The sequence below is a fragment of the Pteropus medius genome, unplaced genomic scaffold, assembly GCF_902729225.1.
Source record: "Pteropus medius unplaced genomic scaffold, Ma_sr-lr_union100, whole genome shotgun sequence".
Classification (NCBI taxonomy): domain Eukaryota; kingdom Metazoa; phylum Chordata; class Mammalia; order Chiroptera; family Pteropodidae; genus Pteropus; species Pteropus medius.
The window spans coordinates 8,444,682-8,588,860 of NW_024352785.1; the positions used below are offsets into that span (position 1 = coordinate 8,444,682).

At 34.7% G+C, this 144,179-nt stretch overlaps 1 protein-coding gene and 1 pseudogene across 3 annotated transcripts; one reads left to right on the forward strand and one right to left on the reverse strand.

The window, feature by feature from the left end:
- The first annotated feature begins 5,841 nt into the window (after positions 1 to 5,841).
- On the forward strand, positions 5,842 to 64,495 carry YTHDC2 (YTH N6-methyladenosine RNA binding protein C2). 3 transcript variants are annotated; one of them, XM_039848475.1, is made up of 29 exons: positions 5,842 to 6,242; positions 7,421 to 7,511; positions 13,709 to 13,905; positions 15,259 to 15,458; positions 18,254 to 18,420; positions 19,181 to 19,283; positions 20,158 to 20,314; positions 23,120 to 23,227; positions 24,341 to 24,489; positions 25,838 to 25,973; positions 30,104 to 30,230; positions 30,430 to 30,495; positions 32,625 to 32,803; positions 33,052 to 33,148; positions 33,229 to 33,316; positions 33,403 to 33,483; positions 35,375 to 35,457; positions 38,466 to 38,571; positions 40,299 to 40,418; positions 40,748 to 41,020; positions 43,060 to 43,186; positions 44,252 to 44,457; positions 44,803 to 44,998; positions 46,828 to 46,937; positions 47,870 to 48,162; positions 52,214 to 52,391; positions 60,235 to 60,438; positions 61,193 to 61,375; positions 62,588 to 64,495. In XM_039848475.1, exons 1-29 carry the CDS (start codon positions 6,035 to 6,037, stop codon positions 62,666 to 62,668), a joined length of 4,314 nt encoding a protein of 1,437 aa, XP_039704409.1. In that variant the 5' UTR covers positions 5,842 to 6,034; the 3' UTR covers positions 62,669 to 64,495. The 3 variants fall into 3 exon arrangements, with proteins under 3 accessions (XP_039704409.1, XP_039704410.1, XP_039704411.1); XM_039848476.1 differs by lacking the exon at positions 60,235 to 60,438; XM_039848477.1 differs by lacking the exon at positions 13,709 to 13,905 and having other exon boundaries at positions 6,224 to 6,242.
- A 22,234-nt stretch (positions 64,496 to 86,729) lies between these two features.
- Positions 86,730 to 86,849, reverse strand: LOC120590979 (uncharacterized; annotated as a pseudogene).
- Positions 86,850 to 144,179: the final 57,330 nt, after the last annotated feature.

Below are 144,179 nucleotides of genomic sequence, written 5' to 3' on the forward strand. Positions count from 1 at the left end.
GTGTTTTATAAATCAATTAGAATATTGAATTGTACACTTGAAACTTATTAGATTTTGTTAATCAACTTCGCCATAAAAAAGACTCCAAAAAAAAAAAAATTAGAATAATTCACTTTCTTTCCTATACATTCTTTGCTAGTTATTTGTAGCTAATTACAGTGAAAAGTGAAGTCAGCATAAAAGTGACATATATCACTTCAACTCACTACTCATTAGATCTAATCATATGTTCCCACACAACTGTAAGGTGAATAAGAAGTACAATTTTGTTACGTACCTGAAAGGAAGAAAACCAGAAATATATGGTGAACATCACGGTTTACTACCATAATTTCCTTGGTTGCCTACCCAACAACCATTCCCCATACTTATTACTTGCCGGAAGAACCCAAGTTTTGTTCACTCTCTTCTAGGGGACCATCTGCTTCAGGAAAGATCAGACCTTTTATGGTAATCCCATTCCTCTTTGCTGGTTAATGGGTTGTCCAAGTTTTAGCTAGAATACATAAGGATGTCTATATTTGAGACTTCCAGGACCATTTTTGTCTCTTAAAAAGGGACATCAGGCAAGGGGCACTTATCTTCCCCGCCTTTAGGTGATGATTTCCTTACTTGAAACTGCAACCAAGAGAGGAGTGGCAAACACTGAAAGGATGGCAGAGTGGTAAACTGGACAGCTTCTGGATAATTGAGGGCATTGGTGTACAATGTTAAAACAATAAACTCTAGACTTCTAGCTATATAAGATGATAAATGTTCTTATTTGGGGCCCTTTTTGCTTGGTTTTCTGTTGCTTGAAGTTAAAAGCATCTAATTAGTACTGAATGCAAGGATGAGATAGTAATTGTGTTAAGCACTTCATCTGCATAAAGGTAAGATAATCTAATTTAATATCTAATCCAATTTAATAATAATGCTGTGATATAGGTGTTTCATCATATACATTTTGTAAATGGGAAAATTAAAGCATAGGGAAGTTAAATTCTTGCCCAGGCCGCACAACTATAAAACAAAGATTAAAACTTTAGGTCTATCTGACACTAAAGATAACTTGAAATCATTTGTAAATATCTCATATCTTTCCAATTGTAATTTTTCTCTGAAGCACTTGTAAAAAGTAGAATTGCAGAATTTTACCCTAAGTACCCAGAAATTTCCAGGAGTATGCAAAAATATTAGATAATGTATGATCTAATTAACCTTATAACTTACTGTTATGTAATTTTAGGCAAGTATTCTCTTTCACTCCAATGAACATGTTCGGTATCCTTACTAGGCACTAAGAAGATTAACATTTAGGCATTTATCCAAAGAGGAAGGAGAGAAAGAAGGAAAGAAAAAGTGCAACATTAAATTAATGCTTGATACTTATATATTATGTTCTATTCACAAGAATCCTATAAAATGAATATTAAATATACACATTTATAGAAAGGAAACTGGGAGCTCAACTGGCAAAATAAGTAGCCACAAAGCTAATAAATCATGGTGCCGTTAAATGGTGGAACTAAGAAGTTATGAAGTGATATTGAAAGTGGTATGTGGCTGACCCCATGTAAAATGTTTTCAGTCTTATCACTATATATTTGGTGCATCCAGCTATTATCTACGATCTGTGTTTTGTCCTGGCATGAAGCTAGGCTTCCTGATCAGCTGGGCCTGGTTTTCATTCCTACCTCATTAATTACCAGTAGGATGGTCTTGGGCTGGTTTTAATCACATCCAGCCTGTTTTCTCATCTGTATCATGAGGCAATATTACTATTTGATATGGTTTTGTGAGGACTGAAAAAATAGGCAGTGCCTCCGGGCACTTATTAAACGGCAGGCATTATTGCACAACTAAGGAACTTAAGATACACAGAGATCAAGGTAGTAGTAAGTGTTCACACAAATCACTGGTAACCGTGAAAGGACTAGAATACAGGACCTATTTCTGTTTATCCAGAACTCTTTCTAGTAGCCAACAGAGATTAAGAGCTTAAGGAAATAGAAGAAAGTTTTTGGAGGCTCTAGAGACAACCAAACCTAATTCCAGATTCTAAAATATAGTCAACCAATATTTATTTATTTATTTTAAAAAATTTATTGTTTTTATGGTGACGTTGGTTAACGAAATCCAATAAGTTTCAGCTGTACACTTTAAGAGTAAGGTGTATATATATTTATATTGTGTATTCGCCTCCCATAGTTAGATTTCTTTCTGTCACCATATATTTGACTCCCTTTACTCTGTCTACCTCCTCCCTCCCTCTACCCTCTACCCTTTTAGGTTTATTATTGCTTTTAGGTTTATATCCCACATATAAGTGATATCATGTTGAAGAAAAAATTTTGGAAATTTTCATTAAAAACTAATCAGCCTTTTGTTCTGCTTCTGTAAATGTGTCTGTTGTATGCAAGTGCTCACTTGCAGAGCTCTCTTGCACCTTGTCCTACTTGTCTAGGCAATGAATGTAACTGTTTGTACCTCTCAGCAGCTCCCGCTTCCTGTAACAGTTTGTAATCATCGGTACTTCCCCGCCCTTCCTCTTTCGTTGCTACTTGCAACCATAACAACTCCTGCCATTTGTAACAGTCTGAATTTGAACTGACCAATCAGCTTGTGTAAAAAATCTGTATATAAGGAATGTTGCCACTTAGCTCTGGGGCCCAGATTCTTCAGAGCACTAGCTCCTCTGGGACTGCGGGTAATAAATGGGGGCCCACATTCTTCAGAGCACTAGCTGCTCTGGGACTGTGCGTAATAAATGTGAGTGCTCCTCCCTGAATTACTGCTTGGTCTTTCGCTGGTCTGATTTTGGAGACTTTCTGCAACAATATGATTTCCAACTTTTTCTATCTGCCTTATTTTGCTTAGCATGATTATCTTGAGGTCCATCTATGTTGTCACAAATGGCAGTATTTCATCTCTTCTTATGGCTAAGTAATGTTCCATTGTATATATATATACCACAGCTTCTTTAGCTAATCGTCTATTGTAGGACACTTTGATTGCTTCCATGTCACTATGAATAATGCTAATGAACATCGGTGTGCAAATATCTTTTTGGATATGGAGTTTCAAGTCTTTGGGGTAAATACCCAGTAGAAGGATTGCTGGATCAGATGATAGATCAATTCTTAGTTTTTTGAGGAACCTCCTCCATATTGTTTTCCATAGTGGCTGTACCAATTTGTAGTCCCACCAACAATATATGAGAGTTCCTTTTTCTGCATCCTCTCCAGCACTTATTATTACTTGTCCTGTTGATTATAGCTATTCTAACAGGTGTGAGATGGTATCTCATTGTAGGTTTGATTTGCATTTCCCTAATAGCTAGCGATGTTGAGCATCTTTTCAAATATTTGTTTGCCATTTGTATGTCCTCTAGGGAGAAGTTTCTGTTTAGGTCCCCATCCCATTTTTTTGTTGTCGTTATTGAGTTGTATGAGTTCTTTGTATATTTTGGATATTAGGCCATTATTGGAGGCATTGCTTGCAAATATATTTTCCTACTCGAATGGTTGTCTCTTTATCTTGTTGACGATTTCTTTTGCTGAGCAGAAGGTTTTTAGTTTGATGTAGTCTTATTCATTTATTTTAGCTTGTATTTCCCTTGCTTTTGAGGTCAAATTCATAAAATCTTCAAGTCCAAGATCCTTGAGTTTAGTTTCTATGTTTTCTTCTATGCATTTTGTCATTTCAAGTCCTTAATCCATTTTGAGTTAATTTTGATGTGTGGTGATAGACAATAGTCTAATTTCATTCTTTTGCAGGTGGCTTTCCAGTTTTCCCAGCACCATTTATTGAAGAGGCTTTCCTTTCTCCACTGTATGTTTTTCACTTTTTGTTGAAAATTATTTGCACATATAAATATGGGGTTACTTCCGGACTCTCAATTCTGTTCCATTGGTCCATGTATCTGTTTTGCTGCCAATACCATGCCATTTTGATTACTGTCGGTTTGTAATTTGTTAATTTGAAGTCGGGCAGAGTGATGCCTCCAGACTCGTTCTTTTTTCTCAGGATGACTTTGGCAATTCGGGGTCTTCTGTGCTGTCATACAAATCTGATAATTTTTTGTTCTATTTCTTTAAAGAATGCCAATGGGATTTTGATGGGGATTGCATTAAATCTGTATAATGTTTTAGGTAATATGGCCATTTTAACTATGTTGATTCTTCCAATCCAAGAACATAGATTATCTTTCCATTTCTTTGTATCTTCTTCAATTTCTTTTAATAGGGTCTTATAGTTTTCATTATATAGGACCTTCACATGTTTCATTAAATTTATTCCTAGGTATTTTATTCTTTTTGTTGCAATTGCAAAAGAAATTACTTTTTTTTCACTTTTTTGACACTTCATTATTATAGTATAGAAAAGCTATGGATTTTTAAACATTGATTTTGTATCTAGAAACTTTACTGAATTTGCTTATTGTTTCTAGTAGTGTACTTGTGGAGTCTTTAGGGTTTTCTATATGGAGAATCATGTCGTCTGCAAATAGTGACAGTTTAACTTCTTCGTTTCCTATTTAGATGCCTTTTATATCTTTTTCTTATCCGATTGCACTTGCTAGGATCTCCAATGTTATCTAATAAATATTTACTGTGTGTCTATGCAGTTCTAGCTGCTGATTGAACAGTGACAAACAAGATAAATAGGTTTCTGCTCTTAAGAAGCTTCTATTCTAGTGGGAAGAGCAAATAACAAATAAACAAAATAAATTCAAACTGTGTTAAATGATAACAGATTGATGTGGGAGAGCCTATCCAGGAAAGGGATGGAATCCTGCCTTAAATGATGAGAAAGAGGCATCCATGTGAAGTACTGAGAGGAAGATGTCCTGTGCAGGAGGAAATTGCAACTGGAAAGTTTCCTTGACTGAAAAGAACTTGGTGTGTTCAAGAGACAGAAATAAATTCGTGCATTTGAGCACTGTAAGTGAGGATCAGAATGGTGAAATGAGATTCATGGAGGTGGCCAGGGGCCAGATCACTCTTGAGGGTCACAGATACTAATTGAGTTTTTTTTTTTTTTAATAGTTGTAATGGGGAGCTGTTGGAGTGCTTTAGGTAAGGGTATCATCTTACCTGTTTATATTTTTAAAAAGCTCACTCTGGTTGCTGTCTGGAGAAGGGACCATAGGAAAACCACAGTAGAAATAGGGTTGCTGGGATTAGGTTTTTGTTAGAATTATATACAAGCGAGAGGAAAGTCTCTTAATCTTTCTTCACCACTCAAATTAAAAGGCTTCGCTTTCCTATTCCATCATCTCATATAGCACTTATAACTAATATTTAATCATTTACTTGTTTAGTGTCTGTCATTCCCATTTAGGATTACCAAATAAAATACAGATTTTGAGTTTTTATTCAGGGAACGATAATTTTTTACTATATATTCCCATATATTGCATGGGACATACATTTACTAAAAAATCATTCATTATCTGGAATTCAAATAAATTGGACAACTTGTATTTTTATTTGCTAAGTCTGGCAACTACCCGCACTAGAATGTAAACTGCAAGAGGGCAGGAACCATGTCGGTTTGGTTCCCCAGTGAATATCTTAGGGCATAGCATAGCGTCTTCCAGGCACATAGGAGACCACACGTGCTCACTGAATGAATTAATGAAGTATTTAACAAAACAACGAGTGACCAATTAAAACTATTAGCTTCGGCGCGGGGAGATGGTTGGGTACGGAAGAGGTCCCGGAGGATCTGCTAGGTGGGGAAGGTTAGATGGGCACCGGCCGGGAGGAGAGCGGCGGCTAACGCGCTGAGGTCACAGGCGCCGGCGGCCCTGCTTACGTCATCACGCTCGCTTTCTCCGCCTCGCCCGTGTTTTAGTGGCGCCGGCGCCTTCTTGGTTGTGGTAGTGACTAACTGGGCTGAGGGGGCTTTCTGGTGACTCCGGCTCCGTGCAGGCCGCCTGTGGAGCCGTCGGTACCGGCTCTGGCCCGAGAGGCCCGCTGTCCTTATCATTGGTCGTCAGCTAGCAGGCCTGGCCGCTCCCCCGCGGGGTGACCATCGCCTCAGGACCATGTCCAGGCCGAGCAGCGTCTCCCCTCGGCCGCCGGCTCCTGGAGGAGGCGGCGGCGGTGGTGGCAGCGGCGGCGGGGGCGGCCTCGCTCAGTGTGGCCCTGGGGGCGGCGGCCGGGCCAAGGGGCTGAAGGACATTCGTATAGACGAAGAGGTGAAGATCGCAGTCAATATCGCTCTGGAGCGCTTCCGATATGGGGACCAGAGAGGTGAGGTTCCTGACAGGGACCCCGCCAGCTGCCCCATCTCCCCAAACTCTGAGCCCCCGAGGCGAGGGGTTGACTCAGGGGAGGGAGGGAAGACCCTGGCAGCCCGTCTCCCCGCGCCACCCCCTGGCCGGCCCACTCTCGCCGGCCTCAGTCGGGACGGAGCCCTGGGCAGCTGTTGGCAGCCCTCCGGTGGGACGTGAGGAACCGCACGGCGTCCTGTTAATAAGTAATTTTGCAGGGTACTTGCGTGGCATCAGAATTTGGTGAAAAAGTCAGATTGCTCCCTGGCCAGAGGAGTTTCTTTCCCTTTAGAGACTTTTCAGCAAAGCCACAGTGTTTATTGATTAGCCTCTACCTTTTTTTTTTTTTTAAAGGAAGTTGCGGTAGCCTTAATTAAGAAGAAATCAGACAAATGCACTGGCAATATGTAGTGCTTTATTTAAATCCTAGAAGCATCACGCTACACACTTTAAAAATTACACTTGTTTTGATATATTAAACGTCTTGCACACCTCTTAAGATTAGAAAGCTACTTCTCTTGGATCATGCAATGCAGGTCCAGCAGCTGACCTCTGGTAATCAGTACAGTGTGTTGAGGGCTCATTCCGATTCGCTGGCCTAAATAGAGGCCCCTAACGATGGAAGCTTGCAGTTCAAAACTGGGAATGACCTGGACAGAGTGATTCTGAATTTACTTTAAACAAAGGTACAGCCTCAGCGGTATGTAATAACAAATCCAGTCTGAGGTAGTGAAATATGAAGTCTGTACCCTTTTGAAGGCAAAGACAATGAAGTTTGATGTTGAGCATTCATAATGCTCAAGTATACCTTGTCATGGAAGGAAATAAACATTTTGTTAATTAAGGAAGTAAAGACTAAGTTAAAATCGTAAAATATGTTCAACAGTCATTATACCAATGGAAGATTACAGCATAAATAAGAGTAGTAATCTGGTAACCATTAGAGTTCTTTATCACATTTAGGTTTACTTTTTTTTAATATCATAACTCTGGTAGACATTCAGTAGTTGTTAAATTACTATCTACTTTTCACATAAAATATAATAACTTTGATATGCTTATGATTTTTTCACATTTCATATCTATATATGCATATTGAAGCACCTCAAAAGACAACTGATTATCTCTAAATGGTATTTTGTGTTTTTATCCTTGTAGAAATGGAATTTCCTTCTTCTCTGACCAGTACTGAAAGAGCCTTTATCCATCGATTGAGTCAGTCTCTTGGTTTGGTCTCTAAAAGTAAAGGGTAAGCTAATAGGTTTTCTTATTTTTTAAAAAAGTTACTTACCAAAAAGAAATGTTTCTGACTATATTTAAATAGTTATTACTGTTTTAAATTCACATCCTTAATTATATTGTATTTAGATAAACTGATTTATGTCCATACCAAACTCAGCTCTTTTCTTTTTCATCCTAGTAAATTTTAAAATGTAAGAGAAGATAGTTTAAAAGTTGAAGTTGATTGCTTAAGAGAAATATTTTCATTTTTCATAGAAACTAAATCTTTTTTTAAAAGAATGGGTGAACTAAAGATAAGCAGAATTATTTACAGAACTCTCTCAATATTACTGTACTGTAATAGTAAGCTTTAGAACACATGTTGATTGTTTGCTAACAACTCAAGAATCTGATGATTAGTAATGATTAAATAAAATGGAACAGGAGGAAAGAGTACATATTTTTTTTGAGAATCACTGATCCATAGGGAGAAAAGGTCATTTGAGCTATCCAAACTGAAGAATTCTAAAATTCTGTGGAAATACTTCATTTTGGGACTAAGGATGGCAGGATTGATATATAGCAGGATTTCTCAATATGGTGCTATTGACATTTTGACTGGATAATTATTGTGGAGGGCTGTTGCATGCATTGTAGGACGATTAGCAGCATACATAGATTTTACCCCTTATAGATACCTGTATCATCTTCACCCCCAGTTGTGACAACCAAAAGCGCCTCTAGACATTGCCAAAATGTTCACTAGGGAGCAAAATTGCCCCTGGTTGAAAATCCCTGAGAAAGGGAAATTTTTTAAAAAAGGTAAAATTTTAATTCACCAGTTTTTATGTTAGGAGGGAAAACAATACTTTATTAAGTAAATATATTAATAAATAAATAGCAGGAAGGTTCTAAGATGAAAGTAGCTGATGATGGAATGTCTTGCATATGAATGGTGACAGTGATACATTCCTGATAAGGGATTTAGTTTAGGGGAATGTGCATTTTGAACATCACTAAGGTCAGTGCTGGAACAATGGTTAGGTTCCTGAGCACTTCCATGTTACAGTCTTCTGGATAAGTATAATACTGCACTTGAAAATAAAAATAATAGAGTACAGGGTCATAATTCTTTATCCAGAAACACTGGACCAAATATGTTTAGAGATTCAAATTCTTCAGATTTTAGAAAGATATTAGGGTGTATTTGCAGTATGTTATATAATATGCCTAATAAGATATTGTCATCACCTTTAATCACATTCATATTTCTACTGCAAAGTATGAATATTCACACTAAGAGAAATAAAGACCAGAAATAACCTCATGTCTATTTAATCAGGCTTTGCTGCCAATTGAAGTTGCTGTGAACTTATAAAAATATTTCAGAGGTATTTGAGTTTAAGAGTTTCAGATTGTGGAACTCACTAGAAAACATCTGTTATAAATGCACAGTCTGCAGCTATATATTTTTATGGTTAAATGAGTTTTGAATTCTGAACAACAAACTTAGAAATGGCAATTAGAAATTACTCTTAGGAAAGCAGTTCATTAGAATAAACGACCTCTACTTCAGTTCAGTAGCATAATCGCTTAAGGGATGGTCCAGAATGGAGAAACATCTGGGTTAAGGGGAGAGCAAGAAAGAAGTTATCAGGACAAAAAAGATCAATGAGAAAACAGTAAAAAGACAGGAAAAAGGAAAAGAGATGCTAAGGGAAGCAAGGCAACCCTGCTGACTTATCCAGTTCCTAATTTGTACCTGACTTATAGTTCATGTTTTTTTCTGTTCACCCTTGAGTAAAGATTTTTTTTTTTACCTTACCTTGTAACATTAATTTCATTAACTTAACAAGTTAATTTTTATGCTATTTTTATTTTGTGCCTGGCATTATGATTCCTTAATATATATTTGAGAAAGTAACTAGTGTGGAGGAAGGGATAGGAACCTCGATTTAACTCCCAGTCTCTCACTGCCTCATTTTCTAGCTTTGGTCATGTCCCTTAAATGTTAAAGGCATGTTTTCTTAAATGTAAAATACGAAGGAGTTAATCTCTTTGATTTAGTTAAGATTTTGTGATTCTGTAGTTTATTTTGAGTCTCTTCCAAGGTTTAAAAAATAGATTCTATGCTTACTGTGAGATAATTTATTGTTTTTTACTAATCACTTTTTTTTTTGATCTCCCTTCTTTCAAAATGAAGCCATGTGTGTTAGATTTTGTTTTTCATTGCCTCCTGAAGAGTTGAATTTACTTCGCAATTGATTATTTTTTAAATTGCTCATCTTTTGGTGAAAATACTCTTGTTGGAGTAACACCCCCATTTTGTGTTCTTTAGTATATCCCAAAATTTTCTTTGGAATTCTAGTCAAGTTTTTCCATACCAAAAATATCACCTCTTTAGAATTTGTTTCCTATTTTCTCAACTGAGGTCACTGTGTTTTGGTTTTAAGAGGACACTTTACTGAGTCTTTAACTTGTTCATGAACAAAACAAAATCTTTTTTCTTCTTCTTAGTTCAAGTTACACAAAATGAAATTAACAAAATGAACTTTGTTCAAAACTTATGGAAAGAGAAAATATAAGTTAATGAAAGTAAGTTTTTTAAGTATATGTTTCTTATCCTGTGATTGCTGGAGTCACTGCTTAATAGGTATCCAAGTGTTCTACTCACCCTGACCAGGAGGCTCTAACCTACAGAAAAGTTCTCCTTTTCAAACTTGGGTTACTGCCTTTTGCCTCAGAAGGTTGCATACTGCAACCTTATTTTCCCCTAGCTAGAAGAGGAAGAATGGGTTAAAAGCGATGAACTCTTAGTGAATTTTTGAACATCCATTGAAGAGAAAAAGCCTACAGTGCCCAATAGCAGCAGTAGCACCAGGCATGTGCTAGGTGCTTTAAGTAGATTATTATTTAATCTTCACAATAATCTTATATGATAGGCTCTGTTATTAACATCTGGCACCTGTGTAACAGATGAGGCATTTCAGGCTCAGAGAGATTAAGTAATTTTCCCAAGATCACACAGCTAGCAAGTGGCAGAGCTAGGATTTGAACATAGACAATGTTTAATTAATTTTTGAGATCCACAGTGAGTTTATAGTAATGTCCTGGGAGCCTTGAGGAGTCAGAGAAAGGATAAATTTACCACAAACACATAGTATCCATGACATGAAAGCAACTTTGTTTAGTGACAGAGTTAACTGGTTGGTTTATTAATTTCTAGGTAATCATAAAAAAGTACAAATTAGTATGATGCAAACTTTAATAAATTTGCAATTCTATATTATAGTATTGGAGAGAAAATGGTTTGGAGTTAGAACTTGTTGTCTATCTGCCTAACAGAAGTATAAATTAAGGAGATATGAAATTAAGCATCTACCAGGCATAAAATGCATATGTATTATTTTTTGAGAGACATTAGTTCCTTGGTGGCTGAGAAGTTTTTAAGTAGTCATTTCAATTTTGGCTCTTTAGCTGATCTACTGTTTACAGATTTGGAATGTGGGGAGTAGTGATACATGTAGTTGTATTTGAGTTAAATATTCAGTAACATGCTATGTAAATTGACAAAATGGTTAATATTAAAATTTCATCAAATTTGATTAATTATATCATTTTTCTTTGAAAGGAAGAAGACATTGAAATGCCAAAACTTCATTATAGCATGTACTGATTATTTTTAGCCTTTAAAGTTAGAAGCTATGACGTTCTTATCTGTAACTTTAATACATTTATTTTTATACTTAAAAATTACATACGAGGTTTGCGTTTTCCTTAAAAAGTTCATGTGAAGTTGTTATCTAGCATCTTTTCCACATCTTGCAGCTAGTTTCAAGTTAATTTTCTTTGTAGAGGAGACTCTTATGGTTTTCATCAACACATAGTGTCAGTTACTTTGGAATGCAAGCATAATGAGGAGATTTCAATATGTTTATTTACACAGGAGGACAAATCTCAATTGTATTGAATGTTTCCATCCTTACATCAAAAAGATGAACATTTACCAAAAATTTCACAATCTTTTTATTATATATCAGTGTCACTGTGGTGCTGAATGTGCTAGGAACGAGCACTAATAGCCACAAGTAAAATCTTGCTAAAACATTAGAACTATCAAGTCGATGTTATCTTTCTGCCCCACCAGCCATGTTCAAACTGAATTCCATAAATGTTAAATAGTAATGACTAAGTACTCAAACCTGTTTAGTATGAGTTATTTTTATCCACAATTTTTATGTATATGTTTATGTATATATAAAAATAATTTTATAAACATTATTTTTATACATAAATGCTGTATTATTATTAGACATTTTTATTATTAGGAAAGTTTCATTCTGACCCATTATTTTAGTTGTGGCCTTGTTGAGTAAAGAGTATGTTTTACTCAACTTTGTAATCCCAGCTTCTAACATAGTGCCTGGCAGACCATAGGTGCTCAATATATGCTGAATGATTGAAGGAACGAATAAAAGAAAATTAGTTAAAGGTGAAATATAGCAAAACTTTCCTGGGATGATTTTTAAGAAAATTAAAGCATCTTGGAACTGATAGAAACAGTAGAGGTTTTAAAATTAATTAGTATGCAGTGCCAGAGATGTACAATGATTTATTTATGATCATACAGCTAGTTAGTTAAAAGATTATTACTAGCCGAACACAAGCCTCCTAACTCTTGCTCTAGTGCTCATTTCCTCAGACTTCCTGCCTTCTGTAGTTAAAATTTTATGAATTAAATGACACAGAAGGGGAATGAATGATTGAGTCTATAGCAATTGTGCTGAAGTTTTAGAAAGGTCTGTGGAAAAAGAACCTAGTACAGAGAACTTCTCTAGAATCCAATAATTCCAATTACTATGGAAATAATTAAAATTTCTAGATCAGGTTAAATTTAATTATTTCATCTTTATGCCATTATTTAAGAACCACTAAGCACTTTTTAAGGACTTGATGACTTCATAGGAAGCTTATAATTCATTAAAGCATTCCAGAAATTAAAAATCTTGGTAAATTGAAAGCCTCATTTGGAAGGCTGAGATAGCTAAAACTGTAGAGATTAATCCTCAGTTTTATATCATTCTTATAGTGAAAAGTTGCTGAAAATTTTAAATCTAATATTAATTAGGAAAATTATACATGTAACTTTCATTGTATTTGTGGCTATGTTGCTCATTTCTATAAATATCAGAGTGACATTAACATATGGTAAAACAAATATTTTAGGTAAACTTTTTAAATATAAGAAATGACATTTCTTTCTCACTATAATTATAATAGCTTTCATTTATTTAGTTCTTACTGTAATGGATACTGCCTTTTACATGCATTATCTTATTTAATCATATGAATAGTCCTTTGAGGCAAGTATTATTATCTTAGGCTCAGAGCTATTAAGTAATATGCTTATAGTCCCACATCTAATAAGTAATTGAGCTGGGATTCAAACCCAGGTCGGTGTGCTTTCAGAGCCTGAGGTCTTTAACAGATCTTTGAACTATATTATAGGCACATGTTATTAAATCATTCAAAACACATTTGATGACTTCTTGTGTATTTAACATGGTCAGTCCTGGACCAGTTGAAGAAACAAATATATGTACATCAAATAATTTGAGAACAGTTACAAATCATCATTACCTTATATTTGAAGGCTAGGGCCAGAAGCTTTGAAAAAAATTTTTTCCCCCAATATGCATCTGCAAATACTTATCAGTAATGCAAACTTATGCTTTTCCATCTACACTAAACTTGGTCCTCTTAACAGGTTTTCATGGGAGTGTGACATTACCAGCATACTGTGGAAACGTTCAGTGGGATATGTTAATCTGGACAGTGAACCATAACTTTTTAATTATTTTTAGATTTTGTTGTTCAGATTGGTTTTTCTCCCTCTGTATGCTTCCTAGCATGTATTAACTGTTGATGTTTCATACACCATGGAGTCTGCTAAGACAAACTTTAACACTTGTGGGTAAGTAAGCCATTTTTACTGATTTAAAATTGGATTTGCAGCATTTTAAAATTTTCATTGAAAATGGTCTTATGGCCACTTTAGCACCACACTCCTCTTTAATTGAATTTTTGGGAATTTTCAGCATTTTCTCCCAAAGCATTTTGATTTTTTTCAATGTTTTGCTTGAGATGTGTTTTCTAAGTAGGCATACATCATATGTGAACAAATTGACTACGTATAGTAAATAAATGATTTTTATTAATATTCAGAAAGGGAGCAAATAGATACCTAACTGTGAAGAAGAAAGATGGATCAGAAACAGCTCATGCAATGATGACCTGTAATTTGACTCATAATACAAAACATGCTGTTAGGAGCCTAATTCAAAGATTTCCTGTCACCAATAAAGAGCGTACTGAACTTCTGCCTAAAACAGAAAGAGGAAATGTGTTTGCAGTTGAAGCTGGTATGTATTTTCTGGGGAGCTTCTGTGTTTATCCTATTATTTGATGATTGTTCTTTTTCCATTTTAAATTTATTTTTTAAAACTAAGACGAAATAACATTTTCCAATTTGAGTAGCTTGTTTAAATGATTAAGACTTGTGAAAATTTTGAAATTAAATGCAGCATTAAGGCATGTCATGAAGTTAGACAAGTTTTATTTTTTTTAAGTTTCATAGTAATAGTTACCATTTATTGAGCACTTATTGTATGCTAGGCAATATACCAAACTATCTATAGGGCCTCATAGCAAGCCTTGTAAGGTAGGAATTTACCCTACTTCACAGGTGAGGAAACCGGGGTTCAGAGAAGTTAAATAATTTGTTCAAGGCCACTCAACCAGCCAATGAATGAACTGAAGCGCTGGGATTTGACTCCAAGTTCTAGACTTTTCTGTATTATACTGCCATGACACGCTAATGAGTGAGATTTGGAATTGGGGCTTTAGCTTCTGATAAGAGGCAGGACAGAGTCTTTAGTACATTAACTTGCTTAAAGGTAGATAAATAATACATTTAGGTTAGAAAATGACGTTGTAATTTCACTATTTGGAAAAATAACTTGCCGAGTGAGAACATTATTTATTACCCAAAGTAACAGAATTTGCATAATTTCCACTGTCTATTGGAGTAAGTTCGCACAATGCAGAAAATACGTGGTTCTAGATATTAAGGAATTTAAGTTTTAAATTCACACACACAAAAATATTTTGACCTATATGAAGAATATAAAACATGTCACATCCCCTTTTTATTTCTATATGTTTAGTTAAGTGTAGATGTTGGCTAAAATGTTCAATTAGGAAATTTGTTAAGCATTAGGGTCTTATATTTACACATATTATTCTATCTTGATTACATACATAATCGTACATGTTTAACTTAAACATATAGAGTATTTTTCTTTTTTATAATGTGTTTTCACATTGTACATACAGATTTTATAAATATGCACATGGTTTCCTACTAAAAATTTTAATTTTCTGTATATTATTGATAGAAATAAGCCTGAAAATCATTTTAGGATATCAAATCGTGTTTTGTTTTAATGGTTATTGAATGATTGATTTTTCTTCATTTGTAAACATTATGCACCAGAAATATTTTTGAGAAATTTGCTTTCGAATTGATACTGAAATTTGTAACATGTTCTTTAAGAATATGAAGTGTAAGAGTACAACAGTTGAGGCACTGCTTGCTAACTATGTAGATTTAGTAGAGAAGAAACACTTGAACAAAATTATATTAGAAATTATTTTATTTTTAACACTTTTTTTTAGATTGATCTTAAATTTTTTTCTTTTATTCATTTTTAAAGAAAACCGGGAAATGAGCAAGACAAGTGGGCGACTCAACAATGGCATACCTCAAATTCCAGTGAAAAGAGGAGAATCTGAATTTGATTCTTTCAGGCAGTCTCTGCCAGTGTTTGAGAAACAAGAAGAAATTGTTAAAATAATTAAGGAAAATAAAGTAGTTTTGATTGTAGGAGAAACTGGGTCTGGAAAGACTACGCAGGTTTGTTTCTTTGTTGTTAATAGAAGAAAAAATTTTATCCCATGTGACAATTTTATATCAAATTTATACTACATGTATTTTAATAAAAACAAACTTCTGGTTACTTTTATGGTTATTTCAGAAATAAATTATTATTGGGAGTAGATATTGAGAAATTATAGCAAGGAAATATTTTAAAATATTTATTTTTAAACTAGTACATTGGACCTTCATTTAAACAGAAGTGAGAATGTGATTTGGCATCATGGGAAGAACATGGACTTTGGCCTTCAGTTCAAATTTCAGTTTTCTCATTTATTGATGTGAAGTTTTAGGCTAGTCTTATAACCTCTGTGAGCTGGAGCTCTCATTTTTAAAATGGAACTAATAATTGCTACTATTTAAGGTGAAATTTAGAGATGTATGTAAAGTGCTTAGCATAGTGTTTTGTAAATAGTTGCTAAATTAAAAGCAATATTAACGATAAATGTTAATATAAAATAGAATTAACTTGATAGGTTTGAATCAAAGCATTTTCGTGAAGTTTATCATTAAGGTGACAGTTCGGAAGTATAGCATAATAATATGACCTTTTCTTGGTTTTGTTCTCTTACATGTTAGTATGTTAAAATAGTAACATTACTTTGCTTTTGATAGAGGTTTGGATAGAAAAGTTAACATAATTTTACATTCTTTTATGGACAAATTTATTTTTGAGACTTACTTAAGATTTCCTGTGGTTATATTGGTTGGTTTAATAAACTTAGTCAATAGGTAAGGTAAGGTGGTAGGAGAAGTTAACTATAAACTTTATGAATTATTTACTTATAAGATTTAACCATTTTCATAGAAGTCTAACTTTTTATCCCTAATACCCAAGCCTATTAAACTAAATAATTAAAAACCTAATCAAATTTTTATTTGAATATATGATTTTTCTTCATTACGAGTCTTTTTATGATTAAGTGAAATTCTATAGAGTTACTTCAGTGAATCTTAGGTTGTTATAATTGTTTTAGTATTATAGTAAGTTTTGCCAGTAGGTGTTAATTGTAGCAGTTTTGATTATTTGAGTAGAGATTATAAAACTTTTGGTAACCATAACGGATATATTTTTATTTAAATTATTTGAATGTCCTTGCTAATGATATCTGTATATTGGAATTATGTATGCCTATTTTCACTATTTTGTATGTCATTTTACTAGTTATGAAAGGATACTTGAGAATTTAATTAAGAATTAAATATTGTGTTTTTTGATTTTCAAAGAGAAACTATTGATCTAATGGATTTAATTCTAAGAAATAATTGTATCTTGTTCAAGGAGTTCAAGTAAAATTACTATTGTTTCTGTTCTATGAAATATAGAGGAAAGTTATTATCATTAGTCATTTTCATTTTGCCTTTGGTAGCATTAGGAAGTTAAGTGCCTTTTGAATTTTCATGTTCATTATTCATGTTTAGTATGTAATATTCAAACATTATGGGAAATATTACATGGGAAAGCAAAAGATTTCTAATTCTCTTGTCACACTCTTTCTTGCGTTATTTCCAGAAACTTGGAGTATATATTTCTGTTTTGTGTGTGTCTGTGCGTGTGTTTTGTTTTTGTTTTCTATATAGCATTTATATATATTGTTTTTGCTTTTTGTAACTTTACAGTATGTGGAATAATATCCCTCTTCATTATATTTTCTTTTTTAATATTTCTTAGTTTGTGTATTTCTTAGTTTGTGTAGATTTATGTTTCTGGGTGAACTAGTCAAGTTTAAGAAAATCCCAGAGGCTAAAACATGCATAAAACAATATGATATCCAGTATTTGCATACCTATTGGGAAAGCAGCATCTTCTGCTTTGTTGATAGGAGTATAAATTGTTTTGGAGGGCAATTTGGTAATTTTCTGTCCAAATTTAATTTACATACTCCTTGACTTTATTTTACAAAAGTATGTGAAAATGATATTCACTGAAGCACTTTTTATAATAGCAAACAACATCAAAGATAACAAACCTAAAAAAAGTAGAAATTACCTAAAGTATAGTTATATTAAGTTATAGCACACCCATAGGATGGAATATACAGCTATTAAAATGGATTAGGTAGATCCAGTATGTTAAGTGAAATATACAAATTACAGATATTAAGTACAATAATCACTGTGTGAATAAAAACCTGTTTACATATACAAATATTCTAAATTGTGTAAACATTTTTTTCCTTAGAGTTTAAAAGAAACTTAGCAGTAGTTACTTTATTGGAGAGTACTATTGGTAGTGGTCGTGGTGGGTAGACTTTTTATTTTAAATCTTTCTGACCGGTTTGAATTTAATTGTAGAAAAGTGTTTATAGCAGTGTCTGCAATTCTGGGATTAGGCTATTTTTTCTTTATGCTTTCACTATTAAAAAATTCCCATGGAATTTTCATTGTCATTTCATTGATTTTATAGAATAATTTGGGAAGAAGCGACATTTATGGAATATTGATTAGTCCCATCCCGGAACATGTCTTAATTATTTATATATGCAGATCTTTTATGTTTTTCATTAGTATTATATAGTCTTTTTTGTGTAAGCTTTAACTATTTCTTTATTAATTTTTCAATATTTTAGTTTTAGTTTCTATTGTGAACAAGATCTTTTTAAATTACATTTTTTAGCTGATTATTAGCAGTTAAATGAATGTTGATTTTATGATTACTTTATATTTGGACATGTTACAGAACGTTTTTAGTTCTAAGTTTTTCAGCTGATTTATTTGGATTTTGGGGGTATATAATCATATCGTTTTACAGTATTTTCAAACTTCTGTTTCAGATCCCACAGTTTCTTTTAGATGATTGTTTTAAAAATGGTATCCCCTGCCGTATATTTTGTACTCAGCCAAGACGATTAGCAGCTATTGCTGTGGCTGAAAGAGTTGCTGCAGAGAGAAGAGAGAGGATTGGTCAAACAATTGGGTATCAGATACGATTAGAAAGCAGGTAAAGACAATTCTTCTTATCTTAGCCTTATCTTTTATCATTCTTAGAAAAGATAAACGTTTATGTTTCAGTAAATATAGAGAATGTGTTACTCGAAAAGTTAGATAATCATTTAACTCCATGTAATAAGTCTATGACAGGACATTGAGGTCATGTCTAAACTTAGTGACGTTTTGAATAAATAGTTTTAGAAAGAGTTTGGACCATAGATACAAATTCCATTTCATAGTTTTATGATCAAATTGTTTTACCTCTTTGAGCCTCAGTTTTCTGATTTATAAAATGGTGCTAATAAAAGCATCTAGAACACAGGTTTGATATGAAGTTGATAGTTAGCACTCAATAAATGTTAGTGACTGAGTTGATTGTTATTATTAGTGGTACTATTAGTACTTTCTTCATGAATAGTACTATTTCTTTGCTCTCAGTAGTTTTGGTATAGTGATTTAAAAAGCTGGTCTCTTTTATGATATACTTTTTTTCCCCAAACAAAAAGTATTTTAAAAAATATATTTATTGTCTTTTAACAAAATAATTATTTAATTAATAAAGGGCTGTTAGTAATAAAAAATTTGTGAGATTGTCAGGCATAAAATACATTTCACATAACTTTGCTAATAAAGCATACATACCAGTACACTATTATGTTAGTAACTTTAACATTCATTAAAGTACATATGAAACTAGTATTTAATGTGATCATGCTTTAATTACATATAATATCTGTAATTGTGCATGTTATTTTGGTTTTTTTGAAAAGAGTTTCTCCAAAGACACTTCTGACATTTTGCACAAATGGAGTATTGCTTCGTACATTGATGGCAGGAGATAGTACATTGTCAACTGTGACACATGTAATTGTGGTAAGAATATTGCTGAATTTGCCATATATAATTCAGATTGCTTAAAATTTAAATATGTAATTACATTTTTAGAATAGGTTATAAGTGAGAACCAATTTTTTTTTTTGAACAGGCTATTATAATCAAGTTATTTTACTTTCTATAATTATTAGAAATAAATATTTTGTATTAAATATATTTTTACCATTAGATTTTACAAGGGAAAATAAAATAAGTAGGTAGTTTTTTAAAATAGTGCTTTTTTATATATGAAAATGATACATGCATGTACTTAGAGTTCTCTAGAATGGTTAAAGTTTTCTTTTTTTTCTTGTATGCTTAGTCATCTGATGCCTCCTTTAACAAACATGTATTTCCCAGCCTTATAGCATACTTAATAGTTATTTAACTTGTGGTTAAGCTGTTAAATTAGCTGCTGATGAAGTAAGTAGATGAATTACCACTTTTTAAAAGAATTTTAAGCTTTTATTCAGTTTGTGTCAGAAAAAAATTAGATTAAGTTTTATAAACTTGCAATTAGCAGCTTTTGGAACTTATTTGTTCTGTGTATTCAGACCAAAGGATGCACCTGTGCTCTGATGCTAACAGAAGCATAGTTAAATAGATTTTGTATATATTAAAAGTATATTAGATTTTACTAATTCAGAATTTATTTTAGTTTGTGTGGTTTTATATTCTGTGAATAAAAAAAAGCAATCCACAGTAGGCTGTTAATGTCTGGTTATTTCTGAATTGTCTATAATAGAAAATTTTCACTAGTACTGATTGGCTTTGTCCACATTTAATTTGAATTAGTATAAAACTCCATAATTTTAAAGACATAGTCATCCATAATGTTTTAACTGTTCCGTGATTTTATTTTTGTTTACTGCAGGATGAAGTACATGAAAGGGATCGATTTAGTGATTTTCTACTTACTAAGTTAAGAGATTTGTTGCAAAAGCACCCAACTTTGAAACTAATTCTTTCTAGTGCAGCCTTGGATGTAAATCTGTTTATAAGATATTTTGGAAGTTGTCCAGTGATATATAGTAAGTTCATTATCAGATTTATCCTAGCATTTTTATGAGAGAATACTCTTTGATATGATTATATTTATTGTAGTCAAAATTGAGGAATGCTCTGAAGTAGAAGAGCATACACTTCTGTTTCCTCTGAGGTACACTTAATTAATCATCTCTATATTTTCATTGTTTTCCATCTACAGTCTTTGCTATTGTATTGCGAGGCCAGTTCTCTAGTTTTTATTTCGGCCCTAAATTCTGTCCTGTAGTTTCTGCTTTATTGCTAGACTCCTTGAAAGAGTAGTCTACACTCCCATGTTTATCTCCTATGTACTTCTAAATATGCTGCCACTTAATGTTTGTCCTTGTCCTTTAATCAAAACTGGTTTTGTCACCAGTCTTTTAAAAAATTATTCAATTTCTCTTCAAAAATGGAAAAAGTTGTATGTGTTCATCTCCATGATATAGTACAAACATATATAGGAAAAAAATTTACAATTGCCCATTCCTATTGTTATTTCACATACTACTTTCCTGAAATTAGTTAATGTTAAAGCCTAGCATATATTTTTTCTCACCTTATCCATGCTCATACAACATATGCAAATATATACATACATATCAGATTTATAGATACTGGTTTTACAAAAATGAGCACTTACGTTATTTTGCAGTTTACTTTATTCAAATAATAGTATATTATGAACAGTTCACCAATTCAGTAATTTCAGATATACTTCATTATTTTAAGCAGTGGTTTTAATATTTTATAATATAAATGTGCAGTGATTTATTTAACCATTTCTTTATTTTTAGATATTCAGATTGGTTCTAGATCCTCCCTTACTCCCACCATAAACAATGTTATAATGAACATCCTTGTACATATATCCTTATTATATACTGGTGCTCTTAATTCTAGGGATAGGTTCCTGAAAGGGAACTTGGTAAGTAAAAGAGTGTATCTATTTTAAATTTTAATAGATTTTGCCATTTTGCTTATTCAAAAGTCTGAAATGATTCACATTTGTGCAGTGTATAGTGCTGTTCATTGTGTATTCTTACCAGTATTATTTTGCCACTGATTTAATTGCTAAGCCTACTGTTCAAATTTTACACAAAAATCTTTCTTAAATTTTCTGTTGTATTTTTCATGATTGCCCTCCTTACCCTTCTTTGAAATACTCTGATCGCATAATTTTTTTGATGACACTGCCTTCTGAATCTCATTCTATATTGCAGCCTGTACTTTTGTGGTTGCCTTTGGGGCTTCTATTCTTTTGCATGGTGTTAAGCATTGGTATTTTCTAGGTTTATTTTCTTGATCCATTTTTTAAATTCCTTACTCACTTTTCCTTTTTTTTCTTTTCTTTGTTCTTCCTCTTCTTTCCTGCCCCATGCTGTACTCTACTAGGTACTGGAGATGCACAGTTAGTTTCCCTGAAAGTTCTCATTCATGCCCTTCCTTGGCTTCTATTTTGTCTTTTACACTGATGACTCCCGAATCTTTATTTCCAATTCAGACTGTTCTCTAGAGCCTTATAAGCAGCTCAATTCTGATATGCCTGAAATGGAATACTTAATATTTCTACAAAATCTACTTCTCTTGTCTTGCCTGTTTTGATTCATCATACCACCAACCTGGTCACCTAAGTCACAAACCTATAAGTCTTTTTTCTCATAATGTTCTTGGATGATATAGCACAAGAAATTTATATATCTACTAACTGAAAGCTCATTTTGACACCTCACATTTTGACATGTCTGAAATCAAACCTTAACTCCCACCAGCTAACCTATTCCTCTTTCAGCTTTCTTTGTTGCCTCATGGAATGACATCATCATCTATCCAGTTCTGTAAGCCAGACATCCAAGAACTATGATTGACTCTTCCTTATCATTCCTCCATATCTAATCTAATGCTGAGTTCTGTGGATTTTATTTCTTGACTGTGTGGAATCTGTCTTTTTTCTATTTTTACCATTACCAATCTCATTCAAGTTATTGTCCTCTTTTACCTGTACTATTGGAATAGCTCTAACTAGTCTGTTCCATCCACTATGCTCTCTTTTAAATCTGTTCAGTTCCATGATGTTGAATTCTCTCCTGAGCTTAAAACTTTGAAAGACCTTTACCTCGGGGTAAAGACCTAACTCTTAACAAGACTTATTTATTTTTGCTGCCTCGTCTTGAACTACAATTCCCTTTCTACTCCACCCTCCTACTATGTTCTAGCTAGCTTGGAACTAGTAGTTTGGCTTTTTAGTTTATTGAAAACATCATACTCTTCCCACCTATAGGGTCTTTGCATGTGGTGTTTTTTTCTTCATTGTATAGCTTATTTTGTTTACCCTCTTCTTTTGGTCCTCATTTTCTCAGGATGCTTTTCTTGACTCCATAACCCCCAACCTCCCCCCACCAGCCCATGTATACATTATTCTGTTATGGTACTTGTGTTTCTTTCTCATAGGACTTTTCTTAACTCTATTTTTACATTTATATTCTGGATTATTGGATTAATGTCTGTCTCCTCTTCTAGCTGACAAACTTCAAGAGGTCAGAGGTAGCTCTGTATTTGCTTCCATTTGTATTCCTGGTGCCTGCCATGATGCCAAACACATGATAAGTAGAAACACTGGAAAAATCAAGCAAATGAACAGTTTTCTAAAATAAAGATCAAAGTTATGTTTAAAGGACAATATCATGAGGATCACTTAACCTGTGGAATTGCTTTTGATTTTACACTCATGTTAATTAATTTGAGATTCTCATGTTTTTATGTGAATTATCTCTAAGATGCAAAAAACTATTTAAAAAATTTCTATTATTTAGTTCAAGGAAGACCATTTGAAGTAAAAGAAATGTTTCTGGAAGACATTTTAAGAACTACTGGATACACAAACAAAGAAATGTTAAAATACAAAAAGGAAAAACAGCGAGGTAAGCTTTTTTATCAAACAAATATAAAAGAAAATTATTATTCCTATTAACTTTTCCAAATACTCCAGTCTTATACTATGAAAGTACAAGTTTTTTTCTCTTGTGTAAAATTATATAATATTATATTAGAATACTGTCCCAAGTGTACATTTTACATTCTGGTTTATGTCCAAAAGTTATAGTCTACAGCAGGGAATTGAAAGTAGATGCCAGAATTGAGGAGGTTATGTATGGTTGTATCCAAAAATTCAACCACTATTTTAAGGAGAGGAGTATATGCTGCCACACATTTGATATGCCATAGCGTATCTAATAGGACAAGAGGGGGGAGTGGGTCGGAGGGAGTGAAAAGAGTAGCATGTGAGTAATACCATGCTCATCTTTGATACAAATGTCAAGGTTTTCAAATCTAGATATTGTCATGAATTGCTTCTGTATTTTTATTTTAGCATTCTTTGTCTATTAGTACATCTCTTATCATGACTTACACTATATCTCACATTTTGATTTAGGGTTAGATTCTTTTTGCTTACTTTTAACTACATTATTCACGATGGAAAATTTAGCTTCAAGCTTTGATTCCTTTGTTTTATCTGTATGACCTGGGAGAAATATCTTCTCTTTGGAATTGCCACTTGAAAAAAAGCAATTAGCAATGACTTTTTCACTGTGCCATGCTGAATCACTGATATGTAAATTATAAAACTACTAGATTTTGAAACTTTTGAAGGTTAAAATTGTATATAATTCATATCTCAAACAACTAGTATTGTGGCAGAAGTTCAATAAATGTTTTTCTACACAGTGTTATATGAATATTAGTCCTTGATTTAAACAACATTTATTGTATGGTTAAAATACTATTCTTTGGATTATGGATTAGAAGTAAAATTTTTACTAATGCATGAATAGATAAGATTTTAAGTGGTTTCATGTGTCCTTATAGTTCAGCATAACATTTTATCGACTATTCCTAATTAATACATTTTTAAAATAATTTAAAATAAGGCTATCTTCTAAGTGTTTTCAATTTCACTTAAGTTTTAAAAACAAATGAATATATTTTAAAAAGCAAAGAATTTATCTACTTATTCTCTTTGGCAATTACTTTAGAAGAGAAACAACAAACCACACTTACAGAATGGTATTCAGCTCAAGAGAATACTTTCAAACCTGAATCTCAGAGGCAGAGAACTGTTCCAAATGTGACTGAAGAGTATGATTTATTGGATGATGGTGGTGATGCCGTATTCAGTCAGTTGGTAAGACCTCACTGGTTTTACACTGGTATTTTGAGTGAAAATTGTATAATTTAAGGAACATCTCATGAGATTACAATATTTTACTGCATTATTAAAATATAATGCTTATAGTTTATTTTAGGCTAACCACAGTTTTTAGAACAACTTTCTAATACTTTTTTTTTTTTGCAAATAATGCAGTATCTTTTATTGCTTCATTCTAACTTTATTTCAATGTTTTCTCCAAATTTTTGAAGAAAATAGTTATAGATATTATGCATATATATTATTATTGCTTGATATTTTATCATCTTAAAAATTTAAGTCTATGAGCTAAATACTGTAAGATAAGCCAAATTAGGAGAAAATCGAGAAAAGACTGGTATCAGAGCAAATAATTGATACTGTTTCCACCACCAACCAGCTATGTGACTTTATAAAATCCATCACCCGCTATAGACCAAATTAGCTCCTTCTTCTTCTCTCCTTTCCTTTTTTCTATTTTGCCACAAAATCTTTTACAAATGAAATATTTCATGGAAGTCCTGCCAGCTCATCCATCACTCTCTACTCCCAACCTCAGGTGGGGCCTCTGCTTCTTTGGGTTCCAAGCAGTCTGTTTGAAAACTGGAAGTAGTTGATTTCCTAGGATGCTTCTGGTCTTTGATTGTGGTTTGGATTTCTTTTAAAGGCATTAGTGATTAGTATGATGCAGAATATGGGTGGGACTACACACTGTTTAGAAAAAGAATTGAACTATTTTGAGCATTAGATAGTATATAATGCAGATATGTACTGTCTAAGTTTTAAAAAATACTTTAAAGCATGTTTAAAATTGTTATTTAGTATAGGGAACATCCATTTGGTTCAATGAACAGCATTTTGATTATTAAATTAGTCGTTCTAAAGCCTGGCTATACATTAGCATCACCTAAGGAACTTTTAAAGCCCTAAGGAATCTGGCCTCCATCACCAGAGATTGTAATGTAATAGCTCTGGGTTAGAATCTGGCATCAATGTTGAAAATGTTGGACCATCCAGGCGATGGTCCCACTGTTGTTCAGTTGGGAGAGAAAATTACCACATTTAGCAACATCCTATCAGAGGCATACTTAGTTAATATTTTGACTGGATCATACTCCTTTGTTGATAAACATTCTTATTCTCAGATAAAAGGTGAATGTAAGAACAAGATGTAATATTGTGAGTTAAAATGGTTATGATGAGATGAGAAACTTTTATGTCAAAGCCTATGCTATAGTATCTTATGATTAATAGTTTTTATGACCATCATGGTCATCTCACATTCTTTGCAAGCAAAGGTTAAACTAGGTAATTTATAATCTTTGCTTTTTTTTTTTTTTTAAAGACAGAAAAAGATGTGAATTGCCTTGAACCATGGTTAATAAAGGAAATGGATGCTTGTCTTTCTGACATATGGCTGCATAAAGATGTTGATGCCTTTGCTCAGGTTTTTCACCTTATTTTAACTGAAAATGTCAGTGGTAAGTGTAATTTATTAAAAATATTTTTTATTACTCTTACAGTTATTTATGCTAGAAATTTAGTTTAATTCAAATTGTGTGTACTATATTTTTTTATTCAAACCAATAATTTGTTCTTTCGGAGTACTTATTTCAAATGCACAAATCAGGATCTTCTTATTAGCATAATATAATAAATAAATGTTGTGTTAAATCAGGGATTTTAGCCTAGTTATATCCAGAAGAGTTTTATGGAGTCTGTTAATATATGACAATTATGTACAAAAGTATTTTTACATATATGTATTGTGCACATAAGTATATCCCCCCACTAGGGAGTATTTTGGATTTTCAAAGAGACTTGTGATTTCAGAAAAGGAAGAAACAAGTTAACTTTGTTCTAGATTTTTCAGTTATTGAATTGGAGACTTTTAGCATACTTTCAGTTATATAAGATATAAGGTCAAGTTCTAATTCATATGTATATGCTTTATGTCATGTGACATGTTTCATTAGTGGGATATCCTGATGTTATTAGTTGATTATAGTGGATATTGGCAATGAGAGGTGAGTTTCAGAATCCTGAAGGTTTCTAGGCAAAAGGCAGAATAAAAGATAATAGAAAGTCAGTACTGGAAAGGATTTAGATGTCAAGTAGTTTATCCCCTCATCTAAACTTCTCAGCATTATTATTACAGTAATTATTATTAAACTCCCTTCTTAAAACATTTTCTTTAATTAACTTCTGATGTTCTATACTTGATATATTTTCTTTTCATCTCCCTAGCTAAAACTTCTTGATTCCCTTGGTAGGATTTTCCTCTTTTTCCTGACCTCTAAATATGGAATATCGCAAGTCTCAATCCTTAGACCTTACTTCTACTTAAACTGACTTACTCTGTGGCTCTCATCTAGTCATAGCTTTATATATTTATTTAAAATGACTCCTAATTTTACATCTCCATTTCTGACCTCCCCCTGACTTCAATATACCTGGTCACTTGACATCTCTAGTTGGATGTCTGTTAGGGGAATAAAACTGGATATACCTCAAACAACTTTTGATTCCCTCCGTATCTATTTCTCTCACAACCCGCTCTTTCCTTAGTGTTTCCTTAGTGATCACAGTCAATTGCAGACCTTTTTAAAAATATACATACTTGGCCATCTCAGACCTCCTGAATTTGAATCTAGGGTATTGTTATTTACCTAGTTGCTGAGGCAACAAAACATAAAATCGTTCTTGACTTTGCTCTCATACCCCACATGTAATCTATTAGCACATTCTGTTAACTTTATTTTCTAAATAAATCCTAAAGTAAAATTTATTTACTTTCTAAATAAATCCTGAATCTGACTACATTTCACTTCTCCTACTGCTTCCATCCTAGTCCAAGCCAACATTTCTCTCCTGGACTTTTGCAGTTACCTATTAACTGCTTTTATTCTTATGTTCTCCAGAGAACAGAGTGATCATTTCAAAAAGGAAATTAGATCAGGCTACTTCTCTGCTCTCTGCTCTCCCAAGACTTTCAATTACACTTTGAATAAAAATCAAAGTCCTTTCCCTGAGTTGGTCTCTGACTGTCTTTTAAATCCATTTTCTACTACTCTTTTTACTTGTTTACTGTATGTTAGCCACCCTTACTTTCTTGCTGTTCTTCATATGTGCTGGCACATTCTCATCTTTGGGCCTTTGTTTTGTTGTTTTTCTGTGCCTGGAATACTGTCCCCAGATAACGCATATGGCCCAGTGTCTATTTCATTTAGGTCTCTACTTAGATATTGCCTTCTCAGAGAGGCCTTTTTTGATCATTTTACTAAAACTGTACCCTTCTCTCACTATTTCTCCTTACCTTGCTTTATTATTTATTGTATAGTGGACCCTTGAACAATACAGGCTTACGAGCATGGACTCCCTACTCAGTTGAAAATTTGTACCTAACTTTTGACTCTCCAAAAACCTAACTACTGTTCCTTGGTATACTTGGGGAATTGGTTCCATGACTCCCTCAGATACCAAAATCTGCTGATACTTAAGTCTCTTATATTAAATGGTGTAGAACAATGTATATAGTCAGCCTTATGCATCCATGGATTTCTAACCATGGATCAGATATACTGCTTGAGTAAGTACTCAATAAGTATTTGTTGAATAATAATATAACTTTTAAGTATCCTACTGAGTGATAATCTATTTGACATGTTTAGTGATAGGAATTTTACTACCTTTCTTGACATTTTTTTCAAATTTGGTTTAATTGTTAATATTTTAAAAATATGTTTTGAAGTGAAATCTACCTATATAGCTTCTATGTTTTTCTGCTTCTGGGGAGATAATGAAGCGGTATCGTATCTGTTTATGCCTGACAGACCTTTGGGTATATGAAGATATTCTTTCTTTTTTTATTTTTTATTTTTCTGGGCTGACTATACCTATGACTTCAACTATTCCTCTTTAACATAATGTGATTGATATCTAGTCCTCTCCTGTCCTTGTCCACCTTCTCTGGTTATGTTCTAATTTGTCCCTTTTAAAAGCATAGTGTCTGGTCCTGAGTGTTAATCTCTTAGTTACCAGCTTTGGGAAGAGTAGGTCTATCAGCCTAAAAACTTAGCAACCTAAAACATTTTTTATATAACAGAATTTCTGAGAGTCCAGAATCTGGGAGTGGTTCTGGGTTCTCCCAGGGTGAGTGATTCAAAAGGAGAAAAAGCAAGCAGGAAGCTAGAGGTACTTTTATGACCTAGTCTCCAAAGTTGCACACCATCACTTCTACTTTATTCTGTTTGTTAGAGTGAGTCACTTAGTCCAGCTCACACTCAAGAAGGGAAGTAGGCTCCACCTCTTGAAGGGAAGAGTATTAAAGAATTTTTGAACATTTTAAACGCTTATATATATTCATGCCCCTCTGCTCAAATTACACCCATTTTGGTTCTATTCTTCAAGGCTATTAATTGGATATTTAAAGTAATAATTCTCATATAATGAGTACATATAATTTTTGCAAACCCCTTGAAAAATGCATGTGTCTGGCATACTGAATTTGAATATAAGAGTAAGGCATGGCTAACTCTATTTTGATAAATAAAATGCCTGAGGTAAATCTCTTGTAAGTCCCCCACCCCACCTTAAGAACCATTGATTTATATTAGTAATGGATACCATATTCTAGAGTGTTATTAAATGATGCGGATAATTGGATATATATGGAAAATTAAAAAATTCCTTTTGTAATTATCTTAAATTTTACTACACAGGTTTTTTCAGTGGTGATTTCCTTTCGAAATGACCAATTTTGTAATTTAAGCAAATTAGTGTAAGCAATTATAATATAAAGCATTCCTTGAGAAATATATTCTAGGAAGAAATTTGAATTCAGTAGAATTTTATTTTTCTGAAGGAGGGGTTTTATGAGAAGTAAATTTTTTGCCAGTGTTATTCCCATTTAGAATCTTAGAAGATAATAGCCTGGAATGATGAGAGAATAAAATCAAAACAAAAGAACAACAAAAAATGGTTTTAAACTTGCATTACCAGCTGCTGATGAAAATTAACATAAATTATTTAATTATATCATGTTATTTGATGATCAAAGTGATATCTAGATTTAGGAAGATTAAAGGTTCTGCAAATTAGTAGCTTTCCTTTTATATTTTAATTATGTTGGTGAGTTTAAGACAGTTTAACAACTATCTTTCCTTCTCCAACCTTCCTGATAATTCCTATTTCATCCTGTTTATACTAGAGCAGCAGTCCCCAACCTTTTTGGCACCAGGGACTGGTGCTCCTATGAGAATCTAATGCCTGATGATCTGAGGTGGGACTTAGGTGGTGATGCTAGCGCTGGGGAGCGATGCAAATACAAATGAAGCTTCACTTGCTTGCCTGCCGCTCACCTCCTGCTGTGTGGCCTGGTTCTTCATAGGCCATAGACCGGTACCAGTCCATGGCCCGGGGGTTGGGGACCCCTATACTAGGGCATATCAATAACAGATCTCTTTGGGTGATATGAGTTAAGGATTATGTAATGCTGAAAGAGCAAGTCCCAGGTTAGTTCTCCTGGTACTCTATTTTTTCATTTAAATTAAAAAAGATTTAAATGATTTAAAGTAATTTGGAGCTTTGACATATATTTTCCTTATTTCAGTTGATTACAGACATAGTGAAACCAGTGCAACAGCTTTGATGGTTGCTGCAGGACGAGGTTTTTCAAGTCAAGTAGAGCAGTTAATTAGTATGGGAGCCGATGTCCATAGCAAAGCATCAAATGGCTGGTAATTTTAAGCTGCACCGTTCTTTGTATAACTACACATATCTTTTTTGATTTCTTATATTTGTCTTTATATTAAAAGCTATTGTGTAATAATTGCTGGCACATCTCTTTCTGGTAAATGAGTAATTTTGATTGAGTACTAGTTTTATAATTTTGAGAACATTATTCTCTGTCTTAATTTGATCTTTGAATTTTGGCAGGATGGCTTTAGATTGGGCTAAACACTTTGGGCAGACTGAAATTGTAGATCTTCTGGAATCTTACAGGTAAAACTTTATACTATATTTAATTCTAAATCCTTTTTAAAAAAGCTTAGCCATGTAAATCATAGAATGTGACAAATGTAGGCTATTTATAGTCTCTTATCCAGTCCAGAGATTTTTCTTTTTGTAATTCTAAATAATTTTTCTGAATTTTTTGTAGGTTGCTAATAAAATCCACTGTGTTATAATATTTATCTTATTTTTTATTTTATATTGAAAATGCAAAAGGGGAGTTTCCAGTTAAACACATGTATCTACCTCTGCATTTCCCCAAAACATTCCTAAAATGGTAAGGAAGGAATATAAAATGTGTAAACTAACAAAGTTATTTGGCAGATCCAAATACTAATTCTGGGATGGTGAGTTTTATTGTCATTTCAATAATAGCACTCAGAACTTGCAATCTTTTTAGTGCTAACACTTTGAATATTCTAGTCATTCTTATGGTGTTAGATATAGCTCACTAGACACTACAGATTACCAGGTAAAGCAATTATCCGGATAACATTTTAGTTATCCTGGCTAACTGGGTTACTTTTTATTTCACAGATCATGATATTATTGATTATAAATTTCAAATATTTAAAATTAAATTTATTATGTTTGCTGGACAATTGCTAATATCTAAAGTTTATAGCTTAAAACATAATACCCTCTTCATTTACCTGTTAAAAGTAAGAAAAAAAACTTAGAATGATTTAAAATGCATCTTAAAACTTAACTACTGCAGTTATAAAGTTGCATAAGTTTAATATTTTCCCTATTGAAAAGTAGTCTTATATTTATCTTTTTCCTAAAAGAGAGATTATGTTAAATTGAACTTCCTTGAAATTTTATTGATAATTACTAGTGATGGAAGTAATTTATATTTTTACATACAGGATAAAGAAGCAAGGCATTTATTTCAGTAATTTATGCTGATTCTGGTTTTTGGAAAATAACATAATTAACATGCTTTTAGTATAGGATTACTAAATTAAGAGTCATATTAAGTTGGTACCTATAGATTTTTTTTTAAATGTAGACTTTTCTTCAGAGTATTTTTTATAATAGTGAAGAATGAGAACCTACTAGGGAAGTATAAATGATGACTGGAAGTTTGAGTTTTTTAATATTTATTGAGATAAAACTTACATACCATATACTCCACCCATTTAAGTGTATATTTCAGTGGTTTTCAGTATCTCCACAGTGTTTTACAATCATCACCACCATCAATTTTGAGAACATATTTATGATCCCAAGAGGAAACCTGTACTCTTTAGCAGTCACTTCTCATTTTCTTTAACTCTCCCAGCCCAGGCAATCACTAATCTACTTCTTGTTTCTATAGATTTGTTTATTCTGGACATTTCATATAATTGGAATGATATGATATGTGGTCTTTTGTGATTGGCTCTTTCACCTAACATAATGTTTTCAAGGTTCATCAATATTGTAGCATCTTTTTTCTGACTAATATCCTGTTCTATGGATAGGCTACATCAATTGATGAGAATTTTGGTGGTTTCCACTTTTTCGATTGTTATGAATAACACTGGTATGAACATTTATATGCTAATTTTTATGTGGACATATATGTTTATTTCTTTTGTATATATAACTTAGAGTAGAATTGCTGTGGCATATGGTAGTAACACTATGTTTAACATTTTGAGGAACTGTCACATTGTTTTCCTAAGTGGCTGTACTATTTTACATTCCCAATAGCAGTGTATGATATCTGTTGATATCTGTTCCAATTCTCCACACCCTCTCTAACACTTATTATTGTCTGTCTTTTTGATTATAGTCATCCTAATGCATATGAAGTGGTATTTTATTGTGGTTTTGATTTTCATTTCTCTATGACTAAAAATGTTGAGCATTTTTCATGTGCTTATTGGCCATTTGTATATTTTCTTTGGAGAAATGTCTTCAGATTGTGTTTTTTAAAAAGCACTTATTGCCAAGTTTTACTTTGAATAATGTATTTGATACCAAAAAAAATGAATATATTATAGCTAGAACATTAAGTATCACTTGCTCTCCTTAGTATATACTGAAGATTTGAAAGACATAATGGGGCTCATTGAGCCTTAAAGGGTTATCTTTTTAATGAAAATTGACTTGGTCTTTTTTTTATTTTTTAGTGCTTCATTGGAGTTTGGAAATCTAGATGAAAGTTCTCTGGTTCAAACAAATGGAAGTGACCTCAGTGCAGAAGACAGAGAACTCTTGAAAGCTTATCATCATAGTTTCGATGATGAAAAAGTAGACTTGGATTTGATCATGCATCTTCTATATAATATCTGTCATAATTGTGATGCTGGTAAATAAATATTGTTTAAGAGACTAGGAACAAAAATGTATACTTTGATTTAAAAATTAATATTTTGTGTGTACAAATTTTTATATAATTTCTTGATAATAATACATAATCTCATAAGTGTCATCTTATAAGTATTATAGTTATCAGTCCTTGAAAACATGTTGTAGAGTTCATTATAGCTAATTCTGCTGATTAGTTCTAGTTTTACAATGAGATTTAATATTAAAAAGAAATCATTCTTCTCCCAGGTGCAATATTAATTTTCCTACCTGGATATGATGAAATTGTTGGACTGAGAGATCGCATCCTATTTGATGACAAGCGGTTTGCTGACAATACACATAGGTAAAAGCTAAAGCTTTATATTTGTTGCTTTAAATAAAAGATAGGTACGATAGTATATTTTTTCTTTCAATTGTCAACAGATATCAAGTCTTTATGCTTCATTCAAATATGCAAACATCTGATCAAAAGAAAGTATTAAAAAACCCACCTACAGGTGTTCGAAAAATAGTAAGCTTCATAAAATCTTCTTTTTTCCATTTTATTAGTCATTGGTTCTGTTTTCATATTAAGTGTACCATGACATCTCATTGCAGATCCTTTCTACCAATATTGCTGAAACCAGCATCACAGTCAATGATGTTGTCTTTGTTATTGATTCTGGTAAGGTGAAAGAGGTATGTATGTATGGATAAGTTGTATTTTCAGCTCAAATGAGGAAGGTTATGTTCCATTCAAATAAATGCTTTTATAAGCAGAATTCACGTTAGAGGGAAAATTTCTGATTCTAGATAAATTGAACATTGTAAATGTTGATTTCACTAAAGTAAACGTTCTATCTTAAACAATTCGGTATCTAGGATCTATCTTGTTATTTTAACAAATTATACAAAAAAAAATAGATTTTGCTCACCAAATACTGGGAAGAAAGTAAAGGTTTTGTCTAGTTACAGTGAAAATTTTGTCAGACAATGTAGGAATTTGATTAAATATTTTTTGTTTTTTCTCCTACATATGGGAATGCCCATGTTCTTGTCCATTGTTATATCTTCAATGCTCTGCATATAGTAGGTATTCAAAATATATTTAATGCAAGCAAACCATGCTGAGATAAAGTAAACAAAACCGTGGACCCATCACTTAATTTTATAAAAATAAATTTCATTGGAACACTGCTATGTCTATTCTTTTACTTGTTTATGGCTGCTTTCACACTGTAAGGGTGGATTTGAGTAATTGCATCAGAGACCCTCTGCAAAGGTTAAAATATTTAGTATCATCCCCTGATATTAACAAAAGGCAGCATTGATTTCCTTTGAGTATTGGAATGCCTGGTAACTCTCAATACCCTTAATTTTGGTAGATCTTTTCACTGAAAGAATTGAAAGTGATACAGATAGTTGATTTTTTAAGGAAAGAAATGTCTGTGTTGTAGAACACAAATTATGTCTGTTCTAGTGGATATAAATGATAATTTTTAATGTGAAAAATTTGTTAATTACTTTATATTGTTTTCAAAGTAATTTTTGGATTATCTTATAAAAATACAATTTTATTGTAAAATTTGGACATTTCATTAAAGGAGGGATAAATTTTAGTTTTTTATTTTTTAATTTTATTTTTTTAAATAAGAGGATAATGATGAATATTATCACTAAAAGTCTGAATAGTATCAGTGAAAATTCAAATTTTATTGCCCTAAAATTATGTAAAACTGATGATGTAGATTTTGAATATTTTAGAAATTAATTTCTTTAGGTGTTATTTATCAAGTAAACCATGGTTTAGAACATGATGGAAGTGTCAAAAGTTATTTTACATACAATATTGACAGGTGTAACATTTTACTAAAAATTAAATAAGCAGCATCTTTTCTAAAAATTCCACAATTAAACTATTACGAGAACACATTTGTATTTGCTCTATATAGTTAATTTTTGAAAGGGAGAATATACGTCACTGAATGATTGAAGTATATATTTTAGTTAGGAATGTAGTCTTTTAAAATATTTCTCTACAGTAAATTTTCACTTTAAATTCTTTGAGGAAGTATGGGAGCTATAACATTCTGGATAGGCTATCTGCGTTAGTGTCCTAGCTTAGCAGGAGGTAAAATGGAAGGGGTTAAAAGTTTTTCACTTTGTGATAGGATTCGTTTAGTGATTGTTATTTTTATTCCTCCAGATCCACTCCCTGGAAAGTATTTTGGGAAACCGTGTTTTTCTGGTCCTTCCTATTCCCCACAATGATATAAATCTGATAGAAAATGACATGATGAAAATAGATCAGTTCTTTCCAATTTTGATGCCTTATGGGAACTGACTGCTATTATCCAACTGTAGCAGAAACAAATAGCTCAGCAAGGCACTCAGATCTTCTGAGTTTAGTTTCCATTTTTTTCTTTGAATGTTTATAATCTGGATTTAAAAAAAATTGTACCCACTTCTAATTATCTAATCAAGAGGGGCTTTGAATTAAACTTGGCATATTAAAATATATTTGTAATTTTTTTTGTTATTTCTTTTGAAATACCTTTGCTGTTTTAACATGATGATTTAAATATTACAGAAATCCTTTGATGCACTGAATTTTGTTACAATGTTGAAAATGGTTTGGATTTCCAAAGCTAGTGCCATACAACGAAAAGGCAGGTAATGTATATTTAATGTACATTCACTCAATTGCCTGTAAAATGGAAACATTTTTCATATGTATTACATACTAATGTATATTCTACTTTCTCTAAAATGTTAAGATCTTCATATTCATCTTAATTTTTATATTATTTTTGCAAAGCCTACTATGTTAATACTTCTTTATAAAATCAAATGATGGTTCTGTTAAAATTAAAAATTTTTGCCTAGTATAATCAACATTGAGAAGATGTAAGAAACTTAAAAATAAAAGCAAAATACTAAACATTTGCAATACAAGACAAAGAACTAATTTTGTATTATACAAAAAATCTTTTTAAAATTAGTTAATAAAAACCAATACGTTAACCTCACACAGGCCACCTTATATATATATATCTAAAGAAATGCAACTTAACGAGATACTGTTTTTGCTTATCAGATTGATGCTGGTGAAAATGCTTAACAGTACACACAACAATTAGCAAAAGCATAGACCAGTAGTAGGCTTTCATAGTTTGCTGATCGGAGTGTAAATTGGTGTAATTTCTTCAGAGGGCAATTTGAAACTGTTTAACCAAATCTACCCTTTGTCAGTGGATTCTGTTTCTCATAATTTATCCTGAGTATACTTGCACATGTGTGCAAAGATGTATGTTTAAGAATGCTTTTGTAACATTGTTTGCAATAATGTAAAGTTTGGGTACACTGTAATGTCTATCAATAGTGAGATGGTTAAATAAATTATGTTATAGCCACACAATGTATACTAAGTAACTGTTAAAAGGAAAAATAGAGATGTATGTTTTTATGTGGAATGAGTTTTCAGAGTATACTATTAATTGAAAAAAGTAAGGTATAGAACATGTGTCTTTATTCTATTGTGCTAAAGAATATATGTATATGTATCTGTATATATATTTAGACACAAATGCAACGTTAAGTCTGAGAGGAACACTAAAAAACAATTGTTGAAAAGGATTTGTGGAGCTCTTGAAGGAGGGAGACCTAATTTTCATTTTACACATTTTTACAGTTTGATTATTTACTTTAGTACGTGCTTGCATTTTTTCATTTTTAAAGACAATATAAAAAGTATTGTGTTTTTTAGTAATTATTTGAGTAATTTTCCTTGCATTTTAACAGGAAAACATCTAATGCTGACTTTAAAAGAATGTCTCATACTGAAGATGGTGAATACATTATTTCTGTAGTTATAAATTCATAGAATGCCCTTGAGGCTTTGTTGTAGTTACTGTGTTAGTTGTCCTCTTATGACAAAGTGTGGCCTGACACTTTGAACTGGATTTATATGCTGTTATTAATATATCATGAGGGATAAAAATCAGAAATTGTAGAACTAATCAGTCATTTTTTTCAACAATTTTTTTGATAGCCTTTACTGTTCAAGTGTTAGGGATGCAGTGATGAATAAATTATGGTCTGATGAGTAAATTTTGAGGTGGGGGAATGTTGCAGTCCATCTTGAAGTCCAGTAAATTAATTTTAATACTATATGATCTGTGCTACAGCTGGATAATGCTTTTAGAGGAGTTAATGTAGAATCAGAGATAAATATGAATAAAGAGGTATTGTGGAAAGTCATTTCTGTCATAAAGGAAGTATACACAAAGGCATAAAGGCAAGAGTGAGCAAGAAAGTTGTTTGGATGGAGTTTAGAGGAGAAAATAAGAAATGAGTGGAAAGCGATAAGTTGCAGGCCACTATATGTTCCCTTCCTCCCTCCCTCCCTCTCTTTCTCTCTCTCTCCCTCTCTTCTTAATAAATCAGAGATGGGAGGGTTGTAGTATTCTTTCAGTTCTTTGAAGAATAAATTGATAGAGACAAAAATGATGGTTGGAGGTGCCTTCATTAATAATTCCATTTATAATAAGGGAGAGATGAGAGTAGCCTGGATTGTTATAGTGGTGGTAGAAATAAAGAGAAGCAGGTAATTAATTTAGGTGATATTAAGGAGAGTAGTTTTAGTGATCATCAGTCCAAGGGTTGAGGGGTAAAGAATCGAGTAGAGTCAAGGATGTCATATAGGTTTCTGTCTTAGAAAATTTTGTGGATAGTGGTGCCATTGTCCGATAGGGAAAATGGGAAAAGTGGCTCTGTTGGGGAAAATAATTAACTTTTGATTGTATTAAGTTTGAAATGACTGTGGAAACTCAAGTGGAGCTAAGAGGCTTCTGAAGTATAAGTCTAGAATTAGAATAAGAAGATCTAGATGGATGGAAATTGAAGTAAGGAGGATAATTAAGATCACCTTGGGAAAGAAGGAAGAGTAATGAGAGCAGAGGTCTGAGAAAAACCTCAGGAACATCAACGTTTAAGGACTAGGCAAAGATAGAAATCTCTCAAGAGAGGCTGGAAAGATGGGAAAGCTAATGGGTGTACAGAGAGGAAAGTATTTGATGAAGGAAGGAATAGTCCAACAATGTCAGATTTTGTAACTCGTATCACATTGTGTTCTATTTGGCACTCTGGACTGTGAGCTTTGTGAGGATAGGGATATGTCTGTATCTTTATCACTTAGCATTTTCAACCTTGCCATTAGCTGATATAGCGACTTTGGGTGAAATTAAGATCCTGCTTTTCCTCATGATATTTTTCTGTTACTTCCCAGAAAATTATACAAGTCTTTATAATGATGGGGTAAATGACACTCCCTTAGAATTGTGTAATGCATAATTTACACAATCCCAGTCAGTCTGAACACAGTGCTTAGTATTAGCTTAGTAAAGTTGATTAAATTTAAATTACCATATATTTATTCATGTTTTATTTCTTACTTTCACACGTAATTTTTAAAAATTTTTAACCATTACCCTAGATGGTATATCAGGTAGGTATCATTCATTAATCTCACTTTATAAATGAGATAATTGAATCCTAGACAAGTGAAGTGCCATCTGAAAGGATTCATAGAGAATAAGTATCAAAGTAGAGATTCAAACTTAATTTCCTTACTATCATCTTTATTACTTGTTTGAATCTTAATTTTGTGTTTTACTTTTAAGGGCAGGACGATGTAGACCTGGAATTTGTTTCCGGCTGTTCAGTAGACTCCGATTCCAAAATATGTTGGAATTTCAGACTCCAGAACTTTTGAGAATGCCATTACAGGTAGAAGTTCACTTAACTCTAAAAGTCTATTTTTGAGGGTGAAGAAGGAGAGGGACCATTTCAATTTGTGCTGATTGGACTTTTAAATAATCAATTTATAAAACAAAATTAGAAAATATATATTATAGAGGGTGATTATGTATATAACTAATATTTTTTTCTATGTAAGAAAATTTAATCCATAAACCTCTAAAGTTTTAAAGAATTACTCGAATGCATTTAAATTATTGTACAGTTTATACTGTTTGCTTTTATGAACATTCTAGGAGTCTGTCAACTACATAGTGTTCACCTTTTACATTCTCACTGAGGATTACAAAACAAATTATTTAATACCAGGATCTCAGTTTAAGATGCTGAGATTACCTTGGTAGATATGGAACTGAGTTCACCGAGATTACCTGGCTTTTATTATTTTCCTTTAGGTTTTCTGACTTCATTGAATAGCCAGACATTGTATTTTTTAGGGAAAACTACTAGCAGTACATTAATTGGATTCTTTGGTGTGCTGAGCTGGATGCCTTTAAAGAGACTCTCGTTCATACTTTTGGTATTCATGTACTTGGATGACTTCCCACTTCCTCATGCTCATGTGCCAGTTTCCTTTTCTCTTAGGATAAAATACAACATTCTTAACAAGTGCCTAAATTATCTCTCCTGCTTGTGTCTCCAGTTTTAATTTTTGCCTTTGGTCCTCTCACGTACCAGAAGTTTTAATTTCCTAAGCACATCGTATTTGTTTCTGTCTTAGAGCCTTCATATGTGCTATCCCCTCTCCCTAGACTCTTCCCCTTATTTCTTTATATAATTAACTCTTACTCAATCTTTATATCTTAGTTCAAGTGTCATTTCCTCAGAGAAATTATCTTTGACTTCCCGTGGCCTCCTTCTCCTGCTTGTCCCTAAACTTAACTAATCTTTTGTTTTACCTCTTCAGTTACCTTATCACTTGTCACAATTGTAATTAAGGAGTTAATTATATAATTATTCTGTTTTTCACACTAAATGAAAACTCCATGAGGACAGATACTTGTCCTACAGTCTGCCCTCTTCTTTTTCTTCATCTTGCTGCACAGTGCCTAGCACCTAGTAAACACTTAAATATTTGTTGAATAGATAAAATATTCCAGAAAATAATATAAAGGAAAAAAGAGATAGTTTGGATAGTAACTCTTATTGCTACATATAAGAACTATGTGAGGAGATTTTGCCAGTGGTAGCAATGGTAATCTTGACATGAATTGATGGAGGGTATTCGTAAAAGTTCTGGCATCTTGGACAAAGTATGAGCCCATCTTTCATAGAAAGACATTGTTCCCTCTACTGTTCATTTTAGTCAGAGACTCTACTAGTCTTTGTTTGGGAACTATAGTTCCCATAATTTCTTTAAAAATAGAAATTAATTCTAAAGTTCAGTATTTTATTTTTTATATTATTTTTTATTTTTCAATTACAGTTGACAATATTATTTTATATTTGTTTCAGGTATACAGCATAGTGGTTAGACACTTATATAATTTATGAATTAGTCCCCTGATAAATCTAGCATATACCTGGCACCATGCACAGTTATTATATTATTTACTGTATTCCTTATGCTATAGTTTATATCCCTGTGACTGTTTTGTAACTATCAATGCGAAAAGGTATGGAGGTTCCTCAAATAATTAAAAATAGAACTATGTAAATTTCAATATTTCAAAATTATGTGTTATTCTTATTTATAGGAACTTTGTTTACATACCAAGCTGTTAGCCCCAGTTAATTGTCCAATTGCTGATTTCCTTATGAAAGCTCCTGAACCTCCACCAGCTCTAATTGTAAGAAATGCTGTACAAATGCTCAAGGTTGGTGTCTTAGTAGTTTTATTTTACCTTACTTGAAATTTACTTTACTTTACTTAAAATTTAAACCAAATGAGAATATGGTTTTAACTAATTTTGTACTTTAAAAAAATTATCTTAAATAATCATGCACTTTGAATAATACTGTTGTGGTAATTATAGTAAAACAGTAAGTATATATTTTTTTATATATTTAAAGCAAAACATATATTTTAACGAGATGTGATAGCAAAAGAAAATTTACATTCTTATTTCTTACAGATTTTTAAGTGTGGTTTGATTAAACATAGTTTTTGGTCATGTCAAATTCTGTTTTATATCTTTGTATTTAGACAATAGATGCAATGGATACATGGGAAGATCTCACTGAACTGGGATATCATTTGGCTGACTTGCCAGTAGAACCACATCTTGGTAAAATGGTCCTGTGTGCTGTTGTTTTAAAGTGTCTGGACCCCATCCTTACAATTGCCTGCACACTAGCCTATCGAGATCCTTTTGTCCTGCCAACCCAGGCCTCTCAAAAACGTGCAGCTATGCTTTGTAGAAAACGTTTCACTGCAGGAACTTTCAGTGATCATATGGCACTTCTCAGAGCATTTCAGGTACTATTATTGTCATTTTATTTCTGAAAATGTTTCTGGTTAAACACACTTCTGGGACAAACATAACAAATAAAAAGATAGATTTTAGTTTTGTTTCATTATAAAGCCACAAATTTAATAATAGCTCAGAAAAAAATCTACTGTTAATATGTTAAATTATCAATTTTTCTTTACTGTTTAATTTTCACCTTATAGGAATATGCGTATTAACCAACGTCACCCTAATAAATTTAATAAGAAAATAAAAGAAATATGTGTATTATATGTATGTATATATTTATTTTTATTTATACTTGTATTGATTTTTAATACCCAAGTTCCTTATCTTTCAATCATAGCTTGGGCAAAGAATGCTCTAAAATTTTAGTTAAGAAACGTTGTATTATTCAAAATATATAGAACAAAGCTGGGAAGACAATGATCTTGAATTTAATATTTATTTATTGATTTTTTTAGAGTACATATTTTTTATGTGCTCAAGACACTATGCTAATAATTTTATAAAGCAAAATCCAAAAATCACAAAATCTATTAAGATAATAGTGAGAAATCAAAGAAAGTGCTAAATAGGAAAGAAAAGATAGGGAAAGTGGGACTCTGAGTAAAAGAATGCTATATAATTTAGAAATTTAGATGTGTGGGGAAGAATATATTATTTCTTGAAAAGGTAGACATGTGTATTCTTAAATTCTCTTGAATGTAGGCTATGCTTGTACAGTTTTTAAAAATTTCATTTTGTTTATGCAGAAAGTACTCTTTTCTAGGCTTATAAGATTTTTACAATACATACAATTAAAAAAATAATTGCAAGCTCTTTTGTGAGCATTTTTGAATAATAGATAATGAATTGCTATTAATGGAGTCTATTAGACACCATATATTATAGTAGATCAATTGAGTGATAATAATTAGGGGAAATTTAGAGAATTCCTGTCTATTCTTTGCTTTTCCCCAGCTCCTTCAAAAGCAGAGAGGATAAATTACTATTTTGATCTTTCAGTTATGTTCCAAAGCAAGAGAAGTCATTTTCAAAGAGGAGCTGTTTTATACTGCACATAGATGGTGTCTAGAAATCCCACTTTCCATTCTCAGACAGATAGGAGTTTGATGCAGAGGTTATTTTTGGAGGAATGGAATGGCAGAATTCTTAGATATAAATGGTATTATGATGGCTTTGTTGAAAAACCTCCATAGTTTGGTGGAGGAAAATTAGCAGACATATCTAAAAGGTAAATATTTTTACATAGCTGGTCATTAGGTTACCTTATACTTAGTTCTCCTTGGGATTTTGTGACCTCAATGACTTTTATAGCATTTGAGTATAGATTAACTAATGATAAATTTTATTTAATCATAAAGTCTTAGATTTTATTTTTTATATTTAATTTTTAAATTATTTTTTAAAAATGAGATAAAATTGACATGTAAGTTTTCAAGTGTACAACATAATGATACACACTAGTCATCCATATTGCAGAATCATCACAGTAAGTCTAGTAAGCATCCATTATCACACATAGTTACAATTTTTTTCTCTTGTGACAAGAACTTTTAAGTTCTATCTAGTCTGTTAACTAGACTTATTGTGGAGATTGTTTTACAATATATACAAATATCGAATCACTATGTTATACACTTGAAAGTTATATAATGTTATGTTAATTATATCTCAATTTAATAAAGTTTATTTTAACAAAAAAGATCTTCTCTCTTAGCAACTTCAAAATATATTATACCGTGTTATTAACTATAGTCACCATACTGTACCTTACATACCCAATACTTAAACTTATTTTATATCTGGAAGTTTGTGCCTTTTGACCACCATTAACTCCCACTTCCCCCACGCCACACTGTTGGCAACCACCAATCTGTTCTCTGTATCTACAAATTTGTTTTGTTTTTGTTTTTATAGTCTTAGATTTCATAAAATAGAAGAAGAATTGACCTTGGGTGGTTAATGTGCTTTTCAGTTACTTTGCTGCCTAACTAAGAAGTGATTGGTAAATGTGTCTTGTTATACAATTATATTTTTGTAGGCATGGCAGAAAGCACGAAGTGATGGGTGGGAGCGAGCCTTTTGTGAAAAGAATTTTCTTTCACAAGCTACCATGGAAATAATCATAGGCATGAGAACTCAGTTGCTTGGTCAACTTAGAGCATCAGGTAAAGCTTTCCCCAAAGAATCTATTTAAATCACCGAGAATACCCTGCCCATATCTCATAGTATTTCTAGTGTTAACTGATACCATCTTATGTTATTTTTATGACATTATCATGTATGCCTTATATTTATGAACTGCTTTGTGGATGTCTATGTGAACTCAACTTTTGTTTGTTAATTAAAAAAAGTGATATTGCAGAAGCGTAGTTGAGAAATGTATGAATATCTTTGGATATTGTTGTCAATGAGCAATTTATAAAGTATTTGTTGGCAAAAATCAATTTGGATATTAGATATTATATTTTAAATTAGATAGTTATATTTTATCACTTAATTATTTAGCTTTATGAAATAAAAATTATAAAAATTTAAGTAGATTAATATGAATGTTGGTTTTCATATTTTTGGAATATGAAACAAGTAATCACTTGAAGGCACTTTGGTTTTTTTTAAAAGAGAATACCAATGTTGCTATTTTATTTTAGAATTGCTTCCTTGAATTTTTTTTTTTTTTTGAGTAGCATATACTACATTGAAGAAAGAGTCAAAAGAAAAGTGCCACAGCCTGGATTCATGGATTAGTTGAAGTAGCAAAGTAATGTAACAGATGAACCAGAAGATTAGAATTTTCTCAAATGTGGGGAAATGTGAAGGACTTTTGTAATTCAGCAAGAATGCTCTAGATTTAGTCAACTTCACCTCCAGAATTAGTGTTTATCATAATTAAAATGTTATTAATACCTGTCAGAAGAATGGTTTAGCATTTCAGCTGTGATTTTAGATGTTTCAGATGGCAGCTTATAAAGAACTTTATTTCAAGAATGTGTATTTTTTAAAAATTCTCTAAGTCCCCCAAGGATCTTCTACTTTCTTTAGCCTGAGCAAACCCAGACTTTCTTAGAACATTGATTCTCTATTTTAAATTTTCCAGAGGAGATTTTATTAATTTCTGTGGACTTTGAATATCATTAAACTTATATGAGTTATACAATTTTCGTAACAAACAAATTTAAAAGTATATTTTAAACAATAGAAAAACTTGGTGTGTTTTTTTCTCTTCTTTCTAGGTTTTGTTAGAGCACGAGGAGGTGGTGACATTAGAGATGTTAACACAAATTCCGAGAACTGGGCTGTTGTTAAAGCTGCATTGGTGGCAGGCATGTATCCTAATTTAGTCCATGTGGACAGAGAGAATGTATTGTTGACAGGGCCAAAGGAGAAAAAAGTACGGTTTCATCCTACTTCAGTTCTCAGTCAGCCTCAATATAAAAAGGTAAAACATTTTTAATGCTCTTAGGCCTTGAGGTGAAACTAATCTAATTTAGATGGTTGAAGATTAACAAAAAAATGCTTCAAATACTGAACTGCTTTAAGAAAATAATTAGTTATATATGTATAATTCAGTATTGGAACAAAATTTTGATTAAATTTTAGAGTTGGAAGAGGTAATATGTTAAGTAACGTGGACTTTTGTACAAACTACATAATCAGTGACTCGCTTTAATTTTTGCTTGGATATTCATTATCTGTTTCATTGAGGGACTTTATATTTTAAATGTTTGCCAGTAAATTATATGAAAATACTGTTAACAATTTTTAAAATTTATTTTCCTAATAGATTCCTCCAGCCAATGGTCAAGCTGCAGCAATTCAGGCACTGCCCACAGATTGGCTTATTTATGATGAAATGACCAGAGCCCATCGAATAGCTAACATTAGATGTTGTTCAGCAGTTACACCTGTAACTGTATTAGTATTCTGTGGACCAGCTAGGTTGGCAAGTAATGCTCTTCAGGAACCTACATCTTTTCGAGGTAAATGTATTATGAAGGACATAAAAGTCTATTTGAAAGGATTTTCTTTTTCTTTTTACTAAACCAAACAAATTTTGAAATTACAAAAATTTTGTAGTATTTTGCTATATTAAGACTAATTAGAGAATACTAAAGCATATCACTGTTCTTGAAATCAATTTCTAAGGTAACTTGATATTGATTTTTGTGCAGTTTTGATTAATCTTGCTGATAGGAAGTTTGTTTTTCCCTGAATTTAAATTATAGTTTAATGTAAATAAAGGTAATTATTTAAAGGAAATAATAATAGTAATAGCCATCCATAATATTATTACCCTTATGCAAACATTTTTTGTATTATGTTTTCTCTATGTGTACATATTTTAAATTATTTTACCCATCCAGTTCTTTTATATTCTGCTATTTTCACTATACAGAATATAAAATACATTTTGAATAGTTTATATTAATGGCTGCAAAATATTCTTTCACATTAAAATGGCATAATGCATTTAAAATGTTGCTTTACAGTTGAACATCTTGATTGTTTCAAACTTTTTGCTATTCAGTGATTTAGCAAATATTTATTGTGCAAATACTATATGTCAGGTGCTGTGCTAGGCATTGAGGATATAACAGAAAACGGGATAGACCAGCGTTTCTGTCCTTAAGAGTTTACATGGTAGCTTAGGGGTAGACATACAGCAAAAAGTGAGTAGTCTTCAATGTATTATGAAGGCAATAAAAGACAGCTGCCTTAGGGGTGAGCCACTTTAGAAAGGGACCCTAGACAAATTTCTCAGGGGAGATGTGATTTAAGTTGAGACCTAAAGTATAAGAAGAAGCCAGCCATGTGAAGATACATAAGTAAGCTCTAGGTACAAGAAGCTGGCAAGGATCAGGATTCTGCACAGAAAGGTTATGTGATTGGAAGCACGATGATCAAGGAGAGAGTGGGGTAGAATAAAGTAGAAAGAGAGGCATGGACTTGTAAGACATGGTAAATGTAAGGGATGATATCAAAGGGTTTTAAGTAAAGGAGTGACATGATGTGATTTACATTACAAAGGTCATTTTAGCTGTGAGAATGGCTTGCTAAAGGAGCAAGAATGGAAGGGAGGAGGCAGGTTGAGGTTTTGCCGTGGTCTTTTGACGTAATGATGGCTCAGAACTACAGTGGTGGCAGCTGATATGAAGAGAAGTAGATTCAATATAATGTTGGAGGTAGTTCTAGTAACTTCTGGATCGAATGTGGGTGAAGAGTTAAAGGGAGGAGTCATTAACTCTCAGGATTTGGCTGTAGTAGCTTGCTGAATAATTGATGCCACTTACTTGAGACTGAGAAAACTGGGAGGAACAGGTTGTATAGGGGAGAAGGCAAAAGTTCTGTTTTAGACGTGTTAAGTTTGAGATAGCTAAGGCATCCTAAAGATTTTTTTTCTGAAGGCAGTTAGATTTACATGTCTGGGGCTCAGGTTAGAAGCCTGGGCTAACAATACAAATTTGGAGGTCATCAGCTTAATAGATGATATTAAAGACATGAGGGTTCTTGACAAAATTTAGGGAAATTCTGATATTTGAAATTTGAATAGAAGAAGAGTGGCCAGGTGTTATGTTGTGATTAGAGATTATAGTCTTCACAATATCTTTTTTTCCCTTTCCCTCCATTTAAATATCGAGATTGAGTTTGTCATCTACTGTGTTTGGAGACCTGTCCAAACACAAATTGTTAGGATAGCAGGAAGATTTCTGTAAATATGGAGTATCTATATTTACTTGCTTTTTTTTTTTTTGCTGTGACATAACATGGTAAAAGTGAAAATTTTTTTCTTTCGATATGTTTTGAACAGCGGATGGTATTCCTAATGACAGCAGCGATAGTGAAATGGAAGATAGAACTACTGCTAACTTGGCAGCTTTGAAACTTGATGAGTGGCTCAGTTTCAAACTAGAGCCTGAGGTAAGTTGCTTTTTAGTAGTGTGATATATTTAGTAGTGTGATATATTCAGTTAGTATGAATTTATATACAATATGGTGGAATTATATCTTTAATATTGAGCTCTTAGTATTAGAGAATGCAACTTGTTTATAAGTTTTCATAGGGCCCTTGTGTATTCTCTGCTATATTTGGGTTCATTCCAATAGAAGATTTGAAAAACCTAGGTGTGGAGCAGTATTTAAGCATGGTAATGTTTGAGTATTTCTATGTATATAGGAAAATATTGAATATTGGGTACACAAGAACTCATTTTATTTTGTATAACTTTTTCTAAGAGAAAAATATGAGTTCATTCAGTTTCATTTTTCACATATTCTCTGAATTGGGAAAGATGAATTTTTCTTTTCAAATAAAAAATTTTCTTGACAAAGGCTTCCCTTAATTACATCTCTACTTTTAAAGATCATTTTATACCCCTCTTTTTTTTATAGCTAAGCCAGTCAACACTGTCTAGATTTACTTTTTTACCATTCATTCATTCATCACTTCCATTTCTGTCAGCCTTTCACTTCACAGAAATTGTACTTGCTAAGGCCAACATTGTCCAGCCTACTATCCTTGACAAATTTGACCTTTCATGCTTGGCACCGTTGTCTATACCCTTCTTTTTGTAATTTTGTCCTTCTCCATTTTTCCTCCTCACCCCTGCCTCAACTTCTTTATCACCAGTTTCACTTGATTTTGTGTCTCTAGTGCCTCAAATATGATAAATAAAACATTTTATTTCATTCATGAAATAAAAAGAATGAACTTAGTAGTAAATTATATGAAATGTAAAACTCATTCTTTGGAAATGGTTGCAGATCTTAAATAATAAATAAATAGGTATCTTTCAACTGCGATGTACATTTTGCATGTATTTATTTGAACTGAGGAAACTATTTTATGACAGGCAGCCAGTTTATTGCTGCAGCTCAGACAGAAGTGGCACAGCTTATTTTTACGCCGAATGAGAGCTCCATCTAAACCTTGGTCTCAAGTTGATGAAGCTACCATTAGAGCAATTATAGCTGTTTTAAGTACTGAAGAACAGTCAGCAGGTTTACAACAACCATCTGGGATTGGCCAAAGGCCAAGGCCTATGTCTTCAGAAGAACTTCCTTTGGCATCATCTTGGAGGTCAAATAACAGTAGAAAAACGTCAGCAGATACTGAATTTTCTGATGAGTCTACTACTGCAGAAAGGTAAATTTATAACATTTTATTAAAATGGGAGACATTTTCTCCAGGAAAATGGGTTATTTATCATTGAATCATGTGCTTTTATAATATTTAGAAATTACTTTCTTATGATAAAGGTACACAAGAAGATTACAATAAGATGGGAAGAGATTTTTACTTTTAAAACATAATTCTTATAAGTATTAAGATAATATGAAGTCATAAGATAAAATGAAGGATGGTAGAGGACAAACATCTTTTCACTGGTATCTGTGAATTATTTAATAAGGAAAATTTTTGTCAGGAAAAACAATGTTTAATTTCTAGAATTCACAAATTTAGGGTCTGTTAAAAAGATAACATTTAAAAAATATGTTTTAGTTAATATATGTCAAGTGACATCTTTTGTAGATACCCTAGAGCAAGAAGTATTGGCTATGGCCATTTAAAAGAACAACTTCCCCTCTGTTATTACCTAGGTATCAAAATTGCTGAGTAGTATTCCTATAGAAAAATCATTTATTCATTCATTCAGTCAGTCTCTCAGTGACGCACTGAATGCCTGTTCTTGGTGTGAGGGACATAACAATGTACAAAACAGACAGGATCTTTTCTTCCAGAGAGTTTACATTTTATTGAGGAGAGGCATATAATAAGTAAAAAATTTACTATTGTGATGAACTTTGTTACAATTTAGCATCGGATGTGATATTTTTATTATATGCCTATCAATAATAAGAAAGCTCTTAAATTGAATTATTTGTCCAAAAATGTCTTATAATATAATAGTGGTTATAATGAATCATGGGCCATGATTCAGAAATATTTCTTGTAAACATATTATTAGAATCAAATTTGTTTCTTTATATCAGAAAAAAAATTTTTTCATTAGAATTGATAAGACAACATTTTGCTTGGGATGCTAGTTTTTGCAATATCGATGATAAGAATATGATTTCACTGTTTAAAAACTGAAAATAGAAACAATGGAAACAAAAGATGTGATGTGATGCTTACTATTTTTCAAGGATCAGATGGGGTTCTTTTGATTATGTTTTGTATATGTCAATGAAGCATAAAGGCTTCATCAGTTTAGACTTCAGTTAAAGGGAAATAATACATGTTGGGTTTCAAGTACTCCAGATATTACGTTTTAGGAATAATTCATCCAGTTGCCAAGAAAACCTCATAATATGTATGCCTGAGCCTTTCTCTCTGATATAGACCTTTCTGAGTGAAAGGAGAATAGTGAAAAGCACATTTTCTGTTTAGACACCCCTCACTTTTTGAAAAGATTGTTCTCAAAGCTTACTTGATCAATAATGTTTAGAATGTATGAATACATTTCCATAGAAATTGTTATATGTTAGTGTTACATAGAAAACCTGTTAGATTCAAAAAGACCGTATGTATATATGTGTGTGTATAAACACGTGTGTATATATGTGTGTGTGTCTATTCACACACACACATTTTTCAGAAAAAGCTTCCTTTTTCCTTTATAAAATACATACTCATTTAATAAAGAAAGAAAATCAGAATTATAAAGTGTAATATTAGTTATACTTTAGAAACTGATTGTCTTATAAATTCATTTTTTTTACCTGTGATACTAGAATCAACCATTTTTATTTTCTTACAAGTTGCAGTCTGGTATTCTTCATTATCTTACCTGTTGAACAGCAGGAAAGAGAATTTCATCTACTTTCAGACTTTTGGTAGTATTAATATGTAATGCCTGGAGTTGACATATCTTGGTAAGGAATAGAATGAAAACTCTTAGGCATATTTGTTTTTGAATAGGAAAGTTATAATCTTTGTGGGATTACTTATTGGAGAAAGGGTGTTTGTAGTTAGAGTTTTCACTCTAGGATGGCAAGATATAGAGTAGCTAATTTCTTTTAATAAAGCATTTATTGAAACTATTTAAAAATAGTTTAAAAAACTATTAAAATAATAGAAATTGCCCATGTCTCATCTTAAAATCAAACCAATAGTTTTTCTTGTCATTTTCTAAATAATAATTTGATGGCAGACGACAAACATCTTTTCTATAAGAAAAATGAGATATGTAGTTTTCTATCAGAACTCTTTGTTCGTCTTAAATGAAAATTTAGGTGGAAGGGTGTATGGAAATACTTTGTTTCTACATGAATGAAAATTTTATGGGAGGCCAAATAGGAGAGAGAAAAAAGGTAGAATAGAACTCAGAGTAAAAGATAATTTGAAAACTACAAAAGTAGACATGTAGTTCTACTGAAAACATTTTTATTTTAGTATGGTTTTACCCTCATTAAGTTCTGTCACCTAATTTTTGGATTAGGAAACAGGGTTAAGAATGATGGAATTTTAGAGTTTGAAACTAGATAATTCATTGAACTTCAATTCATGAGAGAGAAAAAACCCTAAAAAGTTATTTTTTACAGTTCTTATCAAATTGTTGTTAATGATTCAGGTATGCATTCATTATATACTTTTTTATAGTATCTTTAGGTTTTAGCTGTTTTATTTTATTTATGAAAGATCTAATCCTTGATCTAAGATATGTATTGAAAATGAAGTGAATTGTAGGTATAAGCTATTTCAACTTGTTGTGAAGGCAGAGTAATTGTAATTACAAGACTCTATGGAAGCTTATGAATTATTGAACATTTAGCCTTTTTCTTTTAAATTTATTTATTATAAGTTGTTAAACACAGCAAAGTAAATGATATACCATAATGAACTCCATATTCCATATTCAATAGTTACCAAGATTTTCACCTACTTGCTGTATCTACCCAAATATTTTTCTCTTGTGCTTTCTTCCTTTTTAATTTATATATTTCAAGATAAATCTCACACGTCATGTTATTTTACCCTTCCATATTTAAATATGCATCTCTTAAAAATAGAGGCATTTTTCCACATAATCAAAGTTCAATGATCAGTTCCAATAAAATGATTATTTCCCCACTTCTCAAACAATAGATTTATTTGAATTAGCATACAGGGAAGGTTCATGCATTGGATTAGAGTATCATGTTCCTTGAATCTCTTGTGAGGTTCTTCTGTTGACTTTTTTGAAGAAACTAGGTTAGTGGTACTGTGAGATGTACAGCAAGTCTTCGAATAATGCCATTTTGTTCAAAGTGGTTTTGTTATAATGTTGATGAGATGCCATAGGGACTTAACTCTTGTTTATATCAATTAGCCTATTGTAAAATTGGTTTCATTATACATTGCTTCACTTAAAGTCACAGAATCTGTCGACAATATTGAGTGCTTACTGAATCACATTCTGGATTTGTCTCTTTTGTTTCTTCCTTGCGTGATATATTGCTATACCTTAAGTATTTCATGTAAACTAGTAGTTAGTGCTCAGTGTTTGTTTAGATGCAGTGTTTTGGCAAGAATATTTTATAGGTTGTGCTGTGAACTTATATTGTACAACTTTAGAAAATAGGAGTTTTTTAAATGTCTGGTTGTTTAACAAAGACATATACTTTTTAAGCTCAGGTAAGTTAAGAGACTTGCCCAGGATCACATACATAGTTAGGTGTAAATTTAATACTGTCCTAGAAATCTTTCTCCTGAATCTAGTGCAGCATTATATTAACTTTAGCATACTGTAATTTTTAGTATGCTTTTAAAATATATTTTACTTGGCCGTAAGATATTCTTGAAGCTAGAAGGGAAATGGAGTGGGTTATATTCTAGTAAGGGCAATTAGCATAAGTGTATTTAAATAAATTATAATATTAAAAGACATTAAATATCGATATAAAATATAATTGTTAAAGACCTCTCCTATGCCATCATAAAAGAGGTTAGGAATTGTGTAAGGGAAATAATACTTGAGTAATTGTTGATATTAAGTTAAAGACTGTAGATTGTTTTAAATGTATTTTTACCTATTTTTTTGTCCTAGTAATCCAGCTGTTTCTTAATTTCTAAACAAATGGAAGAATGAAATTCCCTTTTTAAATAATATTCTATCAATCATAAAGTCATTGAAACTTTGATTTGAAATGGCACCTGCTTTGTACTATGAACTTATATATAACTGATCTTTGATTCTTCTTTCTCACTTAAGAGTGTTGATGAAATCTCCATCTCCAGCACTACATCCACCTCAGAAGTACAAAGATAGAGGAATTTTACATCCCAAACGAAGCACTGATGACCGATCAGATCAATCTTCTGTGAAATCTACAGATAGCAGTAGTTACCCAAGTCCGTGTGCTAGTCCTTCTCCTCCGTCCTCAGGAAAGGTAGAGTATTTAAAGCTGATGTAGCAAGGAACAGATTTGTAGCATATTTTTATCTAAACAAAATTGTAAACCAAATCTTTTCAGTTACTAGTTATGGCCTCTGTTCTAGATACATATTTAAAGCTTGCAAACTTGAGACACCTGAGTAAATTCGTTAGTTTTTCTGCCTGCCAAATTGTTCCAGTTATTACCATCTTGAGGTGCTTTAAAACTAATTATCTTTAGAACTTTATTTTAAAACAAATAATAAGAAGCTTATTTTAATTTTGGTTTATAATTTTAGAATCGAAAATAATGGTTTCTTTCAATTATTAATTGATTTCTTCAGTTCAGTGGTTATAAAACGAGACAGGATGGGGTTAGGAAGATAGGAAGTGTTGATAAGGAACTGAGAACTATGTAACTTTCAAAAAACTTGTAATATGAATGATTTCAAATGTTTAGAATATGTTTACTTTTACTTCCCTGCATTGTTGGTACCTGAGTAAGTATTTGATTAGGGTTATTTAACTGTATGTTGTGTTGTGGTGAAAATGTCTGCTGAAACATTTGTTAAATAAGAGGAAAAAAATGTTTTTGTAGATTTGCTTTTTTAAGTTTTAGTTTTTTTTTAAAAAAAATACATTTATTAAGGTATAATTTATACACAAAAGAATTCACCGATTTAAACTGCATGATTTAGTGCATTTTGACAAATGGATACTATCAGGTAACCATACCACAGTCATGTACCAAAAGTCCCTTCCACCCTGGCTCCTGGCAACCATTGAACTGCACTCTGCCCCGAGAGTTTTGCCTTTTCTGGAATTTTCTGTAAATAAAATCATGTATGTAGTTTATTGTGAATAATTTATTTTACTTTTAAAATTCATTTTTGAGAGTATTGGTTTAATCTATGAGAGTTCCATTTACTCCATATTCTTGACAATACTTGATATTATTAGTATTTTTAATTTTATCCCTTGTAGTGAGTATAGAGTGATATCCCCTTGTAGTTTTAATTTGCATTACCCCAGTGACTAATGATGAGCATCATTTCATGTTCTTATTTACCATTCCTGCATCTTCTTTGGTGAAATATATGTTCAAATTTTTTTCAACTTTTTTAGGTTGTTTATTGGTTATTTTCTTTACTTAGTAGTAAGAGTTTTTAATACATTCTGGATACAAGTATTAATTATATGTGTTTTGCAAATTTTTTCTAATAGTCTTTGCTTATTTTTATTTTCCTAGGTGTCTTTTGATGAATAAATATTTTTAATTTTGACAAAGACATTTATTCTATTTTTTTCTATTTTGGTTTAATCTGTTTTTTTTTTTTCTATTATGGTTCATATTTTTTTTTGTCCTAAGAAATCTTTGTCTAGCCCAGATTACAGAGATTTTCTCCTGTGTTTTCTTTTAGAAATTTTATAGTTGGAGCTCTTACATTTAGATATATAATCTATTTCGAGTTAATTTTTATTTATAGGTCAAGGATCATTTTTTAGTGTTTACCTGTATGTAATTGTTCCACCACCATTTGTTGAAAAGATTATTGTTTTTCCATTAAATTACCTTGGCACCTTTGTCAAAAATCAATGGACCCTAAATATGTGTTCTTTTTTTGGACTCTAATCTTTCTCATTGATCTGTATACTTCTCTTTTTGCCAATGCTACAGTGACTTGATTATAGTAGCCTAAAAGTAACTTTATAGTAAGACTTAAAATCAGTTAGTGTGTTTTCTTTTTTTTCCTTTTTTTGGGAAGAATTAAAAAATTGTTTTTAATGAAATACAATTCACATAACATAAAGTTCACCTTTTAAACCATTTTACAGTATAATTAAGTTGTTTTCCAAAATTACATTTACAATATTGTGCAACAATCACCACTATTTAATTCGGAAAATTTCCATCACTCCAAAAAGCAATCCCATATTTCTCAGTTACCCTCTTCCTCCATCTCCTGGCAACCACTAAACTGCGTTCTGTCTCTATGGACCTTCTTGTTCTGGACATTTTATCTTAATGGACTCATATGGTCATACAATACATAGCCCTTACTGTCTCGCTCCTTTCACTTAACATAATATTTTCAAGGTTCATTCATGTTGTAGCATGCATCATCACTTAATTCCTTTTTATAGATGAATAATAGTATTCTTTTGCATGGTCTGTTAGTTACTCAGGCTGCCATACAAAATACCACAGACCAGATAGCTTAACAGAAATTAATTTTCTCACAGTTATGTAGGTAGAGGTCCAAGATCAAGATGCTATAAGGGTTGGTTTGTGGTGAGACTTCTCTTCCTGGCTTGTAGGCAGCTGCCTTTTTGCTGTCGTCCTTATATGACCTCTTTTCTGCACATGCACTGAAAGAGAGAGCTCTGATGTCTCTTCCTCTTCTTATAAGGATACCAACCCTGTAGGATTAGGGTCCCACCCTTATGATGTCATTTAACCTTAATTACCACCCTAAAGGCCCTATCCCCAAACACATTCATATTTGGGATTAGGGACTCAACATATATGAATTTTGAGGAAGACATAATTTAGTTTGTAACACATGAACATACCAGATTTTCTTTATCCATTCATTAGTGGACATCTGGGTTGGTTCTATTTTTTTATTATTATGAATAATGCTGCTATGGACATTCATGCACAGGCTTTTTTGTGGACATATGTTTTCAATTTTTTTTAAATTAAAATTATTGGGGTGATATAAAATTTTATAGGTTTCAAGCGTATAATTTAATAATACGTCATATGTATATTGCATCGTGTGTTCATCACTCAAAGTAAAATTTCCTTGCATCACCAAACATTTGACCCCCGTTACCTCTCTCTACCTCCTCTGTGCACTCCTCCTTCTGCTAACCACTAGTCCACTGTCCGTGTCCATGAGACTTTGTTTGTTGCTTTCAGTTTTATATCCCACATATGAGTAAAATCATATGGTTCTCAACTTTTTCTGTCTGGCTTATTTTGCTTAGCATGATAATCTCAAGATCCATCCATGTTGTCACAAATGGCAGTATTTCATCTTTTCTTATGGCTGAGTAGTATTTTATTGTATATATGTACCACATCTTTATCCCATCATCTGTCGAAGGACCTTCAGTTGTTTCCATGTCGTGGCCATCTTGAATAATGCTGCTATGAACATTGGGGTACATATATCTTTGTGGATAAATGTTTTCAAGTTTTTTGGGTAAATACCTAGAGGATAGATTGCTGGGTCACATGGCAATTCTATTCTTAGTTTTTCGAGGAAACGCCATGCTGTTTTCCATAGTGACTGTACCAATTTGCAGTCCCAGCAGCAGTGTATGAGGGTTCCTTTTTCCCCACAACCTCTCCAACACTTGTTATTACTTGTCCTGTTGATGATAGCCACTCTAACAGGTGTAAGGTGGTATCATTGTGGTTTTGGTTCGCATTTCCCTTATAACTAGTGAAGTTGAGCATCTTTTCATACGTCTGTTGACCATTTGTATATCTTCTTGGGAGGAGTGTCTGTTCAGGCCTTCTGCCTTTTTTTTTAATTGGATTGTTTTTTATTGTTGAGTAGTATAAGTTCTTTCTATATTTTGGATATTAGGTACTTATTGTTTGTAAGTATCTTCTCCCATTTGGATGGTTGCCTCTTTGTCTTATTGATGGTTTCTTTTGCCATGCAGAAGTTTTTTAGTTTAATATAATTTCATTTATTTATTTTTGCTTTTATTTCCCTTGCCTTTGAGGTCAAATTCATAAAATCCTCTCTAAATCCAAGGTCCATGAGTTTAGTACCTATGTTTTCTTCTATGCAATTTATTATGTCAGGTCTTATATTTAGGTCTTTGATCCATTTTGAGTTAATTTTGGTGTATGTTGATATGTAGCAGTCTAGTTTCATTCTTTTGCCTGTGGCTTTCCAATTTTCCCAGCACCATTTATTGAAGAGGCTTTCCTTTTTCTATTGTATGTTTTTGGCTCCTTTGTCAAAGATTATTTGCCCATATATACAGGGGTTTATTTCTGGATTCTCGGTTCTGTTCCTTTGGCCTGTGTCTGTTTCTCTGCCAATACCATGCCATTTGGATTATTGTCTTTTTGTAGTATAATTTGAAGTCAGGCAGATTGATACCTCTGGCCTTGTTCTTTTTTCTCAGGATTGCTTTGTCTATTTGGGTTTTTTTGTGCTTCCATACATATCTGATGATTTTTGTTCTATTTCTTTAAAAAATGCTGTTGGAGTTTTGATGGGAATTGCATTGAATCTGCTTAATGTTTTAGGTAATAAGGTCATTTTAACTATGTTCATTCTTCCAATCCATGAGCATGGAATATCTTTCCATGTCTTTGTGTCTTTGTGTCTTCTTCAATTTCTTTTAATAATGTCTTATAGTTTTAAGTGTATAGGTCCTTCAAATGTTTCATTAGGTTTATTCCTAGGTATTTTATTCTTTTTGTTGCAATTGCAAGAGGAATTATTTTTTTCTTTTTCTGAAAATTTAATGTTAGATATAGAAACACTATGGATTTTTGTATATATTGATTTTGTATCCTGAAACTTTACCGTATTTGTTTATTGTTTCTAATAGTTTTTTTAGTGGATTTGGGGTTTTCTATATAGAGAATCATGTCATCTACAAAAAGTGAAAATTTGATTTCTTTATTTCTTATTTGGATGCTTATTATTTCTTTCTCTTGTGTGATTGCTCTAGCTAGGACTTCTAAAACTATATTGAATAGTAGTGGTGACAGTGAACAGACTTCTCTTGTTCCTGACCTTTGAGGGAAGGCTTTTAGTTTTTTACCATTAAGTGTGATGTTAGCTGAGGATTTGTCATATATGGCCTTTATTATATTGAGGTACTTTCCTCCTATACCCATTTTATTAAGTGTCTTAATCATAAATAGATGCTGTATCTTGTCAAATGCTTTTTCTGCATCTGTTGATACGATCATGTGATTTTTGTCCTTTATTTTGTTTATGTGGTATATCACATTGATCAATTTGCACATGTTAAATAATATTTTTTCTCCAAATATGTTCTTTTTAAAAATTGTTTTGCCTATTCTAGGTCTTTTGTGCTTTTTTAACTTTAGAAATAGCTTTTCCATTTCTGTAGAAAATTTTTTTTTTTGGTATTTTGAGTGGAATTGCATTGAATCTGTAGATCAATTTGAAGAAAATTGACAACAATAAGAATGGTGTGTATCTGTATTTATTTAGAAATTCTTTAATTTATTTCAACATTGTTTTGTATTTAGAGTTCAGGTATTATACATTTTTTTTTAAATTTACCCGTAATATTTTATGTTTTTGATGCTTTTTAAAAATTTTAATTTCCAGTTGTTCATTGTTAGCATATAGAAATACATTTGATTTTTGCATATTTACCTTATATACCATGATCTTACTTCACTTATTAAATCTATTAGCCTTTAATGTAGATGTCTCAGGATTTTCTGCAAGGATAATCATGCCATCTGTTAATAAAGATAGTTTTACTTTTTTCCTAATATGGATGCTGTTTATTTTCTTGCCTTATCTTTCTGGCTGGAACCTCCAATAAAATGTTTAAAAGTGTTGAGAGCAGACATATTTACCTTGACCTTGGAGGAAAAGAAAGCTTTAATTATGTCACCATTTAGCATGATGTAACTATGGGACTTTGCCTTTTGGATTTAGTTTGCTGAGAAAGTTTATTATGAATAAGCATTGAATTGCGTTTGGAGCTCTTTTTACATCTATTGAAATGATAACATAATTTTTTAGGTCAATTTTTATAGTGGATTTCACTGATTGATTGTCTAATGCTTATAACTCATTTGGCCATGATTTATTACCCTTTAAAAATATTACTAGATTAAATTTTGTTCATTCAGAGTTTTTGTTAAATAAGAGATCTTTGTCCATGAGAGATATTCTGTAATTCTTTCTGTTGTCTTTCTATGGTTTTGGTATTAGGGGTAATGGTGGCTTGATAAGTTTAGTTGGGAAGTGTGCCTTCCACTTAAATTTTTTGAAAGAGATGTACAGAATTGGTATTATTTCTAACTTAAATGTTTCATAGGATTTACTAGCACTGCCATTTTTAGCTTTCCCTGTTGTATCTTGAATCAGTATTATGACGCTTTGGTGTAGTTTGAGAATTTTTCAGCAGAGTACTTTTATTTCAACCTTTAATCCTTTGTGTTATTGGTTTCATACATTTTATTTCCTTGTATGTTATAAATGCCATACTGTATTATTTTTTACTTATATAGCCAATTATCTTTTATCAAAAGTCAGGAAAAACTTTTATATTTTCTTAACATTCACTATTTCCTGTGCTCTTTATTCTTTTGTTTTGATATGAATTTCTGTCTTGGATCATATATTTCTTCCTGAAAACCTTTTTATGACATTTCTTCTAGTACAGATCTGATTGACAGTGTTTTTTTTTTTTTTTCCTCATTGCTATAAAGATGTCATTCCATTATCTTCTGGTTTACATCGTTTCTGATGGGAATTTTACTATCTTTCTTATCTTTATTTTTCTGTATTTAATGTGTCTTTTTTCTCTAGCTATTTAAAAAATTTTTGTTTTATCACTTGTTTTCAGCAGTTTGATTTTGATATGACTTGGTCTGGTTCTCTTTATATTTCTTCTTCAATATGTGTTTTTATAGTTTCTATCAATTTTGGAAAATTTAAGAGCATTATTTCTTCACATACTTTTTATATCTAACATCTCCCCCTTCCTTTCTGGGACTCTGGATTCATTGATATTATTCCACAAGTCACTGATATGTGAAATTACATTTTCATCTTTAGAGTGCCTTTTGGGTCTTTAAAAAATACCTTCCATTTCTCCTCTCATCATGTTTATGTGTTCTTTACCTTCTTGAACACAGTGAACACATGTATAATAGTTCCTTTAACATTCTTGTCTCCTAATTGCATTATTTTTGACTCTGTTTCCTATTGTTTTTTTTTTTCTGTGGTTTATATTCTCCTGTTTTCATTTCTTATAATTTTGTTTGGCTACTAGATTTTTGTTGTATTCCTTTAGTTTTAGACATCCTTCTGATACACAGTTAAGTTACTTGCAATCAGTTTAATCCTTTCAGGATATACTTTTAAGCAGTGTTAGGGTGGATCCAGAGCATTTTTTATCTCTTACCAATTTGGTACCAATACTAAGGTGTGATTTTTCTGTGGGCTAATGTCCATGAATTACAAATTCTTTCCATTCTGGCTGGGAATAACATGAAATATTCCTAACCATGTGCGAGTTATGGGAATTGACTGCTTTCCTTTGGGTCTTTTCCTCAGGTCATTTATTCTCACTCATGTGCAGGTCAGTACTTAGCCAAAAACTTGTGGGGACTCCTCTGCAGTGCCCAGGAGTTCTCTTTCCATGCAGCTCCCTTCTAATTGTGCACTGCCATGCAAATTCTACCTACTTTGGTTTATCTCTGTAGTTCAGCGAGACCACTGGTTTCTATGAGTTTCCTTTTCTTTCATCGTTGCCTGGAAACTGTATCCAGGCAATAAGCTGGAGCAATTTTTGTTTTGTTTTTAGACTTCAAAGTTTATTAAAATTTTTTCTCAAAGTATGCTTGGAGTATGAATCCAAAGTTGGTAATCCAAGATCCTTTCTTGATAAGGCATTTTGAATGTTCTGAAATTGAGTACTAGTTTGGCTTTTTTAACATCATTTTGATTGAGCCTGTGTAGGTTTTCAAGAATGATAGAGCTATTTGCATTTGTTGAATATTTGGTAAAATATTTTTGTTTATGTTTATGAAGATGTTATTTAATGGAGCCTGTTGATTTAGAAAGGTCAAATTACCTTTCAAGAACTTATGCATTCTTTTATAGGGTTCAAAATCTCCTTCACCAAGACCAAACATGCCTATTCGATACTTCATAATGAAGAGTAGCAATTTGAGAAACCTTGAAATTTCTCAGCAGAAGGGTATCTGGTCTACAACCCCTAGTAATGAGCGGAAGCTAAATCGAGCCTTTTGGGAAAGCAGCATGGTTTACTTGGTATTTTCTGTTCAAGGATCTGGACATTTCCAGGTGAGCCATCCTGAAACAGTAAAATGGGGTGGTTCTGGCTATGTTAGCCGATAAAACACCACCACCACCTACCCCACCACCACCACCACAAACCCTGGCTTTTTATTGCATTGGAATGCAAGAATTCATTTTGCTTGTCTAAGAATAGGGTTATATTGCACCTCTTCAAGGGAATGATAAATAAGAATCCCTTTGTTTTTGCCTTATATTACTAGAAGTTTTCGAGATAAACAGTTTCTCCTTATAAGAAGACAACTTTATATTTACCATTTCTCAGGTAGATTTAAATGAGAAGCTTGACTTTTTGGTAAAATGTTTACTTAAATAGGCCAACGAAGTTAGTACTGACAATCAAGAAACTGAGTGTTTTTCTTAACTGATCTTGACTTGATGTATATCTGAATTTACAAAATAATGAATTTATTATTTGATGTTACAATTTTTGGAAGTAAAAAATTAGAGGTTAGACTGTATCCATTTATCATGGAATAAATGTGGATTTAGAACTATTGATACATTTAGAAAATATGTTCAGATTTGAAATTATGTTAGAAGGCTGGAATCAATCTTTGCTCTAAAATTTGCTAATACGTCTTTTTATTAAAAACACTTAAGTAGCTTATTTTTTGTTTTTGTTAGTTACGTGTTATTCTTATATTACATTTTTACCTTAAAAAAACTACTTCTTAGATAAATTGAATTCAGACATTTTAATACCATTGCCTTCACCCTTACCCCCTCATTTTACCCACAGGGATTTTCTAGGATGTCTTCTGAGATAGGAAGGGAGAAGAGCCAGGACTGGGGCTCAGCTGGACTAGGAGGAGTATTTAAGGTGGAGTGGATACGAAAAGAAAGTCTTCCCTTTCAGTTTGCACACCATTTACTCAATCCTTGGAATGATAACAAGAAAGTCCAGATAAGCAGAGATGGGCAGGTATACAATGGCATTTAATATTTTTCTTCTTATTCTTTTTTGTTTTGTTTTGCTGTTATTCATTGATTTGTTTGAAGAGCAAATGTAAGAATACATATCATATTTTCCACATGCACATGGGATATAGTGGTTCAGGTTTGTAAAAGAGCTAGTAAAAGCTTACTTGCAAATGTCTCTGACAGAGCTCATTTTGTAAATTTGGCTTCTCTCTGTCATTGCATACATAAAATCTTTCTTAAGTTACTTCATGTAGGCTCCTATTGTCTTATTAATAACTAAACTAAAGTATGATCAAAACCGAGTGTCACTCTGAGGTAATTTTATTAAACTCTAAGGATAACAGTATCTGATTCCTTTATGACTTTAACTAATTATGTAATATAAATAATAACCTTTTTATACTTTTGTGGCTTGTTTTATTTCTATTACTTTGCCTTCATGATACTGCCATCATGCATTTTAAACTAGTTAGGGTGATGAAAATTAACATATATATGGACTATTTTGCTAGCTGCTTTATATGAGTTAATTTAACTTAATGCATACAATGAGTTATTAGCTCAATTTTATGTAGGATAAAGTAGACTCAGAGAAATTAGTCTCGCCTAAAGTCACACAGTTAATAATTTATTTGAACCAGTGTGACTCACTTCAGATCACCATATGAAGAATGTTTGGATTCTTTTTACATGTACATCATGTCTTAAGAGGAATATAAATGACATTATTTTCAATTGTATAAGAATATTTTCATTTTCATTTTATAATAATTTTGCAATAAATCTAATACCTAAGTAAGAATGTTACATAGTCACCTAAGATAGTTTCTTGGAAAAACAAAACAAAAAATATCTAATATGCTAGATTTCACAGTAAACCTTTTGATGTTCAAGCTGAGTGCTTTTGCTAAATCTCCATTAGAAATAAAATTCGTTATTTCCAGATACAAAAAATTCCAGAAGAACTCCACAGAAATCTCTTACCTCGTTGTCACAGATATTTGCAGTTTAACTGCAGTCTTGAAGTTTGGAAGTCAAGTTCATAAATCTTAATGCAAAAAATTGGAGCAGTGCATACCTTATAATTTTAACATGTTTTGGTAGAAAAATGAAATTAAAAGTGACTCTCTTACATATTTATCAGTATAAGTATTGGTGATTAAAAAAATTTCATCCAGTTCTCTATGTTTATTCTGACTTTTGATTTATCTAGGAACTAGAACCTCAGGTTGGGGAACAGTTGCTCCAGTTATGGGAACGCCTTCCATTGGGAGAAAAAACCACAACTGATTGACTGACACTCAGGTTATACCATACTTTGACTTTGAATACTGGCAGTATTTGTGATCATTAAGGATATCTTTCAGGTTATTTATCTTTTCTTTTTTCTTTTTATTTTTTTAAAAACCTTTCTAAAACTCTTAGCTATGGAAGAATGTCATGACTATTTATAACCACTGAATGCACTGACTTTCAAAAACTTAGATGGGGTTGTGTGTTATGAATGGGCTTTTCTGGTTTGAAATGTTGCTTTAGATCCACCATCTTCATATAAAAGAGAAAAGGATTATTTTAATTTTATAATGATCCTAGGGAATGATTATGTAATATTTGTTAATTGTATGTTTGTAAGTGAATAAAATAGTAGTGTTTCATTATTTGACACAACCATAGTTATTTTAAGTATACTTAATTTGAAGCTGAACATTTCATTTGTTTAAAACACTGAATTATAATTCTTATTGATGATTTTTTAATGCAAAATGAGTTTACTTTAAAGAAAGGCCTGAATATATCAGTATGCCTGAGCACCATTTTGGAAGAGTCAACTCTTAAGATTTATCATTAAAAAACAAACAAGCGAACAAAAACAAACAAACAAATTAAAAAATGTTCCTTTTAAAAAAGTGTGAGCTGATTAAGGACTATTTATTCTGCCATTTTTAACCTGAGATACTTTAAGGGGAGAACAGGAAGGATCTTCTTTTTCTGCCATTATGAAATGCAGTAAAATCTGAAGAAAGGCAGAGTTCCTCCCTGTCTGTGATCAGATGGGATTCAGTGCTTTGTTTTCCTCCTGGTTCTGCCTCTTTTAACCTGATGTATACCATACCTCTTTCTTCCTCCCATGTTACAACCTGCACACATCTCTTATATGAGCACAGTAATTATGACCTTTTTGTTTTGTCTAGGGAAACTTAATTTAGGCAAGTTAAAATTGAAACAAGTTATACAAGTTATAGAAAATGCTCAGCATTGCTCACTTGGTTGCTGTATGCTTCCAAGCAAAAGTCCACCAGTATCTTTTATCTTGCTTAGGTTTTTGGATATGATCTCTCTCTCTCTTTTTTTCTCTCTCTCTCTCTTGCCTTTATAGCTTAATAAATGGTGGGGTAGATTTTTGTAAACCTGCGTTAGCACCAATTCTCCATTTCTTTGTCATTCCAAAATTATTTGGTTTGAGCTCCGTTATCTATAAAGTTTCCTAAGAGGCTTTTTGAAGGGAAATAGAGGTACAGGCGAAAAAGAAAGAAGTGTCTTGGTTACTGAACTCTAAATAGAACAGGTTTGATAGCACTTCTCATGATACATTCGGGTCATTGCTATATAACAAAAACCAACATAAATTTAATTTAAAGACAAAAAGAAAAATCCAAGACTGCTTCTGGATTTGAGAACAAAGAAGTGAAAAAAATCACAGATCAGCATAAAATCTTGAGAACCCTTCTGCTTTCTCCGGCATTATATGTTGCTGCATTAGTTTAGAATGTCACTGTGATTTTTGGCTGAATTTGTAGTTATTGGGTTTTTAAAAATTTGTTTATTTTGTACTTAGACATATACCAATAAATTGAACCTATGTGAATTATGTTCCACTGTATGTATATTACAGTTCTTTTCCTATTAGAACAACTTGTGTTTTTCTGATAATGTATACATTTTGTTTAGGTATACATTTAGCAGTTCATGGTGTTCTAAATTTGGAAGTTAAGGACTTTTAAAAATAAAACTTGTTTTAATTGCCATGTTTTCTAATATCTAGCACTGTATGTAAATGATGAGTTTGTTGATATTTAAAATGAATACAACTTGAATGTAATTAAAATGCTGTTTTTTGGAAGAGATGAACTTCAAATATACTTATTAAATGAAATTCTATTAAGTTATTTATATTTTGTTATTTCTGATACTATATAATAGTACTAAGATAACAACAATCAGCAATATCTCTTGCTTGAGATATTAATGAATTTCAAGAACCTTGAAGAATACCAAATTGATATAGAAGGTGATGGTTTCATATCAGTACCTCCTCCTTGAAAAAAAATAATTGCCTCAGTATGATAGGGGGATGGAAAAAACCTCAAGACATATGTTTTAATATAAAATATTTGACTTTTAATAAAATATGCAGCCATCTACCTCTGTTCTCAGTCAGGATACGGCATTACGGTAACTTGCCATTGTATCAGCTAAACAAGTCAGCTTAATTCTACCAGTTACAGCAAAAATAGGCAATAAGAAAAAAAAAAATCTCAAATGAATATTTCAAGAAGAGACACTCATTTGAGAATTCATCCTCAGAGACTCGTTCTTCACCATTTAAAATCTTATATCCTGAAACAGAGAAAGTCTTGAGGAGTAAGTCAAATGAACTTCACCCCTGAATCAACACTAGGGCAAAAATATTGTAACGAAACATGTAACTCACAAGTGATCACATGTTCCAGTCTGAGTGAGCTTCCCATAGTACAGATCCTCACTGTCAATGATTCCACTCTACCCAAAGGACCGCACAGTGTCTGTATGCCCATTGCCACTGAATGTACCTTGGTCTTTTCAGCCACATGTGAAATTTCTACTTGCCAGTATATTAAAATCTCAAACTTCTGCATATTCAAAATTGAACTACTATTGTTTACTCACAACTGTTCCACCAAAGCTGTCTGTCCTCTTTTCAATTGATGCAAGAAAACTTGGAGTCATCTTTGATGGCTTGCTTTCTCTTGGTCCAGTCCATCAGAAAGTTTTCTTCGGTATACCTTCAAAATATTTCTAGACTCAGCTGTTTCTCACCACAACTGTCACAGCCATTCTGGACTGAGCCACTATCATTCTCACCTGTGTTATTGAAATAGCTTCCTAAGATGTCTTCTCTCTTCTGCCTCTCCTTGCTGCCACCAATTATTTTCAACACAGAAATCAATAATCTTTTTAAGACACTAAGTTAGTTAATATTACTTTGCTGCCCCAAACCCTTTGCAGGCAGTATCTTTTATCTTGCTTAGGTTTTTGGGGCAGCAAAGTAATATTAACTAACTTATATTTCACTAAATATTTCACTAACTAATATTTCACTAAATATTTCACTAACTAATATTTCACTAAAAGCCAAGGTCCTTATATTAGCATAAACACCTTATCTGATCTGGTCCACAATTATATTTCTGACCTTCTCTCTTCTACTCATTCTACTTTAGCTATGTTGACCTCACTATTTCTTGAATATAACATCCTCAGAGACTTGTTTTAGTTGTTCACTCTGTTTGGAATGCTCTTAGAATATCTGTGTGGCCAACTAGTTTTTACCATTTAGTGTTAGGTTTACTGTTGTAAGGTTTTCTTTAAAACATAACTCAGAATTAACTTTTTTTGAAGATGTACAGCTCTATGAATTTTAACACATGTTCAAATTTATGTAACTTTCACCACAATCAGGACACCTTTCTAACATCCCCCAAATTTCCTCATGTTTTTCTTTCGTAGTTATATCCTCCTCTTAATCCTAACACCTGACACTCATTGATTTGTTCTCTGAAATTCTGGTTTTCTCCTTTTGAAAATATCATATAAATAGAACCATACAGTATATAATTTTTGGGACTGGCCTTCTTTCACTCAGCATAATGCCTTTGAAATTGATCCAAGTTGTCACGTATATCAAAGTTTATTTCTGGACTTCTGGCGAACTATGTCACAATTACAGCTAAATTATAGAAAACCATCATTAAGAACCACCTGAAAACAAATGGAACTGAAGTCCTATAACTAAGGATATATAAAGAAGAAGCCACATTGAGACTAGTAGGAGGGGCAGAAATGAAGAATGGACAATTCCCACACCCACAGTGTGGTGATTATTAATTGTGATGGATAGCTCGGCTATGGAGGTGCCCCCGCTGAGGAGTGAGGGGTTCCAGCCCTACACTGGGCTCTTCAACCCAGGGGTTCAATGCCAGGAAAAAGAGTCCCCCAAACATCCATCTCTGAAAATCAGCAAGGATTATTTCTGAGTGAGGTGGAGGACTGTTGGAGGCCTAGGCAATGCAAGTCTTAAAGGGCCCAATTACAGAGCTGCTTGCTCATAAACTCCAGTGCAGGAGAGGCAGCTCAAAGAGCGCTATGGCGCATAAGGGGAGAAAGTAAATTGACTAGCTTCAGGGTGAGGGCTGGAGTGACAGGCGTCAGGACAGCTCTCTGGTAACGGAAGTGCTGGCAGGTGCCATTGTTCCTTTGTTGAACCCTCCCCCACTCAGCCATCCCTGAGCAGGTGGGTACCAAATCTGATCTCTCCATTAACACCTAACACCATTCACCCCATCCAGCATGTGCACTTGGCCCAACCTATTCCAATGACTTTTCCACACAAACAGCTTATGCTGTGGACTTCCCTAAAATTTCTCAAAGGTCCACGAACCCCAAACAAGTAGTGGCTTGCTATGGTGTGGCCTGTACCTCTTGCTAAGCTATCCCAAGCCCAGCATAAGCTCCAGTCAGTCTCGAACTGCCTTGTAAACCCCATTAGATGACCCCAAGACTGGCATAAGCAGCGGCAAGTCTTGACTTGGAATGTAGTTTCAACTAAGAAGCCACAAACCCGGCACAAGTGGCAGCTGGCCTCAGCTCACATTGTGGTACCCACCAAAGAGTCCCAAGCTCAACACTAGTGGCAGCCAGCCTTGGTTCACAGAGCAGCTTCTCCCAAGTGCCTCCAAGCTCAGCAAAACAGCTACCAACCACAGGTCACTTTGTAGTTCCTGCCAGATGGCCCCAAATAAGGCACAAGTAGTGGCTGAACTTCACCTGCACCAGAGCTCCTCCCAAGAGGCTCTGGAACCAAAATACCTGGTGGCTGGCTTCAGACTGCACCAGAGTGCTGCCCAACCAGCTCCACAAATGACATACCCGAAGGATGGAGTTGGCTGACACTAGAGCCTTACTAAAGTGACTTGCAACCTTTGGGGTCAACCTCAGCACAACAGTTCATCTATGGGGTCATGGCCAGTCCTCAGTCAATCCGCTTGAGGGTCAATCCCACCCACTGACATACCCACAGCAATAAAGGCTTAAATACAATAGAAGGGCACACATAACTCACACAAGGGATACACTTGGAGTACTTGGCTCAGGTGACCAGGGAGACTGCCACTGGGCCCCACTACATAAGGTCACTCTGCCAAGACCAGAAGACATAGATCTACCTAATACATAGAAACAAACATAGGGAGTAAGTCAAAATGAGACACATTGTCCCACATGAAAGAACAGGACAAAAATCCAAAAATAAGAACTAAATGAAATGGAGACAAATAATCTACCGAGGCAGACATCAAAACACTGGTTATAAGGATGCTGAAGGAACTTAGGGAAAGAATAGAAGAACTCAGTGATAACTTCAAGAAAGAAAACATAAAAATGGAGATATAAAACAAAAACCCAATCAGAAATGAAGAATACAATAAATGAAATGAAAATACATTAGAAAGAATCAAGTAACAGTATATTACATGAAGCAGAGGATCAAATCAGCAATTTGGAAGAAAAAGTAGCAGAAAACACACAATAAAAACAGCAAATAAGAAAAAATAATTACAAAAATGAGGATAGTTTATGGGACTTCTGGGACTCAAATATACCAACATTCACATCATAATGGTACCAAAAAGAGAGGAGAGAAAGCAAGGAATTGAAAACCTTTTTGAAGAAATAATGACCAAAAACTTTCTTAACCTTGTAAAGGAAATAGACATATAAGTCCAGGAAACACAGAGCCCCAAACAAGATGAACCTAAAGAGGCCCGTACCAAAACATACCATAATTAAAATGCCAAAGGTTAAAGACAGAGAATCTTAAAGGAAGCAAGAGAAAAGCAGTGAATAACCTACAAGGGAGCTTCCATATACTGTTAGCCAATTTCTCAACATACATTTTGCAGGCTGGAAGGGATTGGCATGAAATATTCAAAGTGGTGAAAGGCAAAGACCTACAACCAAGATTGCTCTACCCAGTAAGGTTATTCATTTGGAATCAAAGGAGAGATAAAGAGCTTCCCAGACAAGAAAAAGATAAAGGAGTTCATCACCACCAAACTAGCATTAAAAGACATGTAAAAGGCATTTCTTTAAGAGGAAAATATCTAAAATATGAATAAGAAAATGTAGGAAAGAAAAATTCTTATTGATAAAGGCAAACACTTAATAAAAGCAGTGGATCAACCAACTATAAAGCTAGTACAAAGGTTAAAATACAAAAGTAGAAAAATTATGTAATTACAACAATTAATTAAGAGATGCACACAAACACACACCCACACAAGAAATAAAAAATGACAAAAACAGAAATAGGGAGGGAGTGAGTAAAAATAGTAGTGATTTTGAATGTTTTCAAACTTGAGCAACCATCAACTTAAAATATGTATGAAGTACATGGTAATCACAATCCAAAACTCTATGAGAAATATAAAAGAAATATAGAGAAAAGAATCCAAACAACACTATAGAAAGTCACCAAAATACAAGAGAGCAAGAGAATAAGAAAGGAAAAGAGGAGAACTACAAAAATAATCAAAACCAATTAAAATTGTAATAATTACATACTTATTTATAATTACTTTAAATGTAAATTAAAAAATGTTTCAATCAAAAGATATAAGGTGGCTGAATGGACTAAAAAGCAAGACCTGTACTTATGCTGCCTACGAGAGACATACTTCAGATTGAAAGACACACACAGACTGAAAATAAAGGGATGGAAAAAGATATTTCATGCAAATGGAAAAGAAAGCTGTGGTAGCAATGCTTATATCAAACAAAATAGACTGTAAAACAAGAGATAAAGAAGGGCATTTCATAGTGATAAAGGGGGCAGTCTAACAAGAAAATAACTCTTATTAACATTTATGCACCCAATGTCGGAGCACCTAAATATATAAAGGCAATATTGACAGACTTACGAGGAGAGACGGATAGTGATACAGTGATGGTAGGGGACTTTAAGCCCCATTGACATCAATGGATAGATCAGACGGAAAATCAACAAGGAAAAAGGGGACTTAAATGACACATTCGATCAGATGGATTTAATTGATATTTTTAGAATATTACACTCCCAAACAGCAGAGTATACATCGTTTTCAAGTGCACATGGAACATATTCCAGGCTAGACTACATGTTAGGCCACAAAACAAGTCTCAATACATTTATGAAGGCTGAAATCCTATCAAACATCTTCTTCGATCGTAATGTTAAGAAACTAGAAATCAATTACACGAAGAAAATTGAAAAGCACACAAACACTTGAGAGTAAATAACATGGTGCTAGACAATGAGTGGGTTAACAATGACATCAAGGAAGAAATCAAAAGATACCTTGAGACAAATGAAAATGAAACACAATGACCCAAATCTATGGGACACAACCGAAGCAGTTCTAAGAAATTCATAGCAATGCAGGCCTACCTTAAAAAACAAGAAAAATCTCAAATCTAACCTTATATCTAAAGGAACTAAAAAAAGAAGAACGAACACAGCCTAAAGTGAGTAGAAGGAAGGAAATAATAAAGATCAGAATGGAAATAAATAAAATAGTCTAAAAAAGAAAAACAATGGAAAAGATAAATGTAACAAAGAGCTGGTTCTTTACAAAGATAAAATTGATAATCCATTAGCTAGACTCATCAATAAAAAAAGAGAGAATCCAAATAAAATCAGAAATGAAAGAGAAATGACAACCAACACAACAGAAATGCAAAAGATTATAGGAAAATACTGCAAATAATTATATGCCAACAAATTGGGTAACATGGAAAAAAATGGGTAAATGTTGAGAAACATAAAATCTAAGATTGAATTAGGAAAAAAAAAATCTGAACAGACTGATAACTACTAACAAAACAAATCAATAATCAAAAGACTCCCAACCAAACAAAAGTCATGGACCCTAATGACTTTTACAGGCGAATTTTATCGAACATTCAAAGAAGAATTAATACCTATTCTCTGACTATTCCAAAAAATTGAAGACGACAGAAGGCTCCCAAAATGACTTTTGAGGCTAACATTACCTTGATACAAAAAAACAGACAAAGACACTACAAAAAAAAAATTATAGGCCAATATCACTGATGAACATAGATGTGGAAATCCTGAACAAATTATTAACAAAGCGAATTCAACAATATGTTAGAAAGATTGTACACCACAATCAAATGGGACTTATTTCTGAGATGTGAGCTTGATTCAATGTCTACAAATTAATTAATGTAATACACTAAACAAACATAATTAAAGAATAAATATCATATATCAATAGATGTAGAAAAAGCAGTTGACAAAATCTAACATCCATTTATGATAAAAATTCTCAGCAAAGTGGGAATAGAAGGTATATACCTCACATAATAAGGGACATATATGACAAACACACAACTAACATCATACTCAATGGAGAAAGGCTGAAAGATTTTTCTTTAAGATCAGGAACAAGACAAAAATGTCCACTTTTACCACTTTTATTCAACATAGTATTGGAAGTCCTAACCACAAGAGATAAGAAAAAGAAAGAAAAGTCATCCAAACTGGAAAGGAAGACGTAAAACTTTATTTGCAGATAATATGATACTATATATAGAGAACTCTAAAGATTCCACCAAAAAACTATTAGAATAAATAAATTCAGTAAGGTAGCAGGATACAAAATTATATACAGAAATCAGTTGCACTTTTATATATCAATAACAAATTATCAGAAAAAAATTAAGATAATAATTCCATTTATAATTGCATCAAGAAATAAAATACCTAAAATAAATTTAACCAAGGAGGTAAAAGACCTGATTTGGAAAACTATAAAACACTGAAGAAGGAAATTAAAGATACACATAAGTGGCAGCATGTATCATGCTCATGGACAGAAAGAATTAAAATCATTAAAATGTCTGTACCACCCAAAGCAATCTAAAGATTCAATACAATCCCTGTCAAAATATCAATGGCATTTTTTTCACAGACTTAGAACAAATAATTCTAAAATTTATATGGAACCATAAAAGACCTTATATAGCTAAACAATCTCGAAGAAGAAGTTAGAGGTATCACACTACCTAATATTAAACTATCCTACAAAGCTATAGTAATCGGACCAGTATAGTACTGGCATAAAAACAGACACATAGATCAATGGAACAGAATAGAGAGCCTGGAAATAAACCCACACCTATATGATCAATTCATCTATGATGCAGGAGGCAAGAACATACAATAATGTAAAGACAGTCTCTTCAATAATGTTGTTTAGAAAACTTGACAGATACAAGCAAAAAAAAAAAAAGTAGATGACTTTGTTAAACCATATACAAGAATAAACTCAAAATAGATTAAAGACTTAAATGTAAGACCTGAAACTATAAAACTCCTAGAAGAAAACAAAGGCAATAAACTGTGGCATCACTCTTAGTTTTTTATATATATATATATATATATATATATATATATATATATATATATATATATATATATATAGCTATCATCAATAAATCAAAAAATAAGTGTTGGTGAGGATATGGAGACGAGGAAATCCTCATGTACTGTTGGTGGGATTGCAAATTGTTACAGCCACTATGGAAAACAGTATGGAGGTTCCTTAAACAATTAAAAATAGAACTACCATATCACCCAGCAATTCCACTTCTGGGTATTTATCTGAAGAAATACAAAACACTAATTTGAAAAGATATATGCAACCCTTTGTTCATTGCAATATTATTTATAATAGTGAAGATCTGGAAGCAGCCTAAGTGTCCATTGATAAATGATAGAATAAAGAAAAAGTGATACATATATACAATGGAATATTACTCAGCCATAAAATAAAATTAAATCTTGCCATTTGCACAACATGGATGGACTTAGAGGTTATTATGCTAAGTGAAGTTAGTCAGACAAAGACAAATACCATGTGGAATTTAAAAACAAAGAAACAAAATGGAAATAAACTCAGATACAGAAAACAAATTGATGGTTGTCAGATGTGGGGGGTGGTGTGGGATGGGTGAAAGAGGTGAAGGGATTAAGAAGTACATATTAGCAGTTATAAAAATAGTCATGGGGATTTAAAGTACAGCACAGGGAATAGTCAATAATATTGTAATAACTATGTATGATGTCAGATGGGTACTGGAATTATTGGGGTGATCACTTTGTCAGTTATATAAATGTCTAGTCACTATGTTGTACACCTGAAACTATTATAATACTGTATTTCAACTGTAATTAGAAAGTAAAAATATTATTAAATAAGTTTATTTCCCTTTATCACAGAGTAAATCCCCATTGTATAGAATGTGCCTTTTTTTTTTAACCTGTTAAGGATATTTAAGTTATTTCCATTTTTATATGATTATGAATAGAACAGCTAAACATTTGTAAACAGGTTTTTGTGTGGAAATCTGTTTCCATTTCATGAGCAAATATCTAGAAGTATGATTGCTGGATCATATAGTAAGTGTGTGTTTTATTTTTTAAGAAACTGTCAAACCGTTTTCTATATTGGCTATATAATTTCACATTCCTCCCAGCAATGTCTTAGAGTTCTAGTTGCTCCACATCTTTAACTGCACTTACTATTGTTGATATCTTTTATTTTCATTATTCTTTAGATGTGGAATAGTGTCTGATTGAGGTTTTAGGTTGTCTATCTCTGATAGCTACTAATGTTGAACATCTTTTCATGTGCTTATTATGTCACCGTAAGTCTGCTCAGGCTTTTATAACAAAATACTACAGACTGTGTGGCTTATAAAGAACAGAAATTTATTTCTCAAAATTCTGGAGGCTGAAAGTCCAAGATCAAAATGCCAGCATGGTTGGGGGTATGGTGCAAACCCTCTTCCTGGTTGCAGACAGCTGACTTCTCGCTGTGTTCTCATGTGGTAGGAAGGAATGATCAAGCTCTCGGGGGCCTCTCTTATAAAGGCACTAATTCCATTCATGAGAGCTCAGCACTCATCACCTAAATACCTCCCAAAGGCTCCACAAAGGCTACTAATACCATCACACTGGGCATTAGGACCTCAACATATGAATTTTGGGGGGATAGAAACATTCAGCCTACAGCAGTCACCCATATATCCTTTTCGGTGGTGTCTGCCCAAGTGTTTTGACCATTTTAAAATTGTTTCTTTTCTTACTGTTGCATTTTGGGAGTTCATTATATATTCATTATATACAAGTCCTTTGTCAGATATGTGTTTTGCAAATATTTTTTCCTATCTGTAGCTTGCTTTTTCATTGTCTTCACAGTATGTTTTATAGTATTTAATTTTGACAAACTATAATTTATCAAAACCTTTTCTTTTATAAATTGTGATTTTGTTGTCATTTTAAGAACTCTTTGTCTAATCTCCAGTCATGAAGGTTTTTTCTTATGTTTCCTTGTAAAAGTTCTACAGTTTTATGTTTTATATTTAGATTCATGATTCATTTTGAGTTAATTTTTGTACAAGTTGTGATATTTAGGTTGAGATTGTCTTTATGAATACAGAAGTTCCAACATCATTGTTAAAAAGATTACCTGTTATTGAATTGCCTTTACTCCTTGGTCAAAAATCAGTTTGCTGTATTTATTTGGCTCTATTTCTAGACTCTCTAGTATGTTCCATTGATCTCTATATCTGTCCCTTCACCAATACTGTAGTCTTGATTATTGGTACTTTAGAGGAATTTTTAAAGTTGGATAGTGAGGACTTGTACTTCTAACCAAGTTGGAGTAACATGGACCAGATCTATTTTCTCTCCTGAAACAACATTTAAAAAAGACAAAATACAGAAACAACAGTTTTCAAGACACTGGATATCAGGTAATAAAGGACAGTAATCCCTGAGAGATGGGAAACAAACATGGAGAGTCCTACAATTTCCCAAGCTTACTGCCTTGAGAGGGTTTTGGCCATGGCACTGTGAGAAGGAACCGAAGCATATCTTAATAGAGTTTCTGAGTTGAAGAGATAGAGTTAAGGAGATAGAGTTGAGAGTGGGGAAACCAAAGCAGCTAAAGTTCATTGAACAGAATGAAAGGGGAGAACTGCATAGAGAACCTCAGAGATTTGTAAATGGTCCCCCCGGGATATTCAACAGAGTACTGAACAGTGTGCACGTGCAGAAACTAGTTAAAGTCAAGAAAAGAATCATCTGAAAGGATATGCCTGGTGCTTATAAAATGCCAGAAATAGTGCCTGTTCCCACCAGCCAGATTTGTAAAAATGCAAAAGAATGCAGAAAATAGATAAAAAGAAACAAAGAAAAAATGGAAATAACAAATAAAAACAAAAGAACAAATGCAAAACAAATAGCAAGATGATAGACTCAAACTTAACAAAGTCAATATTCATATTAAATACTTAAAAATTCCAATTTAAGAGAGAGCTTGTCATATTCTATAAAAAAATCAAGACTCTACTGCATGATGTTTATAACATGTGTTTTAAATATGAAGACACAAATAGATTAAAAGTTTTAAAAATGGTAGAAGTTATACCATGCTAATATTAATAAAAAAAAGCTAGAATGACTATATTAATATCAGGTAAAGTAAACTTCAGCACAAAGAATATAACTAGGAATAAGGCTAGTCATTTAGTAATGATAAAAGGATAATCTAAATGCTTAGGCGCCTAATAACTTCAAAATACTTAAGTAAAAATGGATAGAACTGGAAGGAAAAATAAGTTCACAATTATTGTCAGAGACTTCAATACCCCTCTCTCAATTTTGGTAGAAAAAATAAGCAGAAAATCAGCAAAGATACTATCTTAAAAAATACTATCAAATATAGTCTTAAAAAATACTATCAAATAACTTGACCTAATTAACATTTATAGACCATACCACTTGCATCAGCAGAAAATGCATTTTTTTAAGTGCACACCAAAAATGAATCATGATAGACCATTTTGTGGGCCATAAAACAAATCTCAGTAAATTTATTTATTTTTTATTCTGGTAAGAACACTTAAGATGAGATCTACCCTCTTAATTTTTTGATTGTGAAACATTTTATAACGTTAAAAAACTGGCATGACCTGCATGTCCATGAGTACAGAGATGGCTCAGTATGATGATATTACATGCATAGTATGGAATATTTTTAATTTTTAAAATTTTTCAATTAGAGTTGACATTCAGTATTATTTTATATTGTTTCAGGTGTACAGCATAAAGGTTAGACATTTATATAATTTATGAAGTGATTTTCCTGGTTACTCTAGTATCCACCTGGCACTATGCATAGTTACTACAATATCATTGACTGTATTCTCTATGCTGTATACTTCACATCCCCCCCTGTATACTTCAATTTTTTAGTTAAAAAATTGGTATTTTTTAACTACCAATGTGTACTTCTTAATTTTTTCACCTTTTTCACCCAACCCACAACCCGCCTCTGATCTGGCAATCACTAGTTAGTTCTCTGCATCTATGAGTCTATTTTTGTTTTATTTGTTTGTTTGTTTATTTTGTTCTTTAGATTCCATATGTAAGTGAAATCACATGGTATTTGTCCTTCTCTGCCTGACTTATTTCATTTAGCATAGTACACTCTAGGTCTATCCATATCATTGCAAATGGTAAGACTTCATTTTATTTTATGGCTGAGTAATATTCCATTGTATATATTTATCACTTCTTCTTTACCCAATCATCTACTGATGGGCACTTAGGTTGCTTCTATATTTTCACTATTGTAAATAGCACTGCAGTGAACAGAGGGGTGCATATATCTTTTCAAATTAGTGTTTTGTATTTCTTCAGATAAATACCCAGAAGTGGAATTGCTGGGTGATATGGTAGTTGTATTTTTAATTGTTTGAGGAACCTCCATACTGTTTTCCATAGTGGCTGCAACAATTTGCAATCCCACCAACAGTACACAAGGGTTCTTTTGTCTCCATATCCTCACCAACGCTTGTTTTTTGATTTATTGATAATAGCCATTCTGACGGGTGAGATGACGTTGCGGTTAGTGATGCTGAGCATCTATTCTTATGCCTATTGACCATCTGTGTGTCTTCTTTGGAGAAATACCTATTCAGGTCCTCTGTCTATTTTTTAATTGGGTTTTTTTTTTTTGGTGTTGAGTTGTATGAGTTTTTATAAATTTTGTATATTAACCCCTTATCAGATGTGTCATAGACAAATATCTTCTCCCATTCAGTAGGCTGTCTTTTTGTTTTAGAAACCATTCCTTTGGTGTCCAAAACCCTTTTAGTTTGATGTAATTCTATTTGTTTAATTTTTCTTTTGTTTCCCTTACCCAAGAAGATATATCAGAAAAAATATTACTAAGAGCAATGTCAGAGAGCTTACTGCTTATGTTTTCTTCTAGGAGTTTTATGGTTTCAAGTCTTACATTTAAGTCTTTAAATCATTTTGAGTTTGTTCTTGTATATGGTGTTTTTACCCCATAAAGAGACTGTCTTTACTCCATTATTTTTTCCTGACAGCTTTGTTGTAGATTAAATGATCATACATGTGTGGATTTATTTCTGGGCTCTCTGTTCTGTTCCATTGATCTGTGTGTCTGTTTTTATGTCAGTACCATGATTGTTTGATTACTATAGCCTTGTAGTATAGTTTGATATCAGGTAGTGTGATCCCTCCAGCTTTGTTTTTCTTTTTCAACATTGCCTTAGCTATTGGGGATCTTTTGTGGTTTCATATAAATTTTTGGATTATTTCTTCTAGTTCTCTGAAAAATGCCATTGGTATTTTGTTAGGGGTTATATTGATTCTGTAGATTTCATTGGATAGTTTTTAACAATGTTAATTTTTCCTGTCCATGAGCATGGTATATGCTTCCATTTATTTGTATCTTCTTCAATTTCTTTCTTCAATGACTTATAATTTTCTGAGTAGAGTTCTTTCACCTCCTTGGTTAAAATAATTCCTAGGTATTTTGTTGTTTCTTATGCAATTGTAAATGGGATTTAACAAAAATTTTTCTTTCTGATAGTTCATTGGTGTCTAAAAACATAACTAATTTCTGAATATTAATTTGTATCCTGCTACTTTACTGAATTTATCAGTTTTAACAGTTTTTTGGTGGAATCTTTAGGGTTCTCTCTATATAATGTCATGTCATCTGCAAATAATGACGGTTTTACTTCTTCCTTTCCAATTTGGATGCCTTTTACTTCTCTTTCTTGTCTAATTGTGGTAGCTAGGACTTCCAATACTATGTTGAATAAAAGTGGTGACAGTGGACATCCTTATCTTGTTCCTGATCTTAAGGAGAACGCTTTCAGCTTTTCCCCCTTGAGTATGATGTTAGCTGTAGGCTTGTCATATATGTCCTTTATTATTCTGAGATATATACCCTCTATTCCCACTTTGCTGAGAATTTTTATTATAAATGGATGCTGGATTTTGTCAAATGCTTTTTCTGCATCTATTTATATGATCATATAATTTTTATCTTTCAATTTGTTAATGTGGTATGTCATGTTAATTGATTTGTAGATATTGAACCACACTTGCATCCCAGCAATAAAATCTACTTGATCAAGCGTATAATATTTTTAATGTACTGCTGAAATTGGTTTGCTAATATTTTGTTGAGGATTTTTGCATCTACATTCATCAAGAATATCGGCCTAATAATTTTTTTTGTAATGTTTTTGTCTAGTTTGGGAATCAGGGTAATCATGGCTTCATAAAATGAGTTTACCCTCTTAATTTTTTAAGTGCACAACACAGTAATGTTAACTATAGACACGATTTGTATTGCAGATCTATAGAACTTAGCTATTATGCATAACTGAAACTTTATTATTCTTTGAATAGCAACTTTTTGTTTTCCCCTCCCCCTAGTCCCTGGTAACCACTATTCTATTCTCTGTTTCTATAATACTGACTATTTTAGATATCTCATATAAGTGGAATGATTCAATATTTGTCCTGTGACTAACTTATTTCACTTAACATAATGTTCTCACAGCTTCATTCATGTTATTGCATATGGCAGGGTTTTCTTTTTTTAAGGCTGAATATATTCCCTTGTATGTATGTACCACATTTTCTTTATCCATTCATTCACCGATAGATATTTAGGTTGTTTCCATATTTTGGCTATTGTGAGTAATGCTACAATGAACATGAAATGCATATATCTCTTCATGATCCTGATTTCAATTTTTTTTGGATAATACACCCAAAAGTGGAATTGCTGGATCATATGGTAATTCTATTTTTTTATAAAATCTCTATAAATTTAAGAGGATTCAAATTATGCAAAGTATGTTCTCTGACCACAATGGACTTACATTAGAAATGAATAATGTCCCACTTTAAACTAGCTAGAAAAAGCAATATTTTCCCACTAGTTTCCTCATCCATTTCAGGATTGACTCTCATTGGATCAATTGGCCATGTGCTTATCTCTACACCAATCACAGTGCTAACTGTACTGTGCTAATTGAACAAAGAACTGCTGTTCAAAGAATATAAAGTATCACTATGTCAAATGCTTACTCTAAGTATATAGACAAAGAATAGGAGATAAATGGTTTTGAAAGGAAAATTAAAATAATATTACCAAATAAGGATGCTAGGCAGGCAAAATTATTAGCTATCCACTAATAAAAGTTACTAGAAGTAATTAGTGAGTTTAACCAGGCTGTAGAATGCAAAGTCAAATACTACCTCACGCACACACTAAACTGTATTTTTATAGACTAGCAACGAACAATTGGAATTGAAAAAAAAACTTTATAGTAACATAAAAAATATCAAATACCTAGGAGTAACTGACAAAAAATGAGAAAGACTTGTACACTGAAAAGTACAAAATATTGCTGACAGAAATTAAAGAAGACCTAAGAAACGAGATTTACCTTATTCATGGAATAAAAGACTTAACATTGTTAAGATGTCAGTTCTCTCCAAAATCTATAGATTTAACACAATCCAAATTAAAATCCCAGCAGCCGTTTTGTAGACATCAACAAACTGATTTAAAAATTATTATGGAAATGCAAAGTATCTATAACAGACAAAACAACTCTGAAAAAGAGCAACTTTGGACAGCTTACACTACCTGATTTTAAGACTTATAAAGATACAGTACACAAAATAACTCGGTATTAGCATAAAGATAGACAAACAGGTCGATGGAACATAATGGAGAATCCAGAAATAAACCCAATATCTGTGGATAAATGATTTTTTTTTTTTAACAAGGGCATGGAAAGGGCGTCCATAACTTTTGTTAGATTCTCCAAGAGGCCCACAATCTGCAAAAAGTTAAGAAATACTACCTGGAATGTTCTACATAATTACTTTCTCTTTGTGAAATTTTGTCTGTTTTATCACTAGTATTACTACTGTTGTCCGCTAGATAGTGCTGCTGTATTCATTTTCAAACACCAGTCAAGCTTCTTTGATATGAATGAGAAAGCTTAAATGATAAGAATGTTTTCAAGATCTTTTAGGGTTGGAAATAATTTTAGAAATCATATAGTTCAATCTTATTATTTTATAGATGAAGAACCTGATGCCCAAAAGTTTGAGAGGTTTGATCAAAATCATTCCTTTGGAAAAGTAAAAGGTTGTCCTAAGCAGAACAAATTCCTGGAGGTGGGGCTCTTCTCCTTCAACCATAACATAATTTAAGTTGTGTTTCTGGCTGCTGAGGGGTTGGAGTTAGTTTTAGTTATGGACTTTAGATTCTTTGACTCTGAGACATTTGTATATAATGGTTACGACCATGACTTAAAATCTGTTCCTTCTTCCCTAAAGGATCAGCGGTAAGGCTGAGGAGGGCTTTAGTGAAGGAGGGAGCTTGCACAGATCTTCCTGTAACTAACTCTTCCCTACTCCCTTCTCTGGTCAGCTTTGGACATATATTACAATTATGTGCTTTGTCTCCTTTCCAGAGCCAATAGTAACCCTAATGTATAAGGAGTTTGATGACACATGAGGGACATGCTATAAATATTGGTGTTTGGATTCTTCCCACCCAAAGAGAAAGAAAACCCGAGTCAAATTGGGAGACCACTCTGGGAAAGTGGCTGGGACCGTTTCTTTGTGGCATCTTGTGTATAGACCACTAATCCAGGGCGCAAAGAGGACCCACTTCTTTAGAGGATAATCTTGCCACATTTCTCCCCAAAAAATAGTCTTGAAGTGCCCAAGTCTTCAAACGATGTACTACTTTTTACCTCCACTTTCCTGTTTCTTTGTTCCTTTGTCCTTCGTGATTTGGCGATATCCTCAGTCACACCCAGCCAACACGTGAACCATAGTGGTCACCATTCACACCTCTTTCCACCAAAGTTAACAATATGGAATCAAGAAAGTGCCCTTTTAACCCATTTCCTGTTTAGAAAAAAAAGTGCAGTTTCCTGCCAGTGTTAATTTAATTTTACATAAATATGTTCTTTGAGGCTGAAGAATATCTGACTGGTTTTCAATGTGAAAATAAAATATAAAAACTGTTCTTGGAGTTATTTCTAAATAGAACTTGTCTCTAATCCTAATGTAACAGAAGTGTGCACATAAATTGGAGTCATCAAATGAATCTTTGGCTGACACCTGTTCAAGAATGATGTTAATATCACATGTAGGAATGCTACGTTTTCTAAGATTTGACATTTTCAGCAATCAAAAATAACTATATTTTGTAAATGGAAATACCACAACTAAAAACAGAATGCTGTAAATAGAATATGTCATTTGTTTCCAAAGACTATTGATACACTAGAGCAATATGAAAATAATAATAAAAGTGAGATATTTCATGGCAATCTTTGGCAGTAAGGTTAGGACTGTATTCTGTGAGTTATCTTGGGGTAAATGCTGCAGTTGCAAGTGCCGCTGGACAGTATTCTTGGGGCAAATAGGAAATGGTTTAAAAAACAGCCTTTTCATTTGTACTGATAAACATATCTAACTATATCTAAAATTCAATGTTGTGTCTTAAATTTTAGTAAGCAATTGTGAAGGTCACTATGATGGACAGTCTGTCCCTACAAATCCACTCTCCTTTGAGCCTAGGGTGCTGACTTTTATGTCCTCTGCCTTCAGTTGGGTTTGGCCAATGGGAGACACCAGCAAAAGATTGAAAAGTGAGAGGAGACAGAGCTGGAGAATTTATTTCCCTATGTCTCTGTCTGCTGGGTCACTGGTGGGTTGACTGTGTCCTTTTACCCTCAGCTGAAAGACACAGCTCCTGTCAGACAGCCCTCTCCTGCAGCTCCGACTTTTTGGTTTCCAGTAACTTTTTTTGTTCCTTCCTTTGCTCCCTCAGGCCGAGGAGTGTTAGTAGCTTCCTTCTATTACTAGTCATAGGGTGCTTCATTTTCTTTGTTTTTTTCCTAAACCCTGCTTCTTCCTCTGTAAACAGACTCTTCATTAAAATCTTTTTACTCTTTTCATCTGTTTTCAGCCCAAACCCTGACCCTTTCAGCCAGAAACTTCATTGAATTTCTGTAATATGAGATTCCTTATAAACTCTAAGTCACGCCCCCTTTCTACGGTGGCCCATCTCTGGCGGCTGATCGGTGTTTGGGATACAAAGGCTCAGTCCTCTTGCTTCTACTTGAGACAACTCTGAACAGTCATTCTAGCTTCAAGACTTCCTGGAGCAAGGGCTGAAACCTCCCGTAAGATTGTATTGTGTCTCATCCCTCTCTGTCCAATTCCACTTTCATTGGTTCCCTTTTCTGGTATCACAAGAACACTCCTGCGTGCCATTATCCTTGTCAGAGTTGTACCCAACCTGTGACATTTGGTTGCAGGCGTGATCTAAGAAAGCAGATGCTGGAATAGGATTTTGGATGTAGATTATGTACCACCTGGTTGACAACGAGGAATCTTACCACCTGTGGTAAGTAGAGTACAGATAACCCCTGACACAAAGTAGCACTGCAATTGTTAAAATTTTGACCTTGGCTTGAGTACCCTGACTACCTACTCACTGTGGACTGGATAAGAAAGGACAGTGCTAGACCTGACCTGGGTCATATACTTTGCAGCCCAGGAATAGGCAGGTCATTATGATGGAGATTCTACAGAACCACATGAGACAGGGTGGGAGTTCACCAAAGAAAGGGATAATAAAGTGTTCAGTGCAGTTGCAGATGCAGTCCTTGTTACTAAATTCCTTATTATGGCCTATAATGCTCTACTTAACCTGATTTATCTTTCTAAACTTGTTTCCTTCTACTCCCCCAATCCTGCCTCCCAGGTTTCCAGGCAACACTTGCCTTTTGGGTGTTCCTTTCATAAATGGAGCATTTAATCCCGGCCTCGGGGCCTTTGCACCTGTTCTCTCTGCTTGGGATGCTCTCCCCCTCATCTTACCTTGATTGCTCCCTCACTACATTTGGTTCTGTCCTCAAATGTCACTCAGAGAGTTCTTTCCTGCCCCCTTTCAGGGTCACTGTATTCATCTTACTCTTTACATTAGCTTAAATTTTCTTCATAGGAAAACAGTTTTTGTTTGTTACTTCATATCATCCATTTGAATATGAGCTCATAGAGGAAGAATTGTGCCTTTTTCAGCACTGTATCCATAATCCTTAGACTAGTGCTTGGCATATAGTAGATGCTGAGTAATAATTACTGAATGAGGATACAGGGTAGATGGTGAAAAAGAGATGCAAAGTAGGGAAAGGTTCATTTGACTGGAGAAAACAATGATAAAAGCTTCAGAGAAGAAAGAATATGAATTGGACATTGAAGGATGGATGAGATTGACAGGCAGAAATGGCAAAGTTCAGGTAGAAAAACTTTTGTGGGGAAAGGCACTTTTGTGGGACATGTATGTAGGAGTGAGTAGTCCATTGTGACAAAAGTTATGGGGTAGTCTGGTGACTCAGGCCAAATGGTTTTGGGGTTTGGGGACTGGTTCATACTGTGGTTCTGGTTCAGTTGATAGCTTCTAACAATGGAGTTTATACTCTGAAAAGGTATTGCTGTAGCTCTTTATGTTATTTTTTACTTGATGTTGTGCAAACCACTCATGTGTGGTTCCTGATCTACCCTTCCTGTTATCTCTGTGTTCTTCTAGGGTCCTAGCATAATGTAGAGAAAACCAAGGCTCCTATTATAGGAATGGCTAATAAGGGAGTGAGTGATACATTGTCCAACGGTCACATTTTAAAGATAGTCTCACAATGACTATTGGAAGAGGTTTTAAATATTTGTATTTTTGGCATTTTCTTTTTGATATTAAATTGTGTATAACTCTGCCTATTTAAATATGCAATATTTAATCAATATTTTAATGAATATTTAATATTTAATTAGATATTTAAATACTCAAATTAGAGATTTGTCTGGAAAGATGGTAAAAGGAGAGTATGTTTGCCTTATTCCTCTTTCTCAAATCTACAGAAATAAACAGAAAAAACAAATATAGAGGGAAAAATATCTATAATGAAACTAGGAAACAGCTAAATTTCACATCACAGATGAAAGAATATCTTCTAGATGCAACATAATTTGAACCAAATGGAAGAGGGTTGCTCAGAGCTGAGTCCTATACCCTCTGATATCAGGAAAGGGTAGATTTCAAAATCTGTAAATTAGTAGATTAAAAAGAGCTCCATTAGTAACCTTTAACTTGATTTAATAAGTATTAATCCCGTGGGTGGATTGAGGAGAAGCTGGGAGGACTTGCCTAGCGCATATTTCTGTTCCAAAAAATGGCGAGGGAACTCATGTTGAAAGGGACCATGTGCCTATTCAATCTTTATTGTTTAAGACCTGCTCCTAGACTAGGATAACATTCAGAATGGTCAGTATCCTAAGAGAGTACCAATATGTTTACATAGCAGGATTAATCAGTTTTGTAGGAAAAGAATTTATATTAAGCCTAAGTTTCTATGGAAAGACTAAAAAATGAAAAAAGCAAAAACCCTAAGAGAGGAAAATGGAGGTTGTAGCACAGATACTCTAAAGCAAGTGGTTTTCATAATAAATTAGTCAAGAAAGAAACTAATTGTGAAACTGTGGTACTGTTCAGTGCTATTATGTCTTGAGGATATGTCTGATTTCTGGTTAGGACATAGAGAAAGAGGAAAATGGAAAAATTCTGAAGTCATTTTCTCATATACATAGTTCACTCCAGTTGTTTGATTATAGTTTCTCTATAGTTAATATTAGATCTTTGTGGCATTAGTTTTCTGCACCCTAAACACTTTTAATACTAAAGAAGAAAAGGAATCGGTGAAAGAAATTTGGAGTTTTTCCCAAGATTTTCGTGGTTTAGGTAACTACTGTTTTCTGTATCCTGAGATGATCAAGAGTTGACTAGAGGTGAATATTATATTAAAAATCTTTATCACTGGATGATTTTTTTTCTGCTTCTAGGATTTCTCATCTCCCCAGGTTACCAGTTGTTCCTTACCATTATTTCCTATAGAAGTTCAGTAGTTCAAATACAAGTTATTAATTTATGGCTCTGCTATTTACTTATCTATGTGCCTTGGGCAAGTTACTTAATGTGTTAGGTTTTGTCTTTTTAAAATACGGATAATATGCACCTCATAATTGTTGTGGAGATTAAACAAGATATCATGGAAAACACCTGGTTCAGAGTCTGGGACAGAGAGGGCATCCAAGTAATATATTATTCTTATTCAGCTGTAAGAGCTCATAAATAATGAAATATGATAATGATGAAAAGAATGCTTCCTTCACTGAAGGATTTTGTCCCTCCTAGGTAGCAGCCCACCTATGACATCTGTTATATTACTCTATATTCTTACAATTAACATAGCATAGCATTCTTCTGGACATTTTATGGATGGAAATAATTAGAAATTTTATTTTTGGTTCAGATAATGGCCTCTGAATATATGGAAGTCTCCTATTTCATTGGCAACAAGTTTATAAACTGTCGGATCTATAGCTGTGAACCTACAATACACATCCTCTGGGCATTTTAAACAGATTTTAACTTGGTGATAATAAATTAATAATTTGAGCTAAGAGAATTTAATGTATCGTGCAAAGAGAAGCAGAAACAGCAAGTAAGATATGCATGTTTCTATAAGGGACATGCTATAGAACAAAAAGAAAGCTTGAAGCGTGAGTTGACCTTAGCCCCACCCCCTCGTAATGGTAAAATGAGTGTCCTTCATTTACACTGATTACTGATGCTATGGAAGTTAGTTACCATGCTTTATTAGAGTAGTAGTATGATAAGAGCTCTTAAATTATTAATGATTAGTGCTTAAATATTAAATTCATAAGAATATATCCATAGCCTTGTAAGGAAAAGTGATGTACACATTGCCTTTGAAAAACTGTTGATTTTGAAAGTCATATTTTTCTACATAATTGCTCTCCTTTAATAAGAAAGATGTCTATGTACAACCTTGTCATTATTATTCTCAGTGAGTTACCCGAAATTTAATATGATTGTAGGCACCCAATAATAAGAATTCAGAATCCATACATTGCTTTTTAAAGAGCTAACCTCAAGTGATTTTGCATTAAATCTTTTGTTATTATTACTTTTACTTAATGTCAGGGATTGATAATCTTTATTTGTTATAGATTTTAGTGCCTTTCAGAGTCATGGCTAGAGAATAAGGCTGTCCTACTAAGAATATGCCTGTCTTAATTTCCATGGTAAATGGAGAAAGGATTAAGAAAGATGCATGAAGAGAATATTGTTTTTGCGCCTTTTCCCTATGAAAGGCTCCTAAGTGTGATCAGAGGCCATGTGAAAGGCTTACTGTCCCACTGCCTATTCAGCATCTCCTCTGGATATCTCAAAGGAAACTTCAATCACCAGGTCTAGAGCTCACTATTTGGACTCCCTGCCATCTGCCCCCATGTGTTCCTCCTTTTGGTTTCCCTAACTCAGCAAATTGTCCCACAATTCACTGAGATGCATATTTCAGGAACTGGGAGTTATTCTTAATCTGGATACTTTCTACTGCTTTAGCTCCCACAATCACAACTGACCAGTTTTTAAAAAATGTTTTTTAGGTGAGGCAACCCTTGCTTGACTTCATAGATTGCAAGGACCTTGTCAGTTTACAATCCCTTATTTTTTAATCTTTTAAGCCTATAGCACCTGGTCTTCCTAAAGTGGTCTCCCATTCAAGTACTAACTAGGCCCGACCCTGCTTAGGTTCCGAGATCAGATGGGATCGGGCTTGTGCGGGGTAGCATGGCTGTAGACCACAAATGACCATTTTTATTCTTACTATCTTTCAAACTGATCTATTTATCTCCATCTTCACTGACACTGCCACAGATAAGCCATCAGCATATCTCACTTGGAGTACTATAGTAGCCATCTAACTGGTCTCTCCATTTCCACTATTCCTTTCTAATCTACTCTCTGCAATGCAAGTGACCATTTAAAACCTAATCGGATCATATCATTGACCTATTTAAAATCTTTTCTCTTGCGATATGGCCTGTTTGATATGGCTTCTTGTTATCCCTCTAGATTTGTCTGAAACCTCCTTTTCACTTGCTGCACACTGTCTTCCTAGAATCCTTCAGCTGCGATGTGCTCCTTCCCATAGCAAGGCTCACCTCAGTTAACTCGTTCAGACCACAGACCAAAAGTTGCTCCTGCCTGGAAAGTCTGCTCAGGCTTAGTCAAATCCTCATTATGTGCTTTCATTGCACCAGGTACCTTTTCCTTTTTGTCACATATATACATTGTGTGATCATTTGTTCAATATTTATCTGTACAAATAGGTGGAAGGCATCTTTCTGAGAAGGGGAAACACAGTTGAACTCTGTCTGTTAGATACACCATTGTAACATGCTGCCTAGGACACTGTAGCCCTTCCTGGTTCTTTTTACATTAATTGCTTAGCTCCATTTGTGGTTCTTTTCTATGTGTTATCTTCAAGGTTGGGTTGGAAGAGGAAGTAAGTGTCTATGATAATTAGCCATCTTTCCAGGAACAGAGAATTTCCTATTTCTATTCCCTATAATTTTCATAATTAAAATTTTAGTGGCTTCTGTATAATCCATCTTATTGATGTGCCACAATATGAGACATTTGCTAACGCAAGAAAACAAAACTATAGTATGTACAATCATACTAGATGATAAAATTATATAAAAAAGCAATGAAGTGGTTACCATAGATATCTTCATGGTGCGAGAAGGGACTGTAATTGGGAAGAAACAGGTTGGAGGCTTCTGAAGTGTGGCAGATTTTTGTTTCTTGAGATGGATAGTGTTCAGGATGGGCTACATAATTGCAGAGCCTGTGCAAAATGAAAATGTGGAGGCCTTTATTTTTAAAATTATTTAAAAATCTCAAGACAGTGACAGCAGCTCATTAAACTAAGTATGGGACTCTTTAAGTAGCAGATCCCAGTGTAACCGAACAGGTTGCATGCGTATAAAGTCAGCCGTGGTGGTAATTATATGAGTATTCACTCTATAATAATAATTTGTTAAACCAAATATTTATGTTTTATTCATTTTCTTCTACATTGCGATGTTTTACAATAAAAAAGATTAAAATAATTGAATAAAATGGGAACTCACAAATGACAAAAGATTAATTAGAACTCTCTATATAATTACTTCAAGGAACTCTCACTAATAAGGAAAAGAGCAGACAATGTAAACAAAAAGTCAAAATATTTGAATAGTAGAAGAAACTGTTAATATCTATAAAATAAGTAGGAGACTCCACAGGAGAGGAAAAAATAATCAAATAAGTAAATATTTTAAGAAATAATGATTGAGAATTTTCCAGAATGAGAGAAAGTAGAAAGAATTCAGGATACAAAATAGGATAGGAAGAAAACTACACCTAGAAATACTATAAATAAATCATAAGAACAACTAAGAACTAGAGAAAATTCTGAAAGCTTATAAAAAGAAAGAACAGATATCTCATAAAGGAACAAGAATAGAATTAATGTCAAATTTCTCTTCAATGACATGGAATGCAAGAACATAATGAAGTACTGTCTTTAAAGTGTGAAAGAAAAAATTCTATAAACTTAGAATTTTATTTTTAGATAAACTAGTAGTTCCAAGACTTTTTCATTTCAGAACTCCCTTATGTTTTTAAAAATTATTGAGGGCTCAAAAGAGGTATTGCTTATGTGACTTATATTTCAACATTTAGTGTACTTGATATGAAAATTGAGAAAAATTAAAAATAATTTTAGTACTTTATTTAAAATTTAATAATTACATTTAAACATAAATAACGTACTTTTATAAAGAAATCACTATATAGTGCAAAACAAAATTAGGTTTGTTAGAGTAATGGCATTATAATTACTTGACCTGACTGACTTAAGACTTGATCTGTGGGAAAAGCTCTATTCCCAAGGTATTTTCCAGGAATAACGAGCAGTAATCTTTTAGCATCTCAGCTGCCTGAAGCTGTAATACCAGCTGGGGCAAACAAGCTTGGCTAGAAATTTAAGAGGAAATTCTGGGAAACAAGATATACATAGGGGGCTTTGAAAAGCTCTTAGTCCTGGGGATCTAGGAGGCCATGTGCATGTGCAGTACCGCAAGCTACCCAAGAAAGACCTGAGAAGGCCTCAGTCTTTTTCTTCTGGATGATCTTAGGCCCTGGGCAAGCAGTAAGTGAAGGCTAAGGCAGAATTGTAACTTCTCAAGTATTGAAGATAGATAGGTTCCAACACAAACCTAGAGCCCCTCATCAAAGCTTCTGATCTCTTTTTAAAATGGTTCTGAGAAGGGAAAAAACAATTGCAGAATAAAGAAAGATGCCTTACAGATAGAAATGAGTGTTCTTTTGGTGATTAAGAGAGAGGGTTCGAACATATTCAGATATCTCTGTCTTCTCTATAAATCCTGCAAAAGATAGAACTTCATTGCAGTTTCTCTTTTCTCGGCCTGTACATTCTCTAAGGAAATTCTAGAAGCTCCTGAAATAAGAATGTGGATAGTAAGAGGACACCAGTTATCTCATAATCCATACCCTAATATGATGCTTTATTTCCACTAAACATAAAATCAGGAAACAAAAACGAATAAAACGAACCACCTAATCAGTTTTAAGCCATAAAAACGGGCTCCAGGGTGGAATAGACACAGCATTTTGGAAGATAAGATCAAGAAAAAGAAATAATGCTGAAAGCATACAGTCAATTTCAAAGCAAAAAGACTAAATCAAAATCACTCAGCCATTACACTGAACGAGTTGTGAGTAAGGAGGAATCCAGCATCTGCTTGGAAAGCTTTTTCCATTTAGAACACAAAAAAATAAGTCTTGTCAATTAAGGGTTTGTCTTTTGAAAAACAAGCCTTTATATAGGTGTCTTGCTCTACCAATTCTCTTTCACTTGGAGGTGGTACTGAGAGTGCAAATGATGTGAAAGGAGGCCACACCTCTCTCCCTAAATCAAAAATATAAGTTGATCATGTCCGTGGGGTCTACTACACTCCTTAGCATTTAAAATTCTATTATGGATAGAACTACGGAGGAGGCAGAGTGAATTCATGTTAATTTTTTTATTCTGTTCTCCAACCTTAAACTTGTTCTGCTTCTGAAGAATTATCATTTTTGGAGTCGAGGTGAGAGAGTTGAGATAATCCTCTAGGTTCACTCCTTGTTGGTTGGGAGTAGGAGCCCTGTGCATGCCTTTCCTCCCACACCCAGGAAATATATCTATTTGAGAATGATCCACTCTTACAGGCTGGGCACTTCAAAGCAGATAAAGCAATCAACAAATTCACATCTTTATTCAACACTGCTGTAAAGTATAGTAAAATGCTTTATAACTGGTTTAATAAAAGAAGTTATTACTATTTTTCAAATTCAACCAAGCATATTGTACTAGGCACTGATCTAGGTGCTTGCACATACATTATTTCATTTTATTTTTAGCATCATTATTTCTCCCACAGTTCCAATGGGAAATTAAGTGATACTGTAGGCCATTTGTGGGTGAAATTGCTGCCAAATACTTAGAGGAAATTTAGAGTGTTAATGAATGGTTTAATTCAAAACTGAACTGAACAAATCCCAAATGCTTTTCTATTCCAGTTCAAATTGTGTTGTTTTTGCCTCTTTCCTTGAATCTCCCACAAAAAGTCTCGGGTCTTAGACCTTGTCACTGTGAGCAGTGGAATAATGCAGGCATATTTGAAATGTAAAAACTTTGCAAGGACACCAGGACTGACCTTCCCTTGTCAAAAACTCCATTTATAACATTGATTCAGCTAAGAAGTTCATAGTCCATAATTTCTTTTGAAATTTACAAGCTGCTTTCGAAAACCCTTAAACTATCCCTGGTCACTTGATCCATGTACTCTGCATGTAGCTCTTGTGTGGATAGTGTGCACCCTTGTATTGTAGTTGAACCTTGATTGCTGTTGGCATTTTCAGTGGGAAGGATTGATCCTCAAGCTGATTGGCCATGATAAATGGCCATGATTACAGCAGAGTGGCTGTTGTGCGGTGGCTTACCCCCTGGAGCAGTATTTGCTTTAGTAGGGCTCTGGTGCCAGCTGAGTCTGCCCTCTGGGTGTGTTATTTGTAGAAGTGATTGAGTAGTGCTCTTGTGTGGTCTGAAGCTGGCCACAGAGTGTGTTTGTTCTGGGACCTCTTGGGAGGGGCTCTGTTGCAGGCCCAGGTCAGTTGCTGCCTGTGCCCTGCCTGGAGCCACTTGGTATGAGTTACATCTGCAAATGGTTGTCACTTGTGCTAGGCTGGAGGTGCCTGGGGAAGCTAAGCTGTGAACTAAGGCCAGCTGCTACTAGTGCTGGATTTGTGGTTGCTTAGCAAGAGGTACAGGGCACTCTGAGACTAGCTGCTGCTTGTCTGGGGTTGATGAATCTTTGAGAGATGTTAGGAAATTCCCCAGCTCAAGCTAAGACAGATTGTTTATATGGAAAAGCCAATGGAAATGGCTTGAGTGGGCCTGCAAGATGGGTATGGCAGGATCTCAGGGAATCACAAAGGAGGAGAGAACAGTGTTAGCCAGGTTTATGGAGACTTAGACTTTGTGTCCACCTGTGCCTGTGCAGGCTGTGTGGGAAGAGGGCTTAATGGTTACTATTGGTACTTCTGTCTGGGAGAAAGCTGCCCCTGCAGATCTTGCTCCGAGGCTAGACGATTCAGTTTCCTCTTGTATGTCCCTGATGGTGCTTGAGCTTCTGCCCCAGTGCTGAAGCTCAGAGCCAGTGAGTCCATTAGTGAGTAAGTGTGTATACAAGCCCTTTAAAAGAACCCCCTGGAACTCTAGCAGCCCTCCATCTCACTCAGCCACAATCCTCTGGTTTTCACAGCCAGAAGTTGTAGGGACTTCTCTACCTGGAACTGAAAACCTTGGCTGGGGAGCCTGGTGTGAGGCTGGAAGCCTCATTCCTAAGAGGGAGAGCAATCCCTCCTGATTGTTAACTGCCACATTTGAGTGTGTGTCCAGCCCGTCCCCTTTCTCTGATCCTCCTACCTGTCTCAATAATGTTTCTTAGTTATGGGACTTTTGTTCAGCTAGTCTTCAGGCAGTTCTCGATGATGATAGTTCTGTAGTTAGCTGTAATTTTGAGGTGGTGGTGGGAGGAGGGGAACACAGTGTTTACCTACTTTGCTATCTTGACCAGAATTTTTATTCCTTGTAGTTTTAATTCAATAGTAAAGATTTATATGTACCTGTTATTAATCAAGAGAAGCATCAATTTAAAAGCTTATAAATGGCATAAGAGATAAAAGAACATCTCCAAGGTTGAATGGGGGAACATTTTAAAGAAAAAAAAGTGGAAGCAATATTTACATACAAGAGTCATAGAAAATATGTACACACTTATAGCTGTTAAATGTGAGTACAACTGGTATAGTATTCTTAAAAATATTTCTGTTTTGCTTTTTTGTCTTTTTCCATATGTTTTTCTTGTACAACCTGAGATATTCATAAAGAATTCTTTTCTGCCATTTCAAACAGGATTTTATATTAAGGCAATAGACTTGCAAGACTTTATTGAGGAAGAGACTATTTTCTCAAATTTTAAGCACATCAAAAACCAAACAGAGAGAATTTGGATCCGATTATCAGAGTTTCTTCCATAAAGGTAAACAAGAATTGCCATCTACCTACATGGCCATTACTTAAGATTTTTTGCCCTAAGTATGGAATGAAATCCTCTTTCCTGAGGGATTGTGGGAAAAGGGGAGAGGAGAGAAGCAGAATAGGTAGAGAGAGGAAGCCCAACCTCTCCTGTCTGGGCTAAAATATATTAAATAATCTGAAGGGAATTTAAGGACAGGGAGCTGTATCCTTGATTGTTATTTTGGTGTTGAGGGTAGGGGATTATTTGTAAATTACCCACTAATTAGTGGCAGAGGCCACATCAAATTAAACTAGGTGACTCAGTATTTTAGTTGTAAAAGGAGAGAGGACACTAAGCTTAGCTTTCCTACTCACTTTTGGTTAATGGTTGGCCTAGACGAGATCTAGAAGCTTCCAATATTCTCTAGGAAGGATACAAAATGTTGCTAAGGGTTTAACTGAGGAATTTTCTCTAGGTTGGGGTAGAGGTTTGGAGTGGATGGTGGTAGAGTTGCCATGAATCCGAAGGCTACAAGGCAGAGCTCCTGGGACAGGATCATGCAGGAGACGCAAAAAATTTCTAGCCAAGTAAGTCAGTGAACACTAGTAGGCCCAGAACTAGTCAAAAAAGACCAAAGCATAAATTATATCAGGCATTGATTTGTACAGTAAATGTTGGCAGAGGGAGAAATGACCCATCCAATGAGGGTCATTGATATAGATGTCAGAGTAGCAAGAGGATACTACTCATAGATCTTTTTCTGCACTGCCATCAGTGTGCACTCCATCTGAGGGCACGGGTGGCAGATGGGAGGAATTTTGAAAGCCTGGCCTTGGTCTCTGCCTGGCAGTCCCCAGTAGAAGTCTGGCTATATCTCCTGTATGATCCTGGCCAGGGGCTCTGCTTTACTATCTTCAAAAGAGATGTTACATCAAGAGATACTTCAAAGTATGCTCTCAGACAGATAGGTTACTAGATTAAAATAAAATGTAAATTTTTTCTCTCTACTACTAGCTATTTGGTGCATGTGAGCACTATCAAAAGAATTATAAGCAAGATAACAAATGTACATTTTCTCTGCCAATCTGAGTGAAGGGTGAGAAAATTATATCTTCAATAAATCAATAAAACACTTAAAAAACAAGCTATGTAGTATGCCAAATGATAGCCACAACTAATTAAGGTCAGAAAACCCTTGTGCCAGTTTTTGACATTTTTAAATTCTAAAAATGTGTTGAGGAAATGCCATAAACCCTGGGAGTTGATTCTGACTGGTATGTAGTAGGTAGAGAATGATAACTACTGTTCCTAAGGCCAGTGGGTATGGAAGTGAGGGCGCAGGCTCTGGACTCAAATCATTTCCAGCAGTGGAGGTTGGGCAAGTTTCTGGACTTCTTAGTGTTCTCATCTGAAGATGAGACGGATCAAACAGCTTCACAGGGTGGTTTTCAGACATATGAGTTAATATGTGTGAACTGTTAGCAAGTGTTCATAAATATTTACTCTCATTAAAAAATGCAAATTATCTACTGGGTGTGTGAAATCATAAATTCAAGGAAACTGCCTAGGAGTAGATAAATCGCAGGAGTCCTGTAGAGGGGCTTCTCTGCAAGGGATGCATTTTGAGTGTCCTGGGTTTGTAGACTTGGCAGCAACATTATTCTAAATCTGCAATTCTTTAGTTGATGATGAATCATGATTTTACCTGGTTAGAAAAGAGTGGAAAAGATTATCATATGAATGGGTCATTAACAAGAGTACCTTTGTATTTTATCACATTCTATGCCACTTTTATTTATCAGAGTAAGATTATAAGGCATAAAAACCAGTTAAAAATTAGCTCAGTATATATATTTTTAAATGTCACAGTAGAGCTCATCTCATAACATCTCATAGGTATAATTGCTCCCAATATTTAAGTGCTCCCTATAATTTACTTTACATTTCTTACTCATTAATTTGTCTAGATCTTTGAAAAGAATCTACTGTCAATGACCTCTGAAATGTAATAGGTTCCCTCAGTTTTATCCACACTCTTAAGTAGAAATTCCTTTTATTTGTAATAAAACCACCTCTCTCAAACACACTTTTTTTGTTCTTTTTAGTTATTATCTCACACAAAAGAAATGAGAAAAAAGATGTTTCTACTTTTATAATGCATACCCATCTTTAAAATTAGATAGTTTGAAAGTGATCCGGAAAGTTAAATAGATTCAAACAGCTACAAAAACAAAAACACAGGAAACACTATTCTTTCTACCCCAATAAAAACAGATGATTTCTTAAAATGGCTGTATACTGTCTCTCACTGTGAAATCCAAAGTTAAATTTTGGGGATTGTTGTCTTAGACAAATTTTCTCAGCAATGCTTCTAGGCTTTTCTGAGTCATGGTTGAGTATGGCACTTAATGTGGATATTGTAGTGCTTACTTTTCACTGGGGAACTAAGGAAATAAGCTCTAGATGCCTAGGAGTTTTTAATTAAGTAGTTGCATACTAAGTATACTTCCTGGGAAGAATGAACTGAAAACAAACTAATGTGTTGGCAGATGACTGCATTTCTGTGTGTCTTGCGAGCATAGGCACTGAGTGACTTTCTTTGGAACAATCTTTTTCAGTGATTTTTATGTGGCAAACAACCTTGGAAGATAGAGACAGTATCTCTTTCTGGAACAAACAGCAGGCATACTTACTGTCCTTGCAAAAGTTTGTGTTCCTGCAACACACTCCATTGTGTATGTAGGTGTCCCTTGACTCTCTTTGCATTGCCCTTTGGGAATTGGGGCTCAGAGAACAGACACAAGAAAATGCAAATATTCTGGTGACTGTTATTGCTGTGAGTAATCAAATATTTTGACTCTGACCCAGGAGTTTTGTGTCTTCTGTCAGGATCTATAAACTGTGGTAGACTGAGAGTGAAAGGAAAATGGATCTTCAAAGGGAAGTTGGGGTGACCAGATATCTATGGTCCTTTGCACCTACTGATTTTCTTGCTTAGTGACTCTTCTTATTGAAGGCCTAGTCTTCACTCAAAGACAAGCAAGTTTCTCCAGCCCAAGAATGGCTTTGAACCTCTTGTTTTCTCATTCCTAGAAAAATGCTTTGTATAAAGTAGGCATTCACTAAGTAATTGCTGTTGAAGAATTTAATGTCTTCTGTGTCCTGTGTCTACATGATTTTGAAGGAAAGAGAGTATGACATCTGGGATTTATTAAACTCTTAGCAAATATTAAAGTATAATGTAAAAAGAGTCTTAACCTAGTAAATACATATTAAAATTACCTATGTTGATAAATGGTTTATTACTGGTGCCAGACACTGTGAGGAATATCACTTGGTAATATAAGCTAAATATAGAATAGATACAAAATCCTTCTTTTGCTAAATGTAAGTTGTGTTCTAATCTATTCTGGGCTTTTGGATCTAGCAATTACTTTTGTCTGTATACTTGTTGAAAACTTTAAGATTTAGTGTGAGGAGAGATGCAGACTGGGAAATATTTTTACCTAAAATATTTGACTAGAATGATGGCGAATTTGATTTAAAAAACTAATAAGAAGATTGGAAAGATGAGCAATGGTTTCAATATGCAAGAGCTAGTTTAACTACATATGTGGCTCAAGGTGAACTTCTATTTGTACTAAGAGAAACTAGGAAACTTTCAGAACCAATGCTATGCCCTAAGAGTCTCTCTAAGATCATGAGCCTCATTTGAAAACGTTCCTAATTATCTCTCTTGAAATATAAGAAACATGACATCTCTTTTCCATATTCATATCAAGATTTTTTCTCTATTTCCTCTCTGGGGTTAATATTTTACAGATTTTAAAGCTTTAAATATTTAATGATTTATTTTAGAACAATTCTTTGAAAATGATATATAATTCCAATGGGCACAAAGCTTTACTCAAATGAACTAAATTCGAAATGATTTGCCTTTGCCTTTGGCAGAGATGTGTATATTGAGGCAAAGACTGGCAAATTTATGGATCTCTAGTGTGAGAGCAGTTCCTAAATTCTCAGAAGCAGGATCAAAGGGAAAGCATAACCAATTATCCAATAAGATAATCTTTTGTTTTACTTTTATAAGATGACTTTTTTTTAATAAGAGAAACCACAAGGGAAATTTTTTAGTTTTAATAAACAAACAAAAATTAAACTGGAGAATTTTTAACTTGAAGATTAGTGAAAATATACAAAAAGAAAGAACTTCAATGAAAGCAGTGGTTCTCAAATGTTGCACATCAGAACGACTGGGGGAATCTTTAAAACTACTGATTTCTCACTCTCAGATACTGCAATTTAGTTGGCATAGGGTGCCACCAGAGAACCACCATGTCAAAGAGTATTCCTTCGAGAAGGTGCTTCATAAGCTGTGGCAAGTTTTAAAGGACATTAATTACTTGTAGTAGGTACAGTGGTACCATGTAGGTACAGGGGGCCACCACTGTACCTACTGCAAAGACTGAAAAAAAGTCTTTGCAGATGTAATTAAGGATCTTAAGTGAGGAGATCATCTTGGATTATCTGAGCGGCCCCTAAATCCAATTACAAGTGTCCCTATAAGGGAAGTGGAGGGAGATTAGACAGAAGAGAAGGCCACGTGGCCATGGAGACAGAGATCGCCCCTCTACCCCTCTTGAGTTCACACAGCTGAACTAATAATAAAATTGACATGAGACCAGATTAACAGGAGAAAAAACAATTTAATATGTGCACACAGATCATAAATGATGTTCAGAGAAATGATAGAACCAACCAGGCAAAAGAAATATGATAAATTTGTGAATAATCAAGAGGACAAAGAAACTTAGGTTTGGGTGTTCATTAGTAAGGAATCTAAACAGAAAGAGGACTTGGATAGTAAATTAGTAAAAAATAACAAAGTTTGTTTATACAGGCCTTTTGGCTCTGGATTCCTTAGCTCTAGGGATAAAGGCGTCTTTATTAACCCCCTTGGAGCAAGGAGGGCACCTTTAGCAGGGCAGGTTTATTTCCTGCATTTAGGGAGACAAAAGAAGTCAATGTGTCCTTGCATTGGCTGCTTTTCAAGTAACTAATTAAAAAATGATCTATCTGCCACTGCGAGATACTTTCGGGCATCTTGTCCTGGGCCCCAACCGAATGATGTCCCCATAAACCCATGAACACAAATCGTCACCAGAAGCTGCAAGAGGCAAGGAATGGAATCTTCCTTAGAGCCTCTGGAGGGAGTGTGGCCCTGCCAACATTTTGATTTTAAGCTTGTGGCTTTCAGAACTGCGAGAGAATAAATTTATGTTGTTTTAAGTTACCTAATATTTGGTGATTTGTTATGGTAGCTCTAGGAAATCAATATATTACCTAATGTTGCTGTAGCAGCAGAGCAGAGACTAAAATGAGGGATAAAGCTGATAAATACTAGCTTCTTGCCACAAATGCATCATAACCAGAGGGAAGCTTTAAAACTTAGGCTTAAACGTCCCCATTGTGGGGAGTTGGGCTGAAGTAACAGCTTGGCAGGGCATTGTTTGCTAAAGTGAAACCTCCTTTGCCTCAAATATCCTTTATCTTTGTATCATTTAGGACTTTTGTTGTGACAAAAAAAGGAAAGTCCAACTAGCCTCCCTAATCAACTGGTAAACAGGTGATTAACTGAGAGTTCCTAGTGACTGGCTCAATTAGAGGATAAAACAGTGAAAATGGGATAGAATTTCTTTTCATCTGTTAGCTTTGTTCCTTCCACTTGGGCTACATTCTCAGATAAGCTCTGTCTTTTAGGGGCAAGATAACAGCAGTTGCAGACCTTATGTCCTCAACTGCAACTGACTCTGCCCTAAAAGCATCAGCAAACATCTCCTAGTGCTTTATTGCAGTGCTAGTGTCAGACAGGAATCGCTGAACCCAAGGACCTGGTCAACAGAATACCATGTCTTGATTGGCTTAGGCTAGTGTAAAGAATACATGTATCTAGAAATGTACTGAATTCAGTTCCTGAATGTTTGAGTCTATCTCAAAGTTAAATTTTAATGATTAGGGGTTTTGATTAATTGTAATTTATTCTTATAGATTGATTAGCTATTTCTAGTATTTTAGTCTTGCTGGTCTTATCAATTAATATTCAGAAACTTTTTTGGGTGTGAGTTCAGGTTTTTTTTCGTTTTTTTTTTTTTTTAAAGATTCTGATGCCAGAGAGCTCGACAGCATGGGAGTTGAAAGAAGGGCCCTGACCCCAGAGCTTTGGTGACCAGGTTCTTGTCTTGTGCCACAAGAAAAGATTCAAGGGCACAACAAAAAGCAAGTGGGAAAGCACAAGTTTTATTAAAATGAAAGTACACACTTAAGAGAAAAGTGTAGGTAGCTCATGTGATGACGCACTACTGAAAAGGTCACAGAAATGTGAAAGGGTTAAAGGATAATTAAAACCTGAAACTGGACAAAGGAAGTCTATACCTTAGGCCTAGTTTCTGGAACCCCTAACCGCATTCTGTTAATCATGAAACTTGTAACAATGAGCTCATACGCTAACTGCCAATTTTAGCCTGCGTAACCCTGCTTGCTTGCGTGGCATGAAAAATAATCAATTTTATATAAGCTGAAAATTACTGTTTGGCCATCGCCCATGGGAACACTGGCTATTGCCCATGGGAACATAGGCAATCACCCATAGGAACATAACATTCTAACAACAAGCTTTCTGCTTCTGTACTCCCCGCTTGCACACCTGACCAGTGAGTTGACAGGTAGTGAATAGGAGAAAGATGGACCTTTGTGTTTAAGACAGAATGAGGAATAGGATTTAGGGCTTAAAAACCTTGTATCTTGGCATTTCGGGGCTGCTCCTTTGGAAGGACAGCCGCCGGCTAATAAACTGCCTCTATAAACAAAGCACTCAGGTTGAGTCTGGTTATTCTGGTCACGACACTCAGAGGGAGAGTCTACCCTGAGCTGTCTGAATCATGGGCTTTTTGGGGGTGGGGGGTGGGTAGGGGTTGTTTCAAAGCTATCCAGCCTACTTCTAGGTCTTGGCTTGTTTCCTGTTACCTGGAGGGAAGGAGGTGGCTCAAGGCCATCTATCTTGTCTCCTGGCCTTGGCTTGCTTCTCATGCTGGAGTTTTATGTTCGAAATCAAAACAGGGACAGGGCTGAGTAAGGGAGGAAAAATTCCAGATCCACATCCTGGAGGGGAAGGAGAACTTCCCTATGCTAACTATCCTGCCTTAATACTACAGATAAGTGACTTCATACAGTATTTGTCTGTCTCTGTCTGACTTAATTCACTTAGCATAATGCCCTCGAGATCCATCCATGTTGGCAATTTCCTTCTTTTTATGGCTGAATAATATTCTCCTTAATATTTCGAAGGCATTATTCAGTTGTCATCAAGTTCTGGGAAAATTTTTTGAATTATTTCCATAATAATTTTCTCTCTCTCTCTCTGTGTGCTTGTGTGTGTTTTAAATGAAACTACTCTAAGATGCTGCACCTTCTAAACCAGTCCTCTAAGTGCCATTTCTCTCCCAATTCCATCTTTGTATGTTTTTGCTCTGTTCTCTAGGACATTTCTTTAATTTTATTTTTCATCCCTCCACTGATGTTTTTAATTTTGGCTATCTTTGCTTTTAATTTCCAAGTTCTCTGTTTCTTTAACATTCCTTCCTTGTTTCTTGAAGAAATTTCTTAGGATACCAACGATACTTTTTTTGGAAGATTTTGTTGTTGTTGTTGCTCCACGGCCTTTTTCTTATTTTGTTTTCTTGTCTTGGTCTTATTTTGCACTTTAGAAGCTTTCTGCAGAAAAGCTTTCCTGTCGTCCATTCATCTTTAAGCGAGGCATTAACAAACTGGTATAGGCTGTGTGCCGGGGCAGGAACTGTCTATTGGTGATTTCACTGTACAATGATCCTGGGAGTATGGAGTCATTTATTAGGGGAATCCCAAATGTCAGAATTTTCCCCTTAGTTGGTTAGTTTCTCCACAAAAGGGTTCTCCAGTCTCCTGCCTGGGGTAGGGTGACATAATTCTACCTCCTATATTCTTGGGTGCTGAATAGGGGGAAGAGATTGAGGAATTCTATAGATCAGTACTTAGACTTAATTCTTTCCTTGTCATTTCATGCCTCATCTTTTCCTTCTGCTGTTTAGGATGTCCCCAAATCCAAGGTCTTTCACTCTCGGTTCTCCAGAGCTGTGCTTCTCAAACTCTTTTGGTTTACATCATCTTAAACAATATTGAGATCACCCAAGAACGTTTGTTTATGTTGGTTATATCAATTGATGCTTACCATGTTAGAAGTTAAAACAGAAATTTAAAAAAGTATTTATTAATTCATTAAAAATAGCAATAAACATTTTAATATAAACAACACATATTTATGGAAAATAGCTAAAATTTCCAAAACAAAGAAATAATTTAGCAAGAAGGGTAGCATTATTTTATATTTTTGCAAATCGTTTAAATGTCTAGCTTAATAGAAGACAGCTAGATTCTCATATCTGCTCTGCATATATTCTCTGAAAAACTCCAGTATACATTAATGAGAATCAAAAAGGCAAATAATATTTTGGTATTATTGTAAAGATAGTTTTGACCTGGTAGACTCCCTGAAAGTGTCTTGGGGACTCCATACTTTGAGAACTGCTGCTCTAGAAAGCAAACTTCACTCCTCCTGATCAGATGAAAATGGGTTGGTGGTCTGTCTGGTAAGTTGGGGAAAGAATCTGGGGGTCTAAGTGCTCCTTATATAGAGGTTCACCCTCCTGTCCCAAGCTTCACCCTCATTCCTGCCCTCTATCCCTTCACCTTAGTATCTGGTGTATTTAGTGCCCGAAACTCACTGGTGTTCTATAACACTGACTGCCTTGTATTCATTTGTGCCCTCCTTTACAAACTTTAAATTTCAGCTTTTTACATCCTGCTAGTCAATGTAGTGGTTTTCAAATATGTCTCCAAATGCTTTGAGACTTCTCTGATTGAAAGGTGGTGGTGGGAGCGGGGGGTCTATGTTTTCTTTTCTTATATACGGGCCAACATTAATGGCTAGTTGAAGGGTAGAGTTTAGTGAAAATGGGCAAAGTGTGTTCCAAGGCCAATTAGAAAAGATGGTACACCTTTTGCTTGATTCTCTTAGGACACTCATCTTTGGATCCCTGAGTTGCCATGTAAAAAGTCCTAGGCTGCCATGCTCTGAAGAAGCCTAGACCATATACAAAGACCTTTACATTCAGGTATTCCAGCTGACAGCTCAAACTGAGGTCCCAGGTAACAGCCAGCACTAACACCCAGACATGAGTCATGAAGCCTTCAGATAGTTTCAGTCCCTAGTTGTTGAATCACCTCAACTTTTGAGCCTTCCCAGGTATTATGGTGAAATGACAAGCTGTCCCTTCTATGTTCAAATTCCTGACTTACATAATTCATGGGCATAAAAATAGATGTTTTAAAAATTTCGGGGTAGTTTGTTACACAACCATAGATAACCGGAGCAGTAAATGACCATTCATTCCTCTTCTCTTTATCTTCTAGAATTTTCTTGTCATTACCCATTCATTGTTTTCTTTGTCTTTTTTTGTTTGATTAATCCCTTAATTCTTTTACTGTTATTTTAGAGATTTTGGCAGGTAGTGGAAAAGAATACATATTCAATTTACAGTGTTTTGATGGATGACTTTTCCAAGTGTCTTTTATTCCATTGAAATACATTTCAAAATTGTTTTTGTTTTAAGTATAGTATGGCTGTAAATTAGTATCTCTGTGACTGGGTATGCCTGTGTACTCACGGAATTTATTTATTTGATCTTTTTGAGAAAAAAATTAGAAGACGAGTGACTACTACATAAAAACAGTGTGATTTTTGTCAAACACACCCATGACATTCATCTAAAGCTGAGGTGCTCTAGGTTAAATACATGTTTCCCCATGCCCGTGGTACTTGAGGATGGTGTATTCTTGAATTGTTATACAAACAGTTACAGGAATACTCGAAACCTCTGACAGGAAATAACTACTCAATAACATTCTTATGCATTGAATTGTGTCCCCTCAAAATTCATCTGTGAAAGTCCTAACCCCAAGTTCTCAGAATGTGACTGTATTTGGATATAAGACCTTTAAAGAGGTGATTAAGTTAAAATGAGGCTTTTAGGGTGGGTCCTATCCAATTTGACTGGTGTCCTTAAAAGGAGAGGACACAGAGAGACGCCAGGGATGCTTACACACAGAGAAAAGACCAGATGAGGACGTAGTGAGAAGGTGGGCATCTGCAAGCCGAGAAGAGAGGTTTCAGAAGAAACCAAATCTGCTGGCACATTGATTTTGGAATTCCAGCCTCCAACACTGTAAGAAAATAAGTTTCTGTTGTTTAAGCTACTCTGTGTGCAGTATTTTATTACATTAGCACATAAGAAAATTAACAAACTAATATAAATGTTAAACATTTCTGCTTTCTCTGTTGGTCACCACACCTGACAGACAACAAGAGCATCAAATCAAATCAAATCAAATCCAGTGTTTCTTTTGATGAGCTCTTTTGGTGGGGTGATGTGCAAGAGTACCTCCCAAACAGTGCCCAGAGAAAAATCAGTAGGGAATTATCTGCTGTCAGTCCAGGTAAGATTGGGCTGATGACGCTAAAGCTTCCTATTTGATCATGTTTCTTTTTCCCAGTCTAGGAAGAGATAAACATCTAAAAGGACTCTCTAAACAGAAATTTTTAACTTGTTGTAGCCAGTATCTAAGGCACTTCCTTTTAATTTCATTCCTTCAAGATTTTGCTTCTCTAGAACCATTGACTATGCTACTAAGGAACTAGCATTTTTAAATTAAAATGATAATAACGTAACAGGGACCAATCCAAAGTGTACATAGAGAAAATCCATAGAAGGAGGACGGTGGGAATGATCTAAGGAGCCCAGATTCTTTCTCTCATGAGGCTCTTCCTTTCATTTTGAGGTGCTATCACTTCTGTGTACAAGGGCCCAAGACTATCTTCCTGTGACTCCATCTTGTCAGCACAGTAAATTTTAATCAGTCTTCATACTTGAATCTAATGTGCCACTTTGCAAAGCCTTCTCAACTTGACTACATTATCATCTCATCAAGCCTTTTCTTGAAAGGATTTGTCATCATTGGTGGTATGGTTTTTAAAAACACTGTATATGAAAAATGTAACTTTACTTTTTAAAACTGAATTTAATATTTAACTTGAGCTCCATTCAGTTAATTCTGAGTTGTCTACTTTTTTTATATATAGGGAAGGAAAGAGGCATCTTATTCTTGGGTCAGTGGTTCATACTGGCATCTGTCTGTCTCACTCATACTGGCTCAATCCTGCTTGTTTCAGTTGTTGGCTTCTATCCTTGCTAGCATCCACGGAACATAGGTTTTCCAAATGAATTCAAGTGCAAGTTCTGGAAGATATTCTCTGTTCTTTCAATCTGACTGACTTTGAGACTTCTTTAGGTTCTTGGGCTTTCTCTACTACACTGAGACCTGAGACTCTATAGGGTTGGTAAAAGGAGACTTTTGATGCCCTTCTAAGCCATGCTGGGTCATGGGAACTCATGGGGGATTAGGGAGGCTGTCTGTTTTAAGCTCCCTCTGTCTGGTCACTATGCCTGTTCCATCACTGTAGGTATGGGTGAATTCTAGGATTTTGTTAAAGAAGCAAGGTTCAGATTTTGTCTGCTCCTACCTTCCCAAACTTATGGTGAGTTCTTTCAGCTGAGAGAGGGCAAAGGCAATTATCAGGGACATTCATTAGTTTCTGGTTCTTTTGCCTCCCTTCTGACAGCTCATGCAGCTGAGAGAGCTTCCTTCATGGGTGGAAAATTATTGATGCAAGTAGTCTTCTATGTATTTCATAGCCGGACTTAGAAGCACCAAAAGCAATAATTTGAATCCTTTTTTTCTCTGGGTCCGCTGAAACAATCCTCCTTTCATTCCCTGAAACAATGAGTGTAAATTGTGACTTCCCTGTCAGGGGTGTGTGTGTGTGTGTGTGTGTGTGTGTGTGTGTGTTTGTGTGTGGTTTATTTTTCTTATTTTTTTTAAAGTTTCATTTTTAGAGATACAGATGTACTTATTTTGTTCTTTCTTCTACTTTTCCTTCTGGCTGACCATAATTCATATATGACAACTAGAGCAACTGTAAGGTCTGTAAGGTATCCTTGGGGCTGTAAGTCAGATTCTGAGGATGGTAGCACAGGAAACTAAGAGGAAGCCTGGGTCCTTGATAACTTCATGGAAAAAAATCTCTGCCTTGGGCTGCCTAAACTTAGACAAACAGCTTTGCCTGGATTATCTGATGTGTAAGAGAACATACTTTGTGTTTAACCAACTATTATTTTTTCTTTATATGTAGCTAAACCTATTTCTAATTGGTACTGCTATTCTAATAATTTCAAACCTGAGTCTTTAAATATTGAGTAGACACAAGACGAATAAGACATCATTGCTATTCACAAGGAGCTCACATACTAGTATAAGGGGCAGAAACCTGAATAATTCTCTCTTGCATAAGGTAAAGTAAAAGTAAAGAAGTGATGTGCAAAATGCTAGAGGGTTCTGAAGAGAAAAAATACAAATTTAACATGAAGCAAATATAGTGAGAGACTCAGGAAAAGATGGATCTTGAAGGAAAAAGATAGATTTTTTTTTGGTCTGGAACAGGAAGTAAAGGGCTTTCCAGGAAGAATGAATAGCACGAGCAAAGAAGGATTGCATGTATTTCTTGAAGAAATGCTGTGCTGTCTAGTTTGGCAACATTCCTGTGTGGAGAAGGGTACAAAGAGATGAGGCTGGAGAGTTTGGTTGAGGCTATTTCTTCGAGGGCATCAAATGCCCATGTGACCAGGGTCATTGTGTTGAAAACCAGTAAAAAACTTTTCTCTTTTTAATTTCCATGTACTTGACATTCTCCATAGTCAGCCAAAGCATACAACTTCCTTGGGATCAGAGACATTAGAATTCTTAAAGTTGGAATGTAAATGAGAAAAAAGTGTTAATATTTAGCTTATGAAATTCAAAATGGGATTTAGCACCAAGACAATAAGCTTGGATGCCAAGTTTTGTCTTAAAAGGAGGACAACTTTCTGAATTCTTTTAACAGGCTGAGAACAGAGCCAGAGGCCTTAGATCATGGAATTGTGCCATTGTGTTTAAAAGATCTTCCTGGCTCTTTTGTTGTCTAGGCCTGAAGGCTTGATGTCCAAGTGACAGTCAAAAATAAGACAGAATGAAGCTTCCCAACCTGTGTGTTCCCAGTGAGTTACAGGCATCTTCTGACCCTTGGTTTTTGGGAAGGCCTTGCATGAGCGAGGTGGTCATACCCCTTGGCTGGTAGTTGTGGCTCCTGGTAGTTTCCAGACATGAATTAATATCTCCAGGACTTGAGCAAAATGGAATCAGGCATCCTCCTAGTGCTTAGCCTGGGAGATTCTCTACATGTGGGAATGGTCTACAGTAGCTGGCTAATGGGCAGGGTGTGTTGCTGCCCATTGTGGACAGGTGGCCTCTGATGCTGTTGGAAATTGTGGTTGAGGGTGGGGTGCTCATTTTTCAGGATGAGTTCAGGAGCACTGGATACAACATAAGGCCTATGGTCAAAACTGTGGGGGGACAGGAGCCTGACTCTTGTGGCTGTTTTCCATATATCAGATACTTTTGCCCTTGTGCAGTAGATGTGTCCCTTACAGTGACCAAGCTGGTGATGGAGGGACTGCTCTAACAATACATGTGCCTTCTGCAAATTAAGTTTATCATTAGTATGAAAATTTTTCGAGGGAAAAAGTTTGATTGGATTTGAAGTGCTTTTGCATTATTGCCAAAAATTTTAACATTACTTTTTTCCATGAAAGAAGAGAAAGAGCTAGAAGATCTCTAAATATCATTTCAACTATTGTAAACTTTTTGGTTTTGTAAAATTCCAAAATTTCAAATGGTTGTAAAATATTCGATATAAAAATGGTTTTAAATTTATCACCCATTTGTGAGAATAGTTTCTCATCAATATGAACTCTTTAGAATTTGAAGAGGTCATCATTAAAAACTTGATCAAGAATTGCTTATGCCCATTTTAGGGATAAAAGTTGAAATAAAATTTATGCACATAAGATCAATTTATAAGTTTCTCAACTCTTCCAAGATGAATACATACTGTTCCTGGAACAAGACCCTACTTCCACTCCCCCAACAACCCAAATTAAAATCTCTTTTTAATGAAAATTATAAGTTTTCCTGTTGGGAAATAGTCTGGCCTAATGAATATGCTAATTAGAGTTTTTATTTCGGCTCAAACTATTTATCTTTTATTCTTAAATCCTAAAATATACTAAAATACGTTAGGTAACAGAATGGTGATAAATCCCCTTACATAAAGTAGCTATAAGTAGAGATCGTTTTTAAAAAGCTGGCATTGAGACATCATCAAAAACATCCTCCTAGGTCTGCAAACGATTTTGAAAATGGCATGTGATACGTTAATTCTGTTTCCCACATACCATGGAATAATCATTATTTAAGCTAAAATTATTGGATGATTCTTTCTAATGTGACGTATTTTTCCATCATAAAATGTACATTGTGAAATGCCTGTCGTGTGTTTCTTTGGCTGGTCATCTCTAGGATGAAGACAAGAAAACATGAAAGCAGAAAAATGAATGTTGTGATGGAGACAGGCCTCTCGCTGATGATGTCAATGTGTCCTGGCCTCTCCCACCACTGACATGACACTTTTGCTTAGGATTTAACTTCTTAACTCCTCGGCCTTGCTCTGTTCTTTTTCTCCCTGGGATGTATCTTAAGGTGTGTCCTTTCTCTTGGAACACTCATATTTAACACATATTGTATGGGAGTCATGTAGTATAAAGATGCTTTGCAATTCAGAAAATTCTTTTTATTTTTTTTTGAAGAGTCCAGTAAAATGCTCAAACTTGTACCTTAATGTAAGGTACTGGACCAAAAATGTACCTTAGACAATGTTAGCACTAGATGGCGCTATTTCACCGTGAAAGACGCGGGAAAGCGATGTTGGGGAGTGAGTGAATCTCTAGTTTTATAATTAGCGGAGAATGTAGATAAACAGGTTTAATTTAAGTCATTTCCTCCCATTTTATTTGAAAAGAAATCATGACCTCTTTATTATGCAGGAGGGTCAACAGGAACTACTGTATTATTTTACCTCTGTATAAAGCAAGTTCAATTAGATTTCTCACTTTGAAGGAGAGAATGCCAGAATACACTGTTTTGCAGTGTATGGTGTTGGAAATGGGCTATGACAGCCTCCCTCCTGCCACTCACTCTATGTCACATGAACAGTGGTGACTTGAGATTTGGAGAAATGAAGGTGTGTGATTGATTCTCACAATGAGAACATGCTTTCTAGTCTTTCCTTCTCTGAAAGCTAATGACTTTTAAATTTTCATGGAATAAAAATATTGGTTTTCTCATAGTCCTTGGAAATTCTCATAATGGGTTAAAATATTCCTTTGCCCTTTAAAAAATAAGTAAGTAAGTAAGTAAATAAATAAATAAATAAATAAAAAACAGTTTGTAATGATTTGGACTCAATATGATTTAAAAAATGATTGAACCATTAAGCCTTAAGGTAATGTATTAGAGCAAATTCTAGCAGAAGAGATCACTGGCTTCTACTGTAAATAGAATTATCTTTGCAGGGACAGAGAATATTCTCCCTCAATCTTCCATCATTTATAGGTGTGAGCAGATGTGTTTCAATTCGTTAAAAATGTTATGATCTGTTTGGTGTTTAAAACATTCAAAAGGGGTAACTCCTTCGAGAACCCAGCAAATGAAGGAATTGAGACCTTCCCCAGGATAGAGGCCTCTGAATGATTATATTACTATAATGAGATGCATGAGCGTATATATATATATATACACATACATATATATGTATGTATATGTATATATGTATATGTCTATGTGTGTGTGTGTGTGTACGCTCATGACTTATTAAGACAGTCAGAGGCTACTCAAAAAGGAAATTGAGAAGGAGAAATTTTAGAAAGAAAGCCAGAGAAGCTACTTAAGAGAAGTAGCTTGATCCAAGAGAAGGAAAGAGATTTAGGAATACGGTAATGCCACGGTTCCTAACTCGTGTGCTGCGACACCCTGAGGTAGGGCCGCAAACACCCAAGGAGGCCCTGGAACATTTTGATTTTTGAGAGAAACAGAGCAACATCTGACAGAGACCAAGCAAACTTCTTCAGAGTTTCAATATTAGATCGCACTCACATTCTTTTAGATGACAATGAATTTTTGCAAAACTGGGTTTTCAGAATTTGGTAGGATCAAAAGCATGTACTGTTTAAAAATCCATATGGAATAGTTAGTGAAGACGAAGAGTCTGATGTGATTCCAAGGTCTGCAGAGTTGTGCAGTGTCCAAGAGACACATCTACCTCATTTGTAAGTAGTTGTGGTTATCTAATAATTAAATTTTTTTTCCCTTGATTTATGCATACTATTTTTTTTTTTGAATGGCTGCTAAATTGTTAGCACATAAACACTTAATTTTTTGGATCTAATTACTTAATGAAAGAAGCTGGGAGGTATTTATTTTGGCATAGAGGTGCTGCGGAAAAATTACTGAGATACCATGTGTGTCATGAACTTAAAAGTTTGAGAACCTGTGGCCTAACACTGTAAGTGGCTCCTTGATCTTTCTTGAGGAATGGCAGACATGCTCTTGTCTCAGCCTTTGCTTTCACTGTTCCTTCCAGCTAGAATGTGCTTCCCACATTTATCTGACTGGACTCATCACTTACAGTAAGTCTTTGCTCAGATCTCACCTAGTCATGGCGGCCGACACCACCATCTTTCATAATGTACCTATCTACCCTCCCCAACACTCAGCTACCCTTTTCTTACTCTATTCTTCCATCATTCATATCACTTTTTAAGGCACTATATAATTTAGTTGTTTGTTATTTTTTATTGTTCATTTATCTCACTAAACTATAAGTATCATATAGGCAAAATTCTTTATTGTTTTATTAGTGACTAGTAAATTAAAAAAAGTTCTTAGAAGTGCGCAGGAGACATAGAGTTTTTTGTCAGTATTTGTTGAATGAGTAAAAAACCATCAGTGGAATCTCAAGCCTGATAAATATATGTTTCTGTATATATTTTTAAACACAAAAGTATACCAATATTATACACATAAAAATACATTAGGACCTCTTTCTTGCTTAGAGATGTTTTGTGGTTCAAATATTGGAAGAATAGTCAACTGAGGCACTGTTGTTATCGTAATTATTTTTGCTTAAATCCTTATGTTTTTGCTTTATACAATGAGGGAGTGAATAGATCAAAGATTCTATTCTTGCTTTTCCTAGTTTCCTATTCTTTAAGATTAGCCTAAACTATGCCTAGAGCTACACTTAAACAATTCTTTTAATTGTTTTTCAGTAGATTTGACCCTTAACCCTGTGAAAGAATTAAAAAGTATCTTCAGGCATAAATTTAAAACTCCTACCTCTCTGAAGTGAAGAAAACCTTACAGAGGTAAGTACCGTGCATCTAATAGTGAACGTTGGAATATTAGAAATAAATGAAGAAAAGACGTTACTTGACTTAGTTGATTCAAAGTAAAAAGGAGTCCATGTTGACTCAGTGTATTGGTTTTCTACTCTGTGTAACAAGTTACCACAAATTTAGTGGGTTAAAATAATGCACATTTATTGTCTTGCAATTACTGTGGGCCTGGAGTCTGTGCACAAATTAACTGGTCCCCCTGCTAAGGGCCTTCACAAAGCTGCAATCAAGCTGTTGGCCAGGATGTGCTCTCAGCTGGAGGCTTGATGGGTCAGAATCTGCTTCCAAACTCATTCAGGTTGTTGGCAGAATTCATTTCCTTGTGCCTGAATGACTGAGGACCCCTGCTTCTTAATGGCTATTGGCTAGAGACCCTCTTGGGTTCTAGAGACCACCTACAGTTATCTGCCATATGACTCTCTCCAGATCCAGTTTCTAACATGGCTCATTGCTTCTTTAAGGCCAACAAACAAATCTCTCTTGTTTGCTAGGATGGAGTCATAATAATATAACGTAATCCTGGGAGAGACAGTTCATCACCTTTGCTACATTTTATAGGTTAGAAGCTAGTCACAGGTCTCACTTATATTCCAGAGGAAGAAATTTCAAAAAGGCATTCACATAAAGAAGTAGAAATTACTAAGGTCTGTCTGGTACACTCAGGTAGCAGAAAATGGAACACTATTTTCTATAAGAATCCTGGTCCCATATTTGCCACCTCAGCCATATTTCTAGCCTATATTCTCCATCAAGAGCTATGGAATTTACTGAAAGGTCCGTTAATTGTGCTCCTGGTGCGAACTCAGAATGATGAAATCTTTCAGCCTGAGCTATTCTCTGTAGTTCCCTGAGACTCCCCAACCACTGTTGCTACAGTTGTTCCCTTGTATGACAGAAATGGTTCTGCTTTAGACTCTTTGCTGCAGAAGCTCTGGGTTAATTTAAAAATAAAGATTCAAAAAACGTATTCTCTATTTCTTCGTATTAGGCTTAATTATTTTAATTTTATTTTTTGGAAGTTTAGTTTGTGATCGAATAAATTATTACTTTGAATCAATAATAACACATTATGTCTAGTGAAGCATCGTCAGATATAGCTACATTATGGGACCTAACATCATACATAAATTTTTTTATCACAAATATAAAAATTTACCTATCAGATACTCTATGCCCTAACCCTGTTCTTATCTAATTCGAATTGCTATTCTATTTATTGCTAACATGGGGTGTGGAATGATGCTCTCTTAGCATCAAAGATATATTGCAGTAATAGAAGAGGCGAACAGCAAGGTGGACTTACCATATAGCTACACCTGATCACTCGTGAATAATCAGTCAAACTTCCACACCCTCTTTCCTCGTTCTTAGATTTCCTTAGGAATATCATCCATGGAGGGGGGAGTTTTGCACTCAATGACTTAAGGAAAGTTTAGACAAAAATATAACTTTATTATTTATTATGCATGTAGATATTAAATGCATATTAAATAAGTATATTTTAATTAATTTGATTGTAAACTTCCACTGAAATAAAGTGTACATTTTATTAAATATTGGTAATCAACATGTTTAAAAAAATAAGGATAGAGATTACATTTCGGCATTTGAGAAAGAGGGTCCAAGATAGATTCCTTGCATTAATCTCTACAAAATAGTTCCGTTCTCTTGATAAATTCTACTAATTGTAAAATTGAATCATAAAAATAAAAGAAAAATACAAAATACTGACTTTTAAGAAAATTAATCTATCCTTTTTAACAGTGAATATAGTCTCTCTAATAAGAAAAATTAAATGTTATTAATAAGGAAATTAACCTATTGAAAGACATGTGAGAGCTACGTACAGAGAAGTAGAAAAAAAGTTATTTTTGAGGTACTGTGAAGCAAAATTTCACTGGAGAAGTATATATACTAGAATGTTTTTCTCAAGACCCCTGAGAATCATAAATCCATGGAAACTGAAGAGTCTCATTCTGCTTTGATAAAAAAGAAGCTTTACCTAGGGGTATGAATTCGCATTTATAAAAAGCTATAAAAATTTCACTAAAACCCTGTCTTAATCATCTCACCATTCCATAGATTTCATTGTGTTGTGAATAAACTCTGTACCCATGGAGAGCCTATGAAAGGTAGCTACCCAATAACATCAATTACTCTAATAAGTAGATAAGCATTTAAAAAATGTAGGTGCTATATAGAAATACATAACTTTTCTCCATAGATTCATAATTCAAGGTGTCATGACATCCATTACTTTTGGCTGTCAAAATACAATATTGTACATATGTGTACATTCCTTTTAGAGGAATGTCCATTTTAATCTATTAAGATTTTGTAGGCTTGATGTGGACTTTATTCGTAAGGACAAATTTTTAAAGTCCTTTTAAGGCGGATATCTCCTGTGCCCTGGGTGGGGAAGCTTCATGAAAAAGGTCAGCGGCTATCTGTGGAGTTTAGTGAGAAGCGGGCAGATGGCTGCTCCAGGTGTAGGGAACCACGCTAAAAACATACAGCATCCAGAACAGCTGTAAGACCTATAGCAATTGCTCTCAAACTTAAGCCTCCATCAGAATCACTGGAAAAGCTTGTTAAACCAAAATGGCTGCCCCCACTCCCAGTTTTTGGTTCAGCAGATTTATGATGGGGTCTGAGATTTGACATTTCTCACAAGTTCCCAGATGATGCTGATGAAGCTGTTCTGTGTACCACATTCTGAGAAGCACTGACCTAGTGGGCTAAACCATCACCGGGCTTGATTAAGAACTGGCCACTTGCAGAGAGAATAGAGGTAAGAAAAGCTGGAAGGAACAACTAGAATGAGAGTGAGTATCCTGAGACGATGTGGAATGTTTTTTAGGGAGCCTGTGGTTGACACTGACCCTGAGGACAATTACTCCCTCCCCTTCCATACTGGCAATAAAAAAAGGAAGTGCTTACTTGGGGGAAGCAATGCTCATTGTGTTAGGGTCACAGGCTTTGGGGTCAGTTGAGACATGAGTCTGAATTCCTGTTCCACCTCACAGTGCCAGAGCAAGCCTCTTTAAAGCTACAGTCTCCTCTCAGTGAGTTAATGTCACGGAGTAGTTTCTCAAAAACAACAGTATGGCAGACATCCTTCCAATTTTGGGGGAACCCCAGTGAACATAACTCAGCCCATCCTCCCTCTGCTCATTCTTGATGTAGAGCACGGAGCCCTGGCATGGCCATATATGGAGGCAAGACTTTACCTTTACCCATCTTTGGTTGTCAGCTGAGACTCTTTAAAAAAGACAGATTAACAAGAGACAATTTATTATGTGTGCAGCACACATCCTTCACAGAAAGCAACTCAAACAGTGGCTTACAACTCCTGCTTATATGGCATCTTCAACAAAGAACAATAGATTTGTGGAGAAATGAGAGGACAAATGAAAGTGATTTTAGGCTTCTAAGGGAGGCAAGCTGGGAAGGTAAATATATGAGAGGAAACTAATGAAGTAAGGTTTGTTTGCAGATTCCTCTGGTGCCATCTGTGGGCTGATTAGAGTCTGTCTCCAGTAAAAGACGAATTTATATCCTGCCTTTAGGCATAAAAGTGGGAGGATAGAGAGAGCTTTTCCTGCATTTGCCGCTTCTTAATTGCCTTCAGCTCAAAATATTTTTTTATGTCAAAGAGGTGTATTTTGGAATGATGTATTCTGTTTTCCTTCAGCCACATAGATGTTCTGCCTGGAGACGGGGGATAGAATCAATGGGCAAAAAAAATGAAGGGATGGTTAGAATTTGTTGTTGGTCGCAGCCCTATCAGTATCCATCGGCAGTGGTGGCAGCGGCATTGTATCTACTGCCAAAATTGTTCAGCACCTTCACCTCCTCCTGGAATTTGCCCAAATGTCAACTTTGTGGGTTGTTTTCCCTAACTATTCTTGTTTGTAAGAGCACTCCTTCCGCTCCATGCAGAACTCCCTTTCCCCATCCCTGCTTTCGTTTTTTCTTTTACCATCATCTATCATGTTGTGTATTTTTCTTATTTGTTTTTATTTGACTCTCCATTCGAAGTTGAACTTCACGAAGGAAGAGATTTGTCTCTTAGTCACTGTTGTATCCCAGTACCCGGAATAATACCTGGCATATAGTAGTACTTGATAAGTATTTATTGATCAAATGAACACTTGTGATACTCTCCAGTAATTCACTCTTTGCCTAAGAGACTTAAAATCTATTTGTTGTTTGTAGTTGTTGACACTGGCTAACACAGGCAGCTATTATTATAAAGTTTTATTAGTAATTTTTAGTTACTTTACAAATATCTCTATTCACATATTGGAATTACTGATATATTTTCATATAGAAAAGTTGAGAATGTTCTTTATCAACAAGGATTTGGTGAGATGCAAATATGAAACAGCTTTGTTTCTTGACTTTTTTTTGTTTTTGTTTTCTTTTTACAATCAAACACAAACTGTCAAGTTTTTTCCATCTCAACAATATCTTGGACAGAACCCATCACTTTGTGGACACTTTCGGGCATAAAATTCCAATCAAGTTTAATCAGGTTAAAATTTCAGCCTCATATCCAATAGAGAACTCTTCTCCTCTGCCAGGCTTGGCTTGGGATTCACAAGACTCGTTTTAGTGAGGGGACTGCATTGGTGGGGAGGCCGGCTTGCTCCTTGTCTTCTTCTGTACCTCCTTTCCTTCTCTTTCCCAGGGATCCTCTTTCCTCTAGTGGGTTTGAGAGGAGAAATGGAGGAAGGGGCCAGTGTCTCCTATATGAGAACGCTGTGTTTCTTCCTTGGCTGGCCATGTCCTCTGTCTGGCAGGCATCATAACAATGCTCTTATTACCCAGTGGGCAGCCCTTTGGCCACACAGCTTAAGCCTGGATAACTTCTGTGATGTCCACTTGGCCCAGAGGAGATACACCTAAAAGGTAGGAGGGGGACCACTGCCACGCTGCCCCTTTCTTCAGCCAGCCAGCTTCCTACAATTGATTTTCTTGTATTCTCTGCTCCAAGAGGTACAGAGGCAGATGAGCAAGTCCACTCAGGTAGAGTCTACCTGGGGAAAGGATATTTGTCTCCTCTTCTTGAAGCCACTGGTAATTTCTTGAATCCCACATCACTTGGCTTTTGGGTAAGAGGATAGCCCCATCCCTGAAGGGGAGTAGAGAATCCATAGAACTTTCACATTATGCCAGTATTTCTTAATGGGACTGTTATTGGCAATTTGAGTGGGAAAGTTCTTTGCTGTGTAGGTCTCTCCCTTGCAGGGTATTTAACATTTTTGGATCGTGCCCATTAAATGTCGATGGCATTCTCAGAAATGCCTCCTTACATTTCCAAACTTCACTCAGTTGAGAACCATTTCTAGGCCAACAACTCAGTAAATTCTACAATTTCTAATGTATTACTGTCACAGGCTGGTGGGAGTAGTTCATGATAGCTGCGTGATTGATAAGTTCTTTAGAGATATATTTGGTGGTTCTCTTTAGCATGTGGGGATTCTTAGTATCTATTACTCTTAGCTATGGACTTTAGTTGAAATTCTGAGACAAGAGTAAAAGAATCTTTCAACATCCTATTACAGGCTGATAGCAACATGTCTCCAATGACAGCATAGGATGTATTATGTCTGGGTTTCTTTTACATAGCTAGACCTCTTCTGGTATGTGGGTTCCAGTCAGCATTTATCAGAAAAGCTGCCCCTTTCCTATGTCCTTCCTTCAAATTTTTATGGAGGACCCCCCCGTTCTCCAGAACAGTATAGTTCTAATTTATCTTCTATGAATGCAAATGTTATCAGAATCATTACAACTAATTTTTATGATGCCTGTAATTTTATAGGATCTTAAAAGGAAAGCTAATGCTTTATATTTATTTGAATTATGAAATGGCCATGTGTATAGGTTAAAAATGATCAAATATCAGCAATTTTGTGTAATTCAATCTAATTATGTTAGTGGACTCCATATCTAATTTGAATGCAACCATAAAGCTTCGACATAAAGTGGTAGTGACTGTGACAGTAATTGAGACATTATGCTGTTTATGAGACAGACTCAGATTTTATCCCAGCTTACTATAAATCAGTCTTAGCTAAAGAACAGAGGGGAGAGAAAGGGAGCTAATCTCTTAGGTTTCCAATATGTTCTGCGGTTACAGAATGTTTTCACATACATGATCTCATTTGCTCTTCATACCACACTTCACAGAGGAATATTTGTGCTCCATGACTACAATTAAAAATGGTCAGTTTCCATACCATGTGTAAATATCTAATCTCTCAATGGGATCTTCAGTTTTAGAAAAGCCATTTTGCTCGGATTTAGGAAATTTTCTCAAATTTATTTCTAATTAGGCTGTATACTTAAAATGTTCAAAGAATAAAAAATACCTGGTGATGGTAGTAGCATTGTATGAATTACACTTAATAATCATACTGTGGACTTTGATGGATGATTTCCACATGTCCTAGAATATATACTTTAAATGAAATGTCTTTCCTGAATATCCCCAACACAGAGATCTAGCAAGAAAAATATCAGTTTCTTACTAACGCATGCTTGAAATAGCAGAGGGAGGAGAATATTGATTTTAGGAAGGGAGTGTGGTTCAGGGATATCCTCGTACAGTTTTTAGGCTTTGTCACTTTTGGCGGAGGTCATCATACTGGAGTTGGAGTTTTAGCATTGGCTTAAGGATGGAAACAAAACTTTTGTGGCTAAGAAATAAAGAGGGAAATTAGTTAATAATAATAGAAAAAAATTCTCAGGCCTATTTGTCAGTATGTACAAATGGAGAGGATTACCTTTTTACTATAGCACGTGCCAACCCATGGAATTCCTTTGATGTGGGGTTTTCAAGAAAGGAAGCTTTTCTATAAAGTGGATTTTAACCTTTGTGTCTATCCATGTGGGTTTGTAGAATATACCCTAGTGAGTAGTAGCCTTTTTAATCTGAACACTATTTAATGTGTTGATTGTAATTATTTTAGCTACCGCTTTCTTCTGCCAGAGAAGAAGGCATGAGAATTCTGATGCTGTGTCTTTTATTTTTCTCATCTGAGAAAAAGCCATATGTCATGTTGATCATTTTTTATGAATTCCTTCTATTTGCCCTTGGTAATCATTTTTGCTGACACCTCCCTCTCCCCGCCGGGAGCAGTTTCAAATCTCTGCAACTCTACCTTATCCTTAATTCTGCTATATTCTCTCCTGATCCCTGAAAGTCTTGAAAAATTCTGGGGGAAAAGAGGTCAAAGGACATTGGGCTAGTCCCAGTTAGAGATTTATGTTTATAATAACTTAAAAGAAACAAAAGCATTACATTTAATCATACATCCTATAGCGTACATCTGTCTTTTGAATGTGACATGAGATAATTAATGTGTAAATACCAAGTAGAGTGTTTGGCACAGAGTAAGCACTTAATAACTGTTGTTTTTTTCTCTGTGTTTAACTAATAACTTTTGACTAGCAAAGATGGTTTAGAAAAATATTAGATAACACAGTTTCAGCAATTATAATGATGTAATGAGTTATGCGGACCTAATGTCCTTGCTGCTTTGGTGGTTCAGATAGTATAGCCAAAATATGAATGTGAGATGGCTCTAAGCCAAAGATAATATCTCAAATGACTCCTATTGTCAAGCCACTTGGATAGAAGCACCTTTTGCAGCTATACTCTAACATGGATTAATTTTTCATAATATAGGCCACATACTCTCAATATTAATGACTAGGCTACATCTCGAGGAAGCTCCTAAGCAATGTTTGTAGCTTATCAAAGCTATTGTCTATTTCTTTGCTGTTATGGTTGCCCCTGTTTACCTGGACTGATTGGTGACTGACATAGTCCTTAACCCTCTTCTGAAATCCAAGAAATAACTCCTGAGGGCATTCTGACTTGACTTAAGACAATGTGTGTTCTACTGTGCGTGCTGGGGCCATTTTCTTTGAGAGAGTTATCGTAGCACTAACTTAGCAGCAAAGATGGAATTTGTGGTAAAAATGAGCTAATATTTGTTTAGTGCTTAGCAGGTTACAGATTAGTTCTCATACATTGCCTTATTTTATCCTTATGTTAACCCCATGGAGTAGATCCAGCAAGCGTTTTTAACTCTTTTATCCATAAAGTTGAAAAATATTGTTTGAGGATATTTTTTTCCTTCAGATGAAATGTGTATGTCCGACTTTTAAGTGAATTGATGGGGTGGCTAGTTCCAAATGAAATGGCTAAGTTTCACCCCTTTAAAACCCAACTCCTTAGGCAGTACTGTGGGAGGTACAATTGCATATACTTGGAATGTTGCAATGGTATGAATGCTTTGTGCATTGAACCAATTTCTCCCAACAAGCTGTTCTGTTGTCTCACTTGGAATGATGAAACTTCCTTATGAATGTCACATTAGACACAGAATTTTTTAGCAACATCAGCTGTGATATTATTGTAATTTTAAAGCAGGCATGGTGATTTCTGATCAACAACTTCGGTGAAGGGTCTTGTGAAAAATTATTGCAAAATCACTTGTTTACTATTGTTTTTAAATTCTCTTAAGTCCCTGACAAGAAGAGTTGGGGGTATCTGGTAAATATTTGCCAAATGAATGAGTGAATGAATTGTGAATGGCATCATTATAGATTGATTGTTATTCCACATTTGAAACTGACAATCCTGTATCCTGTGCCTTGACCAAACTGGAGCGTTGACCAATTCCTGGATGTTACCTTCACCTTCTTGCCTCCTATGCCTTCGGTCACTCAATTTCCTCCATTTTGATTGCCTTTTCCATCTCTATCAAAATTCTTCCTATCTACTGACCTGGACCAAATGCCATTTCTCCCTGAAGCCTTCTTGGCTTCTCCCATCACCACAGATGGAAATAACTGTATTTCAAAGGTTTGCATAGTGCATTGCTTGTGTTTCTTTATAATTAGTGTATTTTTCTTATATTACAGTAAGGCATATGACATCTTTCTTTGTCGAATTTAAGTTCTCTGAGAACAGAGACTGTGTTGTGTTCATCTTTGTATCACAGACACATACTTTTTTTTTTAGCCTAGTGTACTATGCTAGTTTCTCAATCTTTTTTTGTTGAATAAATAAAGTTTACAGGGAGCCAACTTTTCTTTCTATATTGTAATACCCATAGTTAGAATCCCCATCCTTCATAAATCTTTTTAACAAAGATGCTGACAAATAAGAAAAACATTCAGATTTGATTTCCACTGAAATGTTAAAGCCACTGATGAAAATATAAATAAATAGTAACATGGCCAAGGCCCTGAGAGTACTACATTTTTAAAAGACACTGAGTGGATAAACCTGTTTTGATTAGTTGGGGATTAACAGAATCACTGTAAGAACCACTGACATTTAGTTTAATCTAAAAACTTAGGGAGATAATGCAGCATTTTTCTTCTGATAAGAGTAAAATGTTAATTAATTTTTTTTTTAGTTCGAAATTCAGCGTGTAGTTCTCTAATAGTCTTCAAATTACTTGACTCAGAAAATTAAAAGAGCAACAAAAACAACAACAACAAAAACTAGCCCTAGACTATTATTTCTAATTCAGATAATAGAAGGAACTAAAAATAACTGGCAGGTGCTTGGCCTGGGGTGGGGGTGGGGCTGGAACCTCAAAGAAGCTGGAGCCACAGTATGGAATGCCGTAGTTATTTCTTTTACTGTTATTCCAGGCAGTTGCCAGTGTAGGCTGGTTATTTATAGATGAATCTGCAGTGTGACAGGCAATTCCCCAAGTGAAGCCTCAGACATTGAGGTTCCTGATCAAACAGGCATGACACTGCAGGTTTCCTAGAGCAATTGGAAGGAAACTGCAGGACAGCCATGAGAAATACTCTCCCTGTAACCTCCTCTTTGCTTTTTTCTTTTAACACAATTTTCCCAGGCGGTTTATAAAACACTGACTCATTTTAAAAGGTGTTATGGTAAATTCCCTAGCCGAAGCTTCCTTCCCAGAAGAGACAAGTTTTAGAGCCCTCAGAAATCTAGGTTACTGGCTTTGAAACCAAATAATTGGGATGAATGAATGGGCAGAGAGTAAAGAGGCTACACATAAAGGGAATCCCTTTTGACTGCATCTTTCATACTGGAGGATATTAGGATGCAAGCAGACACAGCCCATGGGTTTGGGTTGCCAGGTAACCAGAGTTTCCACAGATTTCCATTTTTACTTTATTTACGATTCAGGAAAGTCATTTTATTTTACCCAGAAATAAGGATTAAAGAACACTCCCTGTTATCCCTCCTCATTAAGGTCAAACTAATCACATTCACCTGTTGGTGGCTAAAATGTTTCAAAGGACACAATTGTTTTTAAGCGTTTAAGCTGTTAGAAAATCATTGGGAAACATCAGGATGAAAATCGGAGGATAGTAACATTCCTGCTTGATATTTAGGCAGCCAGTGGAAAAACCCGATGTGGCCCCGAGGGTTTCTCCGTCTCCTGAGAGAATTAATCCTACAGCTTCAACAGTTCAGGCTCTTCTTCCCCCTTGCTGTGAATTTCCCTGTCCCTCAAAAACACCCATGACTTACTAGGGAGATTCTCTCTGATTGCTTGTTTTTATTTTCTTTAAAAGCTTATTCTTATACCCATCATTTTCTGAAAGAAAAATCAGCTTTCTTATGTGTACTTTAAATATAGTAAAACCAAACAGGATAGAGTCCTCTCTTCTCTTTCTCTCTCATAGAGAAGGAATATGGGGATTTAAAGCTTAAAGTCTTACAGAAAGCAGTTTCCTTCCCATTTGGTAGAAAAGCAGCCAGACCGAATGGCTTTTGAAATTATATGGAGCAAAGACTAAGTAAGCCCTGCAGCTCCGTCAGTGGTTAGCAATCGGCTCTTTGGGTAGTGTTGATGTTTTTGCATTGTATGTGGCTGGATGTTTATGTGTGCACCCATGTGTATGTGTATATGGTGGGGTTACGTTGTGTGTATGTGGCATGATAATCCATCTATGAGGACACCTGATGAGAAGCTACTGTAATACTCTGCCTTTTAGGATAGCAATCAACATTAAGCTGAGCTGTTTATGATGGCACTGATATTTTTCCTATGAGACAGCCAACAGTCTAGGCAATGTCACAGAAAGAAGTTTCAACAGTTTGTTGAGTATGAGTGGGGCTAGAAAGACAAATCTTTAATCCACTGTCTTTTCCCACTACCAGCCTGGGAAGTTTGTCCTTTAAAATCTCAGTCATTTTTCAAAGCTCCAATGGGATGAAAGCAAAGCAAAATGAGCCTTGGCCTGACTAATAACTGCTGTTAGCATTTCGAATAGTTAACCCTTTATAGATCAATGAAGTCATTTTCTATCAGAAAAAACCTGGACATTTAGAAGATTCAACTGAAGTGACCACAGTAGTGTTTAGTAGAATCCTTAAATTCACTATAACCTTCTGTAAAAGTAACCTTGGTTAAATTAGCAAAGGCTGCTAGTAGACAACCAGTAACACTAGTGGCCGGGTGTTTTGCAATGCCTTTAGTCAATGGTCCTCCAATGGTAGAGATGCTACTTGGGTTAGTTATAAATTACTCATGAGAAACAGTACAATTTCATGGCTCTAATATGAGATATTACAGAATTTTACAAAATGTTATTTCTTCCTCAACATTTCTGTAGAGATAAAATCTGGGTAAGATGAGCATCAGGGGTAATGTAGATGGGAAAAAATGTCACAAAAAAGCAAAAAATGTCCTGAAGTGGTACTTGGGTGGGGGTGGCCACATTACACAGTTCACTAGATAAAGGAGATGGTGAGTGATAATTGTGGTTATTTCTACGTGTTTATGTACATTTGTGTATATATTTGTGGGTACAAATATGAATATGTAAGCACATGTACCAACCTCATTTTTAGCATGAATGAACACCACTACATTCTCCTTTAATTTTCTTTTAGAGCTTGGGTTCCACTGAAATTAGAGAACTAGTGCCACCCCAGTTGGTCTTACTAAGGAATGTTTGTGTACTTCTCAGCATATAGTGTGCCATCAATAAAGGTGTGATTTATCGACTTGTGAGGGAGGAGGCAGGAGTGGGGAGAAGAGAATCAGGAGAGCCAAAGGACGAGCTCTTCTGACAGAAAGTAGAAACGTTGGCCCATGGGGAGTCGAAATACCAGAACTAGAATTTGCATATCTGGAGACTAAAATATGACTTCCAAGCAGACTGACCCCACTTGCCCACTTTGATTTCAAGGACCCCACAGGAAAGACTTTTTAGATTAATGAAGAGATATTATTCTTCTCATATTTCTCCAAAATCTCACAGTCATCTCGATGTACACATTTCTCTATTGCCTGCCATTCTTTTTCCTCTGTAAGAGCAAAAGAAAGGGTGAATAACTTTCATTCCAAGGTGAGTTCATTGTCAGTTCAATTCAACCCCCTCCTCCTTTGGGGTTTGAATCATCAGAGAAATAGTTTTATTTAGAGTTTATTCATAATTCCTCAGAAGCCAAAAGTAGTTTCACAGCATGTAAATATTGTGTGCAGGCTGTCAGGTCCAGTTATGCTGCAGCTCCCAAGGATGCTTTCAAGGTTGTGTCTGTCTGTTCTGTCAGTAGTAGGATTTATATTGCAGAATGTTTTTTGTCTTATTTATATGCATTATATTGTTTATGCTGTTAAATGGTATTGCAAAATGGTATTTACTATGTAGTGATTTGTAACAGCTTGCCTCTTTTTAAAGCAGTCTCTGGTTTTGATGTAAAGTAAGACTTTTGTTTAGGAATAAAATCATGTGGCCAGGAAGAAACATAGATATTTGCAGTATTTTTATCTGGTTTGCCTTCATGTCTGGTTTCCTCAGCAGGCTCTTCATTCAAAAGCATGCATGGGATAGAGATAGAAGCTGAAGAAGAATAATAGGATGCTATTAGTTCTTGTTCCTCAGTGACTTCAATGAATGTCAAAGAGCTTTTTCCTAATAGAAAAAAGATGGCTGAACTAAAGAGCTTTCAGGAGCACTTTTAACCACGCTCTATCCTTCCTAAGAAATTATGTCCCATGGGTGCCTAGAAGTGAGGAGGAAATGGGAGCAAATGAAACACTTGTGTCCTATATTCACATGCACACAATGCGCACTTTGAGAATTGGTTCTATATGTGCTCCTTCACAGATGGATGTGTGTCATATTCCCCAGGATTGTTAAGGAAGGGATTGGGGAAGAGTTTGAGAACCTATACTAGGGAGCTTAATATTTTTCAAAATCAAAAAATCATTGCATCCCAAATTATCCCCTTGAAAATTCTTTATAAGGAAGGAGAGAAGAGTATTTTGAGTTTGACTGTTTAGAAGTCATATGAAACTGTGAAAACAACATATATGGTCCAAATATCGTGTCAATTGAAATAACACAATTTCTTCCTCCTCTTAAATCTGGTTTAATTATAGGAAATGAGAGCACATACATTAGAGTCTTCAGCATCTAAATGAGGCTTCTCAGATTATTAAAAGTAGAAAGAAATATGATGTATCTCTTTCTAGTTAGTTAATGCACAGATTTTTTTTTTTTTTGCAAGAGCAATTGATCAATGGTTAACTTATTAATTAGGTTTTCCCATGGATAGCTCTTCCTTCACTTCACTTTCCTCAAAAGCAATTAAATTTGGTGATGGAGAAAGAGTATGTATGAGAAAGGTGTTTATTATTATTTTTAAAGCTTAGAGAAGAGAGGTAGAAATTTTTAATAAAAGTCATACTATATTTAATCAAAAAATTTTTGTAGTCTCATGACTGTGCTATCTAGAGAGATTTCAAAGTCTTGAGTACATGCCATAATTAGGAGGTATTACTAGATTAATTGGAAGCTGTGCCTTTTAATGATTCAAAATTGTTCAGGGGAGAAAATTGCAAGAGGAGAGAGAGTTCAGGAAGAGGGCTTGTCTTAAAAAGCTGCTCTCCTGTGAAGGTCATGCTATTGTTATGACAAAATGCGTTTGTATTCTTGTTAGAAATGTTCATCATGCCTACTTCGTATTACCTGTATTAAGTGAAAAGTAATGTATTTATTAAAATAATTTCTGTTCATTGACTGAAGCTAAAATACTAAACCAGCTTTGACCCTGACATTATTGGTTAATGAGTCTCCTTGAAATCCAGTCCTTTTCAATACTCTTCCTACTTCTTAGACTAATGTCTCCTGGTCCCCTTTGCTGGATCTTCTTCCTCTGCCATTCTTGTTGTGTGAGTGGACTTGGGTGCTCTCTGAATGGTTTAACACCACTTATGTCCTGATGGCTAGAAACCACTTGCCAGTCCAGACCTTTCTCCTGAGCTCCTGATTCACACATATGACTATTGCCTCATGAGCCTCTCAAACTCAATATATCCAAATTGAATTTATATCCTCCCCACCTTGCCCCACCAACAAATCTGCTCTTATTTCAGTAGAATTAGGGGTATCAACTTTGACTCTTCTCTCTCCCTGGATAAATCCATTCACTCATCAAATCTTGTAGATTTCATCTCCATAATTCTTTCAAGCCTATTGTCCCCTTTTCACAAATGTTCCTCTTTCCCTATCTTTGGTTTCTTTCAAGTAGAGAAACCAACTAGTAAACTAAGTCTGGCATTGTGGATATGGTTTGTTATCTACATGGACTGGGTTGGAGTTCTTTGGAGAATCAGCAGAACTATAGTGCCCCAGAACTTCTCTAACACATTGGTAGTTTCTATCTGGGACCTCCTTTCGGGAAGTCTTACAAAATTACCTGCTTGTATATAAGGTTCTACTTTCCACTTCATGTATTTTCATATTTAATAAAGGGTATGGCTTGATGTTCCTGGAATTCTTATTGGGCACCTACCCAGCTGTTCCTTAGTCATAACGTCTAATGACCCAAAGGCCAGATGATTTCCTTCCAAATAGCTGGCTTCTGTGACCAGACTTTGTAAGAAGTAGATGATCCCATTTCATTGTATTTCTCTAACATTGGCTATAACTGACCCATCTTCTCTCAGTCTTCCTTCTTTCTCCACCTCCACTTTCTCTTTTCTTTCTTTTAAAAACTCACACTCTACACATTTTTTGTTTTTGTTTTTGGCAGAGGCCCTTTTTGAGGCCTCTGATGTGCTTTTATGTTTTCTTTTATATTTTATTTTGCTTTTATATTTTATTTTGCTTTTATGTTTTCTTTTATATTTTATTTTGATGCCCATCCTTCCCATACGCACTTTTCTTTGTTTAATATTTCATGCTCTCTATATTTTTCTGTTTAATTTGTCTCCACTTTTAAATTCTATTAGAGCTACCTCATAACTTCAGATCCTCTTCTTCCTATGATGCAAATAATTGGTCTTCCCATCTCCAGTTTTTTACCCCACTCTCTATAGCCAAAGTAATCTTTCTGAATTGCAAATCTTATTTGGAGGCTCTTTGTGTAGTGTACAAACCCCTTTATTTCTGGGACTTCCTATCTATCTGTCCGACCTTCTTTCTTGCATTGACTCTCCTTGAAACATATTTCAGCCATAAAAGAATTGTCTGTGGATCCTTTAGCTTACTAGCTGATTTGATCCTTCTGGAGCCCCTGATGCTCATTTTTTCCACCTTTCTCTATAATGCTCCTATCATTCTCCACCCCATCCAATTGCCTTAACTACACCTACTCATCTTTCAAAAGTTGTCCCATGTGTGAACTCAAGAATCCTTCATCTCAAAGACCTTCCTGCTCTTGCTTCTCCCACAGTAAAATTGACCACTCTTTCTTTTAAGTCCCTACTATGCCCTGTACATGCTTCTCAAGAACATCAGGTAACACTTTTAAATGTAATAGAAGCTAACCATACAAAGTCCTACTATGTTCCCAGCTCCATTATGAACACTTGGTTGGTTACATAACTGTCTACTCTATGGGCAGGGAAAGTCTTAATAATATTTTTAAGTTATTAGTTTTCGATTATACAAATAATAGATGCAATCAGAGGAGAAATACCTATTCCCACCACAAATTCTAACCATTTGTGTTTGTAGCCACATATTGTTTTCTATTTGCTCTTGTTTCTAAGAATAACCCCTCTCCTTATGTACTGGACCTCAGCCTCTCTCACCTTTTCAGGGACTACTTTTTTACAATTATTTGTTTTCTTTCTTGCATCTTCTACTGCAGTGGTAAATAGTTTATATCGCCAATTTTCAAATCATGGCTCTGCAACTTACTAAGTGTATGTCTTTGGGCAAATTAATTGATTTCTCTGTGCCTCAGTAATTTTATCTCTAAAATGGCGATCCTTTCAAAAATTAAATAAACAATACAAGAAAGTGTGTGGGCCAGTGCCTAACATAGTACAAATGCTGAATAAATGTTACTTAGCAGATTATGAAAAATTATTTGCAACAGCATATAGAATGTTTTATTATTATGCATTAACAAAAACTTTTGGGCTGTTGTCCCCCTCCAGCTACTGCCCCATTTTCATCTCTGCTTCACAGCAAAATGCTTGAAAGTGTTGCCTATACTTGCTGTCTCATTCTTTTTTTCCTTCTCTCCTTAACTCATTAGTGGGGTTTTTACTCAAACCACTCTAGTGAAGCAGCTCTTACCACACTTTTCAAGGTCACCAGTGATTTATACCACGTCAGAATCAATTGTCAGTTCTCTCTCTTCGTCCCAATTGACCTCTCAACAGCAGTTGACATGATTGATGACTCCCTCCTGGAAATGTTTTCTTCTTTAGGTTTTGGAAATACAGTAAGTCTGCTATTCCCCATGTCTTGGGCCCTTCTTTCTCAGTCTTGTTACTAGCTTATCTCCTTTCCTCTATCAGAACTCTGAAAGTTAGAGTCCTCTTAGAACTCAGTCTTTGGTCCTGTTTTTGTTTTTTCATTATTATATATCTTCTTCCTATCTGACCCTACCTAGTTCCATTGCTTCAGATAATATTTATATGTTGGTGAATCCTCAAGTTTATTTTTCCCTGGGCTCCTTACTCCGATATTAATCTGATTACTGGGTGATTACGGAGATGTCTAATAGGCATCCAGGATATAACATACCCAAAATAGAACTATTAACTCCACTTCTTCAAAGTTGTTGCCCCCACCTCCCTCATCCCAAGTAAATGGCACAACATCTGTTCTGGGCTGCAGCCTAGGAATCATCCTGGATTACTTTCTTACCTTTATTTTTTTATTAGTTAAAGTCCCCATAATCTCTCTTTGCATTATTTCTCCCTGGTTCTATTTTTCACTCCTTCTTTAGTCTTCCTGACATCTTTCCAAAGCATAAATCAGATTTTGTAACTCTTGCTCTAACACTTCCAATACATTTAGAATAAAATCCGATCTCTTTGACATGACCTAGAAGACCTCACGTGATCTTGTTCTTTCCTAGCCCTGGGACTTCATTGTCTGCTTTCTTCCTTGTTCTCTTCACTATTGAATTTCTTTGACCTTGAGCATGCCAAGTTCATTCCAGTATTAGTGCCCTGTACTAGTTTTTCTTTCTATAATAATGTTCTTTCTCTAGATCTTTACATGGGTGCTAACTTCTCATCATACATAATAGTAGGTATCAACAGAATTGCCTATATTTATTTAGAGTGCTTAATTAAAAATGAGCTTTTTTTAATTGATCTGTATTTTATTTTTGTAATTGTTATGAAGTAGAGATCTAACTTAATTTTTCTCCCAAAATTTAGCGAATTGTTCCAACATCATTTATTTGATAGACAACTATTTTCTCCATTGTTATGAAGTACCAATAGTGGACATATATATAGACTGCTTGTACAGGCATTTCTTGTGAAAGAATTAGTGAATGTACTTAATCCAGATCTGGATTTCACAGAATGGTTAGCAAGTTATTGGGTTGTGGTCAAGATTTATAGTTGGTTGAAAAGACCTCTACCTCCAATAAATTTTAATTTTATGCTGGCGCCTTCTATCCGAAGGACTTTATTAGTGAACAACTATGACTATCTTGTAAACATTATAAGAAATATGCAAGTTAAATACCTGTTAACTACCTCATCATCTGTCAACTAATTTTCTAGCCCCTTCAGCTCTAAATCTAGTGATTCTAGTCTTGGGCTTTCTATAAGATTTTCCCTCATATTTTTGAATGAACTCTACTCATATACACTGATATTCAAGATATTCTATAGTTTCCATACCACGTCCTTTGCTTTAGAGATTAGAATGTAGAAAATCAACCATTTCTAGGTATTCCTTTTTCTGGAAAGCATTTGTCAACATCAAAGACTTAGTGTTAGTTGTTAGCTCTTTGAGGCTCTAAATTTTCTCTCCTATCAATCATTGTTCCTTTTTTACCTCAGTTGCTACATTTCTTTTTTAATATATGACCAGACAAAATGTTGATAATGGTGGGTATTCTGGAGTTTTTCAAGCTTTACTCTTTTTCTCCTATTAATACTGGAAATTTCTGTTCTTTGGAAGCAGACTGAAATGCAGAAATATCAATGTTTGTTCAAGGTCTTTATTTTTTTATTTTATTTTATTTTATTTTCCCCAAAGCTGTGCTGAATTTGTACCTTATTTGGACAATTTCCATAGTGAAAAGCTCAGAATGCGCTACTGTGTGACCCCTCTCTTGCCCTCTAAGAAAAAGGGCTAAACATTTAAAATGGAAATAGCAAGCCTATTATGTAGGAAGTGTGATTATAAAGCAGAATGTCATTTTGATAACAGTAAGCAAGAAAACTTCTGAACAGAGCCTGGCTTCCCTATTTTCAGTGCTAAATAAATAATGCATTTTCCAAAGCCTGTATCTTGGATGCAAACTTAGTTTTTTGTAAAGAAGCAAGGCATTTCAACTCTATTATTAGTCTTTGGATTGTTTCTGTTTTCCACCAATTTTGAAATTGCAGTCAATTAGGTACTTTTTCTTATGACAGCTTGGAAACCAGAAGGGAGCTTTATGAATTCAAACAGAAAAATTTGAGCTAAAAATGTCTTTGAAACACTTCTTTGCACATTTTCTCTTTAGAATTATAAAGTACATTAATTCTCTAATATAATTAATTATGAGCTGTTTTAGGGTTATCCTTATGTAAAGTTAATGAAAGACATGCTTTATTTTGAATCTATACCTGTTTAAAAATTTATTTATTTTAACAATTTGCATTTTCTTACATAATTGGTAGACGTTTAGAATGGGACTTCTTAATTCTGAATTCCCATACTTTCTCCTTGACTGTCAATTCCTGTTTTTTTAGACTTGATTCTTTGTTGATAATCTATGATAGCTAAACTTTTTTGAGTATGTAGCACCATCTGGATTTCTCATTCTATGTCTGTGGAGTGAAAGTGATACATTTCTTTTTGTGGTTGGGCATAATTTTTTGGGCTTCTGATGGGCAAAACTCCCATTTCAATATCTTTATTTTGGAATATATATTTCAAATCCTGTAAGTATCAAGCTGGGAAAGCAGTGCTCATGTTTGAAACATTTAGTGTGGGGGGAATTTGGTTGATACTTTTGGTGCCCTGCCCAAATCTCCTTTAACCAAGAATTTAAATCTCTAGTTCAGACTCTGCTTTAGAGAATCTGACCTATGATAGTTGGTACCAGAAGAAGGGTCATGGGAAGCAGACTCTAAGGGATTGTGAAGTTGGATCACTTCCCAGATGGCTGGCAATGAATTTCTATCACTGGTGGTAGGTGAGGTACTGATAGTCTGTAGTATGTAGCAGCAGGGAAATTGTTAAATCTTTTACCTGTGATGAATTGGGATGGGATACAGGTGGAAGGAGATGCACTGGCTCATGTAATAATCTCTAGGATTTGAGAGGTTCAGGAGCAATATTATTATAAGGATGGAATTGGTTTCTTGTTGCTGAATACCGTTCATGCTCATGGCAATCAGTCACCAACTCAGATGAAAGTGTGAGAATCGGATGGCTTCTTTGGCAGCATTTAAAGGAATGACAGACTAGGACTTTATTGTATGAGCAACAGAACTTTGGAGAAGACTGGATTCTCAGCCTAGGTAAGTTGTCTATGATGAAGTAAAGTCCCTGTTAGGGAGGGAGTAGATTCTGAAATTTAAGGCCATGATAACTGAGTAGATATTCTCAAGTACCTGAAATTCCCAGATTCTTTTGAACACTTGGAACTGTAGTAGTTCCTCTTGTTGGAAGACAGAGTCCTCCTGCTTGCTTTTATACTATGAAGGAACCACATATTATAGAAGTACCTACAGAACAACACTGGCCCTCTTAGGATTTTCTTCCATCTCTCTTCCTAGTCATCAGACCAATAACTAAAGTCAAGTCTCAGCATGACTCATCAGAGAAAGGCTAGGCTTGCTGATGGAGAGGAGGTGTTATATGTAAAAGGAGCAGCAGGACCTGTAAAAAACCAGGAGAGTGTGCCAGGGAGTGAATATTGAGGTCCTTAAGGGAGATGGAACTTACAGCTGCATAGGGAGATTTTTTAAAACTATGAGATAATCTTTCATACAGGACTTAACGCCCTGGCAAGGACTCTGGAGATAGTTCTAATATTCTGCTGGGATGGATCTTGGAAATTTGGGAAAAATGATAGCTCCTACTAAATTGGGTAGAAATGCTGAAACTGCTGTTGCTGATCATGAGGAAGTTGCAATAAAGCCTGTGGGAGGTCCTCTACAATCAGCTGGTGAAGGTGGGAAAACCCGAGCTGGGTTCATGGATGGGTAGGTTTGTATATTGGTGCAAGTGAAGATTTACTACTATTGTGCCTACTCCCATTCGGGGGCAGTTTTGAAAGAATGGTGTGGGGAAAGACTGCCTATGGGCAGATCTTTGGGCAGTGCACTTGGTCATCCACTGGAAGGAGAAGTGGTCGAAGGTAAGGCTATACATCGATTCATGAGCCGTGGCAAATGGCTTAGTTGATTGGTCAGGAGCCTGTAATAAGCAAGACTGAAAGGTAGGATACAAGAAATTTTTTTGTGTAGATGCATGTAGATGGACATATGGAGTAGACATGAAGTGTGAATATCTTTGTATCATATGCTAATATGCAACAGAAAGCATTTACTGAGGTAGAATCACCCACCAAGTGGACAGAATGACAGCCAATTGGTGTTAGCCAGCTTCTGCTCTAGGCAACCACTAGTGGTCATGAATGGAGTAATTATGGTGGGAGATACAAAGGCATGTATGGACTAATTAGCATGGTGTCTCTCCAGTGCCTAGCTGGTTGTGAATGGTTGATCTACAAACAAGAGTTTGAGGCTGAGCTCTTGATATGCCAGTATTTCTCAAGGTTGAGCAACCAGGCACTTGGTGGCAGATTACTTAAATTGAACCTTTTCTGCCCTGGAAAAGGCAACAATTCATCTTGACTGGGATAAGTAAATGTTCAGATTGTGGGTTTGTCATTCACATTCAAGGCCTCTGCCAGAAGCACTATCCAAGGGCTTATAGAATGTTTGACTCACTAATATTTAAGTGCAACATCATGTAAGACCAAGAGACATACTTTATAGAAAAAGAGGTATGGCAGGAGGCACATGACCACGGGATCCTTTTCATCCCAAATCATTCAGAAGCTGCTGGACTGAAGTGTCATTTGAGTCCTTCAGGAAACATGTGGAGATGGATCAGGAGGAGTGCAAGACGGTATTGGAAAGGGGTAATGCCTTTTTAAAATACAAGGGAAATGAAGCAGAATTGCACAGAGAGATGAGAAGTTTCTTGTTTGGATAAAAAAAGCTATATTGCTATTTGGGAGTACTTCAATAAATGTCCAGTTCTCTGCTGGCAGAGAGACTTCTTTTAAAATCATTTTCTGATGTTTTGAAAAATAATACTGGTAGGCATTTGACAGATATGATAATATCTAAAAATTTTAAGTGAGTAAATGACAGAATAAACATATTTAGAAGCATGAAAGGCAGATCCCAGAAGAAACACATCAAGCGGTTGAAAGTGTTTGATCTCGGGAAGTTGAATGGACACTTGGGAGGAGTGAGAGAAGTAAGTGTTGTATATCATTATGAGCCTTTTAGTATATTTGATTCTTTATCTATATGTTTATATTACTTTGATAAAAATACCAATTAATTACATTAGTTCTCCAAAGAATTCATTTGAGGAAGGTGCAATGTAAAATATGTAATCATCTCAGACTTATTCCTAGACCAATTAATGACGATGAAATCCAGTCATTGGAGTGGTTTATGCTCTATGGGCTTTGCAGAACTAGATCTTTTGGGTGTCTGCGTTCATAAGGCAGGGTGAATATTGAAGTGGGCATTCTGAAAGGTGTCAGTGGAAGGCTGAATATGTGACAGTGGTCTCTGACCTGAGAAGGGCGTTTCCAGCAATCTTCACAGATGTACTGACATATGTTCACAGAATGTATATCCACAACTACGTCTGTGGTACAGAGTCTGGTTTTCATCTGTATAACCGCCGGAGTGTCTTGGAATATAGTAAGCAATCAATAGATAATTGTTGAATTGGGTTGATTTATTTGATAAATGCTAAAGAGTAAAATCTACCTTGAGCTTTTATTTTGTCTTTTCAGTGTTACTTTGACTTCTTAAAAATTAATTTAGTTATAATATATCATAATAAAATAACATATCTAGTTAATATAATGCAATCCAATTACATGACAGTAACAGAAAAAGGAAGAAAGCACAGTACATATGTGACTTGATATATAAACGATTATTTTTAAAAGCATCTGTGTATGTGTTGCTTACTTGCAGGTGATTATAATTATGCAGTTTTGAAATTAAATTTTCCTCAACAAGTTCAAATCACTTTCCATACTTAAAATTCTTACAAGAGAGTGACAAAGGTATCATGTCCCAGGAATTCTTATGCCTATTTTATAGATGGGAAAATAGAAAGGTGGAGCAAGTAAGGAGTGCTGTGTTGAAATGCCAATGGCGTTTATAGCCAAAGGTTGGCCTTCATTCTTCATATCCTTGCTCTGCTCACAAGAGAAGTTTGCCTGGCCTCCACCCAGTATCGTCTAACAGTTCCTGAGCAAGCGATCTTCACTATTACTACTCTCTATAACTGTTTCCTGATTTTCAGTTGCCTATTTTATATCCTCGTCAGTCTTTTTCTCTTAGCATTTTTCTTTTGGCCTATTCTCTTTTTTCACTTTCTATTCTTTATTTCTGGTGTTCTAGAAAATTTAATTCTCATTCTGTCCCCTTTCTATAATCTAAAGGCTATTGTTTATTCAGATTTTTGATCGACTAAGAATCTCCATTTGGATTAGGCCCAGAGTCAGAAAATTCTAATTGAATTGTCGCATTTACAGTGGTCTCATGTTATTATTTTGAGAAAGGGTAAAGGACAGTAGTAGGTGACTCTTAAATGAGAGGTGAAATACTAAGTTGCAAAAAAAAAATGTGGCATTTGGGAGGCATTCTGAGGATAGTAAAGGAATGATAAGGCTTTAGCTCTTGGGGCAAAAGATATCCAAAACCTCACCGGAGACCCATATGAAAAAGACCTGCTTCCTCTGGATCCAAGGGGCAGAATGTTTGATATAATTCTTGAATTGAAGTGAAGCAGGAGTGAAACATCAAGGAATGACAGATCTGCTCAATCATAGTTTATATCTGAGAGTTCCCTGAATTGTAACAAAATAGACTATATAATTTAAGTAGCGGATCCTGTATGCTTTACTACAAGGGGATATAGATAAAGTAGAGGGGGGATAATGCCATGGATTACTGGTAAGCCACTCTTGGATGGGATATCTCTGTGCTATAGCAGTTGAAAGCCACCAAAGTTGCAAATTCCTTGGAGAGTTTAAGATGAATCATGTAAGAAAGTAGCTTGAACTTTCTGATACCTATTTTGTCTCAAGAATCTATTTTCTGCACTGTAATTGGCAGCAGATGATTTTGAGTAGAGCCTAATATGAATGTTTTCTTTGCTATGGCAAATCACAATTTTCAAATTGGCTAGTGGATACAGGAATCGAGGAGGAAGGTACAATGTATGTAGACAACTTTACACCCACAGTAAGCACGGTTTTGTGGAGATTCTTCTATTTGAGTATTATGCTGTGTCATATGTTTGATACATTATTATAAAAAAAGGTCTAATATCATAATAGCCTGATAAATCTTATTTTTCAAGAGATTGAAATTTCTGAATAGAATAAGAACAGTTTTCACAAACACCTGAATAGGATCTCTTTTGAAGATTTGCAAATGTGACTATAAAAGAGAAGAGGGTTGAGCTGCTTTTAACACCCAGAGTTAACACTTCCATTTTACAGCTGAATCTGTTTATTTGAATAGACTGATTAATTTGTGTTCATGTATGGAAACAAAATATATGCTATGGAGAAATGCCAGTGTATATGTTCTATTTTTTTAAAAATGAAATAGGAGAGGTGCTGGGGATAGATCCCAGGACAAGTCTAAGAATAGAGATCAGTAAATGTACAAATACCTGCGTATGCACTGTAAGTGCTCTTCTCAGACTTCTTCAGTATCAACTCCATCTACTTGTGCACTGTCTCCTTTGTGCTTTCTCTCTGGAAGGGCTGCCCTCAGGCTGCTGGAGATGGCTTTGCCTTAGTGCAAGGAAAGCAGGGAGTGCCTGGGAATTTAGTTCCCTCAGAACCAGTCCTGAATCAGTAATGGAATATGTGAGACAATAGATGTTCAGTCTTCCTTGCTCCTGATAGGGCAATGGCTTACATCATCTCCAGAGGTCTCCTCTGGTATTGAGCTAAAGCTACATTCTCCAAAACTTGGCTTGAAATCTTACCCTTGAATGGCTTCCTTTCCTACCCTGTTTCCCTTTTCCACTCCCCTACTGTTTGTTTCTGATACTTCCTAATAAATTACAGGAATTCACATCTCAAGATCTGCCTCTGGGGAACCCAACCTCAGACACTTACTTGATGGAATTAGAATGACATAGAGTGGCAGATTGTGGTATTATAATTCTTAATAAGTTTCCATTCTCTGACTTTCCTCTTATCACCATTTTTTTTTTATATAGAATTGCTCAATGGTGCTCTGTAGGTTTTTAAGATAGGTATGCATTGTTAAAAATTCATAGTGTATTTAACTTAGCCTCTGATTTTGCTTGCTGGTAGGTTATTTGCTAATAAATAAGAGTTATTTTTATACTTGGGAAGGGAATTCCTCTTTAGCATTCAGGTTCATGAATCTGCTTTGTAAATAAATTACTTCCTATAGCATAATTTATTTCTGTGGGTTGCAAACAGCACTAAACATATATCTGGTATCTGCATAAATCTATAAATATGAGGGAAAAGAAAAAAATAAGAGATACGAAGGCTGCTAATATTTATTGACAATGTATATGTACGAGACCTATGTATGTAATCCGAAGAATGTGAGGTTAAAGAATTTGCTCCTAGGTCACACAATTAGTGAATAGGGAGCCAGGAATTCAAACTAGAACAGAACAGAATGGGAATGAGTAAAATTAAGCTCTTCTGTGGTTTTAATTCTTACATGTTATGATAATTCTGCTTCTGTTATCTTCACACAAACACATTAGCCATCTTGGATTAATTGCCACTGGCCCATTTTCTTCCCTATCCTCACATCCAAGGGCCTACGTCAGGTTTCAGTGGACTGTTGCCACCTGGTCAGCTTACTCCCTTTTGCATGGGAGGACCAGCATTATCTCTTTTTAGTGTGTTGTGGTATCTCTGTCCCCAGAACACAGCTGTAGTTCTCCAATTACTTTTTTCATAAAGTCAAATATTTTTATTATGGTCTTATAGACTCTTCCTCAGTTGAGGGAAAGTCCTCTTTTTGCCAATTGCTGTCATCGCTCATTTGCTTTGGCAAATGCTTTTGGTTAGGAGAATAAGCTAATTTGCTTTTGAGCCAAGAACAAGCCAGATTTAGGCCTTTGACACGCTCTCAATTCTTTCCCTCCTGACTCTGCTGGAGGAGGGTGGGCTCTTTCCATATGATATCCACCAGACCCCAGACTTGAATCCTCACAAGTAGAGAGAAGGCCTGATCTGCATCTATCCAGTACTGCATCTGACTGGAATACTCCTCCCAGCCCCACACAGACATTTAGCTGAGTATCTCTGATATCTGTAGATGGCCCTACTCTACATTTTCCTGTTGTGAATATTTATATGTTGTTGTTTATTCTCAGACTTTCCATCACTTGATCAAAACCTCAATTTCCTTGTAGCTTTCTGCTATTTTGATAACTTCATATTTATTGTGAGTAAAATACTAGAGTTCAGAGCTTAGAACTGGAGACAACTTTAGAGGTCACCTGATCCAAACATCCCTATTTAATTTAATTTGTCCAATTCATGATGTAAATCCTTTCATAATTTTAAAAGTCATGTAATTTTTAGTTCTGGAAACTGAAGACAGGAGAAGACAAACAAAGATCACATGTAATGTAACAGCCTAATGATAACAGCTACTAATATTTTGATGTCCATATTTAAAAGAAATAGTTTATGCCTGTCATTTAAAAATACAGTATAAATATCTTATTTCCTTCATATATTTTTTCTTTCAAGATATTTTAATTAAGCATGTCATGAATAAATGCATATTCCTTGTTAAAAACAATATAGGTAAATTAAAAATTTCCTTGACCTCTCCAATCTTTTTTCTGCTTAGATATTATCAGTTATCAATTTAGTGTGAATCCTTTCATACCTATTTTTCTTATTTATATACACATATTTACATATAGAAATATTTGGTTTTGTTTTATATGTATATTTTACATTAATTATGTCATTATCTCAGTGTTGGTCTGAAACTTGCATTCCTCACTTAATAATATTCTCTAGACATCTATCCACATCAGTCAGGATTCTGACAAAAAGCAAATGGCTCAACTCAAATTGAGTAATTTGAGGACAGTTTGATAAACTGAACCTTATTGTCAGGGTGGAGGGAAATCATAGGGGACAGTGCAGTATCCTGAGATTAATAATAATGAGTACACCATTACCACCTCTAGACCAGATAGGGGGAAGGATGGGGAGTGAAGGGGCTAGCAAGCAGGGAAGGAGGGAGGAGGGCGGAAGAAAGGCAAAGTGGTGGGGGAGATGTGTGAAATGAGCTGCTGGCAGGGCCAAGACCTTGAGTGGAGGGAGGCAGTCAATCTGCACCAATCCCACAGAGAGGGAATGAGGGGAATAAAGATCTTTCCTCCCCCTCTTTCCTCTCTATTACAAGTTAAATGTTTGTGTATCCCCAAATTCATATGTTGAATCTCTAACCTCCAATATGATGGTATTTGGAGATGGGATCTTTGGAAGGGAATTAGATTTTGATAAGGTCATAATGGTGGAAGCTTCATGATGCAGTTAATGCCCTTAAAGAAGAGACTTATATAAGAGAACTTGCTCTGCCTCTCTTCTCATGCATGCACTGAGAAAGCACACAGTGAGTAGGTAGCCATTTGCAAGCCAGGAAAAGAGTCCTCAACAGAAACAAACCCTGTCACCTTATCTTGGACTTTGCAGCCTCTGGAACTATGAGAAAAAAGTCTCTTGTTCAAGCCATGCAGTTTGTAGTATATTGTTATGCAGCTCCAGCTGGCTAATACTCCCTCTGATCTTAAAAGGGATCCTCATTGGCTAAACCCAACAAGAAGCTGGAGGGCAAGAGAGTATATATTGTTGCAGTTCATATATATCAGCTTCTCAAGGTACAGTGCTGGCCCATTATATAGATTTAATTCTTTCAACAAATTTTCAGTGCCTCTAGATGACGTGCATTGTTCTAGGGGCCAAAGGATAAGGGAAAAGAAATTACTGTCCTTCAGTAGCTCACATTCATTCTATTGGAGATAGTGTCCCATAGAATGCAGATAATTTCTTAGCTTGCATGCACTAGAATTTGTTAATGATTCTCTACTGGTGGGAATTAGATGCTTTAATTTTTCCTTATTTAAACAGTGTTGCATGAATATTCTTGTTTGTGAGACTTTCTGTACATGTAATAATATTTTTACCCAGTAGATACTAAGAAGTAGTATCTTCTGGATTAAAGGAAATATGCATATTTAATGTTAAATAGGCTGATATATTTTGATCTAAATCACGCTTCTACTAATCGGGCATAGGAATACTTATTCCTCCTCCCTAAACAGTAGTTATTGTCATTCTCTCCACGTTTTACCAATCTAACTGGGGAAGTAAGGCAGAGATAGTAGGTTATTGTTACCTGAGTTTGAATCTCTTGAATACTATGGTATTTATGGCTGTTTGTGTTTCCTCTTGTGAATTTTCTTGCTTGTTCATATCCTTTGGGTATGTTTTTTATTTTTTAGATTTATTGTCTTTTTAATTTATTTCTAAGAATTGTTTATATATTTTATGTTATTCTAAAGTCTTGTTCTGTTTGCTTTAGCAATACTGTTTACTCGGGTATCAGGTTGTGCTTGTACTTGGGGTCTCTCAGCGTGGTGCTGTATGTTGCTAATATTAAGCATGGTTTGGTTGTGCTCATCTTCTAATTAAGATTCCCTCTCCATTCCCCTGTGAATGGTTCAACTCTTTATGACACCCTATCTCCAATGACTGGGGTCTGTACTAGTGGGTAGAATATACCAGTAGCTATTTTACTGGGAATGCATTCCCCTTGTTTTTCCAGAGACTTGCCACTCACCTGGGGCACCGTTCTAATGCCCTGGCTCATGAGCCCCTCCTCATTGCTCCAGTCTCGGGGTGAATGCCTTCTGAGGCTGGCATAGAGAGGTTGGTGAGGGGCAGGCCATCTGGTTGCTCTTGCTGCAGGCTCCTAACCAGCCACACTGCCAGCTGCCCAGGGACCTTCTCCTCTCTGTCCTGCTTTTCTGACATAGGCCTTCCCTGGAGTCACTCCCACCTAACACAGCTGTCCCTTTCTTGTATGTATTATGGGCCAGGTCTTCTCATTCTTCTTTAATCCCATTTGTTCAGGGCTATTATAGAATTTAAATGTAGTTTTTATATTCTGTCACTATTAGAAATTTTCAGCCAGAGGGAAAAGGCTGGAGTAGGAACTAGCCCAGGGGTTACCAAACTTTTTCTATACAGGGACAGGTAGGAAGTATTTGAAGCTTTGCAGGCCCAATGGTTTCTGTCACAGCTACTCAACTCGGCCTTTGTAGTACAGAAGCAGCAATAGACGATAAGTGATGAATGGACATGGCCATGTTCCAATAAACCTGAGTTACAAAACAAGCATTGGATGGAATTGACCCTGGGCCATCATTTGCAGACACCTGACCTAGATGCCTTCTATCTTTTGTAACAGATGAAGAACCTGAAGCCTACAGGAGGTTGAGAGGTTTGCCCAAAGCTATTCAACTAGTGAGTAGAAGAAGATTGATCACCTGTCTGCTTACTCATTTGCGATCTTTCCTCCATTTTGGTTTTTTCGCATTGTTAAAGAGATTCCTAAACATAATCTAAGTTTTCCCAGAGCCTTGGAAAGAAGGAAGTTACTTTCAACTTTTAATTTTTTGTTCTGCAACTTGAAGGCAAAGCTCGTGCTAAGTTGCCTAACTCTGGAGCTTCTGGGAGATCAGAGAGCTGAGGGGCTGGTTGGGTTGTTGGCATTAGGACTGAGAGACAATTGTCTACATCCTAGTATTTCCTTTTATGAATTGTAGAGAAATTTGGCAAGATAAAGGATTAGAGCTCTTTAGAGACAAGGTTCTAATTTAACCATAAATATTGTTCCTTAGTTTTAGTCAGTGTGGCCCACCAGGCCCATCAGACATAGAATTTGATATCGTAGTGAAAGCCCTTCCTTTGTTTGTCTAGCTTTGGGGCAGGAGGAAAGGGATTAAATTTGGAGTTTGAATTGAAGGTTGAGTCTGTATTCTGCCACTTACAAGCTGTGTGACCTTGAGAAAAATTACTTAAACTCCCTACTTGCCATTTGACGCATTCTAAAATGAGATGGGGTAATGTATAAGAAGGTAATTTATACTTGAAAAGCTTCGTAAAAATATAAGTTATTAGTATACAAATTGAGAATCTAAGCCTAAGATACAAATAACAAATTAGTGCCGATTGCTGTGCTTTATTATTTGAAATGTGTGGAATGAGGGAATATAACTGAAACAGTATGCTAGAAAGATGTTAACTAGCAAGCCTGTATGACATTTAGTAGAAAACTAAATGTTATTTATTTTCCTTTAAATTTTATTGTTCCCAGGAGCTTTATTTCAAGTTAGCACTTCTACTTTTAATCTTCTTATGATTATCCAAGAGAATATATTAAACCTTCTTCCCAGTGAGGTGTTTAAATGAAGTGTCCCATTTAAAAATGCACGTGTATAAAATACAGTACTGCTTTAGTTCTGAGGAATGCAATAGTGAAATGAATTTCACCTGTTTCTTTAATAGAGTGATTCTTCACACTCCTTCATTCATTGAAAATGAGACAGTAGAACATCATGGTCAGACGTGGCCTCTGCATATAGATTAATTACCTGGCTTGAATTGCAGCTTTGACATTTACCAGCTATGTCACTCTCTGTTTTTAACTTTCTTCATAAAATTGGGATAATAATAGTCCATACTCTTTTTTTTAATAGCTTGTTTTAAAAATTAAATGTGTTAGTGCATATAAAATATTTAGAGCAGTGCTTGGCAAATTGTAAGGGCTCGCTAAATATTAAATATTATTACTTATTGCTATCACTATGCTAAGCATGGTTCTAAGGCTCTAAGACAGGAGTCCCCAAACCCCGGACCTGTAAGGGTCCATGGCCTGTTAGGAACCAGGCTGAACAGCAGGAAGTGAGCAGGCAAGCAAGCAAAGCTTCATCTGTATTTGCAGCCGCTCCCCAATGCTAGCATCACCACTTCGGTTCCACCTCAGATATCGGGCATTACATTCTCATAGGAGAACTGGTTCCTGGTGTGAAAAATATTGGAGACCGTTGCAAGAGACCTGATCCATGTATTAAGAGAGCAAAATGAACAGATCTGGGCTCTTAAAGAATATTGTAATATGGGTAATTTGGGGAGAATTGGAAGTGCATAGAGGCAAAATAGGGAAATGTTTAAGGAATGAAATTATTGCTCAATTTTAAGAAAACCTTTTCAATAAGCTTTCAAAGCCTGTGTTATGCTTTACATTTGCTTTTATGGTTAATGCAACCCAAACTGCATAAGCGATGAGTTGTGAAGCCTGGTTTTGACCTCAAAAACCTGTCTTCCTCTGTGGTAGGCCATTATCAGGCCCATTCCATGGAAATTTCTGGCAGCCCAATGGGACAGCAAGAAATAAAACATGGCAATAGCTATACTGTCTAAAGTGCTTTGCCAGTGCTTAGCTGTATTATGTTACTATCATGCAGTGATACATTTTGAACCTGAACCTGGCTATTAGCTCACTTGACACCTGGTAATAAGTTGGGTGCTGCTGCTGATGTATCCTGCCTATCTCCAGTGCAAGCTCCCAGCTCTAAAAGGAGACAAAAGATGATGAATCTGCATTTATCGGCCCCTCTGGATCCCAGGAGAGGATCCCTCTGTTTGTTGTACTGGCTGCTAAAAACACAAATTCAGACACACTTCCTGAGGAACAAGGGGGATTCAGTGAAGTTGCATCTGTACACAATGCCATAAATCTTTTGATCTTGAAGGCATTCTTGCATCATTTGTTTGGTTGTTCAGTGGTAAGACAAAATGAAAGTAATGAAGCATAAGTTCAAGTCACTGTTCTCACAACTCTTTGTACCCTGAACTATCTTTGGGCTGGCCTATCTCTGACTTTAGTACCTAGTACGGCACTATTACTGAGTTCAGACCTTCTCAAGACTCTTTATGATGGTGGAGAATTCACTACCACAAATTTGTGATTTTCACCACTGGCAGAGTCCAGAGGAATCATCTTACTGTGAGGAAGTAGAACTGACTATACAAAAAACCTCTCTCCACAGTTAACTTTCTTGTTGGAGCTTTCTCTATAGACCAGTCTTAATGTTCTGAGTATGTCACCCTTAATCCTGAGTCCAATTATGAAGTGATCAATTAAATTTTTCTAAAAAATATCAATATTTTAAAATTAAGGTGGGAGGCCAAAAGCAAGTACAAAAGTGGGTAAAATTGTGAAAAACAACAATTTAAGGGCATTAGAAATTGACCAAAGGCAGATAACAAAGTGAGAAAAATTTATCTTTCAAAATGAGAGAATTTTAGCTAAGCCTCTTATCTGAGACTCCTCTCATACCCCTAGGGTTGCCAGATAAACCACAGGATGCCCAGTTAAGTTTGAATTTCAGATAAACAATTTTTTACTATATGTATGTACAAAATATTGCATCGGACATACTTATTCTAAAAAATTACTCATTTATTTGAATTTCAAACTTAACTGGACATTCCTGTATTATTGTTGTTGTTGTTGTTGTTATTATTATTATTATTTGCTAAACCAGGCAGCCTCCCCTCTCTGTCTACTCCCACCCTCTATCTCAATAGCTGAATCGGCAAAAATGTGGGGCCGGTTGGGAAAAGCAATAGCTTTGCTGCCAGCAGGTGTGGATATGACTTGGGGTGCGAGGTGGGAGTGAAAACATGTGGCTTTGTCAGCTAAAAGTAATGAATTTGGTTGAGAACAGGAAGTCATCTGCTTTACTAATATGAGTTTCAATTCTTGTTGGGGGTATTGTTAGGCCAGCCAGAAACTTACTGGAGAGATTCTAGAAATGAGATCAGCTTTTCAAACATCCCTGGCTGAATAAAAAACTACACAGATGCATGGAGGAGGCTTGAGAGAGCTGAGGGGAAAATAAATCCCAAAGAAGATCTAACTGAAAATTTGAATACATTCTCAGACTACATACTTATCAATCAGCATCAAACCCCTTTGCATCAAAGATCTTTGCATCAAACCTCTACTCAAAGTATTGACTAAGCTATGTAGACCCAGGGAAAACCAAAAAGAAGTCAGGGTGAAAAATAAAAATAAAAGTTAAAACGTCTGTCCAGAGACATCAATGACTGCACACCACAGAAGAGACAGATTTTATAATTTATGTCCAAGCAAGTTACAAAGAAAAGAAAAAAAGTCCTCAGAAAAATGAAATAGAATTAGAGTTATTATCATATATTATCTAAAATGTCCATTTTTCAACCAAAAATTATGAGACATACAAGGAAACAGGAAGTGTGATCAGTATACAGGAAAAAAAAACAACCAGTCAATAGAAACTGACTCTATTTGGACCCAAAGACTTTAACGCAGCTATTATAAATATGTTAAAAAATTAAAGGGAATCGTGTTTATTTTTTTAAAAAAACTAGTAGTTATAGCAAATAAGAAATAGCAATAGAAAAATGAAAACTATAAAAAATATGAAAACAAAAGGTATCTAGCTTTGAAAAATTAACCAAATTCGAAATTCAATAGATAGGCTCAGATTTGAGATGGCAGAAAAAAGAATAACTAATCCTGAAGTTAGAAATTATCCAATTTAAAGAACAGAGAGAAGAAATGAGATTAAAGAACAGAGCCTTGGAGAACTGTGAGGCAGTGGCAAGATATGTCTCAACATATCTGTATTGGGAGTCATGGAGGAAGAGAAGAGAAAAAGGAAGAAAAATATTTGAAGAAAATAGTGGCCCAAAACTTCATCGAATTTGATGAAAACCTGTAATCTATAGATTCAAGAAGCTCAATAAGCTCCAAGAGAAATAAGCACAAGAGAAACACAACTAGTTATATTATAATATATCTGTGGAAAGTTACAGAGCAAATTTTGAAAGCAGCAAGAGAGAAATGACTCATCATTTACAGAGAAACAACAATGTGGATAGTATCTGACTTGCTAGAATGTAATGGAGTCCAGAAGACAGTGAAATGACAAGTTAAAATGCAGAAAGAAAAATAAGTGCCATTTAACAATACTATATCCAACAAAACTATTCTTCAAAAACTGAGAGTGAAATAAAGACATTCCCAGATTAACAAAAGTGGAGAGTATATCTGCCATATAAGAGATACTAAAGGAAATTCTGCAGGATGAAAGGAAATAATGATAGG

Excerpts from the sequence above, each read along its gene's own strand:
- YTHDC2 (XM_039848475.1), top strand. The coding sequence starts at position 6,035 with ATGTCCAGGCCGAGCAGCGTCTCCCCTCGGCCGCCGGCTCCTGGAGGA. Across the intron at positions 32,804-33,051 it reads CTGTCATAATTGTGATGCTG|GTGCAATATTAATTTTCCTA; the intron begins GTAAATAAATAT and ends TTCTTCTCCCAG. Across the intron at positions 41,021-43,059 it reads CACTTCTCAGAGCATTTCAG|GCATGGCAGAAAGCACGAAG; the intron begins GTACTATTATTG and ends ATATTTTTGTAG.